This window comes from Bidens hawaiensis, unplaced genomic scaffold (assembly GCF_021521415.1).
Source record: "Bidens hawaiensis isolate Kalapana, Puna unplaced genomic scaffold, B.hawaiensis_p1.1 tig00023714_1, whole genome shotgun sequence".
Lineage (NCBI taxonomy): Eukaryota > Viridiplantae > Streptophyta > Magnoliopsida > Asterales > Asteraceae > Bidens > Bidens hawaiensis.
The window spans coordinates 4,724-134,231 of NW_027493728.1; the positions used below are offsets into that span (position 1 = coordinate 4,724).

Below are 129,508 nucleotides of genomic sequence, written 5' to 3' on the forward strand. Positions count from 1 at the left end.
CATAAGTCCATTGAAATGGTCATATGAGAGCAAAAAGAACCAAAATACACAATCAGAAGGGGGATCGAACTCGGTTTCTTTCAGAGAAAGGAAAGAGTCTTTACCATCTAACCATTGTTAAACTTGTGTGGGTTCACTTAACATTTTATTTGTGGGTTCACTTCAATTTTTTTATATAGGTATTAATAGGTGGCAAATGGGTCGAAACGGGTTAGGGTCGAAACGGGTTAGGGTCGAAACGGGTCACTTAAAAAAGGGTTGTTTTGGTTCGGGTCAATAGGTTCGGGTTAGAACGGGTCAAAACGGGTTTGGGTCAAAACTCGTTTAAGCGATTTTTCATTTCGTTTCAGCACGTAACAGCTAGTTTAAGCGATTTTTCATTTCGTTTCAGCACGTAACAGCTCGTTTAAGCGATTTTCCAGTTCGTTACAGCGCGTAACAGCTCGTTTAAGCGATTTTTCAGTTCGTTTCAGCGCGTAACAGCTCGTTTAAGCAATTTTTCGGTTCGTTTCAGCGCGTAACAGCTCGTTTAAGCGATTTTTCAGTTCGTTTCAGCACGTAACAGCTCATTTAAGCGATTTTTCAGTTCGTTTCATCGCGTAACAGCTCGACTTTTCAGTTCGTTTCAGCACGTAACAGCTCGTTTAAGCGATTTTTCAGTTCGTTTCAGCACGTAACAGCTCGTTTAAGCGATTTTTGACTTCGTTTCAGCACGTAACAGCTCGTTTAAGCGATTTTTCAGTTTGTTTTAGCATCTAATAGCTCGTTTAAGCGATTTTTCAGTTCGTTTCATCGCGTAACAGCTCGTTTAAGCGATTTTTCAGTTCGTTTCAGCACGTAACAGCTCGTTTAAGCGATTTTTTCAGTTCGTTTCAGCACGTAACAGCTCGTTTAAGCGATTTTTCAGTTCGTTTCAGCACGTAACAGCTCGTTTAAGCGATTTTTCAGTTCATTTCAGCACGTAACAGCTCGTTTAAGCGATTTTTCAGTTCGTTTTAGCATCTAATAGCTCGTTTAAGCGATTTTTCAGTTCGTTTCAGCACTTAACAGCTTGCTTTAGCGATTTTTCAGTTCCTTTCATCACTTAACAGCTTGTTTCAGCATGTTTTTGTTCCGTTGTTGTCGAATTTTCAGTTTCGGTTAATTTGTCAATTTTTTTTTGAACGAGGACAACGGACGAAACGTTTTAGTTTTTTACATTTTTTGTTTTTGTTTTATTTTTTGAGTTATGATTTTTTTATTAATTTTTTTGAATATTTTTTGATGGTTTCTATTAAGATCAAAATCCCTCAAAAAAATTTTCAAAAAAAACAAATAAAAAATCATAACTCAAAATATAAACGAATAACGAAAAAAGTAAAAAAACTAAAATATTTTCGCCGTTATCCTCGTTCATCAAAAAAAAAACCCGACAAATTAACCGAAACCGAAATGTCAACGAAAACGAATCAAAAACCTTAATCGACCCGTCTAGTGCGAAAACTCGATAGAAACCGAAACCCAACCCGTCCAGTGCTAAAACTGGTGTCGGCACGAAAGCTGATCCGAGCCGAAACCTAAACAGATATCGTTCCAATCTAAAACCCGTTTCAACCCAAACATGTCACTTTTCCTTAAGACACTAACCCACATCCACCCATGTAGTTAAATTTGTCAACCCATTTTGACCCAAAAATAAGAATGTGGAATTTCAAGTGACCCATTTAATTAAAACCTATGACCCAAATCAACCCATTTGAATTTTAAAACAACTCAAATTGACCCATTTGGAATGGTTTGGGTCAAGGTTGCCACCCCGAGGTATTATATTAAAAATCCGAAACTTTGTGGGTTCCCGTGAACCCGCAACTTACATACTAGATCCGCCCTGCCCGGGTGTGACAATTGCTTTATCATTAAAACTCATTATTTTTCATTTTTTCTTCTTGGTACATATAATACTTTTTATTTTGATAACAATATAAATATAAAAAATAAGATATAAATGTTGGATATAACAATTTGTATGTTGTCATGTTGATACAATACATTCCCAATCATCAACAAGAATGTTCATATGATCAATAGCAAATTAATCAAGAAGAGCATTGATTAACCTGTACGTTAATATTACAGTCGTTTTGGTATGTCAACCACTTAAAAATGTACATTAAAATATGCCAGGAGCTTAAAAAAATCAAAAGAACAATAGCTGGTTCACTTCGTAATTTTATTATTTTTTTTTTCGCATATTCAAACCTTGATTTGAGATTCCAAAGGTCTTTTTAACTAGAAATAAGTCAGGTTTGTATATAACAACGTAAGGAAAATTTATCAACAAATATTACTTTACCTCAAAGGGAAGCTATAGTGGGCGAGAAAATAACCCCTTTTGGGGGCGACAATCAACTTTAACACCCCCCTCTCCCGGGCGATAAGGGGGGGGGGGGGGGGGGGCGAGAAATACTCCTCGCCTGATCTTGTGTAACACCCCCCCCCCTCCCCGGGCGATGAAAGGGGGGGGGGCGAGAAATACTCCTCGCCTGATCTTGTGTGTGTGTTTATTAATATTGTGTGTGTGTGTGTTATGTATGTATGGGGTTACAACACCATTATACCCCGAAAACTAAAACCCACCCTTAGCTGGTTGAGCGTCACATGACGTAAATCGCTCTTTTTTATAGTCCATCCACTACACATAGCCTAAGAGTCTAAGATGTTATATAACTTTATATATTAAAATACACGTTCCACTATTCCATGAGACGTGTTACACTTTTGCGTTTACTTCCATCTTTGAACTCCTCTATATACAATATATCAATATCAATGTAACACTTGAACTTGAACCAATATTCATTCCAAATGGCCACCGGAAAATTCTTCCGAGAAGTCGTGTTACCGGAGCAAAAGCTTCAAAACGACAACGTACTTTTCCCGACAGTATTATCACCCACCTCTTCCGCTTCAGTAACACTCGCGGCTTTTGAACATGCAATCAAATCCCATAAACCATGGCTAGAGTCACTTCTAGTTAACAGTGGGGCTATTTTGTTTAGAGGTTTCCCAGTTATATCACCTTCCGACTTCAACGATGTCATCGAAGCTTTCGGCTTCCCAGAATTCCCATATGTTGGTGGTCGAGCCTATCGAAAACAAGTCGTTGGCCGGGTTTATACGGCGAATGAGAGTCCTTTAGATAAGGAAGTTCCTTTCCATCATGAGATGGCTTACGTAAGTTCGTTTTAAGTGACTTTAACTTACCAGAGCTCGAGCTCGGCTAGCGAGTCATTTTTATTAACAAAATATTTAATTTATATATGCTTTTAGTGATTTTTAGAATTTTAATAAAGTCATTAGACGAGAGTCTAAGCCTGGCTTGAGCTCGACTGTGAGGTGTGAAATGAATACATACAAGTTTACAAGTTCAAAAGAAGTATACTTTAAAAATACACATGACTCATTAAGGTTTGACGAGCCTGAACGAGCATACTGTATAAGGCTCAAGCTCGTGCTTGATAACTAAGTGAGCTTTAATTGAGGCTCAAGCTAGAAAAAAAACTTGGTTTGTTTCGAGCTTTTTATCGATCCGATCTCGAGTAGCTAACTAGTGGCTTGAATCGTTTGCACCCTAGGTGCACAGTTGGTTTTGGGCTAAAACCGACCAAAACCCAAAATTTAGGTGTTTGAATTTTTGAAAACCGTCTGGTTTTTATTTCGATTTCGGTTTTGTCATCTGTGTTTGCAATTTGGGGACAAAAAGAAGTTGGTCCAAAATAATAAATTTTGGCATAAATATTTTTATTTATTTATTATTATACATTTGGGATAATATATTTGGGTTTGAGCATTTAATAACTTATTACAATTACTTAAAACTTAGTATAAAGAAACTAAAAAACTATAAATTTGGTTTGGTTTATTTGCTAAAATATAAAGAAACGAAAAGATAAAACCAAACCATCGGTTATTGTTTTGATTCGGTTTTTTGGGTTTCATACACAGCCTTCTTGGTATAATTTTCACGTCTATTTTGTGGTCTTAAGTTCGATAAGTATTAGGGCATGTTTGGGATTGCTTCTTTAAAATGCTTTTTGTTTTTTGGAGAGACAAAATGTCCAAAATGTCCATCCAAAAGCACCTAAAAGCATCAAATTGGTGTTTCCGTATTACCATTTATATATCTTTTGTGTTTCTGCTCTACGTCATACCTGAACATAGTTGAGCTTATAACAGGTTCCAAAATCCCCCACCAAGTTATTTTTCTTTTGCGAAGAAGAACCCGAAGAAGGTGGAGAAACACCGATCGTTTTGAGTCATATCATATATGAAAAGATGAAAGAAAGACACCCGGAATTCGTTGCACACCTCGAGGATCATGGATTAACATATATAAACCTAGCAGGCGAGGAGGACGATCCAACATCCGTCACAGGTAGTAGTTGGAAGACCGCATACAAAACTAATGATAAGAATATTGCCGAGGAAAGGTGTGTCTTATTATCTTTGCAATAAACCGTCCTTAACATGTTTGTGGTATCGATAGGCCTGTAAATGAACCTGGCAGTTCACAAACATAAATGAACATATATGGACAAATGTAAATGAACACAAACAAATATTAATGAACATATATAAACGCACTTAAATGAACACAAATGAACAAATATAAAACCATTAAGCAGCTAACTCTTCAGGATAATGTTTAATTACTTGCTATTAATATGTAAACGAACATAAACAAATGGGCATAAATAAACGAACATATATGAATGTTCACGGACATAAATGAAAGAACGAAACATGTTTCCATGTTCGTTAGTTTAATTAAACGAACACAAATTTTGTGTTCATGTTCGTCCGTTTATTCAACAAACGAACTTCCCGTCAAACAGTTCACCGAACATTCGGTTCGTTTACAGGCCTACTTATCAAGTAATGATAATGGTGTAATAATAGGGCGGCAAAGGTGGGAACAAAGCTAGAATGGATTGGTAACACTGCAAAAGCAATAACAGGTCCGGTTCCAGCGATCAGGTATGATGAGGCGAGTGGGAGGAAAACATGGTTTAATAGCCTTGTGGTTACTTGTAGTGTTGGGACGAGTGAGAGGAAGAATACATGGGTGGAGTTGGGTAATGGTGGCCCGGTGGATGATGATGTTGTGAAAGATTTGTTGCGAATCTTGAAAGAAGAATGTGTTGCGATACCTTGGAAGAATGGGGATGTTCTTTTGGTTAACAATATGACGGTTCTTCATAGCCGACGACCACTAATAAAGCCTCCTCGTCGGACACTGGCTTCCCTATGCAAGTGATTTAATGATTTTTGTAAGAAAATGTTGTCATAAGACATAAATAAATGTTGTAGTATTGGAATGTTAGTGCAAAACATGTATTAGTTTGTTGTGTGTTACTATTCAAGAATTATATTATTACTTAGGACATATACTTTACCAATACAACTAAAAGACTATGTATTATGCTAAAGATCTTACATTTGTTGCATGCTTACTGAAGTCACCTACAATCTTGAATAAAACTGAACCGAAATCGAATAAAGCTTAATCGAATTACTAATTAAATTTTGAGTTAAGTTTTTTAAATCTATACTATAATGCCCGACACTACTAGACAATAGGGTTTTTGTGACCGCATATTCAGTCACAAAACGGTTGCAATTGTCTTGTTGCCAGCAATTTGCGAAGCCTTTCACGACTTATAAGAAGTTTACGTTGGTGTGCCTATTTTCGTGAGAAAATAAGACGCCAAAACATATATATTAAAAGCGCAAAAACTACATATCATTGCATGTGATTTTGAAAACATTTCCTCACAAATTTTACATGACACAAATTAAACAGGTTGAGTATCATATATAACCAGTCAATTATTAGACAAGTCACGTTTAACTGAATGAGTCGTATTCAGGTCATCTTCACCTTATCTTGTAAATACTTCTCAATCCTACTTTCATTTCTTGAGCTCTAACAAGTTATAAGGGTCACTTTTATTTATCTTACACAACTACCCATTTTGGAAAAAACCTATTAGTGATTAAATCAAATCAAATTTAATATTTGAATAATTAATAATAATTTAATATTATAATAATAATAATAGTATATCTAGTCATAACTATCAAAGATCAGGAAAATTTTAACCTAACACGTTTCTTTGTGGGTCGAAATATATACTAGTTTCAAACTCATGAATCGAGAAGCCCAAAGTAACATCTAGCTAGGAACAAAATACGTAACAAACAAGCTCGGATATTTTATCACGTTAATGGCGGACCTAGGATTTCTTTTCATGGGAACGTTCGTGACGCAAATTTTTTTATTTTGGGGTGTGGGTGGTGGTGGTTGAGGGGGGGGGGAGGATTAGGGGGGTCATTATTTTTACGTACAAATAACACTATTTATCATTCATATAATTAACCCTTTATTTTATTTTATAACACAATAAACTTTTTTAAAAAATAAAACAAACAATATCACATCAAACATCACCATCACATTATCACATATGAAAGGTAAACGCTTTTTGAATTACAAAACCCAGTCTTTTAAAAACTACATTGATATATGCAATTACTACCAACAATATAACAACTAGGACTAGACACTACACCCATTTAGCCTACGAGTGTTGCTAAGTTCGCATGTCTTGTTTGGACCCGTTTTCTTAGTTGGTAAGTCGATTTAGATCGAAGCACATTAAATCCTCATGTTCGTTTATCGCTTTTCATTTGTGTTCAGTTAGTGTGTGTGTAGATTCTAACAAATACATATATTGTAGCGTATTTTATGTTTATTTCTATTTGAGAAAAACACTATGTATTCAGACTATGACAGGGTTTAAAGAAATTTGCCGTTTAGATAAAAAAAATCAAGCACATTCTATTAACGGCCACCTAGCTAGAATCAAATGAACATAACGAGTTGATTCTTTTAGTACATAGTGAGCTTAGGTCGATATAATCAATCTCAACATATGTAATATATAATGATTTCTCCCAACTTCTAGCTAAGATATAGGCATCTAAATGCCCACTAAAGCTTGTCAAAAGTGACCATTATTAATCGTTACACTTGTCTATTAAGTTATTAAAATTATGAGGTGTATTGGTTTTTGTTAATCCCATTTATCATCTTTTGGTTGTCGTCGGTCCCAACTAATGAATTGATTGTTGGCGGTCTCATCTTTCAATGTATTTGTTCCAACGGTCTGTGACTAACAAATTATAACGATGTTAGTTGCAGGTCGATGGAAAAACGTTTTTGGCCTGAATACTCACGTTTTTCCCGAAAAACTCAACATTTTCATCACAGGCATCTTTGTAACCTTGGGTTCGGACCTTTAGGAACCCTTTTCTAGTAAAAGCCCAAAATACTGAGGTCGTTGGTACCCTACAACCATTGTCGGAATCGGTTGGCGGTGCTTGAGTGGTGGTGGTTGGTTGGTGGTGAGTCAGTTGGTTGTGGTGGCGGTGTTCATGTTGAGTTTTCCAGCAAAAAAATGCGACTTTTCTGCCCAGACTTTTTTCCGGCGACCCACAAGTACCGACGTTAGGATTATGTTGTTCGCGGACCGTTGGGAACAGATATGTTAAAAGATGAAACCGTCAGCTGCCAATTTATTAGTTGTGACTGGCATCTTGTTGCTACTCTTGAAAGTGTTTTATGAATTGTGTTTGTCTTGTATGCTTAGTGTTGGCTAGTTTGTTGCTACTCTTGAAAGTGCTTTAACTTTTAAACACGCGTTTATTTTTAAGTTATCCAACTTTTGACGCGTTGTAAAAATGCCTAAAAAGTCATTTAAAAAAAATTGTTTAGAAGAATTGCGATTTTGTAACGAACGTGAACTATTTCAAGACCACGATTAGATATATAGTTGTTAACTAGTCATCTATCAAGTCATGCACATATTAACACATCTCTAAACATTACTATAGATCACTTACTTATGTAACTTCAACTAGAGCAAATGTTTTATATCAGTTTTATGTTGATACTTGATACCTTTTAGCTCACCAGCCTCCAAATGTAACAAATATTAATTCATCAATTCTTGGATTATCTACTTATTAGTTCCAAGTTATCATCGCATTCCTAGAATCTTTAACTTCTTATTAATATATATCTCTATATATACACACAAAACACTCATTCACTAGAGGCAAAAGATCAAAAGAAACTAAACACACAATCGAAATGGCCACCGAAAGATTCTTCCAAGAACTACGATTGCCTGAGCAAAAAACTTACAACGACGGAGGTCTCTTCCCGGTTGTATTATCCCCTAATTCTAGTGAAGAACCGAAACTATGTGCCTTCAAAGAAGCTATAAGATATCACAAGCCATGGTTGGAATCTCTACTCAAGAAAAATGGTGTCATACTTTTCCGAGGCTTTCCTGTTATCTCTCCTTCTGATTTCAACGACGTTGTGGAAGCTTTCGGCTTCCCAGAGTCACTATACGTGGGAGGCTGAGCCTCTAGAACCAAAGTCATTGGTCGGGTTTACACTGCAAATGAATGCCCTCCAGAAATGCGGATTCCTTTCCATCATGAGATGACATATGTAAATTCTTTTTCAATTCTAGTATTTTTCTACTTAAAGAAATTGTAGCTGGTTATGTTAATGTATGTAGAACTAGTTAAGTCGTGGGAGCGGCTTTGAGGAATGCACACAAAAAGTGAAGTGACAAGGAGTGACTTTCAGTTTAACTTTTTTGCGGAAGTGAAAGTCACTCCTACGTGACTTCACTTTTTGCTTCTCAAGCCTCGTGTTTTGACATACCTAGTTCTACATTTAATTAAAAAAATCCGCCTAAAAATCAAGATGTTAAAAAAATATTCTCAAATTCATTGTTGTTAATAGGTTCCGGATTGTCCATCCAAGTTATTCTTCTTTTGCGAAGAAGAACCCGAAAGTGGGGGAGAAACTCCGATAGTTTTGAGTCATATAATATATGAAAAGATGAAAGAAGGGCATCCGGATTTCGTGTCACAACTCGAGGAGCATGGACTGACTTATATAATGATAATGAGTGACGACGAACATCCATCGTCTTTCACTGGCAGTAGTTGGAAGTCTGCATACATGACCGACGACAAGAGAGTTGCTCAAGAAAGAGCGGCAAAGTTGGGAACAAAGTTGGAATGGATGGAGAATGGTGTAAAAACCATAACCGGTCCACTGCCAGCTATCAGACTCGACAAGGAAAGAGAACGCAAAACTTGGTTCAATAATTTGGTTGGTCCTGTTAACGGGGAAGGTAAAATTTATGATGATAATACGTTTATTGAGCTTGGAAATGGTGAAGTTGTGCCTGATGAGGCCATGAGAGACTGCTTGAGAATCTTGGAAAAAGAATGTGTTATAATACCTTGGAAGAAAGGTGATGTTATGCTTGTTAATAATATGATGGTCCTTCATAGCAGGCTTCCGCTATTGAAGCCACCTCGTTGCATCCTTGCATCCTTTTGCAAGTGATGCGAGATCAAAATCTTTGCATCCTTTGTACGAAGAGTGAAAATACGAAAGATAAATATAAAAAGTTATTAAAGAAAATAATATATATTATAGGATCCTTGTAAACATTACATGAGAGTGCTTTGTATAGTGGCTTTGCCAAATTTTCAAAATTGCCAAGTGTAAACTAAAATATTGGAATAAATGCGAAAATTAATACGATAAAAGATTAAAAATCTACAAGATTGTGGAAAATCGTCAATCATGAAGTCATAGTCTTTTGATGGAATTTGGGTACGACAACTATGACAAATTGTCTTTAGCTGGCTCGACAAGACCTTTTAGTCTACTACTTATAAGCCATAAAACTCGCTCATAGCCTCAAGTTATGCTTCTTTTATGAGTTTTTTCTTTCATGTTTTATTCGTTATTGAGAATTATCAATTCGGTTGCATTTGAATTCTAAGTTCGAACACAACATAACCGATTGTTTGATTCAAGCCTGAAACTTACTATGCCAAGCCTTAATAATCAAGTTACAACCATGTTTATGTTAACTGTTTTTTAACTAGTCATGATATAAAATACTTGTATCATTGGTACTTTGTCATCTTGGTTTTATGACTACTACTACTCTCAATCTTGGTTTCCCGTACAACCGAACTCGATCTAACACGATCTCCATAACCCGAAACCCATCAACCCATATTACATTGGGTCGGTTTGCACATTGATTTTCATCAAGCTAAATTCTGAAAAATCACCCGAATGAGACCCCTTAATATCACTATCAGGCATATTCAAAGGAAAATGAGGGTGGGCCCCAATGCCCACCGTCTAGCTATATGTTGTAGTGTCTAGCCATAATTTGTAGCGTAATAGATAGTCCAATTTCTTATTTTAGTCTAACTATTCACCCTTTAAAACTCTATGACCATGACTCAAACCAATTAATTTATAATCCTAATTGGTTTAATTTTGATTTTTAGTGCATCATGTCATCATGAATCAACTCCTACCTTTCACCCAGACACCTCTCCGACTTCCCATATTCTGTCTCGCTTCGTGTCGCCCCAGTATCGCCGCCGATCCGTAACATGCCCCCTGTACATAAAAAATAATAATCTTTTATAGAATTGTAAAAAGAAATTTTGTAACCCAATCCCCGAAATCCCTAATTCGTCGATGCGGTGGGTTTTCAATTCAAACACGCTAAGGTGAGACCGGATAGGGGAGAATAAGCCTCCATACGAACCGAACTTGAGGTGCACAAACCGGTTTAAAACTTAAAACCGGTTTGGGTTGAAACCGGTTCGGTTTGGTCAACAAAAGTCAAAACCGGTTTTGTGATCGGTTTCGGTTCGGGTTGAAACCGTTTCTCGACCAAGTTGCGATCAGTTCGGTTCGGGTTTTAATCGGTTTCGGTTCGGGTTTTGACCGGTTTTTGCTCAGTTTTGGTCAGTTTCGGTTTGGTTAACCGGTTTTAGGGGAGAAAATTACAAACCGGTTTCTACATAATCGGTTTCAAACCGGTTCGGTTTTCGGTTCGATTCAGTTAACCAGTTTATTTGCTCACCTCTAAACCGAACAAACTTCTTACTAACATTTCAGTGAACGTTCAGTTCATTTACCGGTTAGGAGAGAGTTCTAAGACTTTGGTTAATAGATAATGGTCATTGACTAAGTACCCTTGACTAAGTTACATATGCTCTAAATCTAATGAAAATGTTATGTATTCAAATAAATTAAATAAAATATTTATAAATGTCACATTCATAATGTAAGAATAAGATACATGTTTTTCTAGACTTGCTTTTTGACTTCTAGTTTCATTATTGATCAATACATAAAGATCATCATCATCTATACATTTCAGTACTTACACTTTTACAAATTTTGTAAAACCAAACATGTCCGAAGACTCGTTATTCTTCACCGTTGGATCACTCCCAAACCGTAAATCCAACGGTGAAGTTTCATTCCCAGTCCTTCTCACTCCTAACCCCAACAAAATAACCAAACCCGTAACAAACTTAACAGAAGCTGTTAAGTCTAACAGAATATGGTTAGACTCTTTACTCCATCAATCTGGTGCAGTTCTCTTCCGAGGCTTCCACGTGTCATCCGCTTCGGACTTTAATGACGTCGTGGAAGCCTCTGGTTATGAGGACTTCGGCTACGGAGTTGGTGGTGCAGGATCTAGAAGTAAAGTTATTGGTCGAGTGTATACGGCTAATGAAGCTCCGCCGGAAGTGGATATTCCGATGTATCACGAGATGTCTCATGTATGTATGATTACATCATCCGCCGGAACAGAATATTCCGGCTGATTTGGATTGTGATAGATATATATTTAATTATTAAATATATATTGATTTTGATTTGTTCGTCTACTATACATATATTTAGTTTTTCAAGCTCGAGATCGGCTTACTTCAAGCTTTGTTTTTAAAAGCTCAAGTTCAGCTTGTTTCGAGCTCTAGTTTTAAAGCTTGAACCCGGCTCATTTGGAGTTCTGTTTTTAAAGCTCGAGCTCGGCTCGTTTCAAGCTTTGTTCATAAAGCTCGAGCTCGGATCAGTTCGGGCTCTATTTTGAGCTTGGCTTATGAGTAGTTTTTCAAGCTCGAGCTCGGTTCATGAGTAGTTTCTCCAGCTCTAGCTCAGCTAAGCTTGAGTGGTTTTTCAAGATCGAGTCGACTCGTGAGTAGTTTTTCAAACTTGTATCGAGCTCTATTTTTAATGCTTGAGCTTAGCTCGTGAGTGATTTTCCAAGCTTGGGTTGGGCTCGGGTTCGGGCTCGACTAGTTTATTATTTTTTTAATTATTTTTATACCTACTTTTTGTATATATTTTAATGATAATTTTTATATATAACACAAAACATATTATTAACTAATTTTTTATTATAATTTTATATATAATAAGAATTATTATAAAAGTACAAATTTGTTGTATTAAATAAAAACTAGAATAATAGGCTCGCGTGTTAGCTCAAAAGGGGGTGACGGCGCAACTTGTTGCCCGTTTGTCTGCACTTTATTGCAATCGTTTTGTGTTTAATGAGATATGAAGTACGTTTTGGTTGGTTAACTTATTTTTAAGCTCAGGCTCGAGCTCGCTTAAGCTTGGCTCGAATCGAGTATTTAACGAGCCGGTATCAAGCGGCTCGACTCGTTTACACCCCTATAACTCACCCACCTTTCTTATGACAGGCTCCTATGTATCCATCCAAATTGTTCTTCTTCTGTGAAATAGAACCAGGAAAAGGAGGAGAAACATGTATAGCATTAAGTCATGTAATAAACGAAAAGATGCAACAAAAACACCCGAAATTTGTTGAAGAAATGGAAGAAAAAGGATTGATTTACTCGCGAGTTCTTGGAGATGAATCTGATCATTCATCACCAATCGGTCGAAGCTGGAAGAAGACATTCATGACCGACGACAGAACTGTAGCCGAAGAAAGGTTTGATTCATCATTCATCGTTCACCGTTCAGAAGACGAGTAAACATAGGCCTGTAAACGAACCGAACCGACACGAACAAGGACATGTTTGTGTTCGTTCATTTAAATTTAAACAAACATGAACATAAACAGTTGATCGGATAATAAGTTGTGCTCGTGTTCATTTGTTTAAAAAATGAACGTGTTCGTCTTCATTTATGTTCGTTCATTTAAAATTTAAATGAATAGTTCACGAACAAATATGCATATAGGAATAAACGTAAATGGACACAAACAAACATAAATTAAACAAACTTAAATGAACAAAAACGGATAAATAATATTCAATTATTTTAATAGGTATTAGGGAGATATAGTTTGTGTTCATGTTCGTTTGTTTAAAAAATATAACATTTTCGTGCTCGTTTATGTTCGTTCATTTAAAATTTAAACGAACAGTTCACGAACATATTTAAACGGACATAAATGAGCATACATGAACGAACGTAAGCGGGCACAAACAAACATAAATAAACAAACAAACTTAAATGAACAAAAACGAATAAATAATATTTTAATAGGTATTAGGGAGATATATTTTGTAAAAATACAAATAATATTTTATTATATTATATTAATATGTCGTTCACGAACATAAAAGAAGGAACAATTTATGTTCGTTCATTTAAAATTTAAACGAACAGTTCACGAACATATTTAAACGGACATAAATGAGCATACGTGAACGAACGTAAACGGACACAAACAAACATAAATAAACAAACTTAAATGAACAAAAACGAATAAATAATATTTTAATAGGTATTAGGGAGAGATATTTTGTAAAAATACAAATAATATTTTATTATATTATATTAATATGTCGTTCACGAACATAAAAGAAGGAACAGTTTATGTTCATTCATTTAAAATTTAAACGAACAGTTCACGAACATATTTAAACGGACATAAATGAGCATACATGAACGACCGTAAGCGGACACAAACAAACATAAATAAACAAAAAAACTTAAATGAACAAAAACGAATAAATAATATTTTAATAGGTATTAGGGAGATATATTTTGTAAAAATACAAATAATATTTTATTATATTATATTAATATGCCGTTCACGAACATAAAAGAAAGAACAGGATATGTGTTCATGTTCGCTCGTTTAATTATATGAACAAAAATGTGTTCATGTTCATTCATTTATTAAATAAACGAACTTCCTGCAACGAATAGTTCACTGAATCCTCGGTTCATTTACAGGCCTAATTTAATGAACATATTTATTATTATTATTATTATTATTATTATTATTATTGATATTATTATTATTATTATTTAAAACAAACTTGCAGGGCTGCAAAGCTTGGGATGAAACTAGAGTGGATGGAAGGTGCACTTTGGGTTATAATCGGGCCGAAACCTGGTTTTAAATACGATGAGGTTAAGAAACATAAAATCTGGTTTAATAGTGTGGCGGGAAGATTTGAAGATAAACTAAACAATGATCCTTTAAAAGCAGTGGTGTTTAGTGATGGTAAGCTATCGCCTCCTGATGTTTTTGATGACTGTGATAAGATCTTTGATGAAGGGTGTGTTGCGTTGCCATGGCGGAAGGGTGATGTTTTGCTGCTAGATAACTTGGCGGTTTTGCATGCCCGACGACCCTTGATCACGCTGCCTCGTCGTGTTTTGGCATCGTTTTGCAAGTGAGTTTTGTGATTTGGAATATGGTGTTGATATGTACCTTAATAAGTATCGTTTCAAATATATGTACCTTAATAAATATCATTTCAAATATTGGAGTTTAATACTTGTATTGGGTGCTGTTTATTTGTGTTATATAAATAATTACTGATAATGAAGAAACACTAAGTGACCCTGGCAGATTACGGATAATCTTAGGGTTAAGTAGATGTTTCCCACGAGGGTTATGTCCGGCAAAGATGGTTATTCTTCTGATGACCTGCAAAACAGACACCGTGAGCTCGTCACTAAGAAAGGGGGGTACCTCCTTGTGACCACCCTCCGGCGTGAAAATCAGACTAGATTGCTCTGAATATAAGTGTATATTAAGAGAAATAGCTAGAGCAGATAAGATATGATGGTATGAGATTAGATATGATACCGTTCCAAGGTGTTGGAGTATTTATAGCCGAAGGTAGGTTTCCAAGCAGGTACAGCCAGCTGTATAATATTCCTTTTCTACCAACTGTGGGCTACGCACGTGCCATGCTGGTGGTTGGTGGGTAGGCAGCGGCTGATAGTGACATGGCCGGCTGTGTACTATTCCTTTTCCACCAACTGCAGGCTATGTACGTGCCACGACAAGGGTTGGTGAGTAGGCAGCGGCTGATAGTGACATTAAGTACTAGAGCGTGCTCCTCGTCGTACTGTTGTCAGTGAGCTGTCACCCTGTGATTGGTTCATGGGCTGCTTTGGTCAGATCTTGTCTATTTTGTCCATACCTTGGCAGGTATAGTACAAAAGATCCTCCAGAAGCGTACGGACTGGCTCATTTGGGCGGGAGTATTCCCGGCTTGCTCATTCCTTCTTCAGGTGACATTACTGAATTATTGAGAGTTAGTGCCTTGTGCGTGTAGCCTTGCTATTAGTGCGGGTAGCCTTCCCTGATGGCTTGTATCCGCAGCTGCGGGAACAGGCGGGGTACTTCACCATTGGGAGGCTTTTCCTGCGGGAACAGCTGGCGTACTGCGCGTAAGGTCTTCATCTCTCTGAGCATGGTGGGTTTTGCGGAACCAGTTGGTCTTTGCGCAGACGTCCCTCTTCAAGGTGAGTCTTGCGGGTCCAACTGGGCTCTGCTGGGACCTACCTCTTCAAGTCCCCCCAGTCCAATGTTCTTCTCATGAATTGTTAATAAGTGAGGTGAACTTTTGGACTTAAGCAAGGGGTTTTGAAAAGGGTTTTTAGTTTTAAGGTTTTCCGTGGGGATTCTTCCCGCGGTTTTCCTAATGTCACGTGCAGAAATTCCCGACTTTTCTGCTTGATCTTTGGGTATGATGCGGGTAGGTGTGTAACCTCCTCGCAAGTCAGGAGCGTTGAGTTTCACTTGTGTAGATTCTCCACGAGGTTTTGGTAGTTTTAGACATAGTGATCAATTATGTTAAACAACCAATTCCATCTTGGAGCTTCAAACAATCTAGTTCTCAACGTTCCCGCTATGCGGGGATGTTATTTCCCTTTCCACAAGCATGGCCCAGAAGATCCTTCTTGGTTTTAATTCCCTGCAAGTGCTAAGTATGTGAAGGGTTTCGCCTTGACACTGTACCCGCACTCGTCTTATAGTTACTTGACTTCCAAGGTATTCTTGGCTTCAATTCCCTGCAGGTGCTAGGTATGTGAAGGGTTTCGCCTTAACACTGTACCCGCACTTGTCTTACGGGTTCTTGGTTACCAAGGTATTCTTGGCTTCAATTCCCTGCAGGTGCTAAGTATGTGAAGGGTTTCGCCTTGACACTGTACCCGCACTTGTCTTACGGTTTCTTGGTTACCAAAGTAAGGGGGTATATTCCCTCTTATTTTTGAATCTTTGAATCTTTTTGAATCTTTTTGAAATTCGAAGAGTTGGTGAAAGGATAAGAATAGTCCAAACTGTTGAAGGGACGTTAGCGTCGTCCGACGGTTTCTTCTGACAGTTTCAGGACGTGCAGGAAGTTATGGCGACGTGACAGTATATGGTCATTCCAGACGCTTTTTCAGGCGCGTGGGCGCGAGTTTTCGGGCGTGTGGGCGCGAATTTTACGGCACGCGTCCTATCGACAGCTGTTGCCAGCTTGCTTTCCACGTGTCGTTGTATCATTGTGTCTGCGCTTTTCCCTCTCCCCCGCATTAAATTCATCGCATTCATTGCGATGGGTATATAAAGGGGGAAGAGGATGCATCTCAACTCACACTTTCACTTCTTCTTCTAAGCGATTTCCGGCGAATACTCTAACTTTTGTCGAGCATTCTCCTAAAATCGTTCTTCTTTCCAACCTCAACATGTCTTCTACTCATGATCCTGAGGTTACTGCCGAAGAGTCCGACGTATACCCTGAGAACCCGATGTCCGCGTCTGACAAGGACGATAAGAGTACTGCTGGTGAGTGCCAGTGTGCTCTTTCCGTCGACCTTTATCAGTACATCGTCAAGAAGTTCATGCTCGAGCCTTTCGAGCCTGAGTTTCCTGAGCCTCACCAGACGGTGTATGATGCCCCCAAGGGCAAGATAGGGGTGTATGCTGCATTCTTCATCTATGGGAATCTCAGGTTCCCATTGACGAAGTTTGTGTACCGTGTTTTGGAGAAACACGGTATACATTTGACGGAGGTACACCCAATGGCGATCGCTAAGGTTCGCCACTTTAAATGGGTGTGCCACATTCTGGGCGTTGAGCCTCGCGTCGACCGTCTGATGACCTTCTACTCCTGGAGGTGCATCCAGGGCTGGTACACCTTGATCACTCGGATCAAGGGTTTGAAGATCTGTGCTACCGAGCGCAGTCTTCGGTCTTGGAAGCGGGAGTTCTTCTATATCTCTGCCCGTGTCGTCCCTATTGCGATGACATTCAAGAACGGGAGGGCACTCCCGAACCTTCACGCCTCCAACTACCAGGAGGCGGAATGGTTTACCAAGATCTCCCGGATCCATACTCCGGTTTACCGCTTTGCGATGCTTGGGATGAGCCGGGTATGGAAGGATGCCGGTTCTGGGACGCCGCAAGTACCTATCATCCTCGAATACGGTTTGAATTCTATTGCCTACGGTATGCTCCGTCTTTTTTGCTGATTTAGGGTTTTTCTTCTAAGTGTTTCTCTTTTATTTTCAGAAGGAAACAACTTGCAATCTCTTCTGCAACCGCGTGAGAGCGGTGGTCCTGCTCGGCTGGGTACTCGTGCTCTTGATGAGAACGAGTTGCCCATCTTGGAGCAAACGGCGGATAGGTTCGTGGAGGTCTACCCGCCGGGCCACGAGATTTTGAGCGCCACGCGGCCAGGTAAGGGATTCTTTAACCCTCGCCCTCTTCATGCTCAAACCTCTGCTGGAGTTTCCCTAATTTTATCATCTTCTGATGAGGGATCCGCAGATGGGCCTTTCTTCGTGAGGAAGAAGAAAGCTGCCGGCGTTAAAGGCAAGGCGAAGGTCGCCTCCGCCGATCAGGGAAATCGGTCCGACTCGGAGACCGAAAGCGAGGAGGCAGTGGGGAACCCTGGTGATGGTGAGACTACTGTTCCGGAGGTTGAGACAGCTGTCACCTCCGGGCAGCCCAGTACGACGACGGTGACCGGCTTGAAGAGGCCGGCTCCATCGGGTTCGTCCCCGCCTGTCAGAACCTTAAGCTCAAGAAAACTCGTAAGTATAAATTAATCTTACCCGCAATTCTTTCCGCCATTGTTTTTAATATTTTGTTATCTTCATGCAGGCGTGGATGCAACCGCATTTCAAAGTGGAGCGGGAAGGAGCATCTCTGGACCCATGACGGTAGGTTTGGTCAATCTACCCGAGGCGATGACCTAGGCGGCTGCGCCTGTTTGCAGTGTTGGTTCAGTTGCTCATCCCGTTGAGGCAACTGTTCCAATTGTGACGTCATCTCCGCCGGCTGTCAGTGCCATCTTTACTGCATCCTTCACTGAGCCGGCGGTGATTTTTTCTGCGGGCTCCTCCGCAGCGGCGGCCTCGGTTGTGAGTTCACCTCCAGTGAGTTCACCTCCGATGGTCTCTACCGCGGCGGCTTCAACCGTGCCTCCGGCGCCGGCGACTACCTTGTCCCCGGCCGGTTCATCAGGTATGTTCAAGGTTGGGGTTTCTAGCCAATCTCTGCCTCCTTCCCATCTGCCTGACCTCTTGGATGGATATCCCTTAGGTTCGGGTGATGGGCTTGGCGGCTACCGGCCTGTTGTCGACCCTACAGGTGCGTAGGGTTATTTTGCCCTATTATTTATTTTTTTTTTTCTTTTTTTTTATCATTTTTTTCTAACCGCTTTTTGTTTTTGCAGTTTCGGATTCCAATGAGGTGTATGTTCCACGGTGGAACATCCGCCGGGGAACAACCCTTCGAACGGCTGTGGACTGCGTCGAGTGGGCGCGTCACGCAGCCCCAAGTGGTGCGTTGGGGGAAGCCATGTCTAGCTACCAGGAGGGTAGGCTGACGAATGAGCTTCGGATTCTCCTTGCCCGGATGCAGCCGCGCGTCGAGTTGCTTTGTCGTGAAAACGACAAGTTAAAGGCGGCGCGTAGCCAGGAAGTGGCTCAGGCGCGGGCTATCCGGGAGGAGAACAGGAGACTTGCCGCCATTGCTGCGGAGAAGGAAAAGGCCTTCAAGGCCCTCGAGGTTGAAGTTCAGGCCCGGCTCGAGGCCCGTTCCAAGGCTACCCAAGCTGTTAACGAACAGCTTAGGTTGGCTAAGGAAATTGCGCGGAACGCGACCGAGAGGGCCACCAGAGCTGAAGCCATTGCTGAGCCTTTGCGCGCTGAGAATGAGGAGCTTAAAGCCAAACTAGAGAGGCTTCAGCAGGCTCATGATGCTTTGGCTTTAGAAGATGCCAAAAAGCTCCAAGAGATCTTGGACCAGAGGGGTATGCTTGACCACACTGAGCGTAAGCTGAAGGGCGTTGAAGAGGCTGCTGCTAAGGAAGTGTTGCTTGCCAACCTTAACAAAAATGAAGCCGAACGCGCCCGTGACCAAGCTCAAGCTGCCCTTCAGGAAGCTCTGATCACCAAGGAATGGCTTCTACGAGAAGTGTTGTCGCAGGTATGCGTAGCTTCATAATATCTTTACGCTTTTCTTTATACTTAGAAAAGTTTTTGATACATATATATATATTTTTTTTTGTAGGTTGTGCATCGGATCTTCACGAACACATCTTATGACGATGCCATGAACGCAGCTCTCAACGCTTCCCAAGAGGATGGGGAAAAGGCTGGTTTCCTGCTTGGTCTGGGGTTTGTTGAGAAGGGCATCCCGCCTTCCAACTTCCCTCTTTATGACGTGGACACTGAAGCTGCTTATGACCAAGCAGTGAACCAGTATGCTGCCTTCCCGCATCCGGTGGTGGAGAAGGTGAACGAAATTGCTGCTGATGATGGGCTAACTATTCTCAAGGCTTTCCTTGAACCGCCACAGCCAACTGATGGTGCGGGTTCGAGTGGGTTTGGAGGGAGTGGTCCTGAAGTTTGAACCTTGAGATCCCTTCCCACCGTTAGGATAGATTTACATTTCTGTAGGCGGGTAGATACCTGGCCATTCTTGTAATGTTTGAAATGTTTGTGCGGGTAGGACCGTCACTTTCACTTAATGACTTGCTTTATAAACGTTATATGACTTGCTCATGCATATTATAGTTTAATTTGGCACTTGTTTTGCCTCATAAACAATATATGATTCGCTCGTGCATACTTTAGTTTAACTTAGCAATTTTCCAAGTGTTTTGAATAAGTTAACCTTTCGACGCGTGGTTGTCAATAGTTTAGTGTTCAGTTTCCTCTATCATGATTGTGCGGGTAGGACCGTCACTTTCATTTAGTGGGATGACAAATCTTCACCTATAACTGACCTGCGTGAAGGTTTTCCTCATCTTTTCCTTGGAAATTTCTGCCCTTTTTTGTGTTTATGCGGGTTTTGGCGCCTTCCACATGCAACGACTTCCCCACTTATTTATGCGGTGAATACCGGCATATCAGTGTTTTGAATAAGTTAACCTTTCGACGCGCGGTTGTCAATAGGTTAATGTTCAGTTTCCTCTATCATGATTGTGCGGGTAGGGCCGTCACTTTCATTTAGTGGGATGACCAAACTTTACCTCTAACTGACCTGCGTGAAGGTTTTCCTCATCTTTTCCTTAGAAATTTTTGCCGTTTTTTGTGTTTATGCGGGTTTTGCCGCCTTCCACACGCAACGACTTACTTCCCCACTTATTTATGCGGTGAATACCAGCATATCAGTGTTTTGATCATAAGTATAAATGTAAGACCATCAGCGTCAATGTGATAAGGAGAATCATTTCCATTAGAAGTGGCTCTAGGCCTTTTCTTTACAAGTTTGGAATTGATCTACATGCAGCCTGTGTAATTGAGCTCCCTTCCATGTTCTTGGGAAGGGGGTGTCATCGAGCCTTTAGAGCCGATATGCACCTGGTTCGGAATCTCGTTGTTTACGCAGTATGTAGTCTCCAACATTGAAGCTGCAGTTTCATTCGTGTTTTCCCCAACTGGGGTTCTACACGCATTAGCCTGCTTAGCGTCCATTACGCCACGAGGTGTGTGAGTTTCCCATCTCTGACAAATGTCTCGACGACATCTTTCAAGGATATGCATTCCTCAGTGGTGTGACCTTTTGTCCCATGGAAGTCACAGGACTTGCTCTGATCAGCGTTGTGACGCTGTCGGACTATTGGAGCCTTTGGCCATGGGAGCCTCTCGGTGGAAAATATTTCGGTGACGCTTTTGGTGAGTGGCGTCCATCTGGGATTCCGGTTCGACTGCATGTTGTCCTTTCCGCCTAAGAGAGGGCGAGAGCTGGATGAGGTGTCAAAGTTTACCCTTGACTGCCAAATACCAAGCTTCCTCTTTTTGTTTTGTCGGGCGGTATGGACGTTATTTTCTCTCGTCCTCTGGGTGTAGAGGTTTGTGCTCTGGGGAAGATCTCTACCCAGTTGCTTTTCCGTTTCCGCGAAGCGTTTAGCTGCTGTCATGATGGCATCCCACGTGGATGGCATGCCATCTTTACCCGTCAAGGTGCGGATGAGCTCTGGGTCTTCCGCGCCCTGGATGAAAGCAGCGCGAACAAGATCTTCGCTAATAGTGCCCAGACTTAGCTTCTTTGAATTGAAGCGCGTGATGAAGTCTAGTAAAGACTCATCTTCCTCTCGGATGCAGTTGAGGATCGTCCATTGCTCTTCGGTATACTTTCTTTGTTGACTGAAGTGTTGGCTGAACTTCTGCTGGAAGTCTGCCCAATCGTAGATGTGGTGGACCGGTAGACGGTCGAACCACGCTCTGGCTGCCCCAACAAGCGTCATTTGGAACATGTAACACCACGTGGGTTCCGTTCAATTGCTGACGGTTGCCCCCGCTATGAATCTGTTCAAATGATCGTCTGGGTCAGATATACCATCATATGTGCCTATGTTGGACATTTGTTTGGCACTTTTCGGGGCAATTGCTTCCGCAATGTCCCTTGCAAATTTGGACGTTCCCGCATTTGCAACAGTTGGTCTGAGGTTTTAGAGAAGTCACGTGGGTTTCCACCCACGTTTTTTGGCTTAAAGGTTTCTCCAAAATTTCTTCTGTGGAAATCTGCTTGTTTACGCTTCCCTTTCGCCCTATGGCGCGGGTTTGCGTCACTGTCAGATTATTTCCAATCTTCATCATACTCGCACTCATTACTCATGTTGAGCTGTTGAGTGTTTTCGAACTCGTCATTAGCCTGTTGGAGTGAACGTAAACGTTCATCCAACTCAGCTTGGAATTCTTTCTGACGTGCTTCTGCCCACGCTTTAACTTGATCAAGTGTTTGGCGGGGGAGCCTCGTCTGTTCTCTCTCCAACTGGGTATCGGTGAATCCCAGTGAAGGATTGTTTACTGCACTTGCCCCGGCTTGGGTAACCGGGGTAGTGTTCAGAAAAAATTTTGTGTACTCTCAGGTGTTCCCCCCAGTAGTTGGGGTTGTGGTTACCGGGGTTTCTTGGTCACTCGCTGGCCTTGGCACCGGAGTAACCTTAACCATCTTTCCAGAGGTTTTGAAAAAACTGAAAAAGAATTAGTTCTAGGTTTTATGCACGGATGGCGCCAATGAAGAAACACTAAGTGACCCCGGCAGATTGCGGATAATCTTAGGGTTAAGTAGATGTTTCCCACGAGGGTTATGTCTGGCAAAGATGGTTATTCTTCTGATGACCTGCAAAACAGACACCGTGAGCTCGTCACTGAGAAGTGGGGGGTACTTCCTTGTGACCACCCTCCGGCGTGAGAATCAGACTAGATTGCTCTGAATATAAGTGTATATTAAGAGAAATAGCTAGAGCAGATAAGATATGATGGTATGAGATTAGATATGATACCGTTCCAAAGTGTTGGAGTATTTATAGCCGAAGGTAGGTTTCCAAGCAGGTACAGCCAGCTGTATAATATTCCTTTTCTACTAATTGTGGGCTACGCACGTGCCATGCTGGTGGTTGGTGGGTAGGCAGCGGCTGATAGTGACATGGCCGGCTGTGTACTATTCCTTTTCCACCAACTGCAGGCTATGTACGTGCCACGACAAGGGTTGGTGAGTAGGCAGCGGCTGATAGTGACATTAAGTACTAGAGCGTGCTCCTCGTCGTACTGTTGTCAGTGAGCTGTCACCCTGTGATTGGTTCATGGGCTGCTTTGGTCAGATCTTGTCTATTTTGTCCATACCTTGGCAGGTATAGTACAAAAGATCCTCCAGAAGCGTACGGACTGGCTCATTTGGGCGGGAGTATTCCCGGCTTGCTCATTCCTTCTTCAGGTGACATTACTGAATTATTGAGAGTTAGTGCCTTGTGCGTGTAGCCTTGCTATTAGTGCGGGTAGCCTTCCCTGATGGCTTGTATCCGCAGCTGCGGGAACAGGCGGGGTACTTCACCATTGGGAGGCTTTTCCTGCGGGAACAGCTGGCGTACTGCGCGTAAGGTCTTCATCTCTCTGAACATGGTGGGTCCTGCGGAACCAGTTGGTCTTTGCGCAGACGTCCCTCTTCAAGGTGAGTCTTGCGGGTCCAACTGGGCTCTGCTGGGACCTACCTCTTCAGATAAGTTACATGTATTATAGCATAAACTAATTCATGTAATATACGGTTATGGCTTAAGATCTTTATGGTTTTAAGTTTGAAACTAGACTCAAGGGGTTTTCTTATGTGATGTGTTTCCTCTTTGATTGTGTTTCGGACAAGTTAATTCTTGAGCGTTAAAATAAATATGAAAGGTTGGCATCCCGTCTAGGAAATATTCATTCAGGTAATGGGATAGTTACAAAATACCGATAAAAAGAAGTTTGATTTGAAATGACATCTAAAATAAATAATGTTATACCATTTATTTATTCAGATCCTTTTAGTGTTATTGCTATTTATATTTTCATACTAAAATAGTGCAAAAGTAAATTTTTATATTATGATTCCCAATCTTGATTTTTTTCAAGATAGAATAAATAAAATAAAAGGTAACAATTATGATTTAATACCAATAATGTAAAATGTTGACATTTTAGTCCAACCACTCGATTCTTCAAACGTTATCGAGATTTCAAATTAACGGATAATTTTTTCTATTTAATATATATTATCTTTCTTGAATGATTTATCGGTTGGAGCAAACAAACAATGTTTGTTATGTTATCTTTTTCAAGCATATGAATTATAAATATATTATGTACATAAAAAGCCAAACCCATAAGTTTTACGTGTCTTGAGATGGTCACATCTACAAGTTTATAAAACCAAATGGAGTGGATATTAGGTGTTAACTCAATGCCACATCTTTTTTTGAGTGTTAAACCATTACGTGTGAAGATGCGGTCCCAAAGTAGTAAATGCCCTTCCGGAGAGCCCTATAGTAATGGAGTAAGGGCTCCAATGTTCGTACCGACTACAAATTCAATCAATTAAAATACATGTTTATATTTTATTAAAAAATAATTATTTTTTTGTTAAACAATACCTTCCTTTTGTAACTTAATTAGTTAATCCTTCTCCGCATACGTGACACTGATGTGACGGGGAATTGAATGTGGAGAATTTTTGAAAAACGATAGATAAATTTATGCAATGATATTTTTTAGCTAAATTATAGGGAATAATATACGGAATGAGCTGGGAATGCTCTAAGACCGTCCGCTATGGGCGCCCTTGAGAGCGACCTTGGCGTAGCACACTGTTGAGGGGCACGGAACCGGGTGGGTGGGAGAGGGGGGCTTCACAACGATGGACGTCGTTCTCTCCCCATCTCTCACACACACATACGTATATATGTATGTATATATCACATCGGGGCGTTATGAAGAAGGGCTTCGACACTCTATTTTCTACATACGATAACATGACATTGTGAAGGAGCTTTAAATCATTACCTTCCTTTGGAAACCTAATTAGTTAATCCCTCCCCACATACGTGACACCAATGTGACGGTATTTTTTATTAACTAACTCTCTCCACTATACTTCATATAAAAACTTTGTTTTTCGGTTTTGTTACACACAAACCCGAAATCAAACTGAAATTTCGTTTTATAAAGAACATAAAACCGAACCTCAACCTTTTATTTTGTGTTTGATTTTTTCGGTTTCATGAATACCCTTAAATACAAGAACCGGAAACGTATAATGTAACGAGTGTTTCCATCCTAGGAAAATATCCGAATATTTAAAAAATAATTCCTTTTTAATTTCATTAAAGATAAGCACGTTGACAGTTACTTCTTCATCTACGAACCTGGACTCAAAACCAGTCAAAAGCGAAATCAAACTCATCTTCCTCCATTAATATCTTTTAAAACGATAGGATATTAATATTATTGTAAACAAACATAACACAAACTTGATGACCATAACACTGAAACCAAGCATGCCAGAAACCATATTCACACAATCAACCTTACCTCAACAAAAAACATACAACAACAACAACAACACTCTTATCTTTCCAAGCGTATTAACACCCAACAATAATAATGATCTGAAACATATTATTCGTGACCAGAAGCCGTGGCTGGAGTCCGTGCTACATAAAACCGGAGCTATATTGTTCCGTGGGTTTTCATCGGTTGACTCGGCTTCAGAGTTTAACGAAGTGGTTGAAGCTTTTGGTTACGATGAGTTACCGTACGTGGGTGGGGCGGCCCCACGGACGAATGTGGTGGGACGGGTTTTTACGTCGAATGAGTCTCCGCCTGATCAGAAGATCCCGTTTCATCATGAGATGGCTCAGGTGTTTGTTATTATGTAATTGAATTGAATTGATGTTATTAGTTTATAATCTTAGAATCTTGGTGTTTCTAATTGATTACGATCGTAGTCGAAATTAGGGGTGCAAACGAGCCGAGCTCGTGAATAGATTTTCAAACTTGAAATCGGCTCGTTTACTATTTATTAATTATTTGTTATATAATTATAATTATTTTATATATTTTTTTGCATTATAATATTTTATGTATAAAATAACATATATTATTTAGTTATTTTTATTTATTTTTCCATAACATTATATATATTAATTAATAATTCTTAAATATATATTTTAAAATTTTATATAAATGGCAGTCACGTATATGCTCGCGAGCCGGCTCGAGCTCGATAAGTGAAGCTCGGGCTCGGGCTAATTTATTAAACGAGCTTACTTTTAGGCTCGAGCTCTGGCTTGGGCTCGATTGAGCGTTTTAACGAGCCAATCTCGAGTAGCTTGACTCGTTTGCACCCCTAGTCAAAATCGAAATCGAAATCAACATTGAGGTTTAATTAGGGATGTAAACGAGCCGATCTTAGCCTGAACTCGACCAGGCTCGAGCTTGATTAAATCGGCTTGATTCGAGCTTTGTTTGTAAAGCTCGAGCTCGTGAGTAGCTTTTTAGGATACAACTGATTTTAAGTTAGGAGTGTTAACGAGCCGAGGGTCAGCTCGGCTTGATTAGAGCTTTGTATCTAAAGACGAGCTCGGCTCGGCTCGTTTATTGCTTATCTTAGGGTTTCTAATTAGTTACAATTGATTTAAATAACTATAACTTTGTTTTCGTGCACAGTAACTTATCGACGCCAAAAAACTATAACTTTGTTTTCAGTAGGATCGGGTTTGCCATTCAAAAGGGGGTGGCGGCGCAGCTTGTTGCCCGCTTATCCACCTCTCTATTGTAATTGGATCTTTTTATTTAATATATGAAGTATTGAACTCTTAAAAACATTTATAATATTTTCAGGGGTGCAGACGAGCTAAGCCGAGCCCTCGGCAAGTTTAAATCATGAGAGCTCGAGTTTGGCTTGATTCAAGCTTTGTTTCTAAAGCTCGGCTCGTCTAAGTTATGAGAGCTCGGGCTTAGCTCGTTTATTGTTTATTAATTAATTTATATCAATTTTAGTTATTTTTAATAAATTTTTATAAATTAATGACTTTATAATTTCTTTTTTTCACAATTTTATAAATTAATAACTATAGTATATAAAGATATATTTAATTTATTAGTTAAAAATTATATTCGAGTTGCGGTCTCTCTGGAAGCAACCTCTCTATTCTTTGGGATAGAAGTACGGTTTTGCATACATCCCACCCTCTCCAGATCCTGCTAATAGTTGTGCTATTAATGGGATTTTTACTGGGCATGATTGATTGAATTAAAGATTCTATTAGTAATGGGCTCGTTTAGACTCGTGAGTTGGCTCAAGCTCAATTAGTGAAGCTCGGGATCTTGTTCGTTTACTAAACAAGCTTATTTTTAATCTTGGGCTCATTTAATCACGAGTAGCTTGGCTTGTTTCAAGTTTTTTTTCGAGCATATCTCAAATAGCTTAGCTTGTTCACACCCCTAGATTTAAACAATATTACATAAATTCCATAGCCTGAAACTCATCATAAACATGAATTGTTATGAAACAGGTTCCTAAGTTTCCATTTAAGGTTTTTTTCTTCTGCGAAGTAGAACCGAAAGTTGGGGGCGAAACACCTATAGTACTCAGCCATGTAATTTACGACAAGATGAAGCAGAAACACCCTGGGTTCGTTGATCGGTTGGAACAACACGGGTTAATCTACACAAGAGTGCTTGGGGAAGACGATGATCCTTCGTCTCCAATCGGTCGTGGTTGGGTATCCACATTCTTGACGAAAGACAAAGCCGTCGCTGAAGAAAGGTCTGCAAATAATCCTGTGTGTTATAGGGGTGTAAACGAGCCGAGGTTGAGCCTTCTAAGGATCGAGCTCGGCTCGTGAGTAGTTTTTAAGCTCGAGTTTAATTCGGGCTCGACTCGTTTATTAATTATAAATTATAATTACTTACTTATATTTATACTTTTCTACATAAATTTCTTAATATATTTTTTATATGTAACATAATAATATAATATATAGAATTTACTTATTATTTTATCATAGTTTATGCATAATAATAATAATAATAATACATTGCACCTCACGTGGTTTTTATTATTCTATGTTATTAAATTGTAGGGCGGCGAAGCTTGGAATGAAGCTAGAGTGGACGGACGATGGAGTGAAGATGATAATGGGGCCGATTCCCGCGATCAAAGTTGATGAAACACGAGGCCGGAAAACATGGTTCAATAGCATGGTGGCGGCTTATACCGGTTGGGAAGATGCAAGGAATGATCCAGCGAAGGCGGTGACATTCGGGGATGGTACGCCTTTGCCAGCAGATGTGATATATGACTGCTTGAAATTGTTGGAGGAAGAAAGTGTGGCAATTCCGTGGCAGAAAGGAGACGTTTTGCTTCTCGATAACTTGGCGGTTCTTCATGCTCGTCGGCCATTTGAGCCGCCGCGCAGGGTTTTGGCTTCTCTTTGTCAGTGAAAAGGATTATGACGATGATGATTGTGTGGAAGCTGTGTTTAAACCCTTGTTTAAATTTTAAACCTTTAGTTAAATAAAATTTCACTTTTTATAATTTTCATCAAATGGGTGCTGTACTTGTGAATTTTAAGACTTGGTAATCTCAGTCTTATACATAGTTACAAAATCAAGTGCCACCTAGGCAAATATCCGTCGGGTAACTATTCAATTTTTTTGTCATACAGTGAAACTTTTTCATTTTCAATAAAAAGATCAAATTATAACAAAGATGCAGGTAAGCGGGCAACAAGCTGCGCTGTCATCCCCTTTTGAATGACAAAACCGATCATACTGAAAATAAAATTATCGTTATTTGGCGTCGTTGAGTTACCGTGCACGACCCGCTGAACACTTTTTAGAAACGTAGCGGCATCGGGAGCAAGAGACCCAAATGTATTAAAAACAAAATGAATGAAGGCGTGTTGATTCTCCACACACGCCTTCTCGTGCTTAGCAATTTTTCCTGCTTCTGCCTTTAACACGGCCTGCCTAGCAACAAACCCGGTGTCCCTACGCCCTACAAGAGGGGACACCCCAGTAAGGTCCACACAAGCATGCTTCCCCCCAGCCCATCCAAACACAAGAATGTTCGCTGGTCGGAGAGTAGACCTTCCTTCATGCGGATCCGACAAAAAATTCACAGGAGCCTCTTTTCTTGCCAAGATTCCCGCTCGTTTTAACACATCAAAAATGACATTCCTGACCAAATCATGTCTATCCCCGCCCTTTCATCACCATTTCTCAACCGAGATGGAAAATTAATGTCCATACAAATGTTATCCAATTCAGCCGTCTCTCTCCCTCTTCTAACCGAGGCACTGAGTGCCTCCAAGATCAATGAAACAACACACTGGAGTCCGAAACATCAACCACGAAAACTCTATCCAAAAATCCCGCAATCTTTAAACAAATCTAAGACATGATTTGAAGCTCCTAAATCTACAAATGATTGTATATGACATATTTTTGTCAATAAAAGAATCACATTTTATTTTTTCTTAGATGCTCTAATAACTAAATATAGGATTTAAAGCTCTTAAAACTACAAATGATTACACTCACATTGATTGGATCAATAATTTATAAACTAATGACCCATTTCACAAATTTGGGCCAACCCTAATGATAACCATCTCAAAAAGGGCATTCCTTTCTTGCCTCAAAATCCTCTTTTTTCCCTTAAGCCAATCCACTTTTGAGGGTTCATTGCATGTGTACTTCTTATTCATGACCACCCAAAATATTAACTTTTTTTAGTAACTTTAGAACTTAGAACAATTGTTTGCCTGTATTTAATACTCAAAATAAGTAAAATGTTAACATCATGTATGCTTATCTTCCTATCCTGTTAAAGAGGTAGGTCCCCGCAAAGCCCAGTTGGACCCGCAAGACACACCTTGATGGGGTACGTCTGCGCAAAGACCAACTGGTTCCGCAAGACCCACCATGCTCAGAGAGATGAAGACCTTACACGCAGTAAGCCAGCTGTTCCCGCAGGAAAGCCTCCCTTGGTACAATACCCTGCCTGTTCCCGCAGCTATGGGTACAAGCTGAGAAGGAAGGCTACCCGCACTAACAGTAAAGCTACACGCATAAGGCACTAACTCTTAATACTTCAGCAATGTCACCTGAAGAAGGAATGAGCAAGGCGGGAATATTCCCGCCCAAAAGAGCCAGTCCGTATGTTTCTGGAAGATCTTTTGTACTATACCTGCCAAGGTATGGACAAAATAGACAAGATCTGACCAAAGCAGCCCATGAACCAATCACAGGGTGACAGCTCACCAATAATAGTACGAGGAGGAGCATGCTCCAGTACAAAATGTCACTATCAGCCGCTGCCTACCCACCAACCCTCATCGTGGCACGTACATAGCCTGTAGTTGGTGGAAAAGGAATAGTACACAGCCGGCCATGTCACTATCAGCCGCTGCCTACCCACCAACCACCAGCATGGCACGTACGTAGCCCACAGTTAGTGGAAAAGGAATATTATACAGCTGGCTGTACCTGCTTGGAAACCTACCTTCAGCTATAAATACTCCAACACCTTGGAACGGTATCATGACATATCATCTGATATTATCTTATCTTCCCTAGCTATTTCTCTCAATATACACTTATATTCAGAGCAATCTAGTCTGATTCTCACGCCGGAGGGTGGTCACAAGGAGGAACCCCCCCCCCTTCTCAGTGACGAGCTCACGGTGTCTGTTTTGCAGGTCATTAGAATAATAACCATCTTTGCATGACCTAACCCTCGTGGGAAACATCTACTTAACCCTAAGATTATCCATAATCCGTCGAGGTCACTTAGTGTTTCTTCACCTATGATTATAGCTTTAAAGATTACACTAGACATATAGTGATAATAAAGTGAGGTGGTGTTGTTCATGACCAAGGAAGTGATGCTTCATGCTCTTTTTTTCTTTATTCAAAAGGGGTTTTGTAGTTATCCTTATTGTCTCTTTTATGTAATAAATGGATATCCATATAAGTTTCATGTTAATAAGTTAATAATAACTTTGTTTACTTGTTCCATTTCATGATTTATCTATGATTGAACTATATTCTATGGATTAGAACAAGAAAACAATTTGCTATTTTGTAAAACCTGGAATTCGTGATTTGATAAAAGATACAGAAACAACTTATTCAAGAACAAATTGATATAACTAGTCAAAACAAAAAGCCACACACGAAATGAATATTGAATAACTCTTAGTATATTATATAGGAAACTTTTAACTCAAAACCCCTATTAGTAGGTTGCTATGCAATGTCCAACCATAACTCGGTAATCAGATCTATGAAGGGCTTAGAGGTAGCCCGACTACCCCTCAACTTTCTTGAAAAAATGCAAAATTAGCGCACAATTTTTCGCTTTTGTTTTATGTATCTAATTCCCTTTAACAAATATTATGATACTCTTAGATCCAATTTTTTTTAAGATGTCATTAACTCGGTTTAAATATTATGCTACCAACCTAACTTGTTAGCTAAAACACTACCAATTTTAATTATAATGAAATTATAAAACATATTATAATTATAAAACATAACCAACTATGACATATTTGTTAATATTGGTTTTTTAAGTTAACCATTTATAACTTGAAGTCTTGGAGCCCGAAATTACCAACACTTTAATATAATACTCGAAATCTGAAGCATTCTATTGGTTTTAAGAAAAAAAAAACAAAAAAAAACTTAGTAATAGAATATATTCTTTATCCTTTGAGCCGAAATAACTAAAGGTGGGTATGAAGAATGTGACAACACCTTTTGGGTGGATGTGAGATGATGACACATTTGATTTTTGGATGTTGAAAACGTGGATTTTATTTAAATCACACAAATAAAGATGTGGGGAAATAGTATACGCCGTCATGTAAATAATAACACTTTAAATCTTCAACATGAAACCATGCCACTAGTATTTGTAAACAAATTCAATTATCTATGATCTAGTAAGCCGTCCATATATAAATTTGTGGTAAAATCACATGAAAACTTAATAATTTAGTTTGAATAGCCCAGTTTTTAATTTTTAAAATAAAATAAATATAAAAATAATGGTACGTTATTAAAGAATCTCTCAAACAAACAAATTAACTAACTATTTCTATCAAGTGGCATGAATGTATAAACATATGTAACTTTAAAAAGTTAGTGTTGTAAAAAAATACTAAATAAATATGTAATTCATAAAATTATATATATATATATAATTCGATAATTACATACATGTGTGTGGGTGTGTATATATACAAGCAAATATTATTACAATATAAAAGATAAAAAAATATTGTTTAAAAATGGCTTTCTTGATGTTTACTCGTATATCACCCGTGTTGATCAACTTTTTAACATGTTAATAGAAAACAAGAAATATATTGTGTACATGTTAATCCCGCTAACGCAGAGACGGGGGATGACGTGATTCATACTTGTAGTCGGTTCCTGTTTAGGGTGTACGAAATGATGGCGGCTAGAGAGAGAGAGAGAGAGAGGGGGGGGGGGGGGACTTTGTGATGATTTCGTTAACCTAATTCTCTCTAACTATCTCTTGATTTATATACACACAAGGGAAAATCCAATTAGAATAGTATGAGTAATTACGTCCATCGAATTATTATCATCTTAGGATATTTTTAAGTCTTTGATCATTATAACTAATTTAATAATCATGAGAATCATATAATTATATAAGTCATTATTAATATATTATAACATATATACAAATGATTGCTAACACACAAAGTGTATGTATGATTAAATATAAGTTGCGTAATTATTAACATAGGTCGCATCCTTATTGTATTATAAATTATGTATTATTTAGTTGTATTGCATAATTATTGTTGGTGGTCATCTACATATATATTTTTTTGAACTAAGTAATGCCGGGTACTTCGTACGCGGTCACCATTGACTAAAGGTAGTCCGAGCCGACCATTAGTCCGGACGGACGGAGCCTCTAGCGGTCCATCTGTTGAGGGATTCACCGGATCTACATATATTACGTAATTATTTAATTTTATGCGTAATTAATATATATGTTACTAATTAGTTAACTTTATACGTAACTATGACTCAGATGGCCGGAAGAAATTATATATCTTATGCCGCATTTGTACATTTAGTATGTCAATAGCCCTATATACGAGAGTGTGAGCTCATATCTAGCAAATAATATTTTACTAATAAACTTGTAATTCATTTATTATTTATGAAGGATGTAGGTGGAATAATACGTAGTGTTTCATCACCACTCTTGTTACCCTGCGCGTGTAAACCACGAGGTTACTAGAAGAGAGTGGTTGAAGACGTGAGACAATAACAAAGATTCTACTCAAAATAATACTGCCGACCTCATAGTCATAGCAGCACGTTAATGTTTGATGGTCGATCATTAGTCTTTTAACAGAATACCATCCTAAAGAGAAAATGTTACATAGGTGAGAAACGTAATAACACTTCCTTTTATTATTATTTACTTTGACCTTTAATTTTTGTTACTTTATAGTCATGGAAGTCAGGCCCGGCTCCGAGAATTGAAAAAAAAAACTTGGGTCGAAGGCGAAAAATATTTTGGGCCTTAAGTAAAAAAAAAGGATTTTGTTGGGTTTAAACAATTTAATTTTTAATTTGACTTTCTTGGTTATGATTTATGATTTTGGTTGTATAAAAAACTATTGTATAAAAAATAGGCTTAAAAATGACTTAAATGAGACTTGAACCCACAACCCTTGGGTTGAAAGTTATACCTCTTTACCACTAGACCAAGTTAGTTTTTATCTAATTAAGTTTAAACATTAAGTATACACATTGTTTTTCATAAAAATACATTAAAAAAATTAAAAAAAATTTCGAGCCTAGCGGGTAGTCGGGCCTATGGCCGTCGACCACCCTGCCATAGGCCATGGCCGGCCCTGATGGGAGTCGGGAGTTGAACTAGCAGTCGATTAGTTGGCACGAATTAAACACATGGAGAATATTTAATACGACTCACCAATTTTATTAATATTAAAATAACTTAAAACTTGCTCAATTATCCATTACTCTAACTATAATTTTTTGGGGTTTTATAAAGTTTCGATTACAATTAGAAACGAATACAAGCTCATGTTTATCTCTGAAATAAAAATTCATTCTCTATGTTCATGGCATCAAAGCGGGAGTATTCCATTTTTTTCATGCAAAAATTTCACTTCACTTCCACTTCTCACTGAAACTCGAAGAGGCGGAGGGGTCTTAAAAATTTTCATTCATCAACACATACAGTTTGATCTCTTATTTCACAAAGGATAAAATCAAACATGTATGGGATTATGAATTAACAAAGCATCCTTAATTTCATATTCATTCAAACTTTTGGAGTCTACTTGAAGATGACTTCAAAGACATTAAGGAATAGTGATCACTTCCAACCTTTTTTGTAACTCAATAATAACAAACTAAGAGAGTTCAATACTTATTTTGTTTAGTTCACAATAAGCATTCAGATATTAAATCAGACAAGTATTGTATTTGAGAACCAACTAAGAAAGCTCGAACACCGACATTGGGTTATCAATCGATGCCTGAATTTTTTCTATATTTAAATTTCCTGTGTTTTAGTACTCGATCAGGGCATCCGAAATATTAGAGATGAGCCTAATAGTTCACGTCGGCGTCCATGCCCCCAAGGACCTCCACACTGCACGTGTGAAGTTAAAATTTCATTTATTCAAAGTCAATAGATGATATTGATATGACAAAATAATATGTCAAAAAATTGCTAGATACACTATCTAACATTGTATTTATTTGTTTATCTTTGGCCATGTGGACTAGGAAACCAGTTTCAACAAGTAAATTGCACTATTTTGAACAAGACAACTTATTTGATGGCTTTTTCAGCAACAAAAAAGTCAGTATATGGACAAATATGGCAAACTATGTAGAGCTTTACAAGAGAACAAACCTGCCTAATCTCAATAATTTAACACATAAAAACCCCTTGCTAAATTAGAATTGTGGTCAAGTGACAGGAAGACTCGAATTTTTCAGTAGAGATCCAACTTCGATCCTTACTTGTGTCATTTTGGGTAGATATTTGCAATGAACGATTTGAGCTAGGCCTTGCAAGGTTGTTAGCACAAGTCTCGAGACCACCCGGATTTTCGTCTCATCGTGTGTTACATCAGATAGTCAAGTGGCAGCCGGCGGAATGGTTTCCCGAGGGAACGCCCAAGCCAAAATTTGAAGCCAGCGTGAGTCCGGTTAATACAACATAGTTTGTCCAGAGTGGGACAACAGACTCTCCAAATTGGAGAGTACGGTGATCTAAACCAAAAAAAAGAAAGTCTGTGTCGTCTTAAAACAGTAAAACCCTTGCAATTTACACATAGCATCCTTCAACTTTAACTTCATTTACTCTTCCTTATCTAAAGTCAACTCTTTTCAATCTGTAAGGCAAGTTACAAAGTTTGAAGTTTTTAAGTTTGGCCATCAAAGTTTAAAAGACAGGTTAAAAAGTTTTAAAGTTCATTTTGACCATTAAAGTTATTAGTTTTCGAACTTTTACCATCAAAGTTTTATGTCTTTACATTTTTGACACAAGATTTTTAGCATTTCAACACTGGCTATAAAACTTTCACGTTTTTTAAAATTACACAAAACTTTTAGCTTTTCAACTTTGATCACAAAGTCTAAGACTTTTACAAATTAGTCACAAAAAAACTTTTTTCATTTATACCCCCAACATGTTTCCACTTTTAACCTTGCTCAGAAAATACTTTTCTGACAGTACTATAACGAACTAAACCGATACCTATCAAGTTATCATCGCGTCCCCGTGGCAACACGCTGGTTTAAATCAACTATAAAGAGATAGTTTTGTTCCTAACCGACTTAGGCTTTAGAGTTCACTCGCTAATTACTTGTTTTGGATTAATTAGGTACTGGTTAAGTGGTTATCTTATCAAGTTATCAACTTTAAACATGAATTGAATGAACATTTATAAAAATGTTTGACTTGAAGGGAACATAGTTACATAGACCTACTTACTATACCATCCTTTGATCTTGAACATGTTCCATTAATTGTCGTGTGAATTTGGATTTCAATGTGACAAGATGAGGTTAAGGGGACAAGATGGGATTGACAAAAAAGTCAAGAAACCCAAAGGGTATTAAATTTAGACACGTAATTGAATATCTTATTAAACTCAACTTAATGCACACGAGTTTGTACCCAACTTTCATCTTGTTTTTCAAGGATAATTTTGAAAGTCATCTCATTGAGTACCCCTAGGGTAACTAACATCTTAATCCCATTGTCAACAAAGTCATGGTTTACTTTTATAAGTTATTAGTTTTTCTTAATCATAAATTAACAATTGACTATTGGTCATCAAAAGTAAGGGTGTGCATAAACACGAAAAAACCAAATCGAAACCGAAAAAAACAAAAAAACCGAACCGAAATATTGGTTTTGGTTCGGTTATGTATTTTGTTAAGAATCGAAAAAACCGAACCGATATAACAAAAAATTGAAGCACTAAAAAATTTCTTTACCATTAGTTCGTAACCATTAAAGCAAAATCTACTGATGACTATTTGTTTAGTGTTAACATATGGTTAATAACAAATATATTTGATTCTAGATATGGTTAATAACTAATACTACTAGGTTTTGATTTAGAATTTTAATTGTATCTTTTATTAACTTGTAATATTTGATTCCAAATATTCAATATTTTATTAATTATTAGTTTAAAAAAATAGCATGCCTAATTTCAATATCTTGGGTTTTTTTGTCCAAAAAGTTTTGGCTTGATTAGCAAAACCGAAAAAACCGCATTCAAAACCAAACCGAACCCAAAAATCAAAAGCCGAGACCGAATGGTTTTAAAAGATCATAAAACCGAAAGTTTGATTTTTGATTCAGTTTTAGTCAAAAACCGCACTGAACATACTACACACCCCTAATAAAAAGATATAGAGCATAAAATATAAGAAATATTACCTAAGTATATACAAGATTACTAATCAATATGTTACTACACCATTATAGAATGTTGAAGATAGATCTACAAATAGGACACATTGTATCAAACGATAATTATATACACATAAGTAAGAAAAATGATTATGTTAGACGAGTTTTTAACTCCAGTCTTAAATCTATTATTCATAATCTTCGCTTGATTTTTTCACAATATCACATAAAAGCGTGTTGTGATTAACCGGTACTTGACACGCGGGATGAAACTTAAATAGTTGTTGTCAAATTTGTTTGACAATGAAGTTACTACTAAGTACTAACAATTAATACATGAAATGACCTTTTTATTGTAATTTATATGTCTTTAAAGTTATAATTTTGTCTTAAATAGTGATAGACAAACATACTATGAAAATTAATGTTAATGACTTAATGCACTTGATACCTTCACTCTTAATCTTTCTTTACTTAAAAGTTAATCACCTTACAATATGGTAACTTCAAATTTCATAACTTTTAAAAAATATTAAAACTTTATTAAAATAAATATGTGGTGATGTGTATGTGACAGTCTATTCCAATTAATTAAAAAATATTAAAAATAACTAGACCCCTATATATTATTATATATGTTTATAGGCTACAAGTGTAAGTGTGTGAAAAGAGAATATTTTTATGCTTTTTAATGTCTGGTTTAGGGAGAAACAAGGCACACTTTGCTTGTTGAAACAAACAACATATACATTGGGACGATGGTTGCGTATATATATATATGTATATATATACATATACACACATTCACTGTGTGAAGAGGTAGGTCCCAGCAGAGCTCAGTTAGACCCGCAAGACTCACCTTAAAGAGGGACGTCTGCGCAACGACCAACTGCTTCCGCAGGACCCACCATGCTCAGAGATGAAGACCTTACGCGCAATACGCCAGCTGTTCCCGTAGGGAAAGCCTCCCAATGGTAAAGTACCCCGCTTGTTCCCGCAGCTGCGGATACAAGCCATCAAGGAAGGCTACCCGCACTAATAGCAAGGCTACACGCACAAGGCACTAACTCTTGATACTTCAGTAACGTCACCTGAAGGAATGAGCAAGGCGGGAATACTCCCGCCCAAATGAGCCAGTCCATATGCTTCTGGAAGATCTTTTGTACTATACCTGCCAAGGTATGGGCAAAACAGACGATCTGACCAAAACAGCCCATGAACCAATCACAGGGTGACAGCTCACCGACAACAGTACGAGGAGGAGCACCCTCTAGTACTGTTTGTCACTATTAGCCGCTGCCTACTCACCAACCCTTACTATGGGACGTGCGTAGCCTACAGTTGGTGGAACAGTGAATAACCGGCAGTAAAGGAACAGTATACAGCCGGCCTTGTCACTATCGGCCGCAGCCTATCCACCAACCAGCATGGCTTGTGCGTAGCCCACTGTTGGTAGAACAGGAATACTATTCAGCCGCCTGTACCTTCTTGGAAACCTACCTTCGACTATAAATACTCCAACACCTTGGAATGGTAAGGACATCATCTGATATCTCATTATCTTATCTTCTCTAGCAATCTCTTAATATACACTTATATTCAGAGCAATCTAGTCTGATTCTCACGCCGGAGGGTGGTCACAAGGAGGAACCCCCCCCCCCCCATTCTCAGTGACGAGCTTACGGTGTCTGTTTTGCAGGTCACCTGAAGAACAACTTTCTCTGCTGGACCTCATCCTCGGGAAACATTACTTAACCCCCAGATTATCCGTAATCTGCCCGGGGTCACTTAGTGTTTCTTCATTGGCGCCATCCGTGCATAAAAGCTAGAACTAATTCTTAGTTTTTTCAAAATTTCTGAAGAAATGGTTAACGTTACTCCGGTCCCAAAGCCAGTAAGTGACCAAGAAACCCCGGTAACCACAACCCCAGCAACTGGGGGGAACACCGGCGGTTATACAAATTTTACGAACACTACCCCGGTTACCCAAGCCGGGACAAGTGCAGTAAACAATATTTCACTGGGGTTCACTGATACCCAGTTGGAGAAACGGACGAGGGTCCCTCGCCAAACACTCGATCAAGTTAAGGCGTGGGCCGAAGCACGTCAGAAAGAGTTCCAAGCTGAGTTGGATGAACGCTTGCGTTCACTTCAACAGGCTGACGAATTCGGCAGTACTCGCCAACATCTCAACATGAACAGTGAGTGCGAGTACTCGGGCGATGAGCGGGAAGAATCCGATACCGACGCAAACCCTCGCCATAAGGCAAAAGGGAAGCATAAGGAAACGGACTTCCAACCGACAAGGAATTTTGGAGAAACCTTTAAACCAACGAATGCGGGGAGAAACCCACGTGACTTCTCCAAAACCTTTAGACCAACTGCTGCAAATGCAGGAAAGTCCAAGTTTGCAAGGGACATTGCGGAAGCAATCGCCCCGAGAAGTGCCAAACAAATGTCCAACATCGGCACTTATGATGGTCTATCCGACCCAGACGACCACTTGAACAGATTCATTGCGGGGGCAACCGTCAGTAACTGGACGGAACCCACGTGGTGTTATATGTTCCAGATGACTCTGGTTGGAGCGGCCAGGGCATGGTTCGATCGTTTACCCGGTCCACCACATCTATGATTGGGCGGACTTTCAGAACAAGTTCAGCCAACACTTCAGCCAACAGAGGAAATATACTGAAGAACAGTGGACGATCCTCAACTGCGTTAGAGAGGAGGATGAATCTTTACTAGACTTCATCACTCGCTTCAACTCCAAAAAGCTGAGTCTGGGCAACATAAGTGAAGATCTTGTTCGCGCCGCTTTCATCCAGGGCGCCGAATACCCAGAGCTTATCCGCACATTGACGGGTAAGGACGGCATGCCATCCACATGGGATGCCATCATGACGGCGGCCAAGCGCTTTGCCGAGACGGAGAAGCAACTGGGAAGGGATCTTCCCTAGAGTACACACCTCTACACGCAAAGGACTAGAGAAAACAATGTTCGGATCGCCCGGCAGAACAAAAAGAGGAAGCTAGGTATTTGGCAGTCAAGGGTAAACTTTGACACCTCATCCAGCTCTCACCCTCTTGTTGACGGAAGAGATAACACACACCCTTCAAGCCGAAAACACCGGTGGACGCCACTCACCAAAAGCGTCACGGAGATATTTGCCACCGAAAAACTACCATGGCCAAAAGCTCCAATGATCCGGCAGCGACCTAATGCGGATCAAAGCAAATCCTGTGACTTCCACGGGACAAAAGGTCATAGTACGGAGGAGTGTACATCCTTGAAAGATATTGTTGAAACATTCGTCAAGGATGGAAGACTTGCACACCTTGTGGCATCAATCAAGAAGGGAGGAAGGAATGATAACCGGTACAGAGGCAACGGACGAAAGCCCGTTGACATCAGCATCAACATGGTTCATGGCAACATCAGAGGAAGAAAAAGGCGAGCGACAGAACCATGCGCGTGGAAGGAAGCTGAGGTGCGCTTCCCGCGAGTGCCAGGAGGACCCAGCAAAGAAGGCCCTATCGTCATCAAAAGCCAGCTGGGGCACTACATCACTTCTCGCACTCTTGCTGACAACGGCGCCTCGTCAACGGTGATGTACAGGCAGTTCTTCGACAAGCTAGATGACGAAGACAAGGAACGCCTGGAAACGATCTACGCCTCGATGGAAGGGTTCGACGGCAGCACAAACACCCCCCTGGGTATCCTATCTTTCCCTGTCACTCTTACGGACGGGAATCACTCACGCACAGAAGACGTGGATTTTGTCGTGATGAGGAAGCCACACCACACATACGACATTTTCTTCGGAAGAGACGGGATGGCAAGATTCAACGCCGTGGTATCTTCAGTCCACGGCATGATGGGATGGCCAACAGCTGAGGGTGTAGCGATGATCACCGGCATTCCCCAGGTATGCATCGCATCTGTCTCATCTAAACCCAAACCAAAGATGGCTAAACCAACCATCACCGAACCGGAAAGATGGGCCTTCAACGGCAAATACCCTGACCAGGCCGTTACCATTGGCCCAACAGTTGTTGATCCCACACGCACCTTACTCAAACGCTTAGTACAGAAAAACGCTGACATCTTCGCGTGGACACCAGCTGACATGACTGGTGTACCCCGAAGTAAGGCAGAGCATAAGCTCAAGTGCGATCCGGCTGTTACGCCAGTCGTACAAAAGCGCAGAGTAATGGGGCCAAAACAAACTAACGCGTGTAGAACCCAAGTCAAGGAACTCCTTGACGCAGGCATCGTACGCGTTAGCAGATATCAAACATGGGTTGCAAATCCCGTTATGGTACCGAAGAATAACAAACAATGGCGCATGTGCATAGATTTCAAGGACTTAAACAAAGCATGCCCCAAAGATTGTTATCCGTTACCCGAAATTGATCTTAAGGTGGATTCGTTAGCATCGTTTCGCCTTAAATGCTTCCTGGATGCGTATAAGGGGTACCATCAAATCCACATGGCCGTTGATGATCAGGACAAAACCGCTTTTCGGACGCCCGATGGCACATTTTGTTACCAAATGATGCCATTTGGACTTAAGAATGCCGGGTCCACATACCAACGCCTGATGGACAACCAGTTTCATGCCCAAATTGGGAGGAACTTGGAAGTCTACATGGATGACTTGGTCATCAAAAGCCCTGACGCAGAAGCGATGTTGAAAGACATCGAAGAAACTTTCAACACGCTTAGGAAGATAAACATGAAACTCAACCCGAGCAAGTGTGCCTTTGGAATGGAAGAAGGGAAGTTCTTGGGGGTCATCGTCACTAAAGATGGCTTCAGAGCGAATCCTGAAAAGGTCGAAGCCATTATCAAAATGGAATCACCTACTACCATCAAACAGGCTCAGACACTGAATGGACGACTAGTCGCACTTAATCGCTTTTTGGCAAACCACGCGGATAAGTCGTTTCCTTTCGTGTCAACGTTGAGAAATTGTTTAAAGAAAACGCACTTCCGCTGGACACCAGAAGCGGAAACAGCTTTTCAGGAGATTCGGTCACGCTTGATCGAACTCCCAACGCTCACAGCACCAAAAGCGGGAGAGGAGTTAATCCTATACCTTTCCGCAACAGATAGAGCAACCGGGGCGGTCTTGCTAGTTGAACGGAAAAGCATCCAGATGCCAATCTATTATGTCAGCCGTATCCTAACAGACGTAGAAACCCGGTACTCTACCCTCGAAAAATTAGTCTTAGCACTTATACACGCTTCACGCAGGTTAAGACGATATTTCCAGGGTCACCCAATCACCATTCTCTCCAACTTCAAACTTGCAAACGTTCTACGCAAACCCGAGTTATCGGGACGCCTAGCCAAATGGGCAATTGAGTTGGGGGAATACGCGATAAAGTATAAGCCAAGACCAGCCATAAAAGGCCAGGTTTTGGCCGACTTTATTGCGGAAGTGCCTGCATCGCGGGAAAAAGAGTGCCAGGAAGAGGCTCAACCCTCTCCAGCACAGGACATCAATGATGTCTGGCGACACTACACTGATGGAGCAGCCAGTAACGAGGGTTCAGGCGCAGGGCTGAAACTAACCAACCCAGCAGGCCAAGAATACACTTACGCTATTCGACTGGATTTTCCAAGTACGAATAACGAAGCCGAGTATGAAGCATTCTTGGCCGGGCTGAGAATTGCGCGTAAGATGGGAGTGAAACACTTGGAAGCCCACGTGGATTCCATGTTAGTAGCCAATCAAATCAACGGGACGTACACGGCCGTGAACGACACAATGGCCCTGTACCTCGCACAAGCAAAAACCCTTATGCGCGATTTTAACGATTGCAAAGTCATACACGTCAAGCGTAGTGAAAACAAATCTGCGGATGCGTTAAGCAAGCTTGCATCATTAGCCTTCACCCACTTGGGAAAGGACATCCGCATTGAACTCCTCGAGGCACCTTCGGTCCCGCACAAGGAAATTTGTGTCATCCAAACCGGCACAGAAACGTGGATGACACCAATAATAAAATACCTTGCGGCAGGTACACTACCAGAGTCAAAAGCACAGGCAAGAAAACTACGCTGTAAAGCACTGAATTATCAACTCATCGATGACATCCTTTACAAACGTAACTTTCTTGGCCCACTCTTAAGATGTGTGGACAACCAAGATGCTGACTACCTCCTAAGGGAAGTACACGAAGGCATCTGTGGAGTACACGCAGGTCCACGCGCTGTTGTAGCTAAGCTAAACAACGCGGGATACTTTTGGCCGGGGATGCATACGGATGCGCTGGCATACATCAGAAAATGCAGGTCTTGTCAGCTCTACGCACCCAACACGCACCGCCCGAAGAATGAACTTGTTCCAGTCACCTCTTCATGGCCATTTCAGAAGTGGGCCATCGATGTGACAGGCCCATTTCCTACAGCAGCAGGAAATGTTCAGTTCCTAGTGGTAGCCATCGACTACTTCACCAAGTGGATAGAAGCAAAACCCTTAGCCCAAACAACCGCGAAACATATCAAAAAATTTATTTGGGAATTTATTATTTGTCGTTTTGGACTTCCACAGAATTTGGTGAGCGATAACGGCACCAACTTTGCTGACAAGAAGCTACAAAAGTGGCTGGAAGAACTTCAAATCACCCACACTTTTACCTCAGTGGCGCACCCGCAGGGTAATGGTGAGGTAGAAAGAGCAAATAAGAGCATCGTCGAAGGCATAAAGAAAAGACTCTTGGAACACAGATCCGGCTGGGTGGACGAGCTTCCGCACGTCCTTTGGGCAAACAGAACGCTGAAAAAGGCCAGTACGGGAGAAACCCCGTTCAGTCTCACTTATGGCACTGAAGCCATGGTCCCGGTCGAAATTGGTTTACCCTCACCAAGGGTCTTGATTCAGCCAGAAGACAATGATGCGGAAAGACGGTTAGACCTTATGCTAACCGAGGAACGCAGAGACTTAGCCGCAGTGCGTGAAGAGAACTACAAGCGACAAATGCAAAAGTACTACAACGCGCGGGTAAAACTCTGCAACTTCAATGTAGGAGACTACATACTGCGTAACAACGAGGCTTCGAACCAACAACGCCCAGGAAAACTGGCCCCGGTCTGGGAAGGGCCATACATTATCAAAGAAGTTCTGGGAAAGGGCGCATACCGGCTCGAAAGGCTCGATGGCACTCCCATCCCAAGAACATGGAATGGAGCTCAATTACGCAAATGTTACATGTAGATCAATTCCAAACTTGTAAAGAAAAGGCCTAGAGCCAATTCTAATGGAAATGATTCTCCTTTCACAATGTGTTGATAGCCTTACCTTTATACTTATGAACTTCCCACACTGATGTGCCGGTATTCACCGCATAAATATGGGAAGAAGTCGTTACGTGTGGAAGGCGGCAAAACCCGCATAAACACAAAACGGTAAAAATTTCAAAAGTTTAAGGAAAACCTCCACGCAGGTCAGATGTAGGCAAAGTTTAGCCATCCTACTAAGTGCAAGTGACGGTCTTACCCGCACAATCACGAACAAGGAGGCAAAACTTCAACCTATTATCTACCACGTTCAAAGGTTAACTTATTCTAAACACTTAGAAAATTTCAAAGGAAAAGATGAGGAAAACTTCCACGCAGGTCAGATATAAGTAAAGTTAAGCCATCCTACTAAGTGTAAGTGACGGTTATACCCGCACAATCATGAAAGAGGAAGCGAAACAAACTTATAATTTGCCACGTTAAAAAAGTTAACTTATCTAAGTACTAAAGAAATTGCTAAGTTAAATCAAAACATGCGTAAAATAAACAAGGCAAGGAATTAACACAATCTTTATTCCATCAAAATTCAAATATTACAAAGATTGCTGGGTGCTTACCCGCATACAAAAGAAGCTATACAAAAATAAAAATCTACTCTAATGGTGGAAAGGGATCTTCAGGATCAGGCTTCAGGACCACTTCCACTTGGACCCGCACCATCAGTAGAGCGTGGCGGTTCAAGGAAAACTTTAAGGATAGCTAGCCCATCATCAGCAGCAGCGACTTCGTTCACCTTCTCCACCACCGGATGCGGGAAGGCGGCATACTGGTTCACTGCTTGGTCATAAACAGCTTCAGTATCCACATCATACAAAGGGAAGTTGGAAGGCGGGATGCCTTTCTCAACAAACCCTAGACCAAGCAGGAAGCCGGCCTTTTCCCCATCCTCATGAGAAGCGTTGAGGGCTGCGCTCATGGCATCGTCGTATGATGTGTCCGTAAAGACTCGATGCACAACCTACAAGAAAAAATACAAGTATCAAAACCTTTTCTATTTACAAAGAAAAGCGTAAAGACATTATGAAGTTAAGCTTACCTGAGACAACGCTTCTCGAAGAAGCCATTCCTTGACAACCAGAGCCTCTTGGAGGGCGGCTTGAGCTTGGTTACGGGCGCGTTCGGCTTCACTTTTATAGAGGTTGGCAAGCAACACTTCCTTTGCAGCAGCCTCTTCAACGCCCTTTAGCTTCCACTCAGTGTGGTCAAGCACGCCCCTCTGGTCCAAGATCTCTTGGAGCTTCTTGGCGTCTTCCATCGCCAAGGCATCATGAGCCTGTTGGAGCGCCTCTAGTTTGGCTTTAAGTTCCTCATTCTCGAGGCGTAGAGGCTCAGCAACAGCTTCAGCCTTGGTGGCCCTCTCGGTTGCGTTCCGTGCAGTTTCCTTAGCCAGCCGAAGCTGTTCGTTAACAGCTTGGGCAGCCTTGGAACGGGCCTCGAGCCGGGCCTGAACTTCAACCTCGAGGGCCTTGAAGGCCTTCTCCTTTTCCGCAGCCACTGCGGTAAGCCTCCTATTCTCCTCCCAGACAGCCCGCGCCTGAGCTACTTCTTGGATGCGAGCTGCTTTTAACTTGTCGTTTTCACGACAAAGCAGCTCGACGCGCGGCTGCATCCGGGCCAGGAGAACTCGAAGCTCATTGGTTAGCCTACCCTCCTGGTAGCTAGCCATGGCTTCCCCCAACGCACCACTGGGAGCTGCGTGACGAGCCCACTCCACGCACTCCACAGGCGTGCGAAGGGTTGTTCCTCGGCGGATGTTCCATCGTGGAACATACACTTCATTGGAATCCGACACTGCAAAAAACAAAAAGCAGTTAGGAAAAGATGATACAAAAAAAAAAAAAGGCCAAAAGAACCCTACGCACCTGTAGGGTCGACAACAGGCCGATAGCCGCCAAACCCATCACCTGAACCCAAGGGAAATCCGTCCAAGAGGTCAGGCAGATGGGAAGGAGGCAGAGGTTGGCGAGAAGCCCCAAGCATACCTGAAGGATCGGCCGTCGTTGCCGATGATGGAGGAGGCATGGTGAAGGCCGCCGCGGTAGTAGAAACCAACGATGGTGAACTCACCGTAGGTGAACTCACAACCGTGGTCGCCGCTGCGGAGGAGTCCGCAGAAAAAGTCACCGCCGGCTCAGTGAAAGATTCAGTAAATATGGCACTGACAGCCGGCGGTGATGTCATCACAGTTGGAACAGTTGGCTCAACTGGGTGAGCAAATGAACCAACTGAAGCAGGCGTAGCCGCCTGGGTCGTCGCCTCAGGTAGGCTGACCAAGCCTACCGTCATGGGTCCGGAGGTACTCCTCCCCGCTCCACCCTGGAATGCGGTAGCATCCACGCCTGCACAAAGAAGATAAGTATTAATGATGGAAAGCTATGAAGTTAAAAATGAAGGAAGTTTGTACTTACGGGTTTTCTTGAGCCTAAAAGTGCGGACAGGCGGGGACGAACCCGATGGAGCCGGCCTCGTTACGCCGCTCACCGTCGTCATCCTGGGCTCTCCGGAGGTGACAGTCGTCGCAGCCTCCGGAGCAGTGGTCTTATCACCACCAGGGTTCCCCGCCACCTCCTCGCTCTCGGTCTCTGAATCAGACCGAGGCACCGGATCGGCAGTGGAGGCCACCTTCGCCTTCCCCTTCCCGCCGGCAGCCTTCTTCTTCCGCACCAACGGAGGACCATCTGCGGATTCCTCATCAGAACACAAGATTAGAGGAATTCCAGCAGAGGTTTCAGCATTGAGGGGTCGAGGGTTGAATAACGCCTTACCTGGCCGCCTGGCGCTCAGGATCTCGTGGCCTGGCGGGTAGACCTCCACGAACCGATCCGCCGTCTGTTCAAGGATGGGCAACTCGTTCTCATCTAGAGCACGAGTACCCATCCGAGCGGGACTATCAGCCTCCCGCGGATATAGGAGCGACTGCAAGTCGTTCCCCTCTGAAATAAAAGAAAAACAGTTAGAAGACAAACCTATATAAACAAAGAAGACAGAGCATACCGTAAGGGACAGAGTTCAAACCGTATTCAAGGACGATCGGGATCTTTTGCGCCTCCGCATCCTTCCACACCCGGCTCATCCCGAGCATCACCATCCCGGACTCCGCAAAGCGGTAAACCGGAGATTGGACTCGGGAAATCTTTGAGAACCATTCCGCCTCCGGGTAGTTGGAGGCGTGAAGGCTGGGGAGTGCTTGCCCATTCTTGAACTTCATGGCAAGGGGGATGGCGCGAGCGGAGATATAAAAGAATTCCCGCTTCCATGAACGAAGACTGCGCTCGGTTGCGCAAATCTTCAAACCCTTGATCCGGGTTATCAGAGTATACCACCCCTGGATGCACCTCCAAGAGTAGAAGGTCATCAGGCGGTCGACGAAGGGCTCAACGCCCAGAATCCGGCACACCCACTAGAAGTGGCGAATCTTCGCGATCGCCATCGGGTGTACCTCGGTCAGGTGTACACCGTGCCTCTCCAGAACACGGTACACAAACTTCGTCAAGGGGAACCTAAGATTCCCATAGACAAAGAATGCGGCATATACCCCGATCTTGCCTCTGGGGGCATCATACACCGTCTGGTGAGGTTCAGGAAACTCAGGCTCGAAAGACTCGAGCATGAACTTCCTGACGATGTACTGATATAGATCGACAGGCAGAGCACACTGGCACTCGCCAGCAGTACTCTTGTTATCCTTGTCGGACGTGGATGACGGGTTCTCGGCGTACACCCCAGCCTCCTGGGCCGTAGCCTCAAGATCGTGAGCAGAAGACATCTTGCAGGTATGAAAGAAGAGAACGATTTCAAGAGAATGCTCGACTGAAAAGGTGAGTATTCGCCGGAAATCGTTTTGAAGATGAAGAGAAAAGTGAAAGTGTGGATTGCAAAGGACCCTCTCCCCCTTTATATACTAATCGCAATTAATGCGATGAATTTAATGCGGAAGAGAGAGAAATCGCAGGTGCAATGAAACTATGACACGTGGCAATAAGCAAGCTGGCAACAGCTGTTGAAAGGACGCGTGCCATTAATTTCGCGGCCACGCGCCCGAAAATTCGCGCCCACGCGCCTGAAAAAGCGCCTGGAATGACCATATACTGTCACGTCGCCATAACTTCCTGCACGTCCTGACACTGTCAGAAGAAACCGTCGGACGACGTTTCAATAGTTTGGACTGTTCTTATCCTTTTACCAACTCTTCGAATTTCAAAATTTCAAAAAGATTCAAAAGTAAGCGGGAAAATACCCATTACCTTGGCAACCAAGTAACTATAAGACAGGTGCGGGTACAGTGTTAAGGCAAAACCCTTCACATACTTAGCACCCGCAGGGAATTGTCGCCAGGAATACCTTGGAAGTAAAGTAACCGTAAGACGAGTGCGGGTACAGTGTCAAGGCGAAACCCTTCACATACTTAGCGCTCCGCAGGGAATTCAAACCAAGAAGGATCTTCTGGGCCATGCTTGCGGAAACGGGAATAACATCCCCGCATAGCGGGAACGTCGAGAACTATATTGTTTGAAACTCCAAGATGGAATTGGTGGTTTTAACATAATTGATCACTATGTTCAAAACTACCAAAACCCCATGGAGAATCCACACAAGTGGGACTCAACGCTCCTGACTTGCGAGGTTACAGACCTACCCGCTTCATACCCAAAGATCAAGCAGAAAAGTCGGGAATTTCTGCGTGACATTAGGAAAACCGCGGGAAGAATCCCCACGGAAAACCTTAAAACTAAAAACCCTTTTCAAAACCCCTTGCTAAAGTCCAAAAGTTCACCTCACTTATTAATAATTCATGAGAAGAACATTGGACTGGGGGGACTTGAAAAGGTAGGTCCCAGCAGAGCTCAGTTGGACCCGCAAGACTCACCTTGAAGAGGGACGTCTGCGCAACGACCAACTGCTTCCGCAGGACCCACCATGCTCAGAGATGAAGACCTTACGCGCAATACGCCAGCTGTTCCCGCAGGGAAAGCCTCCCAATGGTAAAGTACCCCGCTTGTTCCCGCAGTTGCGGATACAAGCCATCAAGGAAGGCTACCCGCACTAATAGCAAGGCTACACGCACAAGGCACTAACTCTTGATACTTCAGTAACGTCACCTGAAGGAATGAGCAAGGCGGGAATACTCCCGCCCAAATGAGCCAGTCCATATGCTTCTGGAAGATCTTTTGTACTATACCTGCCAAGGTATGGGCAAAACAGACGATCTGACCAAAACAGCCCATGAACCAATCACAAGGTGACAGCTCACCGACAACAGTACGAGGAGGAGCACCCTCTAGTACTGTTTGTCACTATTAGCCGCTGCCTACTCACCAACCCTTACTATGGGACGTGCGTAGCCTACAGTTGGTGGAACAGTGCATAGCCGGCAGTAAAGGAACAGTATACAGCCGGCCTTGTCACTATCGGCCGCAGCCTATCCACCAACCAGCATGGCTTGTGCGTAGCCCACTGTTGGTAGAACAGGAATACTATTCAGCCGGCTGTACCTTCTTGGAAACCTACCTTCGGCTATAAATACTCCAACACCTTGGAATGGTAAGGACATCATCTGATATCTCATTATCTTATCTTCTCTAGCAATCTCTTAATATACACTTATATTCAGAGTAATCTAGTCTGATTCTCACGCCGGAGGGTGGTCACAAGGAGGAACCCCCCCTTCTCAGTGACGAGCTTACGGTGTCTGTTTTGCAGGTCACCTGAAGAACAACTTTCTCTGCTGGACCTCATCCTCGGGAAACATTACTTAACCCCCAGATTATCCGTAATCTGCTCGGGGTCACTTAGTGTTTCTTCACTGTGTGTTTTGAGTGAAAAAGAATCTCTCTCTTTCATTTTCTTTACACTCTTTTCCTTATTTTTGATTTATTATTATTATTATTATTATTATTATTATTATTTTGTCACACTTGTACATGTTGTTACCTATTGGTCTATTCTCTGCATATCTTCAAGATTTGAGACAGGCCTCTAGTCAACAGTAGACACCCTTAGCTATATAGCCATAAAGCGCACACACACACACAGAGTTATGTTTGCAGTGACAGAAAATAATAATCAAGAAAAGATATTAACTTTTACACCCTACACACCCATTACCCATCTCAAGTTCTGTTATATTAATTAGTTTCTTGAAGCATAAAAGACAAAGAAAGCAGCTAGCTTTGTTCAACCAGGTAATCAAGATTGTATTTTTATTTAATGTTCTGTAGTTAAGTTTGTTATATTAATTGATTTTATAGGTTTTTATTACATCTTGCAGGTTTTTTTGAAGCTAAAAAGACAGAAAGCAGCTGGCTTTTGTTCAAACCAGGTAAATCAAGATTGTATTTTTATTTAAATTTTATATTTTGTTTAATGTTCTGCAGATGGGTTTGTTATATTAATTGATTTTATAGGGTTTTATTACATCTTGCAGGTTTCTTGAAGCAAAAAAGACAAAGAAAGCAGCTGGCTTTTGTTCATTTTTGTTCAAACTAGGTAAATCAAGATTGTATTTTCTATAAAATAAATAAAAATTTAAAATTTTTATATTTTGTTTAATATTCTGGGGTTGGGTTTTTAATATTAATTGATTTCATAGGGTTTTATTACATCTTTCAGGTTTCTTGAAGCAAAAAGGACAGAAAGCATCTGGCTTTTGTTCACTTTTGTTAAACTAGGTAAATCAAGATTGTATTTTTATATAAATTTTATATTTTTTTATATTTTTATTGATGTTTTGGAGATGGGTTTTGTTTATTTTCTAAAATCTTGAATTTTTTTATAAAGTCAAAATGGATGGAAGGTATTCCAGAAAAGAAGAGATGCATCCTCAACTGTTGGATTTGAATCATATGATCACTGATGAGAGAAACTGGTTTGCAAAGAAAGATGATCATAATCTTGGTGATGAAAAGAAGCTAGAATTAAGGCTTGGTCCACCTGGTGTTGAAGATTGGTCTGTTACAGATGCACATAAGAACTACAAATCATCACAAAAAGCATCTCATAAAAGGTACAATTTTTTTTAAAAAAATGTGAGATTTGTAATTTCATTGTCCATGCATGTAAACAAAAAGAAATTTCATGTATTCTCTCTCTGCACACACACATCTGCACTAATTTGGATTTCATATCTTTTTTGTTTATATTTTTCTTTGTATGTATCTGTTTCATATTTTTGGGAAACTCACCAACTCATGTATTCTTGTTTTGTTTTGTTTGGACACTAATGGTGGTGGTACTCTGCTGCCTGATTTTCTAAATCTTATCTGTCATTAAAATTTTGCAGTATCATGGGTGTACCACCAGTCTTTTAAGGCTGAGGGGTGTGGGGGCTCTAACGGGGGCGCGAGTGGGGGCTCCAGCCAATAATATTGTGACGTGTGGCAGAGAGAGAAACTGGATAAGATGGGTGTTGGAGCCCCCGCTGGAGCCCCTGGCCCTCGTGTGGAGGGGCGCGAGCAGGGGCTCCAGCGGGTTTTTTTTTTTTTATTTTTTTATAAATATATTCAAAAAACGTATTATTAAAAAACTCATAAATTATAAAAAAAAACACACATTTTTTTTAAAATTCAAATTACAAAAAAAACATACTAAAAATTAAACAAACAATAATACTTAATAATTCTACTAATCTAATACAAGATCATCGGGTCGCCTCTCCCACAAATGTTCAACCAACTCATGTCGAAGCTCCCCGTGTATCTCACGGCTCTTGATATTTGCTATGTTGTGAAGTTTTTGTTGATCACTGATTGTGGACGGTTGTGGCGGAATGTCACCTTGGTAGTTTTGGCAGATAGCTTTGCCCTCGTCTTCTAACGTCATGTTGTGTAGGATCAGACACGTGTAGACGACGTCCGTTATCCTCTCCCGAGTCCAATAACGTATCGGGTTCGCCAGAACATAATATTGTTTTTTTATAGCTCCAAAAGCTCTTTCAATATCTTTTCTAGCAGACTCTTGCTTCTTCGTAAAATACTTCCGTTTGTCGGCGATTGGATCTGTAAAAGCTTGAACTAACAAAGCCCATTCGTTGTAAATACCATCGACCAGATAGTACCCGTACTTGAAGAGTTCTCCATTTGCAACAAAAGATTGAGGTGGTTCAACCCCGTCGATAAGGTCGTTGATCAAATTTGACTGATCGATAACATTAAGATCGTTATTTGACCCAGCAACACCAAAAAAAGCATGCCAAAACCAAAGATCCTGTGACACCGCCGCCTCAAGTATAAGGGTCGGCCCTTCATGATCACCACGGTGGAACTGACCTCGCCAGGCCGTTGGACACATAGCCCATCCAACATGCGTACAATCGATGCTACCTAGCATCCCAGGAAAACCATGTTTTTCTGCGTGCACCTCATATATGCGTTGGATGTCATACATTGTAGGTTTACGCAGATATCTCCGAGCGTAAGTCGATATGACTCCTACGTACAATATACATTACAAAATGTAATAAATATTTAATAAAAAGTAAAATTAATGTTTTTTACCTTGGCAGAAAAAATGAAGGGATTCACGTGCAACCCTTTTCGACATCTGTAAATACTCATCCAAAGCGTCCGACGAGATGCCGTACGCTAATTGACGGATAGCAGCCGTGCATTTTTGAAGAGGGGTAAAACCGGGGAGACCCCTAGCATCCTCCCTTTGTTGAAAAAAGGGATACCGTGCCTCTAAATCACTTGCTATACGCATGAACAATTGTCTGCTCATTCGGAAACGAGTTCGAAAATCCGACTCCGCATATACCGGTTGAGGGCTAAAATAATGCCTAATCAAAATATCGTTAGCACCCGATCGATCACGATCACGAGGTGGTGCTCTAACCCTCGGGAGTCGAGGTTGATGGGCTTGATTTTGCAAGAGATTGACCACGGTTGCGGTCAAAACTCCCCCTACATGAAGAAGCAAATCATCCTCTTCGGAGGAGTCGGAATCAGACGAGTACGACGACATTATTTTTTAAAAAAAAATTATGAAGATGGTTGATTTTGGGTTTTTTTTTGAAGTTGTGGTAATTGATTTATATGAAATTGGTTATATATAGGAAGAAAAAACTTTTTTTTTTATTAAATTATGAGCCCAACGGCTATGTTAAATGGTCCAACAGCTCTTTCACGCATTCCCAAGCCACCTTTACGCCATATGCCTCCCGCGACCCAACTTGCGCCCGCCTTGTTTTCCGCGCTCGCGCCCCTCTGGCGCCTCGGTGGTGTGGTGATCGCGCCTGGGGGCGCGAGCGGAGGGGCTCTCGCGCCCCCGCTGAAGCCCCACACCCCTCAGCTTAACAACCACAGATTCATTTATTTTAGCTGTAAAATTTCATCGGCTTTTTTAAAAATTTGATCTTTTTAGCAAATTTCAGTTATTCTTGATTTTTTAACTTTTGGGATTTTCTGAAAAGTTAATATTTTTAGCTTATTTGAGTGATTCTTGAATTTAACCATTGGTATATAGACAATCTTGAAAAAACTTAACCACAGACTCATTTAACTCTAGTTGTAGTTTTCAAATAATTTGTTTTTTAGCAAATTTGAGTGATTCTTGATTTTAACTTTTGATATTTGGACAATCTTGAAGAAAACAACCACATATTCATTAATTTTAGTTGTAATTTTCATGGGATTTAATAAAAAAATAATATTTTTAGCAAATTTGAGTGAATCTTGATTCTAACTTTTGGTATTTTGAAAATCTTGAAATCTTGAAGAAGTGCACCTGCACCAGTTGTGGGATGGCCTCCAATTCGGTCATTTAGGAAGAATATTGCAAGCAGCAGCTCAAAACAGGCTCCTGTTTCGGATTCTCAAAACGCCATTGTTTCGAACAACGAAAAAATGGTCAAAAATTGCCAAAAAGGGTTCTTTGTGAAGATCAATATGAACGGTGTCCCGATCGGTAGAAAAGTCGATCTTAACGCTTATGACACTTATGAAAAGCTTTCGGTTGCGGTCGATCAACTCTTTAGAGGACTTCTTGCAGGTTATTATTATTAAAGCGTATGATAAGAAAATAAAAATTACACCTTTTTATTAAGTTAATTTTTTAAAGTTACTGACTTGTTAAAATGTGTTTACGCAGCTCAAAACGATACATCCGGAGTTCGGATTAATGGTAATCATGAACACGAAAAACCGATTACCGGTTTGTTAGATGGGAATGGAGAATATACTTTAGTATATGAGGATAATGAAGGGGACAGGATGCTTGTTGGGGATGTGCCATGGCAGTAAGCATCTATCTCATAACTAAATAATAATAATAAATATTTATACAATATGTGTCACAAGTCACAACTAAGTTGTTCACTTTTATATGTTTATTGTCTTATTGTCCACTTTTATGAAATGCAAGAAGTTGTTCCATCTCTCTCTTGTGCCCACACAAGTCTAAAAGAACATTTAACTCTTTTTTGGTTTTGTCTGCAACTCTGCACTTAGATTCCTCCATCACACATACATATCATTCCTTTGTATTAATAATAATAATAAATAATAATAGTATATAGACACATAAGATGCTTGTTGTATGCAACTTTGCTTCCTTTAAACATAGAAATCTAGATCAGGATGATGCTTTATAATGACAACTCATTTAACTAACCTGTCTTCTTATAAACTAATGCAAGTGTGTCCATTATTGAATATAGTTATACATCTAAATATTTATTCTTGGCATGTGTTTTGCAGCATGTTTGTTTCTTCGGTTAAGAGGCTGCGCGTGATAAAGAGTTCCGAAATTTCAAACATATCGCGTTGTAAGTAAACTTTAACTCATCTTCCATGTTAACATCTTTAAAAGTTGTTCATTTGTTTCACTTCAATGATTTTATATATGGTTTTTTGCAGTGGGAAATAAGCAAGAGAAGAGTAAAGTTTGATGATGGTATATGTTTTGTAGCAGTCTTCTGTTTATATGATGTGGGAATGAGAAGAGGCTATTGTTATGTTTTTGATTGGAAGAATCAATATGTAAAATTGGTTTTTCTGACCAAATTTTCTGATTTGTGTTTAAAACTTGTGATAATAACAAGTTTAGATCTTTAGTATTATTATTATTATTCCACTGCTTCTAGTTCTAGCTTTCAATATCTATCATAAATGACACAAACACAAGACACATTCATTTAAAAGCACACTAATATTAAGACTGTTGTATCAAAGCTACAAAACTACCAAATTAGCACTCATCCTAACCCAAACATTTACATCAAACATCAAAACAACTAACTACTACTTTAAACTTCCATTTAACCATCAGCTTGCTGTGCAGAAAACAATCATGGCCAGACAAACAACCAAACAGCATTACTACTTACCATAACTTCTGGCTTCTGTTCTCTACCAACACACAATCTTCGGTTTCAAGCTGTCGATGTCACGCCTAACCTGAAATACAGAAATGAAACCATACGAAACCGAGGTAAATTTCAACTAAAACAATAATAAAACTACACAACACTTGCCTCATAACTGTTTTCTGCTCCAAGTCGGCTGCTTTCGGTATCGAATTCAGTACTGTCTCCGCTTCCACCTTTGACTTCACAATATCGAAAAGAAAACAAAAAACCACAAATCAAATGTTAGAAAAACCATGTTTGATTTGTGGCTAACTACTTACCATGGCTAACTAACACAATAAATAAGAATTTAAATAACCATAACCACAACCTCAACAGCTTCAAACACTTGACTGTTACCACACGCGTTCTCCATCTTGGTTTCTTGAATCTCGCACGAATGGTTTACGATAACCGGAGAAACCGAATCCCGATTCTGTGGGCTTAACGCCTTCCTTTTATGGTGCTGTTCGGTTTCATCCACACAGGTCTCGTTATCTTTTCTCTTTCTAGAATCGTCATTGGATGGAAGTTGACTTGACGGATCGGATGGCGGGGTACGTCTATGACCGTTTGGAAACACGTATAACGGGATCTGTCTTTTACGCACATGCGACACGTAAATATCCATCCCAGGCACCCAAAACGAATACGCACCAACCGATTGCCTAAACTCATCAACGGTACCACGAATGTCAAACTGTTGACCTTCGTGAATCACTTCACCTTGTTTCCTCTGTAATCCCATGAAGAAAGCACTGTGTGAGCATGGCCTTAACAGATCAGAATAATCATGTGGGTACGGATGGCACTGCAGTTTCCCCATCGTGTCCCGCTCAATCTATAAAAGTTCGAAAGAAAATTTTATAATAAAAAGTCAAAACAGTCAGAAAAAGACAGCCAATGGAATTAAGACACATTACCATTAAAGTCAACTGTCTCAAACGAGATTCAACCCAACCTTTCCACGAACGTAAATCATCAGTATTCGCAGCAACAATATCGACCTGGAGATAGTTTCTGTAGCCTTCGAAAAACATATACGGTTGAAACAACGCAGACCACTTGGCTCGGTTAAGTTCTATTGCCTGAATATATCGACGGTCAAAGTCAATGATCAAAGTAAACAACGGACCGTAAACAGATAATAATTACCATACCTCGCATATTCTATTTCCAAACTGAAATTGTTCGGTCATGACACGGAGCGTGCTAGTGGAGACATTATAACTAGAATTCATGCAGGGGTATGCAGGCGTGATGATCGGCATAAGATGAGTGCAGTCCCTGTAGTACCTACGCGGATCCCACACAGCAAATCCTAGCTCCTTTTCTTCTTTTTCACATAGCATAACAGGATTTGGCCACCGCCACTGAGTGTAAACCCTAAAAAACCTCGATACGAGCATACTCGGTATAGCATTTGGATAAAACTGACAAATCCGCGCAACCAGAAGAGCCCAATTCACACCACCAAGAAATCCAGTCACATTTGAATAAACGCCACGCTTTTTGGCCCAATACTTTAAGCAGCGAGGTTTTGTACGGAAATGCTAAAAAAACAATGAAAAAATCAAAAATTAATGATAAAAGCCGGTCAAAGTCAAAACTGAAGAAATAAAATCAAACCTCGACATTGGGAACATGTTTAAGAATCTGATCAGCAACCCTGCAACCATTGAGGCTCCTAACTGTCGGCTCATCAACATCATACAATACAGAAACATCCGAGATGTCTAGATTCTGTTAAAAGATATATTTGCGTCCGTAACGTTTAATCAATATAATAATTTTAATCATGAAAATCATGAACAAAAACTTACATCCGGGACAACCAAAAGTGAAATACTAGCATAAAGAAGATCAATAGATATCCCATTAAACTTGAACTTCATAACCGGAACGTGAGCGTCCGGAATCGGTTGAAGTTCAGTAACTTCCTCCATTCCCGATAATATCCCGTGCAACACAAAGAAGAAATCCTCCTAATAAATATTAAATAACTAGCATGAGTAAAAAGTATACACATTATCTAATACAATCACGTAACGAAACTATTTAAACTATAAGAACTCACATTCCGATTCACATAAGAAGGCCCGACACACAAGGTGTCAATGTCTGCTCCAGGACCATGAACCTACGACCAAAGTTTGAGATTACACAACCGATATTAAAGATTTATTATTATTATTATTATTATTATTATTATTATTATTATTATTATTATTATTATTATTATTCTTTACTAAAACTTACCCCGAGCCGATATGATCCAAAAGTAAATATAACAGCATTAGCATCTTCAACCATCTGATCAGTGTACCCTCGAATACGAGTAAGTTGCTTCACCCAATCCACCACAATCTACACAAAACACATTTTTAAGCCTATAAACAAACCGAGCGAACACGAACAAAGACATGTTCATATTCTTTGACTTAACTTTACCCAAACACGGACATAATCGAACACATTTTGTTTTTGTTTATGTTCATTCATTAAATAAATAGGCATGTTCATGTATTCGTTTAAAACCTAACCGAAAAGTTCACGTATGTAAACAAACATTAACAGGCAAACTTAAACGAACAGAACAAACAAAAATAAACATATTGACCAAACAAAAACGAACATAGGTTAGCATTAAGAAACACAAACTCTAGTGAATGATCAAGATCATAGTTGTCAACAGCAAATAGATGTGAATACCGACTACCTACCTATACGCTAAGTAGCAATAGCAATGAAATAGCAGGCACTATTTGATGTTTAGCAATAAGGTATTAAATTTTTTTTTATAAATGTTTTACATTGAAGTACTCCACCAAAATAGCAACTATAATCAATAAATACCATCACAAAAACTAATAGCATTAAAAAAAAATGAAGACGGTCGCTATCTCACCCTATTATGTTGCTACAGAACACTTAACGCTAACCTGCGGTATTCGCTATAGCGAGCACTATTGACAACTATGATCAAGATGTTTATATTTATACAAATATAACTGCTTATGTATTTAATAAAACTTAAACAAACATACACGCTATGCATTTGATATCACCGATATATAAGTCAGAATATCGTTACCGATAATATCAACGATAATGACCGATATTGGACTAAGATTTGACCGATATATCACCGGTATTCCTGATATCAATGTTTTAAGTCTAAATTATCAACTTTTAGTGTTCAATATAGTGTTTTAAGTCTTAATCAATTCTTACTTGCTACGATTGTTAGTTTTTTGCAATTTGCAAAAGGTTAAATTGTTAATGGTAGGAGTCTATACTTAATTATTAGTGTTAAATTGCTATATATATATATATATATGAATTTTACATGATATTAAAATTACCTATATCCCACCGAGGCATTAACTGCTTAGCATACGCGAACATAAGCATACTACGGTTACAAACAAAACGTGTGATCATGTTCTGTTCATAAACATAATAATAACAACAACAAATAATAATAATAATAAGTTAATTATAAAAGACAGACCTGTTTAATTCTTGCTAAAACCTCTTCTCTCTTATCAGCTTCTTCTTCACTTTCATACAATCCAGCATCATTCAAAAACTTAAAAACAAATACTCAATTAATCACACAAACAAACAAATAATAATACCTTATTTAGTTTCTGGGTTCTGAGTAAATCCGCTTCAGATGGTCCGGCTAACGATAACGGATTGGTAACCCCATGCGATCGTAAACCCACCATTGTTAATTAATTAATTGAAAACCTAACACTTGAATTAAGATTCAGTGTTGTGTTAAAAACCCTAGAGATAGAGAGATAATTGGGGGTAATGGGAACGTGGATCTCAAGAAACTAATAATAATAATAACCGAAATTGGAATTCAAGTATGAAAGTGTAATAATATTAATATTATTATTAATATATTATTTGATATTTTCCCACCGTCTTATCTTTATTTGTTTATCAAACTAGTCCCTCGAGTATTGTCAATCAATGTTGTTGTAAAACTTGATACTAGGCGCAGATAAATCCGTGATTAATAGTGTCTTTATTCTCGCTGATTAATTTGGGTTAATGGATCAATGTTCAAATTTGTCTAAGATTAGTCAGACTTATTCGGTATTTTCTGACGAGATTATGGCAAAAATCGACGATTCCAGCTAAAGTCAGATGTTTCTAGCCAATTTCTGGTAAAACTGTGTTTGTAACTTTAATATATAAAAATGAAAATTAAATAATAAAATGAGTGTGTGTATAAAATTGAAAAATTGGACATTATTTTCTATATGATTTATCTTGATTAATCAATGGTCTCACCCCCACCACTCGACTAGCGACTAGTGATTTCTACATGTTTACAACACTGCTATTAATTGAAATGGCAACCGCGAAACCGTTCATCAGTTTGTTGCGTGGTTTAAGAGCGGTAATTGTTGACATGACTGAACCCAAAAAAAGGTTTGAGTTGAATAACATGACCCATGTAGAAAAACAGGTCCGGTTGAGGCTAACTAACATGACCTGCTTAAAAAAACAGGTTAGATTCGGACTAACCCGCTAACCCATTTAACTATTCAAAGAGGAACCTTTGTAATTATATTTTTATTTATGTTTTGTTTTTGTTTCTTATATTTCAAGATTTTATTATAATTTTCAAAAAGAAAAAAACCAACCCATAATCAAACATTGGGGGTAATGGGAACGTGGATCTAAAGAAATAAGTAACCGAATTGAAATTAAATTTTAAATTGAATTGTTTATTATTATTTGATGATTTGATGATTCTTTTTCCACCGTTTCAATCTTTATTATTTATTTATAAAACCAGTACCTCAACTACCTTTTAATGTATAATATTGACCAGATTTTTCAAATATTTAATGCGTTTGGTTTGGTGGAAAGATAAGGAAGATCTGTTTGCGATCCTAATCACAATGGGCCGAGATATACGACCTAAGGAAGATCTACCAACTGTCCATTAATAGCAATGTCCATTTTCTTGAAAGATTACTTGGTCAAGACGAAACGAATACAACATATATTATTACTGGAAGGCAGATTGGAAAATGAAGTTGAGATATACAAGGACGAGATAGAAGGTGGAATGAGAGTATGAGACCCCCAATGATCGCGATGAAGCTTTATATAATGAGTACATATACAATAACAATGATACGGGTGGCGAAGATTAAACACGTCATGAGACTGAAGAAAAATAATAAAATGTCAAAAATAAAAAAGTAAAATTGTTACCATTTTTTTCTCACTAATTTGCATTTCAATTAATGTACTTTTTGTTGCTGGATGTGGTCCAATTGGCCCAAGTGAGTATTAGAATATGGGCTTGTATATGTTGAGCCTTCAAATAAATTAAACCCATAAGTGAACAATTTTTTCTCATCTATTGTAAATATTAAACTTATCAACTTGTAACTTGGATTCTGAAATTATCAACAATACTAACTGTTTTTTTAAAAGGATGTTGACATTATTTAAATTGTAGCATATTAATTTGAATTGCATGAAAGTCAAATGACTATGAAAATTGAAAATAAAGACCACGTATATAATTTGGATCATTGGATGTACGCATTGTTAATTTTGATTATATAGATATATACAATTTATTCCAACCAAATATATAGAAGGAATATTTATAATACAATTATAAGCATTATTATCCAAATTAAAATACTACAAGTTGAAGAAATGTCAACATTCATCTGTTGACCATTACATCCATGCCTTCCTAAGAATAAACGTAGGTATTTAATTTTTAGTCTTTGGCCATATTGCAATTTACAATATTTTTTTCTTATTTTCCTTGTAATCAAACTATATATAAAATAAATCACCTTATTTCTTGTCTACTTTCTTCTTTCAGTTTTAGAATCCAACACTTTTTATTGTGTGTCACATTAATTCAATCAGTTCTTTTTTTCTTCAAACTATATAATGGCAGAACCCGAGTCCATACCTTCGCCACGACAACTTGGAGTTACCAAAATCATATCTCCCGCGGGACCATCCGAGGCAGATTTACTAAGAACCGAGGAACTGAATAAGGTGAGTTTTGTCGTCTCTTCTTTCACAACGATATAATTAGTTAAGTTTTTGTGTTCTTGTATTAGTTCTTGGTGGATGTTGGACTATATGAAAGTAAAGAAGAATCCGTAAAGAGAATGAAGGTTCTTTCTATAATTAAACAGGTGTCTAAACTTTCTATTATTGATTTTGATAAGTATTATATGAAATATTATGTAACAATCTTATATGTGTCACGTTCGGTGTGCATGACCATCTTTTGTGAATCGGTTATTATAGATTGTAAATGTTTGGGTGAAGCAACTTACTCGTGTACGAGGGTATACAGATAAAATGGTGGAAGATGCAAATGTCGCCTTATATACTTTCGGTTCATATCGGCTTGGGGTAAGATGATCTTGTTCTCTTTATATTGTACATCTTGGTATATGCTACTTCTATTTCAAATACGTAACATGTTAGTTCTATGTAGAAATTAAACATGACTTGTTGATCATAGTCTAAATATTAAACTATGGTAGGTTCATGGTCCGGGGACAAGCATCGACACCTTGTGTGGGGGGCCCTCTTATGTGAATCGAGATGTAAGTTTTTATACTTAAGGAAAATTGGATTTTAATAATCCAGACTATTAATTATTGTTGATAATAAAATTAACTACTAAGTTTAACTTTAGTTTACAAAAATTTAGCATTCATAACTCATGCTAGTTATTTAATATTCATTAGGAGGATTTCTTCTTCGGTTTGCACAACATGTTAACTGAAATGGTAGAAGTTACCGAGCTTCAACCAGTTCCAGGCACTCATGTTCCGGTCATGAAATTCAAATTTGATGGAATATCTATAAACCTTTTTTACGCAAGCATTTGTCTTTTGGTTGTTCCACGCGTAAGTGTTTTGTGATTTTGCGACATTTGTATTCATATAATGACTAAACTTTTCCGTAACAACATTTTTCAGAAGGGGCTAGACATGTTAGATAATTCGGTATTGTATAATGTTGACGAGCCGACAACTAGGAGTCTTAACGGTTGCAGATATACTGATCAGATTCTTAAACTTGTTCCAAGTGTTGAGGTACAAATTATAAATAGAGATAATAATTCTTGAGACAAAGTGATATATTATTGATTAAAGAAACATTGTATTATGTTCCTTTAGGGAATGTATTCAACATTGACATATAACAATTATGTAATGAAATTAAATGCGAAAATAAACAATTAAAGTGATTTACGTGTTTGACACTAAAAAATAAACGATTAGAAAAGTATTTAAAGTTATGGGAATGTTTTTTTTTGTCTACTCTGGACAATTAGGAGTCTGCTAGCTCTTGGATCAGCTTTGTATCAATTTTATCTACATTTTCATACTGTTTTCAGCATTTTCGTACGACGCTTCGTTGCATAAGGTTTTGGGCCAAACAACGTGGCATTTATTCAAACGTAAGTAAACACGAAAATCATATTTTTTTAGTTCGTTTTATTCGTTAAATGATTGACATTTTGACATGTTTAGGTGACAGGATTTCTTGGTGGTGTGAGTTGGGCTATTATGGTTGCGCGTGTTTGTCAACTGAATCCTAATGCTATTCCAAGTATGCTCGTGTCAAGATTTTTTAAGGTTTACACACAATGGCAGTGGCCAAATCCGGTTATGCTTTGTACACTGCAAGAGAATGAGCTTGGATTTGTTGTGTGGGACCCGCGTAAGAACCCTGAGGATCGCACTCATTGTATGCCTATCATAACACCTGCGTACCCATCCATGAATTCTAGCTATAATGTTTCAACTACCACTCTTGGTGTCATTACCGAACAAATCCTATTTGGAAATAGAATATGCGAGGTACGAGCATATTATATTAACGGTCTAGTTTTGTGTATTTGAACTGCTTTCATTTGAACCGGTGCATGTCTGACTACTTTTGTATTTCAGGATATTGAACTTAAGAAAGCCGAGTGGCATGCATTGTTTGAACCGTATATGTTTTTCGAGAGGTACACAAACTACTTGCAAATCGATATAGTTGCTTCGAATACCGATGATTTGCGTGAATGGAAAGATTGGGTTGAGTCTCAAATAAGACAGTTGACTTTAATGGTAAGTTTTTACATAAGCTGACTTTGAGAGTTGACTTTGACTTTTGACTGTATGCAATTTTTTTATAGATTGAACGGGACACGACGGGGAAGCTGCAGTGTCATCCATATCCTCGTGCATATTCGGATCCGTCAAAGCACTGTTCACACATTGCTTTCTTCATGGGATTAATGAGGAAACAAAGTGAAGTGGTTATTGGAGAAGGTCAATCGCAGTTTGACATCCGTGGGACCGTTGATGAGTTTAAGCATTTGGTGAATATGTATATGTATTGGAGACCAGGGATGGATGTTTATGTTTCTCATGTGCGTGCGAAGCAGATCCCGGTGTACGTGTTTTCAGAACGTCTACGCGCAAGTCGAAAGCGGGATCATGATAAGGGTGCCAAAGCATCTACAAGTAGTGATGTTTGAGACTTTTGAGTCATGTAAACTTGACTTGTTTTATTTATTACCATGAATGTTAAGAATCATCATTATGATGTCATCACCATATTTGTTTGTGAGAGACTAAAAATCTAAAATGGAATGTGAAAAATAATATGAATCATGGGCTGCTGATGGTTTGGCAAACCCAAACTGATTTTGGGCTTTACTTGTTCAGGCCCATTTTCTAATGTTAACACTTAACATAGATTATTTTTACTTTCATTATTTTAGGCAGCTTTTGCATTAAAGAGTTCAAAATTGTTTTTGTTAAATTCCACACAATTGTTTTGTTGTTATCTTTTTTGTTGTTTTTTTAATAACGTGTGCTCGTTAACTGGCGGACATCCGTTTCCCCTTCTTTTTGTATGCCATCGTAGCCAAAAACTTTTGCGGTATGTTCTATGTGTCTTACCTTTGATATAGCAGTCTCTTATATGAGTTATGCGGTATGCAAACTACATTGTCTTTATAGATAATCATCGAGATCTTCTTAATACGTTTCTAAATTCTGCACGTTTTTTCTCCGTGTAGCGATTGATCTAGACTCCTATCGCACACTTTTAGCGTGGTTCGTTATCTAAGCGTCAGTGGTATAATAATATACCTTTCATTATATGTTATGCAAATGGAAAAATGGACAAAGGTTTATTCACAGCCTAAAAAACAATTTTAGTAATAACTAGAATAATATGTTGTTATGTACACATGCCAACTAGATATATAATTTTGTAAAAAGAAATAACGAAAGTGACTACAAATCAGATGGTGTTTTTTTTTTGTTTTTGGTGAATCATATTACATATAATTATCTATTTTCACCCCCAAACAAAACTTGACTAGTCATTTTCATTATCTTCATTTCTCCAACATTGATTCCTCTAAAAGAAAATCTAACGTGATTAAATAGTTATGCTATTGGATTTAATTTAAATTTTATATAAAAACATAAATTTAAACTTATAACATGTATTACCTTTTAAAAAAAATCATAGACCTATGGTTTAAATTACATCTGATTACAAAAGGTATGCAAAGTTTAATGTATAGTTCCTTATTTCATCAAATATATATTTTATAAATATAAGTTCTTTTAGGTTATTCTTGATATATTAAAATTATTAACTTGTATAAAATACAAGAACCGTAAAATCACGATAACGGCATGTTAATAACACAATCATTCCATATGTAATGACTATGCAAACGTAGTTTAGATATCGGTATCAATGAAAGTATGAAACATTCTTTTATATATTAATATCATTTTTGTTAGGCTTTAGGAAAAGTTTGTTTAGTATAATTTCATAAAAAGTATCAACGCCATCATTTCTACAAACTTGGAATACCGTTTCATTGAATTTTGACAATGCAAATGTATTTTTTTAAATTGTCTATGACCATTTGTAATATTTATTATAAAGGCGGATAAAGCCTCTAGCAATACCTCCCTGGGACAATATAGAGACATGAAGGGATATATATTGTCGTTTCTATAATAACATCATATGTAGTTTAAAGTCAGGTCATCTCTGAAAATTTAAATACCTCGATTAAGCTGAAATAAAAAGACACGTATACCCTAACGAATAATGAAATATATAAATTAATTTATTTAAACGATGATTAACATTATAATTAATATTTTTTTACCTTTTAAATTTATTTTGAGTCCAATACTTAAATGTGCTATGGATTTGGGCCCAATCTATTTAAGAATATAAAGATTTATGCCTGTTTTTTTTTTGTTTTTTTAACATATATATACAAAAAATATACATTGAACAAATTTTGGTCCCCAAAAATTAAATGTCTTACCCTAATCTCAGGCCGGCCCTACTTAAAATGGTAGTGAGGGGCATTAACCATTTCATATACTTTTTGGAATAAATAAAAAGAAATGATGATTTGACATAAAATGCCCTTTAAGAAGAGCTTGAACTACTACATATGAACTAAGACTATATATTACGAGCTAACTGCAAAACCATACATAAAGCGTCGCGTCACCACTATGCAGGCATGAAGCCATTAAGTAACCAACTCTAAACTAATGTATTGCGAAGTGACTAAAATTTAAATAAAAGAAAAAAAAGTTTGATTGTGAATTGGGGGTGGTCCCCATCCAATTTAGCTCTCTTTGGCGTTAACACAATCACGAAGATGGAGAAAAAAGAGCCCCCCCCCCCCCCCCCAAAAGAAAAATGAACATGGTCCGAACTTCCCCCGCATTCTCACCATAATGTGCAGGTTTAATAGCATCTAAGTTATTATTTATTTTACAAAGTTTAAACTTTAAAGTAAAAGTAATTTTTCTCCTCAAATCCCATTCTCTTTAATTCCATCTACCTTCTCTGATATTCTGCACGAATTTTCCAAAAGATTTATGTGAAGATCAGTTAACCTATTCATTAAAATTGTTTGTCTAATTGTCTGTACTAATGAAATACATCTCAACAATGAACCAGTAAAATTATGTTTTTCCGGACCAATAATAAATGGCACACCAACAAATTAGATTATTTAGGTCCACATTAATTATTAAATTTAAAAAAAGTATGAAAAACAATAACACAATTGAGGGTTAATTTGAAATTTAGAAGGTGGTTGTTGACAACTTGACATAATAATTTCTTCTTTCTCAACTACTTTTTTTGCGTTCCAACATTAATCTATTAATGTTTTGTCTCTAAATCTTTGTATTATTTGACTAGGATTTTGTGGGCGTGTGTATGTGTGACAAGAAGGAAGAAGCTAAATGAGTGTTTTTTTGAAATTTAGAAAGTTTGTATGGTGGTTGTGTGGCCATTTGAGTATTAAACTTGTTGACATTATTATTGCTACTTTCCACAAACTAATCTTTTTAAAAGATCAAACTTCATGTGTTTTTGTCTCTAGATTCTTGGCTTCTTTGACTGGTTTTTGTGTTTGTGCCAATGTTACATAATCATTATTACTATTCTTTTAAATTTTGTTATAAACTTCATAGTTTTCAATTTAACCACTTATGTTTTTGTGCATGTTAGTAATATTTTTTTTATAACCAAAGGACTTTGACCCAATGATATCTTGCGGTGTAATAAGTGCTCCCTTAATTCGAAGGTCAAAGGTTCAAATCCCGTAGTAGATGAATTCGGTGAATTCACGAGTAGATTATTAGTTGTTAAGAAAATAAATTAATATCATTTAATATTATTAATTTCTCCATTATGAAAATAGTAGAATAACTTTTTGTTTTCCTTTCTATCTCCTTATCTTAATTTATTTCTTATTTTCTTTTATTTCATTTTTCAAAAACTTTTTTTAATTACTTATTCTTTTATCTTTCGTTCGGTACATGTATCAGTGCACGGGTATGGTAGCCCAAGTTTTAACGTTATGCTAATAAGCAATGAAAAAACATATATCTATACACTTTTAGTTATATCACGACTATATTTTAAGTTTTCTCTTACATTTAAAAACGACATGGTTTAAAATTGCTAATTTAATCTCTAAAATGTCATAAATGTCGTAATAACCGGATAATGAACTATAAAGACCTAATATAAAACACGCTACCCGTCCCAAACCACGGATTAACCGCCCTCTATTTATCTATTTAAATTGAAACTTCCCTCCCCATTTACCTTCAACTTCATCTCAAAATTCATTTGAAAGATTTATGTCTCATTTTCCAACTTTTTCCTTTGTTTCTTTCTGCATCATCTTTTTGTCACCTAATGCAGTTTATCACGAGGTAATGTCAGAAAACCAAGAATAAAAATTCAAAAATAGGCCATACATTATCTCTCAACACACCATTATTTATATATTTTTTAAGGTTTTGATACCATTTTATTACCACTTTCTTTCTCTCTCTTTCATCACCTCTCTGCATCTCCAACTTGTAAAAGATTCTAAATGTCCTTCCAAATGTTCCTTCACTTGTTAATATTAATATACATATACACTTGGCTCTCACTTTAACCTTATTATTATTATTGTACCACCACATATATACATTGTGTTGTTTTCTTTTCCTCTCTTATTTTCCATATTTGAGTTCACAAAAAAATAAAACAACATAATATGGGAAAAGCTACTAGGTGGTTTAAAGGCTTGTTGGGTATGAAGGATAAAGAAAATGTTAATAGTTTGAATTCGGGTGACCGAAAGGAGAAGAAGCGGTGGAGCTTTGGAAAGCCGTTGAAGGAATCTCAGACACAGACGGCGTCTAGTGTTGACGTCGTCTGGCTGAGATCTTACATGTCTGAGTCAGAAAAAGAACAAAACAAGCATGCAATTGCTGTTGCGGCCGCAACTGCCGCAGCTGCTGATGCGGCAGTTGCGGCCGCACAGGCTGCTGTCGCCGTTGTTCGTCTCACGAACCAACGGCGAACAGTGACGTATAATGATGGGAAAGAGATAATGGCTGCTGTGAAGATTCAGAAAGTGTTTAGATCCCATTTGGTTATTAACTAATCCTTAATCCTTGATACTATTCAATTACATTTTTTTTTTAATTTTAATTAAGTTTTTGGTGATTATTATTTCAGGCTAGAAAGGCTTTAAGAGCTTTAAAAGGGCTAGTAAAACTACAAGCTCTTGTAAGAGGATTTTTGGTGCGAAAACGAGCCGCTGCGACTCTTCATAGTATGCAAGCCCTCATTCGAGCACAGGCCGCAATCAGATCGGAAAGGGCCCGTCGCTCGTTCACCAAGGAGCAACGCTCTGAGCCGCTTGAGTTCCGCCATAGAAAATCAATTGTAAGATGTTTCACTTGTTATTTTAATAACAAACAATTAAATATCACATGTAACAGAGTTATTGGTAGGGTCTGGTACCGGTACTATGAATATTTGATTATTATCATAAATGCAACTAACTTGTCATGTTGTGTAACATTATTAGGGAAAAATTGACAATGAGAGAAATGAATTTCATAGCAAGAGGCTCTCAACATATGAATCCAACACTAATTGCTATGACGAAAGCCCGAAAATAGTCGAAATCGACACCTATAGGCCGCAATCTAGATCCCGACGCATCAACACATGCGCGTCTGATTCCGGAGAGGATTCACATTCCCATTACATAAACATGCCATCCCCCCTCCATTGCCAAAACCCCGCGTGCCTGTCGATCCCCGAATACAACCATCATCAAGATTTCGAGTGGGGATATGTAGGAGACGATTACAAGTACTCAAACACCGCTCAAAGCACTCCTAGTTTCATTAACACAAACCGGTCGAATGGGCCAGTTACACCGGCTAAAAGTGTGTGTGGGGATAGCTTCTTTAGGCCGTATTCGAACCATCCTAGTTACATGGCGGGTACGCAATCGTCTAAGGCTAAGTTGAGGTCACATAGTGCACCTAAACAAAGACCCGACCCAGGGCCGAAGAAGAGGTTGTCACTTAATGAAATAGTGGCATCAAGATATAGTTTAAGTGGCTTGAAGATGCAAAAGACTTGTTCTCAAGTTCAAGAAGCTTTAGATTTGTAATGGTGGGTAGTTTAGCTACTTAGATTATGAATGAATGTGTTGGTTTTGATATAGAGTTTGGGATCATTGCATAGATGTGAACAAGAAATCCTTTTTCTTGGTTTTGTTTGTGTAAATTATATTAAAAGTGTTTTAAGATGATTTGCATGTATGAAATGTTGTTTTGTTGTTTATATATTTTTAATAAATGTTGGTATGAAAGTTGAACACATTTTAAGATGATAATTTGCATGTATGAAATGCTGTTATGTTGTTTATATATTTTTAAAAAAGGTTTTAAAAAAATATTTGTATAAAAGTTGAACACATTTTAAGATGATTTGCATGTATGAAATCTTGCTTTGTTGTTTATATCTTTTTAAAAAAAAGGTTTTTTAAAATGTTGGTATGAAAGCTGAACACATTTTAAGATGGTTTGTATGTATGAAATATTGTTTATATACTTTTTTTAAAAAATTTGGTATGAAAGTTGAACACATTTTAAGATAATTTGCATGTATGAAATGTTGTTTATATAGTTTTAAAAAGATTTAAAGAAATTTTGTATGAAAGACACATTTTAAGATGATTTGCATGTATGCAATATTGTTTATGTATTTTTAGATAAAGGTTTTTGAAAAATGTTGGTATGAAAGTTGAACACATTTTAAGATAATTTGCATGTATGAAATATTTTTTTTGTATATTTTTAAAAAAGTTTTTGACAAATGTTGGTATGAAAGTTGAACACATTTTAAGATGATATATTTGAAGCTCCCAATTACCCTCTTTCCCAATTGAGGCATTTTAAGATTTGGGTTAAACATTTGGTCAGTTTCTGCAGAAGTGCCTAAATAACACCATCATTGTACTTATATCAAGTGGGCTTTGCTTCAATTTGGTCAGTTTTTTATAAATAATTTACAAAAAAGTAAAAATAAAGATTTGTTTATGAACACTTGGTACGAGGAAATATTATTTTTTCATTGTATGTAAGTATGTAAACATGCTTTCGGTTAATACAATGATGATGTGACACTAGCGTCATTTTACTATCATAAAATATTACTTACATAAGTGAAAGAAAAGTTTTGTTTTTATTGATGATAATTACATGAAAGTAAGTTATACTTTGATGTTATAAACTATGTACTTTAATACAAGATTTTAAGTTATAATAAAACATTCTTACTTCTTGGGTTTTTGACCGTAGTACAAGGAAATAATAGTTTTCATAGCATGTAACATACGTCCGGTTAACACAAAGTTGACGTGACACTAGTAACATTTTATTGCTATAAACAATCACACGTATAAAGTTTTTGCTTTTAATGACGATAAAATAATACACTTTTATGTGACAAACCGTGCATTTTAATACAAGATAAAAAATTAATACAACATTTTTACTTCATAAGTTTTATCGGTATAGTCTTCGAAGTTGTAACATATTAACATTGTCAGCACTCAACATATAAATTTTACTTGTATTTATTGACGAGTTTCTTTTTTCCGTTATACTTATATTCATAAGAAAAAGTATGAACACTTAATACGAGGAAAACACATCTATTAAAATAAATAATTTGCGTCATCAAGATAGATGTTGAAAAACCATGCTACTCATACTACTCTACATGAGCTAATACATCGATTTGAAAAGTACGAATAGTTAACGCGATTCAAGGGTTTAAAATACAGAAAATTAGGGTATTAATCAATGGAAATCGAGGAGATGGGTATTATTTTAAGTTGGTGAGTAGTATTTAAAATGTATAGTAACTTTGAATTTTGAAATGTTTGTGGGAGACATAAACAAGAGAATTTGAAGGTAACGGCTACATTATTTTTTTTTATTTATTGGATTCAAAATATAATATAAAAGGAAAAATATTTTTGTATGTATTAGTCAATTGGAAGCATTAATTAAGATTTATTTTTCTATGATGGGTAGGTCATCCTATTCTGATTTTGTCAATATATTAGTATTTAACACATCATAATCACATACTTGTTTGTTCGATTAAATATTGCAATTTTGTTAAACTTGTTATAAATATATATTATGGTGGTTATTAATATTTAATATAGATTAGGCTTATTGTCTAAGTTATCTTCTCTTTATATACAACTTATTATACCTCATTGTGAGATACACTCTATTTAATGAAATCTCTCCCTTTCTCCCTACATCTCCTTCTCATATGTGTAAGCTACTAGGCTTTTTTCGCAACACGTTATCAGCACGAAGTGCTTGTGGAGTTGGATCGCATTATCATAAGCCAACGTGCTTCTTATATTTTTCAAAAGCACCATCGTTGTTGTGCCTTTTTTCTTTTAATTTACGGTTTTGTGAAAGACGGCTACCACGTGGAACGAAATCGCAAGTCATGGTCGTTGTTTTCCTTTTATGTGGACGCCTGCAACCATCAATTTCAGGTAAGTTGGTAACTATTCGAAGCTATGTTTTTTTTATATATCGAATATTGATTATTAAAAATCACATATAAAGAATCTGCCAAACCTTAACTGTCTATCAGTCTATTGAGCTGGACGACACAAAAACGCATAAGAATCCGTAGATTTAAATGAAATTTTGATTTAAACTTCTCTATTATCTTTTAAACAAAGAAATCGATATAATATTTTTCATTAGCTATATGTGTATTTTAATTCAAAGATTTGGTTAGCTTCATAATATATTTTCAATAATTTGTGTCAAAACAATAGCTACTTGTCTCTAGTTTGATATATAATCGTATTCAGTTGTAATCATCCTTAACATAAAGATGATAACATTATTTCTTTTGTTTATTAGTTTGAAATTTATAAACCTACAACAACATTCTTCATAAAACTGATTTATACTAATTGATTGAGGTTTCCACTTTTACTATCTATTTTTTCAACGGTTGATCATGTGATTGTAATTTCAGTATTTTGATTTAAAGCGGAACAAAATCTTTGATTGCTTTTAAATCAATATTGAAGAAATAAAATATAATGTGTTATTGTTATGTTTTTATTCATCGGCCTATCATAGATGTAGGTATATTTACTGATTACATATTAATCTCCTTTTTAATACATATAAATTCATCATGTTTGGAAATTATATAAAATGTTAATTTAGATTAATAACTTGATCTCTTTACAAGGGAGTTTCTAGTCATTATTAAAATCTATAATAATGAAAGATATACATGGAAGGTTTTTTTTAGATGGACTTCCTAGTGGTTAAAAACTTTAAAGGAAATTATCATCAATATTTTTTGTATTAAATTATTTAATGGTTTAATTCATTTAATGGTCCAATAAAGATTGCTTTACAATTTTATAGTAACAATCGCACAAGGTTGCCAAATTAATTACAACTTTCCATAAAATATATTTATGTTGAGGTTCACGACAGCTTTGTCTAGTTTTAAATGAATCCTTGTGTTAATTAATTAAGTTCTTGTTTTTTTTAATAAAAAAATAACTAGCAGGAATTATTAATTTATGTATGTCGTGGATATACAAATTAGTATATGGATGTAATCATATATACGTTTTATAACTTTTGCTTAATCAAATATAATTGAAACGTATGTATGACAAAAGATATATTTGTAACATTGAGATCTTCAACACATATGGAAAAGAATGATATGTTACGAAAATAAAGGTTTTTAACTCTTAGTAAAGAATTTATTATAGCATTAAAGAAATTCATTGAGAAATTTGTTTATGTTTCAAAGTGTAGTAGTATATATATGTATGCAACATATATATGTGTGAATGCTTATGGTATGATACGTTGATACATGACTTATATATTTGTTTGTAACGGATGAAAAACAAACATCTTCGTTAACAAAGTTTTAATAAAACTTGTTTTACATTGAGACATTGTATGATGTCGAGTATTGTAGAATCTAAATTTAGTTGTGTTCTATGTCTTAACATATATTACATAGATCGATGATAGTATTGAAGAAAACTATATGATCAAAGATGTGGTTTCATATTACCATTAAAAAAGATTATAAACGCATTTGAATAATGGTTAAGATTCATTTATAACACGACACTTGATGTGTCAAACTATGTAAATCTCGTTGTTAAAGGTTATAAAATATTAGCATGATAAATCTTAAATGACTCATTCATGTAATTACTTCTCGATGATTAATTATAAGAAAAAACTTGATAAGACACTTTTTCATTTGTGAAACCTCAAATATGCTCGTGAAGTAGCATATTATTAAATACGTATGAAAAAATTGAAGTGATTTTGTATTCATAGAATAAACCATGAAAATGGTTTGGTTTTATATCATTCCCTAAAGTGAATGTGACTATATGTAACATCCTAAAATTTTAATGTTGAATAAAGAAAGTTATGTTTAGTGATTTCGCGTTATTGATTAATTAATATCGAGTAAGGAGCGGATCATGGACTTAGATTAATCGAGATGGGTTAAATGAGAATGGGCCTTAGGTCCATGGGCTTTAAGGGATATAAATATCCCCTAAACCCTAAAACATCACTCATTTCATCTTATTCTCTAACACTCCAAAACACACCCACACCACACACACTGCCGGCGGCCGAGGGAGAGGAGCGAGCGTGATCCGAGAGAGAGTGAGCGATTAGTTGTGATTAAACAAGTTAAACGAGATCCAAACAAGCACAAAAAGGTATGATTCTTGATCTTTGAAGTTTAAAGATCCAAGCTTTATAGTGTTTATACGACCGAAAACGGTTGGGGAGCGTAGTGGGTGATGTCGAACCATAACAAGGGTGTTAAAATCGCCAAAAATGCTTGATAGAAACCAAACAGCGGCTGAACTGGGCAACTTCGCCGCGAACTGGGCAACTTCGCCTTCAAAGCGATAACTTCGCCTTCAAAGCGATAACTTCGCCTGAGGCCAAGTTCGCCTAATTGATAACTTCGCTTACGGCCAAGTTCGCCCAACTGGTAACTTCGCCTGAGGCCAAGTTCGCCTAATTGATAACTTCGCTTACGGCCAAGTTCGCCTAACTGATAACTTCGCCTAAAGTCAAGTTCGATTAGGAAATAAATTAAAAACCTAATGAAAAATGTGTTAAGACAGTTAATGGAAGTAAAATTTTTCCAAGCTGACCTGTAACGATTCCGGCAAATCCAGGTATACCCTAGCCGGTATATACTATTTACGTGTCATTTAAATATTGATTATATGAGTTATAGTACGTATATACGAGTATATATGATTCATAGTACGAATCATACTCGATTATATAGTGAATCGTATTGGAATTACAATTAACCAATGAACGATTATTGAAACCCGAACGAATCGGGAATTACATTATAGACGAAGTATATAATGTTTAGTGATATTTACGAAGTATTAATGCTTCGGGATAAGTAAATTATAGCACAGAAAAAGGATTTCGATTTATTAGTACGTCGGTACGATAAACGAAACCTTTAACATCAAACCAAGCAAGAGACGATCGATCAAACCGAAAAAGATGCACAAATACCGACAATATGATGTTTTAATGTTATGGTTGAGTTTTTTAAAGTTTTTAAATCAATTTTATGTAAATTTTATTTTAACCCGAAAAACGACCATTTTAGGCTCGTTTTAAGCCGAATTACGAGTTTAAACGAGAAACGAACTGAACCAGACTATCCACAACATTATCCGGATTGTGTAATCCAAATATGTGGCCATGGTTTGAGATGTGGGCCCCCCCAACACCACCATTAGGCCGGCCCTCTACACACACATTATACATTTCATTTCTTTTTTTTTTCACACCAATTCTCTCAAACTCTCTCAACCTTCAAACATCCATCCAATTTCTTGATCTCCAACCAAAGATTTGAAGGTATAAAACATGTTTTTAATGCTTGATTCTTGTTTCTAACTCTATAATCTTGAGAAAAGGAAGTTTCATGTGAAAAATGGGTGAAAACCCGAGATGGAACCGATTCTCGTGTGATCAAGGGATGTATACAAGTTATACAAAGGATCTTGATCCAAGTGATGAGTTAAAAGTGTTTAGAACGAAATTTTAAGGTTGAAATCGTGTAAAATGAGTTTTCCATGTGAAAGACGGGTAAAAGTCCGAGATGAAACCGACTCTTGCATGATCAAGAGGTGTAAACATGTTATACAAGGGATCTTGGTCCAAGAAATGAGTAAAAAGAGTCGAGAACGGATTTTTACGGTTAAAACCTTTGTTTTTACATAAAAACCGACACTATGAAAGAAATGGTTTGATTGTTGGTATAGTTTGCTTGGTATAGTGTTATTGTGCTTGTAAGTGTTGTATCTAGTGGCTAGCAAAGGCTAGAAACCCGGATCTTTGCGATCTAACGCTAGAAAACACAAGATAGTTCGGTTTTCGTGTGTTATATGAAATTTGGACAGATTGTAGCACGCTTAGATTCGGGTCACGAAATTTCACAGAGATGATCTACACATGAAAATATGAGATCTGTGAATTTTTGGTAATTTTTGGATAAAAGATGAATATTTGGTGAATTTAATGCTCGGTTTTGGCCAAAAAATGGTGAAAAATAGCTAAACTTGATGAAAAATTCTGAAAAATTTAGGATAAGCTTTTTATAATATATAAAAGTCACCCACAAAATTTGAGCTCAGTTGGAAAAGTCTAAGTAGGCTTTTCGGTGAAACGAGTTCTAGGGCTTTCTAGCTCGGTTTTGGGTGAAAATGGCTTGAAAAATGAGTTTTAAGTTCTGGAAAAATTCCAGGGAGTTATGAGGATGGCAAGGATCATCCCAGAAAAATTTGGGATTTTTCTAAAGTCTTTTGGTATTTTTGGACATATTTAGTGTTTTAAAAAGGTTTAAAAATAGATAAATAAATGTAAATATAAGAAAATAAATCTGGAAAATTTTTATAAAATGTCTTACTGTCAAAATAAGTTTTGTGCAAAATTTCAAGACCCGAGACTAAATGGGTAATTATTTGTGCTAAAAGGAACATAAAAACAAATTTTTAAAGCTTAAAACGTGTAAATCGGCAAAACTCGCATAAGCGAGCTGACTGGCATATAAAAACCTAAAAATGGACTATTTTCATAAATCTAAGTAAATTAAGTAAAAATAAATCATCCGAAAATAATTCGGATGATTTGGGTAATTTTAACCGATTTTACTGTTTCCGGCACCTAAATGACGGAAACGGGCCCCGCGGCCAAACGGGGTGTCCAAACCGAGCTCTAATTTCATCACTTTGACTAAATTAACAGTCAAACACCATTTTTGGGTCGGGTGTGACCAAACTCATTTTTGAAACTACAGACGGATAACCGTGCTAGGCACGCAAATCAAGGAAATCATAAAAATGATAATCTTGACCGTCAGACTCTAAGCAATGTCACAATCTGAGTCCTTAGAAGTGTCACGGGGTTAACATTGTCCCCGGATCGAGTACAGTACTGGGTTAACAATGTCCCCAGACGTGCCGATTGACATAGATTTAATTTACGGGAATTATATAGTAACGACTAGATATTATATTACAGATCCAGGCACGTAGCTGTTCATTGTATTACCCACCGACTCACAAAAAGGTGAGTTTTCACGAGCCCCTTTTAATGAACTGTTTTTAAATATATTTTCCCGGGGCGGAAAACATGTCTTATTTAAAGTATTTAAGTACATACCGATCGTATGGAAATACTTGTATATTTATATATATATGGTTTGATGCACAGAATATATAAATTGTTTATCAGGTGTTATTGTTCTGAGGTAACATAGTTCCCAGGGGTTGTTATTGTTCTGGGGTAACATAGTTCCCAGGGGTTATTATTGTTCTGGGGTAACATAGTTCCCAGGTGTTATTATTGTTCTGGGGTAACATAGTTCCCAGGGGTATTTATTGTTCTGGGGTAACATAGTTCCCAGGGGTTATTATTGTTCTGGAGTAACGTAGTTCCCAGAGGTTATTATTGTTCTGGGGTAACATAGTTCCCAGAAGATTAATGGAAATGTTCTGGGGTAACATAGTTCCCAGCATGATTATATTGCTAATAAATGATTATTAAAATGATTTGTCAGTGTTTATTTAAATTAGTGAAACTCACCAACTATTTGTAGTTGACCCGTTTTCTTTACATGTTTTCTAGGTATGCCCAAGTTGGAATGATTGATATGTGCTTAACTATCTGTGCTACCTGTTGGAAGCTTGCTGCTCTATGTTTTGTAATGAATTTATTAATGTCTTATCGGTAAAATATGTGTGTAACACCTAGACAGTAACGAAACTCGCAACAATGTAATATGTTATAAATTAATGTAGTGGTATTTTCTTTATAAGCAATGCTGTTGATATCAGATGTGTCTGTTGCATCCCGTGTACGTTTCCGCTGCGGTTACGGGGTGTTACATGACCTGGCAGCTCGACCCCAGCCAGGGGCTCTGCCCCTTGGACCCTGCTAGGGGCTGCCGCCCCTAGACCCCGCTGCCAGGGGCGCTGCCCCCGGACCCCCGTTCGTTGTGGGTCATAAAAAGATAGAAATGCAATATGAGAAGTGATAGTTAATTGATACGTATATTTGTTACACAGTCAGCCGTGCACAACTGAAGAAAGAGATTACGATTAACGGTGAACGTAACCGTGTTCAGGTGAGTTTCTAGCCCCATTCCTTGTTATGTTTTCGGGGCTGTGTGCATACTCGATGTGTTGTTAATACATTTATCCTAAGTGATAAGTGTATGCCATATGTGATATGTATGAATGATTGCTTGATGGTACGTGAACGATCTTCGGATATTGCACGTACCGTCAGGTTGTAACGCTATGTATAAGGTAAGTATGATATGTACGCTTATGTGTATGAATGTAATAAAGTTAATAAAAGAAGGAAAAGACGGTTGTATGGTTACGAAAAGGGTACCGAGCCCTAATAATACTCGAGGTATGATGTATGGTTGTATGGTAACGAAGAGGGAATCGAACCCTACTAATATTCGAGAACTAGGGACCAGACCCTTATAATATCTGTGATGTTAGGGACCAGACCCTTATAATATCTGTGATGTTAGGGACCAGACCCTTATAATATCTGTGATGTTAGGGACCAGACCCTTATAATATCTGTGAGGTTATAGGGCGAAAGGCTCTTTAAAACGTATGATTATGTATGTAAAGAAAGTACGAAGGTAAGAATGAAAGTATATGCACTTAGGTGTGTATGAAAGAAAGTTAAGAGGTTAAGTATGAAATGTAAGAATGTATTGTATGATTATGTGATTAACTAGAACTCACTCAGCGTAGCTGACTTTTAGTATGCACGCAGGTGAGTAGGATGAGGCAGCTCGCTTGAGGAGACACGTGGCACTGAATAAGAGGCTGGCATCGAAAGACTCAAGACGTTTAAGTTTAATGTTTCGTTTATTTTGAAAGACAAAATGATGTTTTAAGACAAGACGTGTTTTGTTATGAAATGTTTTATGAAAGTTTTTAAATTCCGCGAATGTTTTAATTAACTCTGATATTTAGAACTGCGTTTATGAGTAAATCCAACACGAAAGTAGGGTTACCGGTGACGGGGCCTTACACTATATAATTATCATTGTATATATTACGATCATGAACACGATTGAGAAAATCTCTCTAATGATGGTCATATTAAAAATGAGATCGACCATAGGAATTTGTTAGCATGGTCATGTTAATAATGAGATCGACCACCACAAGTGGCAAATAGATTGATCATATATGAGAACAAAATATGGAGATACAAAATTGAAACCGCATGATCGCTTGAAACGATAATAAAAGGTTCTCTTACATTTTATGTATTGTATTAAAGAAGCATATAATACATATACGATCATAAACATGAAGTTTATGGATCATGATTATATAATGGCATGGCCGGTTAGACCACACCGAGTCAATAATGTGAAATTTATTGAGGAACTAAAAGATTCTTCCTAACAATTATACATGTAATATTGCTCTCGAAGGGAATTATATAACCAAATGAAGGAGGGTGTGAATCCCTAAATGTCATGGAATTGAGAAAATGATACACATATCCTAAACATGATACCATTTAGTGTTTTCAAAATCGATGCATCGTCTAAATGGTTATCAATTTCACAACTTAAAGTTTGTGTGATTTGTGGCTTAGCTAATGAGATAGCAAGCACAATATTATGGATTTTTATATTTATTTTTGGTTATATAATGAATTCGATTCCCAAGTTATTAATAATTATTGGGATAATTGTTGAACTCCATATAGATTATGTTCACAAATAAATTGCTTTTCTTGTGAGACAATTATTGAACATCTACAATTGATTTCAAAGCAAGTGATTATAAGAGCAACAATTCATGTTTGCATTTGGGTACATGTATGTTACATACAATATCATAATTCACATCAAGCCAATAAGTTATAATAATTACTCCCCATTAAAGATTGGTTTTGGTCAGGAACCAATTATTTATCATCTAATATTTGGTTTGTGTTATATATTGAAATTAATCCACCACAACACACACAGATGAGACCACACAGGAAGTTGGGAATTTATGTCGGGTATTAAATTTTATCTATGATTAAATACTTAGAGCCATTAGTGAGATATTTGTTTATGACTCATCGGTGTTCACTTTAGTGAATCAACATTCCCAACATTAGGGGGAGATATAAAGCAGTTGGAAAACGAATTTAGTTGGAATGAATTATCACTGATCCTCAAACTAAATTATATGAACTAAAAGTTCAAAGGATAATTCATGTATAAAGATTAACGAATCATCTACCAGACGATTCACTAACCAAAAGGGAGTGTCTAACTAAGACACCTATACAAACTGCTAATGCTCCAATTAATAAATGTCCCAAAAGGACAAACACGTATTGATAATAAGTCTAATGCACGCTTGTAGCGTGGTAGATTGATCGGTTCCAAAGGTAAAATTTCCTCAAAAATTGGAGCAACTAATAAAGATGGTCAAGTCGAGGTGCAGTAAAAGGTCTCTTGAATGAGATTAGACATGATGGTTCTTAAAGAACTTTAGGTACCTGAAAACGAAGAGCTCTAAAAAATTATTGTATCATGTCTATAAATATATGGAATCGAAATAAAGTCAACGTCGTTATACTTTCATTTATATATATAATTAGGGCTTGAAATGATGATGAGGATCAAGATTCTAAATCTGCCTATGAAAAATGATTGGCCAAAGCGAAAGACGCAAACATGGCAGAGTTGAATTCTCTAAATAACGGAAAGTTTTGGACCAACAGTCCGTACAACTAAAGTTGTAAAATATGCTAGATACAAACGGATATTGTATATGAAAACGAAGAGCTCTAAAAAATTATTGTATCATGTCTATAAATATATGGAATCGAAATAAAGTCAACGTCGTTATACTTTCATTTATATATATAATTAGTGCTTGAAATGATGATGAGGATCAAGATTCTAAATCTGCCTATGAAAAATGATTGGCCAAAGCGAAAGACGCAAACAAGGCAGAGTTGAATTCTCTAAATAACGGAAAGTTTTGGACCAGCAGTCCGTACAACTAAAGTTGTAAAATATGCTAGATACAAATGGATATTGTATATGAGTTATGAAAATTTATCAAGTGATATAAGGAAAAACTGATGCAAGACCCACGATTAGTTATGAGGAGACACATTCTCCAATGGTAGAAGCAATGATTTTCCGATAACTAAACAGTCTGGTAATATAATGAGAGAATTTATATGCGTCTAATAAATATTGTTATTCAGTTGATACTGAAAGTTCACAAGAAAATATATGAAGGATTTAAATTATCAAATCATGTAAAGTAAGTTCTCGAGAACATAATAATTGTTGTGTATAGAGTCGTATTTGAATACTTTACGATTATTGAATATGTTGAACATAAATGGAACCCCTGAAGAGTTTCCTAAGGAAGTTGTATACTTGAAAGGTTGATTGATACATCTTAATGATGGAATTCTTGTGCATCAATAAGCATACACATATAAGAGAATCCATATGATGAGTACAATATCACAATAAACAAAGAAATGGTACAATATTTTTGATATGTGATACAAAATTAATGTGTTAAATGAGTAAGTTTATGCAGCAAAAATCCTAGAAAAGTGAATACGCATGCATGCATGATTTGTCAAGTTGTAAAGAAGTTCATGATAGATTGGGAAATGCATAGAGTTATGCTTATTGCGTATGGACTAATATAGTAGGATTGAGCATGGTACAATCAATAATTATTTTGATAAGGAGGGAGATAAGTTGGATGTCATTAGTCATACTTTTATCAAAATTTTACTCTTAAAGGTTCATATAATCACAGTTTACAGTGATGATGTACACATCATCGAGAGAAACAACATAACTTTTAGAAGGAGAATTTTTGAAATACCTTGACACGATGTGATTATTGCTCAACCTACCGTTTGAGTATATGTGTAATTATATGCTTATAAATCCATCAAAGTGCATCTAGAAAATGTTGAGACATTTTACCATGGACAAATTTAATCCTTTTAGGAAATGATATAGAGTCATTGTTAGGCATCCTTTAACGTGCTAAAAGAATTAAATTTATCCATTGTAAAATGTCTCAACATTTTCTAGATGTACTTTGATGGATTTATATACATATAATTACACATATACTCCAACTATAAGTAGAGCAATAATCACACCATGTCAAGGTTCAAAAAGAATTTTATCTTTAAACGCTCATAAGTTTCTCTTGGTGATATGTACATCATCACTTTAAATTGTGATTATAATGAACTTTTAAGAGTGAAATTTTGATAAAAGTATGGCTAATTATATCAAACTTATCTCCCTCTTTATCAAATATCTCTTGATTTGTGCCAAGCTCAATCCGAATAATTTAGTCCATACGTAATAAGCATAAATCCATGCATTCACCAATCCATCATGGACTTCTTGTCAACTTGACAAATTATACATACACATTCACTTTCCAGGATTTTTGCTGCATAAACTTGCTCATTAACACATCATTTTGTATCACATATCAAAAATCCATATTCTATAATTTCTTTGTTTATTAAGATATTGTACTCATCATGGACATTCTCTTCTATGTGTTTGCTTATTGATGCACAAGAATTCCATCATAAAGATGTATCAATTAACCTTTCAAGTATTCAATTACCTTAGAAAACTCTTCATGAGTTCCATTTATGTTCAACGTATTCAATAATTGTAACGTATAAAATATGACTATATACACAGCAATCATTATGTTCTCGAGAACTTACTTTACATGATTTGATAATTCACATCCTTCAAAGACTTTCTTGTAAACTTTCAATCAACTGAATCACAATATATATTAGATGCGTATCAATTCTATCTTTGTATTATCAGACAGTTTAGGTATTGGAAAATCATTGATTCCACAATTGGAGAATGCGTCTCCTCATAATCAATCATGGGTCTTTGCAAAATCATTGTGTCACCAATTTTGTCTTATATCACTTGATTGAATTTTCATAACTCACATACAAGACCCGTTTATATATAACATATTTACAACTTTAGTTGTACGGACTGTTGGTCCAAAAACTTTTCATTATTTAGAGAATTCAACTCTGCCGTGTTTGCATTTTTCCACTTTGGCCAATAATTTTTCATAGGCAGATTTATAATCTTGATCCTCATCATCATCATTTCAAGCGCTAATTATACATATATATAAAAGTATAGCGACGCCGACTTTATTTCGATTCCATATATCTTTGTATAGACATGATACAATATAATTATTGAGAGCTCTCTGTTTTCAGGTACCTAAGGTTCTTCAAGAACCATCATGTCTAATCTCTTTCAAGAGAACTTTTATTGCACCTCGACTTGACCATCTTCATTACTTGCTCCAATTTTCGAGGAAATTTTACTCTTGGAACCGATCGGTCTACCACGCTACACGCGTGCATAGACTTGTTATCAATATGCGTTTGTCCTTCTAGGACATTTATTGGAGCATTAGCAGTTCGTACAGGTGTCTTAGTTAGACACTCTCTTTTGGTCAGCGAATCGTCTGGTAAATGATTCGTTAATCTTTATACATGAATTATCTTTTGAACTTTTAGTTCATATAATTTAGTTTGAGGATAAATGATAATTCATTTCAACTAAAATTCGTTTTCCAACTGCTTTATATCTCCCCCTGATGTTGGGAACATCGATTCACTAAAGTGAAAACCAATGAGCCATAAGCAAATATCTTATTAATGGCTCTAAGGATTTAATCATATATAATATTTTTACCGACATAAATTCCCAACTTCCTTTGTGGTCTCATATTTGTGTCTTGTGGTGGATTAATTTCAGTATATAACACACACGAAATATTAGATGAGAAATATTTGGTTACTGACCAAAAACCAATTATAATGGGGAGGAAGTATCATAACTTGTTGGCTTGATGTGAATTAGTTTTTAAGACATGCAAAATCATATGTATTCAAATACAAACATGAACTTTTGCTCTTGTGATAATTGCATTTGCAACCAATTATAGACGTTGAGTAATCATTTTTAACAAAAATATTTATGTAACCGAATGTAAATATACCAATTTGGAATAATATGCTTGCTATTTAGCTAAGCCATAGATCATGCAAACATGAAGTTGCAATCTTGATAACCATTTAGACGATGCATCGATTTTGAAAACACTAAATGTGTCATGTTAGGTATGTGTATCCTTTTTCTCAATTCCATAACATTTAGGGATTCACACCCTCCTTCGATTGGTAAATAAATGGTTTCCCTTGACATCAAACTTTGTGTGTTCAATTATCATGAAGAATCATTTGGTTCTTCAATATATTTCACATCATTGACTCGGTGTGGTCTAACCGGTCATAGCCATTAGATAATCATGATCTATATATCTCTTGTTTATGATCGTATATGTATTATGCTTCTATAGTGCAAGACTATAAATATGAGATAACATTGTATTATCGTTTAAAGAGATCATGTTATTTCACTTTGGTACTTCCGCATTTTGATCCCATATAACTTTGCCACTTGTGGTGGTCGTTCTCATTGTTAGCATGATTATAATTTATAATTCCGATGACCGATAATCATCGTTACAATTTTTTTCATGTATATGATCACAACAATCAATACACGATCACATTCACTTAATGAATGATATAAAACCAAATCATTTTCATGGTTTATTCATAATTTTGTCAGGCACGAATACAAAAGCACTTCAAACCTTTCATACTTTTTAATGATATGGTACTTAATGAGCAAACATGAGGTTTGGCAAATGAAAATTTTCCTTATCCGGTTTTTCCTCATAATTAATCTTCTCTTCACATAATTAATAATGAGATTACGGAGTATGCCACTACGAGTGTCATATCAATGTATACTAATACTTTTTTATAAGAGTAGTGATTAATCAATCACAACTTTTGCTTAGTTGTTCTTTTCAATACAATCTATATAAAATAACAACATATATAATAAAAGGTATACTTTAGCATTACACTTCACAACGTTATTACATGCCATCATATAAAAACAAGTTATAATATAAACTATTTTTTTTTCTCATACAAGCAAATAAATATATTCTATCCATAAATACTTGGTAGCATCTAAAAGAGATACAATTGCAATAGTTACAACAAGGATAGATTTTACGTCATTCTCTTTTTTTATTAATATCAAAACATGCTTTTTAGCACACTAATAACAAAACTGATATATGATAGCAGAAAACATGAAATCATAAACCTTGAATCATAATTAAATTATAGTTATATTACTACATAATCTTTTACTGGAATCTTAACACTTTTTTTTTATTTTTTTTACAGAATACAATATTATCAAATAAAAGGACATCTAATTTTTATTTAGTTAAACAAAACAAAGAATCTTTCCTAAATCCATCTTCAAAGTGAAACTTTATGACGTGGTCAACAAAATATGGCCAAATATATAGAGCAACACATCAAAAAAAATTTCTTCATAAAACTAGATAACACCAGACAATACCACCAAACCAAAAATAACTGCATCATTTGATATGAATAAAACTTTTAAAAGAGCATAAAATCATTAAATTAATTCTTGCATGAAAAGGGTTAAACTCATTTTAAAAGCTTAAATTAAATAACAAATATTATATTCAGATAAACTCCAAGAATGTAAATCATTTAATTAACCAGCTTTAATAAAATTCATATGGATTCCATTTCTCCTTATTTGTTATATACCACCAAAAATTTAGTTATTATCACCACAAACATCGATCATACTAACTTTACATTAGAATATATATACAAACTACAATTTTATCCAAAATTAGAGAACTATAAGAAGGGAAATAAATCAATCAATTGTTTAGATATATGATTGAGATCATATGAAATCAATAACTTTCAATATAATATAAACTTATTCTCTGTTCAAGCTAAAGAAAATAAGGTTAAACAAATTAACTTATTAATTGGTAATTATAAGCTAGTATTTATCTTAAGAAAACTAAATATGAAAGCCAAAGTTTGATCAACAAAGTACTACTTAGTAATATGTGATTTCCAGACTATTGTGTTTCAAGCCATAGAGGTGCATATGACAAATTCGGAATACAAGATGTGAATCGAATATTTTAACTTTATATCATTTTGATTAATTAAAAGTTGATTTATCAAAAATTATAATATTGTCATATGTGATTTTCATAAACCATATAATATCAGCATGTGTCATAGCAAGGTTTTTAATGAGGCAGCATCAACATGTGTATTAAGTTGATAACCAAGGGGGAGTGTTATAAATATATATTATGGTGGTTATCAATACCTAATATAGATTAAGCTTATTGTCCAAGTTATCTTCTCTTTATATACAACTTATTATACCTCATTGTGAGATACACTCTATTTAATGAAATCTCTCACTTTCTCCCTATATCTCCTTCTCCTATGTGTAAGCTATTAGGCTTGTTTCGCAACAAAACTATATTTTTTTAGTTGTAATGGGGAGGTATCAATCCCTTTATCTTTATATTTCCATTTGTTTATTCAAACAATACTTTTAATACAAGAGAGGTTATGGTGGCAATTGTGGTGTTAGGGTTGACGCATGGGTTAGGGAAGGAGGATGTAGTGACTAGTGGCTAGGTGTTGCCGGATTTGGTAATGGTGGGCGATGGACATGAACACAATAATAGTGATGGTGTCTGGCACACAACATAAGATTGTCGGTTTGGTGATTGACTGATGTGGGACGATGCCGGATTTGATGACTGGCTACTGTGGGACGATGAACGAGATTGAGGAAAAGGGGGCATGACTAGGAAATTACTGGTATGATGGACTTCACATTTATTTTATAAATGGTTTTATTTAATTGAAAAAAACTAATGAACATCTATTTTAATGGTCATCCGCGTTATGCTTTCAAAATAGTTGGGACCGTAGATATAATTTATCAAACTTTAGGAACAAACCTTCGATATGAACATCGATCAAAGACTATTCGAGTAATTAACTCTAACGATGTAATTTCTCTAACTTGAATTTCTTACAGCATATGTAGTCTATGTGACATCCACACGTGGGAAGTGGGAAGGACAACGTTGAGGAGGAGCTGCGCTTGGGGCTCTACAAGTAGCTAAAAATGACATTCTTGGGTGTTATTTATTATTATTTTTTTCACATCACAAATAATCAAAAAGAAAGTTGGCTAAATGTGGGAAAATTAAGTATGATAGCGTTCGAGGGTAAAAATGTGTGGTAAAAACTAATACAACATTCTGAGTAGGTCTGCATGAACGAAAATGAATTGTAACGTTATGGGCATACTTAAAAAAGTCAAAGGAAACTTGGGAAATAACAAGTTTTTTATCTTATTATTATAATCAATTGTCTAAACTACTAGTAATTATTAAATTCATCAAAGTACATTTAGCTTAATGATATCTTCTTGTTAAATGATGCTTCATCCATTAGAATTGATGATTTGAGTCCCGTTGTGAACTATAAATTATAAATAAATTAGATTGGCATGTGAATTATTGTTTTTAAATAAGCTTAATGTGGATTTTTTTAACGTCCATCTAATTCGTATCAAACAAGAAAACCATTATAAAAATGAATACCTTAACTTGAAGCCTACTTTCATAACATGGCTAACCACTTAGCTAGTAATCTAAAAAATATTAACGGACCATGCCTTTTTTCAGTCTGATTTTCTATCAACTTTCGGGTTTATTTGATTATTATACCAATTATTATAATTTAAATATAGATCCCATATCTATCTTCCAGTATATATTGCATATAATACGCTAATGGACCACTAATCGAATGGGAGGCATGTTATTGAAAGATGCAACCAAGAAATTGTGAGCTAGATAAGGTTATGACGTCATCAAAACCCCACTTTGGGAGACTAACTTTCATGTGCTATGTTCATTTCCAAACCACATGGAACCAACCTTCGATTTCTTTAATAAAAAGTCACTTACATTCACCGAACCAAATTGTATGTCATATAACCTTGGATTATCATTAGTTCTTTTGGTTTTGTTGGAATTATAAATGAGTTTTTATTTTGTTTAAACTTTAAAGAAATTGATACTTGATACTTTTCTTTTTTCTCTTTTGAACTATTTTGTTGACTTGTATGCTACACAAACAGTCTAAAAAAAGTTAAAAGAGTTACCTACTCGGGAATTTATTGTGATTTGCGCGAATTGCATGTATGTTTCCTACCTTTCTAAAGTTACATGTGTGCTCTCTAATACTTTGAAGCAGAGGTAAAATTGTTGCTTCCTAACATGGATGACGTTAGTTTTCCTAGTTAACTAGCTTATAAGTGCACACGAAATCACCAAGTTACCTTAGTAGTGAAGACAAAAGTATAAAAAAAATATACAATATTGATTAGACCCACCTTATTTTAACAACTTTAGTGCAAGTGGTTGCTTGGGGAGTTAAAAAAAAAGCATACTTGCATACAATTCACCTTTCTCAAGTTTGAAACTTAGAGTAGTGATGTTTTCCGTTGTTGGAATTGAACCGGATCTCTAGGAGGTTCGTGTGTAATTCTGCCACATGCATGGTTCAAACATGATACATCATCTTCTCATACACTTAACTCAACTAGCCTCAACTGGCATTTGGACCCGTCTATGATAATATTAAATGATTGCATTTCTATTAAATATATATCTAATAGAGATATATTTTGTCTATTTCAAAAATTGTGCTGTTTTTTTTTGTCTTAAGGCTTATAATTGCAAAATCCATAGGCAGGTTATTGGATTTAAATACTTCAAACTTTGATATTGGACGATAACATTCTCAACTTACGAAATGTTACCCGACACTACCAACTTCCAACTTACTTTTTTTCTTGCACGCCCGTAGTAACGAGACACCAACTTCGTTAGTGTTTGGAGCAAAATATGTCATATTTCAAAGTTGAGTGAATAAAATCGAAATTTTGTTTAATATATATCCCACCACCACTCTCCACCCAACCACCACTCCTCTTCCCCAGCTCCGACTACCACCAACCGCCACTCCTCATCCCTGCTGATAGCCACCAACCACCTCCTATCGTCGTCACCCACAACCTCCCTAAAGATAACATTTCATACAGTTGGGCCCATATATGTGCTAAATGACCCCGTTAAAAATACTTGCTTCACTGGTGGTGTAGATGCAACCCAACCCGTTAATGTATCTAGTATTCTAGTCAACAAAAGCCGAACCGAGCGAGATTGCTCTTTGCCTGGCTCGTTTACAATCAAACCGAACAGAACAGAGAGAAAATCGAAATGAGCCAAAATCGAATCGAGCATTTTTCTATCGAATATCGAGCGGCATCGAGCATTATTTATTTCTTTTTCACTCAAAATTTCAACAAGAAACAAGTTTGAATGTTGTAAATAATATATTCTGTAAAAAAATTAATAGTTTTTAGACAAACGTGTAATAAGTTGTAAATTTTTAGGAGAAAGAAGTTTTAAACCGAGATATAATGAACATGTAAACAAACTTCTAATATTCTGAAAACTTGAATGGAACTAATGAAACTATAAAGTTGTCTGAAAAAGAAAAATTGTAAGGGTTTAAAAAATTGTACACTTATATTTTATTTGTGTAGTTTATATATTTGTTAATGTATAATTATATATAAAACATATTAAAAATATTCGAGCTGAACCAAACCGAGCAGACCTTTGCTCGATGCTTGACTCGTTTACAAACCGAACTGAGCAGAGAGGCTCGTTTACAATCGAGCAAAAAACGAGCGAGTTTGAGTGTCGAGTGGTTTGGACTAGAGGTGCACAAAAAACCCAGAACCGAAACTGATTTTCTTAATACCCGAACCCGTACCCTACCCTACCCGTAGGGTACGGATAGGGTATGCATTTCGGTAGTAAAACCCGAACCCGAACCGGACCTGATTTTGTACCCGGTAATACCTGAAACCCGAACCGGTTCCATACCCGGAACCGGGTTTTTCAAATACCCGAAACCGGGTATTTCAAATACCCGAAGTATACCTGAAAAATACCTTAAAAATGCCCGAAGAATACCCCTAAAAAGTGCAACCTTTTAAAAAATCCAATCTATACCCGAAAAATACCCCGAAAAAAGCACGAAAAAACCTGAAAATAGGGTTTTTTTCAATACCCGAAAATAGGGTATCCAAATACCCGGTTTTAGAATACCCGGTTCTATACCCGACCCGAACCCGATGCATAGGGTATGGTTTTTAGAGACAATACCCGGACCTAAACCCAAACCGAACCAGATATTACCAATACCCGGTTCCATACCTGAACCCGGGTATTTGAAAAACCCGATTTGTACACCTCTAGTTTGGACGGCCCTAGTTTGGCCCATATACGTGCTACCGTTAAAAATGATTGGTTCACTAGTGTAAATAAGCCCATTTAAACCGTAGATGCAACCCACTACATCACAACCCAACCCATTAATGTATCTAGTCAACAAAAGCCTTCCATATAACGGTCGAATTCCAAAATTCAAATATAAGTTAACGGTCACATTTTAATTCACAATTTCAATTTCAATCTCATTACTCAAATTCTTGAATCAAAATCAAAGCTTTCAGTTCAATAATAACAAGAATCTTACTGCTTCCATTAAACCCCCAATTAAAGGTACAATCTTTTATCTTTATTCCTCTGTTTTCAATTATCTTTCACAAAACCCTAATAATAATAATAATAATAACATTAATATTACAATTGCAGGATTAATAAACAATGAAAACAAGTTAAACCCAGAAACGGGTTCAAAGCTAAAAAGCCCTAAAACCAAACAATTACCCGCTTTCATGAACCCGAAAATATCGGCATCGATTAAGGCTTCGGGCCCGAAAAGGAAAAACCTGGGTGAACGAAATCAAACCCTAGAAACCCTAGAACAATCCAGTCTTGAACAGTCTAGTTTTGGGTCAAGTGTTGTTGACTCGAACAACGGTGAACCGAGTTTGCAGCCGTATGATCCGTTAAGAATTACCTTTCCCCGAGGCCCAAATACTTGCGGTATAACCCCGATAGGCGTAGGAAGGTGTTGAATTTACGGGAAAATGATGTGGGTCGGGTCGATATTAGTGCGGTTGATGATTCTTGTTCGGTACAAGAATCGGTTGATGATTCGTGTACGGAACGAGAATCGGTTGAAGAAGCCGATGATGTGAATGATGAAGAATGTGAAAGTGAGTATGAAGATGAAGATGAAGATGAAGATGGATGGTTTAGATTAAAGGGTGTTTTTAAGTTTGTGTTGGCGGTGATTGCGGTTATTGTAACTGCGCACGCCATATGTTGGTTGAAATGCCCGACTGATTCGGAAATTCTGGATTGGAGTGGTCGTGTTTATCGTTTGAACGTTTCGGAAGTCGGGTATGGTACGGTTATGGAACCGGGGTTCTTGAAAGAAGATGTGTTTAAAACCGATGAGGTTTTTGTTCGTCCGGTTGAAGCGGAAAATGATGACTCGAATGTTATCGAAGATGAAAGTATTGAAGAGTTTGTTGAGGTGCAAAATGTTGAAACTGATGAGGTTGTTGTTGTTCATCCGGATGACGAAGAATATGATGACTCGAATGTCATCGAAGACGAAAGTATTGAAGAGTTTGTTGAGGTGCAAAATGCAAAGGATGAAGCCGAAAATGATGACTTGAATGTCATCGAAGAAGCTGTTGATGAAGCGGAAAATGATGACATAAATGTTATCCAAGATGAATCATTTGATGATATTATTAATCAAGATGGTGTTATTGAAGAAGAAGCTGCTGATGCAAATGACATTGAGATTGCAAATGAAATGGAGAACGAGTTAGACGACATCAGAACTAACGACTCGTTGATCAAGTTCACAACTTTTGATCTAACAGTTGCAGTATTAATTGGGCATGTGCTACTTTTAACATCTTTGGGTGCGGTTTTTGTTTCAAGACGTAAGAAAGTCGAAAAAGAAGAGTTCAAGAATATCGAACCGTCTACAAAGGCACCATCTTTGGAAAAGGAAGAACAGTTTGTAACAAAGGAAGCATCTTTACTGCAAAATGATATTATTAGCCGTGTTCATAATATTCCATCGGTCGAGCTGCTAGGCGAATTCGTGTTTGGTGAAGAAGTCACTAGCAATATCTCATCAACAATATCTTCTCGAATGGAAATGTCAACCAAAGATTCACATACAGTCAAGAAACAGGTAAAAGTAATAATATCAATATTAATGTTCATAATGTTAAGACAAATATTAATGATATGTTTTAATTTGGAACAGAGGCGCAAAACTGCAGAAGTGGCTGCTACTCCATCTCCGGTGTCAGTGAGGCGATCAAGCAGGCTAAAGACGCGCTCATCTGTCATGTCTCCATGAATCAGCTTCGTGACGTTTGTCTAGGAATAATAACTATGATAATATAATATCGAACATCGACTGATGATCTTTTAACTGTTTTTTGAATTGTGTAATGACTTTGTGTTTGTAATGGATTTTAACTTCTATAATTGGATCTCCCATTGTTTTGTTACTGCTTGTTTGAAATAATATATATAGTTTGTGCATCAAATTATATGTCTACTGTTGTGTTACACAAACAACCTAAAAAACTTGTATTTAAGGATACATACAAAGTTGAGTTATTATACAAAAATCTTCACACACATAAATGTCTAATTTTTATTCTACAAATCACACTACTTTTTATAAGTTCATTAACTTCAAGTGAATTAAAATTTAAAATTTAAAATATGTTCTATTATACACCTGACTATAACCCTTAGTCAACCTGATATATTTTCGTGATATTGGTTTTGGCCACAATGAAATTTCATAATACCAATTTACCTTTTATCAATTGTTGCAAAATGCTAGAAACTCACATTCCATTGCCAAGTGATGCAAATTCATTATTTAATTACTTCAGAAATGAAATCTCCCATAAAATAGAATACACGTCCACTTAATTATACAACGTGCGTCAATGTATTCTTCTAAATTCTAAACAAAAGAATACCAGCGACATTTCAAACTTACAAGTATGACTTTATTCTAAAGCATATCAGAAACTAATATTAAACTTCTTTTTTAGACACCTCTTTCATACTTATATAATTAGCATGTATTAACCTATCATGCCACAAATTAAAAACTACATCTACTTTACTACTATATGAAGATGCAACACACACATATTTATTAACAAGTTATATATAATTAACTTAAACACACCATTAGACAAATATTATACATCAAAGGTTCCAAGTCTAGATAATATCAACTTATCAGACTCGATGATAAGTTTAAACCATAATTCACAATAATAGATAGTGCATTCTTCTGAATACCCAGAACATACAATACATAATATTAATAATACATGTCTAATTCCCCAACTTCCTTGATAGGCTCGGTTGCCACTTTTTCTATTCTTAACACCGATCCATCATTAATTAGTTTGAATTTCTTAAACCACCTTAGATCCTTTGAGTTTTTAAGAACTCGGAAGAACTCAACGTAACAAAATATTTTTTTTTTAATTTTTTTTACACACATGTAATACGTAAGTGTAAGTAACATAAAAAAAATTACAGTATTTTTTTACACACTGAATCGACTTATTAGTTATTACGCATGTGTAACTAACATTTAAACTTGTGTAATTATCAAAAATCTTTCTTCTCTTTCCTGATTAATTTTTTAATCAGATTTATTTTCAACCACGTATTCAATACCCATTTAATTGATTGTGTGGTCCATATTGAGTTCTTAAAGTTCTTACAACTTATGAAGTTCTCAAAAGATCTATCCCCATATATATATATATATATATATATATATATTAGCTTGAAAATGACCCAAGCTAGTTATTGATGTTTGTTAATTTTATTATAGCTTTTTATGCAAATTCATGAGTACAATAGGTATCGTTCATCAACCCTAGTTATTGCCATAGTCGATGAATATGAGCAATTAGTTGAAGCAAAACCGCATATTGAGTTCAGTGGAGAGGTTAGTTAATCTCTTGCACATTGTTTTTCATAATATATATTGAAGTATTTGTATTTATTATCATTGGAAATGCTTTATAAACAAGAGTGTTTATGTGTTGGTTGTTTTTAATGATAGATAGTTAATTTTTTAGCACTTTTTTGCTAGACCACCCTTTAAAACAGTAGTTGTAATTAACTACTTTGAATATAACATCAGGCCAGCTAGCATTTAAACAATATTAACTGTTTTTCAATAGTTCGTTTTGTAAATTTCTGATCAAAGTATGAAATAACTGCCACCACAATATCTTGCAAACATATTCAAATCTTTCAAAGTATTGGCAATCTTAGGGGCTATCCAAACAATTAACTACTTGACGTGACGCTTTACAAAAAGAACAACAGCGAAGGGTCAAGTGGGTACATCTCGTCCGACTTCGGTCCGTGACCCCTTTTGTTGACTTATGGCGGGTAATCCTTCAGTCTGAACTTGTGCTCTTTTATAGCCACAAGCTCGTTTTCATTTGCAAGCTCTCGGATTTTCAGCATATCATATTTGACCTGCACTTTGTTTGATAGCTTGACTACCCCGTCTGATATTATCATTTTGGTGGCATTGGAGAAATACAGGTTTATCAGTTTTCTGTTTTCCCTGTAAATATTTTAAAAAAATAAGTAATATTAATATACATGAATAATTATGGGCAGTTAATTTTATTTTAAAAGCGGTGATCTCTGTTAGACAAATCAAAACCGGTAAGTAACCAAACCGAAACGTGTTTTGGGTCGAAACCGGCTTGAAGCGTTTTTGATCGGATCGGGTCAGTTTCAAACCGGTGGTTTGAATTGGGTTCAAATTTGTTTCACTCAAACCAGTTTCAACTTTTGTTCGGTTTAGGGAGGGTATAAAATTGGTTTGGATTGCGCTTTTTGTGCACCGTTACTGCATAAAGCAGGGATTACATTTGTTAAAAGTTTATGTTGTTTTTCTAATCTTTGGCAAAACTAATATATGTTTAGGCATTTAACAAACCACCAAACCTGTTTTGGGTCGAAACCGGCTTGAGGGGGTTCAGATCGGTTCGAGTCAGTTTCAAACCAGTGGTTTGAATTTGGTTCAAATATGTTTACTCAAACCAATTTAAACGAGCCTAAGATCAAGCCAACGAGCTGACCCAAGCTTGGGATGAGATTGACTCGCTTACAAAAATAAGCCAACTTAGCTTATGTTGTTTCAAATCAAGTTTTTTTTTTGTGGCTAATTTTATTCGTTCTTTTATCGAGCAAGCAACGAGCTTTTTAAACGGCCCTATGTATTGATGTAACTCTTGAAGAAATTGCATAAGTAAGATGAAGTTCGGAAGCAAATGAATATCAACTAGATTATAAAATTTATAAGCAATCTTTTGGCAAAAAAATAAAAAAAAATCAAACAAACATTTTAAAATACAAATAGTTTAATATAATTTGTATAAATATATAGTTACACAAGTCTAAAACCGGCCTTATTGATATTTCAAATACTAATTAATTCACAAAATATATTAACCAATACATAATACCTACATTACATATAATAATATTAATACAAGTATTTATCAACGTTTATACACAAATATCTTATCTTATCAAACATTAATAAAATAAAAATAAATCTGTATATGGTCAAAAGTTTAGTTGTCTAGAGGTGTAATGCGTTTTTCTTAAGATAACATAAAATAATGTTGTTGGTTTGGATGCAAATATATAATTTTAAATTTTAAACTTTAAACATCATATAAGTTTATAACCAAATATATATATATGTAATAGAATAAGACAAATACACAACTGATTGTCATGGATGAAAAAAAAATTAAGAAAAATATAGACGATTTTAAAACGGGTTAAATCATTTGTATAGATGTTTGGGTTACACAAGTTCTTTTACATAAATGTATATTATATATGAAACTAACACAAGAACTTATTGGTCCTTTTTGGTTTGTTTTGGTTTTGGTCCGTAGACAGTCTTAATGAAAACCGACCGAATGTCGATTTTGTTTTTTGTTTTGTTTTGTTTCTGGTACCGTAACGAACTTGACGAAACCGACTGAATTCAAGTAGACTCACTGTGTTTTGTTTTAGTTACAGTACCGCAACAAACACGAAAAACGACTGAATACCGATTTTGTTTTGTTTTGTTTTTAGTTCCGGTACCGTAACGAACATGACGGAAACCAACTGAATTTGCGTAGGCTAATTGCCTCAAAGCCCGGGATCGACAACGGTCGGGTTTTACCAACGACTGAGTTTTAACGGCTGACACCGCCTCATTGGTTCACCTCAAATTTTATTATTATTATTTTTTTATTTTGGAACACACGTAACCGAAACCGACCAAAGTTGCGTCGACTTACCGTCTTAACACATGTGACCGACAACGCTTGTGTGTTTACCATTGTCCGGTTTTACCGACCTGCCCTGACGCAACGCCCATTTCCGTATGTAAAGACAACTCTAATCTATGCAAAGACCCATTTTCGTAGGAATAAGAACTTTTGATTATATTTTAACTTAACGGATAAAATTAGAGACGGGATCGGATAGAATTAGCAAATGAGCTGGTGGTGGAGTGACAAAGGAGAGACTTCGTGTTCCACTTGACCCAAGCATGATTCGTGCCCCTAACATTTAGTGTTGGCGGCAACGAGTGATGATGGGAGACTAGGCGAGTAAGTTGCATTAACTAGTTAGATCCTTGAAACTGACGAGTTTTATCTCACCGTACTATATAAAAAACATTAAAGTAACAGGAGCAGGAGCAGACTTATCTCTTACAAATTGGGAATGCTTTTTTAAACATTCCACGCCTCGAGGTTTAAAAACCCCCTTATGAGTGAAAGGTTCAGTAGTCACGACGCACTTGTGTATACGTAGCTTGTCCGGGCATCTCGGCCAAAAGTCTTATGTGGTAGATGCCAAAAACGTTGAGGCGGTGACGAGAGGGTAGAGTTGAGAAAGAATACAATATTTGATAATAATTATACATACATACATAGAATTTTTAGGGTTGTGACATTTGAGAAAGAATACAATATTTGAATGAAATTAAAAACTTTGAACGTAAAAGTGATGATAAAAATATAATTGATTTGCTTTTGTTTTAAAAAATATATATCATCGAGGGGAACGGAACGGTGCTTTCACGACTAATTATACATACATAGGTAGGTAATAATATAATGTAGAAATTGGATGATAAAATAAATAAATAAAAGTACGAATGAAGATAATAACTATGAACTTTTACTTTGATAAAGTGTTTTATTAGGTCAGGGACTCAATCTATTGAGTTTGAGTTCAGTTCCTTCCTTCCTTCCACCAGCCGTTAAATTTATCAAACCCTTGCTCTTCTTTCTTTCTTTCTTTCTGGTTGTTTCTCAAATCTCAATTCACGATGCGATGATGATACATTCTAGTAAGGCTATTCACTGGTTAATTAAATTAAAAAGAAGATTTGGGTTTTATTTAGTTAAAGAAACGTGATGATTGATGTTGTATGAAACAGATCTGATCTGAAAAGGGTGTGTGTGTGTTTATATATTGGTGTTTGCTTTTTAAATCTCTGGTCTGATTTGATTTCTTATCTTTGTTAAAGTGATTGATTGATTTCAAAGCTACAGTCTTTGTTCGTGGTGTTGTTTGAATCCTACACAGTTAACTACTTAACCGGACGCTTTACAAAGAAGAACAAAGACGAAGGGTCAAGCGGGTACGTCTCGTCCACCTTCGGTCCGTGACCCCTTTTGTTCACGTAAGGCGGGTAATCTTTTAGTCTGAACTTGTGCTCTTTTGTAGCCACAAGCCCGTTTTCATTTGCAAGCTCTCGGATTTTTAGCATATCATATTTTCCCTGCACCTTGTTTGATAGTTTGACTACCCCGTCTGACTTGATCATATTGCACCTTGTGTGTGTTTATATATTGATGTTTGCTTTTTAAATCTCTGGTCTGATTTGATTTCTTATCTTTGTTCAAGTGATTGATTGATTTCAAAGCTAAAGTCTTTGTTCGTGGTGTCGTTTGAATCCTATACAGTTAACTACTTAACCGGACGCTTTACAAAGAAGAACAAAGACGAAGGGTCAAGCGGGTACGTGTCGTCCGCCTTCGGTCCGTGACCCCTTTTGTTCACGTAAGGCGGGTAATCTTTCAGTCTGAACTTGTGCTCTTTTGTAGCCACAAGCCCGTTTTCATTTGCAAGCTCTCGGATTTTCAGCATATCATATTTGCCCTGCACCTTGTTTGATAGCTTGACTACCCCGTCTGACTTGATCATATTGCACCTTGTGTGTGTGTTTATATATTGGTGTTTGCTTTTTGAATCTCTGGTCTAATTTGATTTCTTATCTTTGATAAAGTGATTGATTGATTTCAAAGCTACAGCCTTTGTTCGTGGTGTCGTTTGAATCCTATACAGTTAACTACTTAACCAGACGCTTTACAAAGAAGAACAAAGACGATGGGTCAAGCGGGTACGTCTCGTTCGCCTTCGGTCCGTGACCCCTTTTGTTCACGTAAGGCGGGTAATCTTTCAGTCTGAACTTGTGCTCTTTTGTAGCCACAAGCCCGTTTTCATTTGCAAGCTCTTGGATTTTCAGCATATCATATTTGCCCTATGTGACAATCGTCAATTTCAGGTTAACTCCGTTAACTCAACTCCGTCAATTCAAACTTAAAGATCATTGAATCTATAACGCACACTTCATTACATTTAAACTAGGGTTTAAATGACGCTTGACACTTACTACATGTGTAGGCTTTCGGGAATTGCACCGAAACGCAAACGAGTTGACGCAAACAATTGGGGAATAAACGAAAAACGTCAAAATAATAATTATGTGATAATTATGTGTTAGACTTATTTGTTATGTGATAACATTGTTATAAACGTTAACTCAATGTGCTAGAACTAGTTAATTAAGCTAGAAAAGTACAAACTAGAAGTTGAGGGACTAAAGTGTAACATATTATTATTATTAATAAATATAAACCCTAACCTCTTCTCCCTCTCCCTCTCCCCAAAACCGACGGCAGCCTACCCCTCCCCCTCTCCTCACAATCGGCTCACACACACACACATATCTCTTGATTTTGATCTTGTATTTCACAATTGAAGCATCCTACATCCGTTTCTAGCCATCTTCTACCTTCCTCTTGCTTGTATTGGTGTTTTTGAAGGTATAATTACAAACCCTAGGTCCGATTTTCATATGTAATGTGTTCATATGTTTTATCTTGATTTGATGATGGATTGATTGTGATATGATAACTAGAATTGGTATTATTACATGTTAATCGTTGTGTTCTTGATTTTGAATTCAAATAAAACCCTAACCATGGATGTAATGTATAATTGATGTGCATGGATAGTGATTATGGTGTCTAGGATGTTATATGAAGGAATTATGGTTTATAAATGGCTAATATGTTGAGTTTTGTTGCAAATAGTTTCTGGACAGATTGTGTTGTTGATGTTCAATTGACTGTATTGGGGTGTAAATGTGAAAATTGGTTAAGATTATTGATACTACAGTAAACTAGGTTGAGTCTAGTTTCTAAAGAATATAAATTTGCAATTTTTGGACGTGTAAAAGTTAACCTTTATGATTTTACAAAAACGTTGTGCAAAGCTGAGTTGTTAGACCTGCTGTTAGGTTGTGTTGTAAATGTTATATCTCATGAACTACGAGACCAATTGGGTTGGTTCCACTTCTGGAAGTTGACTTGTTGAGTTAGGAACCTAACCCAAGTGGTCTTGCATTTATTGGATTTTTCATTTAACGGGAATTTCAAATAACATTCTGTTGCGCATGAATTTGACTGTTATGAGTTTGCTGTAATGATTTGATTATTGTGAGAAACCTAGGTGGAATAAAAATATAATAAAATATATTCTGGAAACCTAAGACATACATGCTTTTGTGATGATTTTTGGTAAATTAATTGTGATGCTATGATCGGTGGAATAGTACAATATTTCAAGTAGAATTTCTGTCTCGGTGAAACTAGCTGCTGAATTTTGTGAAAATGCATGAAACATGATAATTGCTAGTTAATCGTTATGTTTTGACAAAATTGCCCCTGCGGGAATACTTGCTAAATAATTGTGGTGTTTTGACCAAATTGCCCCTGCGGGGAATAGTTGCTAGTGATGTACATTATTAATACATGACACGTAAACGATTGTTCACACACGTAGCGTATCACAAATGTGCTTGTTAAGTCACACACGATTCACAAACAAACACGAAACGTGATATTTGCATAGGTACTACGTGCCGGGTTTAGAGACTCGTTAATAGTTCCGACACTTAGAAAATCTCTTTGTTGTTTTAGAACGCTAGAGAGAGTTTTCTGTGACGCGCATCACTTGGTGATTTATTTTTGGGAATTCTTCGCAAACAGTGAGTTTCACTTACCCCTTTAAACTGTTTTAAACGCTTTTCACTTGGGGGAGATAACATACTCCGATAAACGCATTTAAGATTTTGTTAGTAAATTATATATCACTTGTAAAGGCTAAGTGGCAAACGAAACATTTGAAGTCCTACACATCGAACCGGTTAATATTTGGAATAGCGAGTCACTGTTGAGTAGTACTACTGGGTTTGACAAACCCCACCCAATGCTAAACTCGACTGGAGGTCGAGCGGGTGTAATTTTGGCTAACACGTACCATGGTCTGGATGACCTGGTGACAAGGCACTTGATAAACAGTCAGCTTCGGTGTCGAACACTTAGTAATACTTGTTGTATAGGCTAGCTAACTATCGATATATAATTGATTTAACACTATCTGGTAACGCAAAACGCTGAACGCAAAACGCTAAACGCAAAACGCTGAACGCAAACGCTAAACGCTTTACTTTATATAAACTTGTGAACTCACCAACCTTGTGTTGACATTTTTAGTATGTTATTCTCAGGTAGCCGAGGCGGGCGCGCGGTATATGATCATGCATGGTTTTTGAACAGTCTGATATGCAAACATGTTTTAACTATTATTACTTGGGTTTTTAAGTCGTCCTGCGTGACGCAACTTTTGTCTTTTGGTTTACGCTTCCGCACTTAATTTCATTTAAACGTTTTTATGGTTTGATTATAACTAATGATTCCGATCATGTTAGTTCACACCCTCTGACGGTAAAACTCCGTTAGTGGAATTTAAGGGTGTGACACCCTACACCTTGTTTGATAGCTTGACTACCCCGTCTGACTTGCTCATATTGACAACATTAGAGAAATACAGGTTCATCAATTTTGTCTTCCCTGCAATTATTTAAAAAAATAATAACAAAATTAATATACATTATATATATTAATTAATAATTATTAAATACATATTTTAAAAAAATTATATAAATGGTAGGCTCGTTTAGGCTCACGAGCCGGTTCGAGCTCGATAAGTGAAGCTCAGGCTCGGGCTCGTTTAATAAACGAGCTTACTTTTTGGCTCAAGCTCGATTAAGCTCGGCTCGTTCGAGTTTTTTAACGAGCCGAGCCCGAGTAGCTCACGAGCAGCTTGGCTCGTTTGCACCCCTAATAAAATTCATTGCAATATTAAAAAAAATTCCTAAGAACGGCCTAAAGGCTAAAACTGGACCCATGAGTATTAGTTGTATATTATTTTGTATAATTATTGTGTATATTATTGGTCAAAGTTGCACTTACTACGTATTTATTTCCTTTCTTTTGTAATAGCTAAATTAGCTCCTAAAACTCCTCCTTTGTATCTATATATGTATGATATACCAAGATAATAAAAACACGTTTGAATTCATTTTATTTTTTTTTTTGTAATCAAACTTAAGATCCTTAGCCTATCTTCCATTTTTTTCCCTTTAGCAAAATACGGTTTGCAGAATAAATCCATTTGATACGAGAATGTAGCTACCCAGTCAAACCTGAATTTTCAGGGTTCGAGCCAGAACCGACATAAGGGAAATTACCGTCAAGGCGGTTATCAGTAGGGTTTATATAATTAGAACAGTGGTCGGGGCTTTAACAAAGATGGTAATCAGGATAACAGGTCATTGAGTGGCCAGAATTGGACCAGTAAAGAGGGTATTCGGGAAATTCAGACGAGTCGGTGCATAAAGAGAAATTCAGACATGTTTGGAGAGTATTTAAACTTGTTTGGATTGTGCTCTTTGTGCACCGTTACTACAAATTAATTTCACCGTGAATTTCTAGATACCATAAAGCTGTAATTACATTTGTTAAAAATGGTATCGGTTGCAAGAGATTAACTAACCTGTTTAAACCAATGAAGGAAGAGAAGTGCATCAAAGATGCTTTTGAAGCTTAGTAATACATCATTATAATGTTTAGTAAATATGAATACATCAAAGGCCATTGCTCAGTTGGTGCAACAGATCTATAAGTTATATGGTGTTAGAGATTGGAACAAAAATTGTTTGTTTAAAATTGAGGTCTTTTAGTTTGATCCACTAACTTTATAAGGGAAAATTTTATAAGAAGATTGTGAAGAAAAAGTACTAAAGGTTATATTGAAGGACATTTCTTTTCCACACTTGCCTATTTTAACCCTACACTATATTAAATTTACATTCTTTTTTCGTTTTATTAGCCATAGTGTACCTCATAATAATCCAAATAAAGTACAAAAGCATGCCGATAAAACGTGAAAGGAAATGTGAATGATAACTTTTATTAAAAAACAAACTAGTAAGATGTTAGAGGCCAAAGACTGAAAACAACAAAACAAGCTTAAAACAAAATGTTACACCAACGTCTTCAAGACAAATTTAAAGGAAAACCTATTTTTTAATTCAAAGAGAAACTAAATACTTGATCATGTCTATCACTTCGGTGGAATGCACCAATATGTCGTTAATAATTCCGTGCAAAAGGTTTCACTTTTTATTATCAAGTGAAACCATGGAATGCATCTGAGTAAATCTTAAATAGAAAACAATGATGAGACAATGCAAACAATTTGTGATCACTTAGGATTTGCGTAGGTAATCATTTGATTGTAACTAAACACAGGGTTGAATTGAATATTGTAAACATCTTAACCATTAATTTTTATTGTATTTTTAAAACATGAAATTGGTAATTAATTAGGTTCTTACTTAGTTGTTCAAAATCAAGGTCTTTTACTTTGATTCTTAATTTTATATTAAATAAAATGAATAAGAAAATGATAGGAGAAAAAAGTACTAAAGGTAGCATTGAAAGACATATCTTTTGAACACTTGTCTATTTAAACCCCACACAATGTAAAATTTACAATTTTATTTTCTTTTCATGATTTGTACGTTATAGTAATCCAAATAAAGTACAAAAACATTCAGACAATTGTCTGTTTCTTTGGCTCATTTCCAACAATAAATCGTGAAGAAAATGTGAATTTCTTGGTTCAAGTCTTTCAATGTTGTAACATATATTTGATTAGTGAAGAGGTATGTACCCGCCTCAACACCGAGCAAGGCGGGTCAACCCACAAGATAAAGACATTATGAAGGCACAAAGCCAAAACCTATGCGCATGGCGCATACAAAACATGCTCAGGCATCATATGCCCAGGCACACATATGCTCGCGCATCACATATGCGCGCGGCGCATCAGCGCGCGGCGCATATCACATGCCCGTGTATATCGCATCTGCCCAGGCACACATATGCTCGCGCATCACATATGCGCGCAGCGCATCAGCGCGCGGCGCATATCACATGCTCGTGCATATCACATCTGCGCATGAAATATCTGCGCGTGAGAATAAAGAGAAGACCCCGCGCATCCTCAGGGTGAGCGCATATCATACGTGCACATAATCAACCTCGTCCTTATCCAAATCAGGATTATGGCAACCTTGATTGTGCACATCAGACAACCTTCCAGAAGGCATCTTTTTAAGGAGAAAGAATATGCTGATGTTGATAGCTGCCAAATGAAAGGTCGACAACTCAGCATGACACATGTGTTACCACGTGATTACAACCAACGAGAAAGCGCCAGGTGTCCCAGAGGACACGTGGCGCAGTGCGATTGGAGGAAGCCAACGAGGTTGAGCCCAACCGGTGGTAACCCTAGCACTATAAATACAGCATCAACTCCACTTTGATGACACATTCAGACTCAATCATTGACAGTTACAAGCAGTGATAACACATTCAATCATATTGAATCACATTCACTCACAGTCAGTTACATACAAACAGACAGTCTCACAATCAAAGGGTATTCAGCTATTCAGCAATACTCTTGAGATTCTCCTACACACATTATTATCTTCTCCACAAATATACTGATTCTCACGCCGGAGGGTTACCCCAAAGAGGACCCCTCTGTCCCTTTCTGAGGGGTAAGTAACGTCGCTGTTCATTTTGTAGGTGGAAGAACACTGATCCAGAAGAACCATCGGTGAAATAGTATAATCACACCCGAGGAAAGTAGATCTGCTACCAGTGAGTAGATCCACGTTTCTTCATTGGCAGATATTTCATGCGCAGATATTTCATGCGCAGATGTGATATGCACGAGCATGTGATATGCGCCGCGCGCTGATGCGCTGCGCGCATATGTGATGCGCGAGCATATGTGTGCCTGGGCAGATGCGATATACACGGGCATGTGATATGCGCCGCGCGCTGATGCGCCGCGCGCATATGTGATGCGCGAGCATATGTGTGCCTGAGCATGTTTTGTATGCGCCATGCGCATAGGTTTTGGCTTTGTGCCTTCATAATGTCTTTATCTTGTGGGTTGACCCGCCTTGCTCGGTGTTGAGGCGGGTACATACCTCTTCAAGCCCCCCCTCCCAAACATCGACGCAAAGGTGGACTCCGTGGCGCCATTCAAGCTCAAATGTTTCCTGGATGCCTACAAAGGCTATCACCAGATTCAAATGGCACCACAGGATGAAGACAAGACTGCCTTCAGAACCGACAAGGGTGTTTTTTGTTACACAAAAATGCCCTTTGGTTTAAAGAATGCGGGCGCAACCTATCAGAGACTTATGGATTCGGTTTTCAGTGAACAAATCGGAGGAAATCTAGAAGTCTACGTTGATGATTTGGTGATCAAGAGCAGGGAGGAGAGACAAATGCTCAAAGACATCGAGGAAACTCTTCAGCGCCTAACGGAAGTTAACATGAAGCTCAACCCGAGCAAATGTACTTTCGGCGCAGAAGAAGGGAAATTTCTTGGTGTAATGGTCACTAAGGATGGTTTCAAGGTGAACCCTGAAAAGGTGGAAGCCATCCTTGACATGCCTTCACCATCCACCATGAAAGAGGTTCAGAAGCTGAATGGTAGATTGGTGTCAATCAACAGGTTCCTAGCGAACCACGCCAGCAAATCTACTCCATTCGTTAACACCTTGAGGAACTGTTTGAAGAAGAGCCAATTCAAGTGGACGCCTGAGGCTGAGCAAGCTTTCACTGAGATAAAAGAATGTCTCATAAAGTTGCCAGCGCTCACAGCTCCACTTCCTGGCGAAACCCTTACATTGTACCTGTCAGCTGGAGACCGCGCGATCGGCGCAGTATTATTGGTGGATCGCAAGGGGATCCAAACGCCAATATACTATGTGAGTCGGGTGCTCACAGACCCTGAGACGCGCTATTCCATCATGGAAAAGTTAGTTTTGTCACTAACACACGCGTCGCGCAAGCTCCATAGATACTTCAATGGTCATCCTATTGAAGTTCTGACTGGTTACAACATCCAGCAAGTCTTGCGACGCCCCGCGCTCTCCGGAAGGCTGACAAAGTGGGCGCTGGAATTAGGTGAACACACGATCACTTATAAGCCCCGTCCAGCGATAAAGGGTCAAGTTTTGGCGGATTTCATCACGGAAATCCCAGAGGGAAAGATTGAAGAAGCTCAGCGCGAGGTAGACCCTCCGCGAGCAAATGATGAAGAAGATGTTTGGAGGCTATTCACTGATGGAGCCTCCAACAGCGAAGGGTCCGGCGCAGGCCTCAAACTGGTGGACCCTGATAATCATGAATATACTTATGCTATTAGGTTGGACTTCAAGAGTACCAACAATGAGGCTGAGTATGAAGCCCTGCTGGCTGGTCTGCGCATTGCGCGCAAGTTTGGAGTTAAAAGGCTAGAGGCCCATGTTGATTCTTACTTGGTAGCTGCTCAGGTCAACGGCCTATATGACGCCAAGGAGAACACAATGCCTCTATATCTAGAGCAGGCAAAAAAGTTCGTTGAGCAGTTTGACTTCTTCAGAATCATACACATCTCGCGCAGCGAAAACAAGTCCGCTGACGCGTTGAGTAAGATGGCATCAACTAATTTTGATCACTTTGGCAAAGATGTCAGGGTGGAAGTGATGAGCAACCCGTCAGTGCAAACGCAATCGGTCCTTGTAATTCATACAACCCCTTCATCCTGGATAACTCCAATAATGGAATTCCTGAAGGAGGGGACGTTACCGGATGATCGCGCACAGGCGAGAAAGATAAGACACAAGGCGCAGAACTATGAACTACTTGATGGTACATTATATCGGCGCTCTTATCTTGGACCGCTCATGAAATGCCTGGATGCTGAAGAAGCAAGCTATGTGATTAGGGAGATTCATGAAGGAATCTGTGGAATACACGCTGGTCCGCGCATGGTGGTTGCCAAGGCAATGAGCTCAGGCTACTATTGGCCAGGCATGTACTTGGATGCGCTAAAAGAAATCCAAAAATGCAAGGCATGTCAGAGCTACGCGCCAAACACCATGCGTCCAAAGAACAACTTGATTCCAGTGACCTCCGCATGGCCTTTCCACAAATGGGCCATTGATATTGTGGGGCCCCTGCCGCAAGCGCAAGGGCGAGTGAAATTTTTGGTAGTGGCGATAGACTATTTCACAAAATGGGTTGAGGCCAAGCCACTAGCAAAAATCACAGCTGAGGCGATGAAGCAATTTATCTGGAGCCACATCATTTGCCGTTTTGGCCTTCCTATGGAAATTGTGAGCGACAATGGCAAACAATTCACTGACAGGAAGATATCAAGCTGGCTCAAAGAATTGCACATCAACCAAATCTTCACGTCGGTCTACCACCCTCAGGGGAATGGCCAAGTGGAGCGCGCGAATCAAAGTTTGCTAAATGGGCTGAAGAAAAGGTTGGAGGGAGAATCCCATTCTTGGGTCGAAGAGTTACCTAATGTCCTGTGGGCGCACAGGACATTAAGCAAAACTAGCAATGGCGAATCCCCGTTCAGCCTAACCTATGGGACAGAGGCTATGATCCCAGCAGAAATTGGATGCCCATCCCATAGGGTACTCATGATGAGCAAAACTGATAACGAGCGCGAAAGAAGATTGGACCTTAACTTGCTTTAAGGGCGCAGAGAAGCGGCTATCATCAATGAAGCCAGATACAAGAAAAAGATGGAAAAATATTATAATCAGCGCGTTAAAGAGTGCCACTTCAAGAAAAATGATTTTGTCCTTCGAAACAATGAAGCTAGTCGCGCAATACCCCCAGGAAAAATGTCCCCCAATTGGGAGGGACCTTATCAAATTTCAGAAGATTTGGGGAAAGGCGCGTACACTTTAAAAGATTTGAATGGAAAAAAGATACCGCGCGCGTGGAACGCGGCACAACTTAGAAAATGCTTCATGTAAAAACTTCAAATATGTAATCAAGGCTTTTAAGCCATCATGAATGATGATTCGCGCTATCTTTCAATATTTGTCGCGCTATCTTTCAATATTTGTTCTATTACCTTTGCATACATGTTTCACACTTCCTTTATTAATTTGGAACAATATGACAACACTATATTGACTTCAAAGCAAAATAAAGCGAAGTAAAACATACATGCGCGAGCCTTAGCTCAAACGCGTTAACGAGTCTTAACTCTAAAACGCCAGGGCCTTAGCCCAAACTTACGAGCCTTAGCTCAAACACGTTAATGAGTCTTAACTCTAAAAACGTCAGGGCCTTAGCCCAAAACAAAGAGCCTTAGCTCAAAACACTCACAAACATCCATCTTACATCCCGCGCAGCCTGATCATAAAAATCCTTAAACACAACTAAGGCAAAGTACATGCCATATCATGTTAAGGTCTCAGGTCGAGGTCGCGCGCGGAATCATAGTGGATATCTGAGTAACACACGCTGACATGTAATGGCTAAACTCATACTTCCATATAAATACCGCGCGACAACGACGCGCAAAAAAGAAATAATGAAAAGTTAGCGCGCATGTCAGCATAAACAAGATACTGCGAAACCACAAACAAAATAGAACAGAGGTTAAGTGAATAATTTCCTTACAACCTTGTTCTTATTTTAACGTGCAAGCATATCTTATATCTATACAAGCAAACATGAAGAGATGAATGGAAATGCGCAAGATGTGAAAAAGAGAAAACAAGTTTCATTCCATTGGATTGAAATTTACAAGTATGATGAGCTACAAATTACAAGTATAAAAAATTAAATATGTAAAATTTGATGAAGGGCTTCTCAAGTCTCCACGTCGACGTCAGCCACTTCATCACCTTCATCATCTCCCGCAGCATCTGACGCGGCCTGCTCCTCATCTCCGAACTGACCATAGTCAAGTTCTTCCTCCTCATTGGAGTCTTCTATCACGACGGTGGCAGGAGCAGATTTATTCGCAGCGCCAGAGCCGCTGGCAGGGGCAACATCCCCCGCGCCACCATCATCGCCACCAGCCCTCTCGCATTCATCGAGCAACTTCTCTAGCGCGCCGAGGTCGGGCTGGTCAGCAAGCGCAGCTATCTGCAAAATCATTAGAAAAGTATTGAGTACAAAACACTTGGAAAAATTAGTCAAGTAAAACTCATTAAGGTCAAGGTACCTGCATAAGGATGGGGATGGGAGTATTCATGTACTTTTCCCCCACCGCGGCCATGTCCGCGCAGGCCGCGTCGCTCTTGTAAGGGTACTCGGATGGGTTCTTCTTCAACATGCCATACTCATACCCATCCGTAAACCCTTCAGCTCGGCCCACCAAGCGCGCGGCGGCGTTGCAGTCCATCACAAGGGCCTGAAACTCGGCGGAATATTTCATCGCCAAAGCGCAGCGAGTTATGCCCTGTGACACCAGCCATTGGCGATCCTGCGCGAGGCCAGCAACAGACGTCTCGAGGACAGGAACCTGGGAGTTTAATAACTCAACAGTTTCCTTAGTCTTTTGTAGCTCCTCCTTATCAGACGCTGCTGCCGCCAAGATTTTTTCTTTCTCCGCCTGCGCAGCACCAAGTGCTTCCTGGCTGGACGCCGCCGTCGCCAAGGCCTCATCTCTATCGGCCTGCGCGGCCGCCAACTCCCTCTTCAGGCGCGCAACCTCGCTCTCCAGTGATGATTTTTCAGTGATACTCTGGACGATAGCTTGGTCACGCGCCTCAGCCTGCTGTTCCAAGACACGCACTCTACGCGCGTACTTGGCAACTTCGGCCTCCGCCAACTGCTGCTTCTCCCGCGCAGCTTGGAGCTCATGCCCGCGCTTAATATAGGCGGTGTTGGCACTTGCTCTATTTTCGCTGAGCTCCGCCTGGAGTTTCTCAGCTCGTGCGCGAGCATCAGAAAGGTTCCAGGCAGCCACCTTAGCCTCTTGCTGGGCTGCCACAAGAGCATCGCGTACTTTAATATAATCGCGATGAAGCTCTTGGGAGGCAGCAAAGAAAGCTGACCCAGCGAAAATGTGATCGTTGAGCAAGTCAGCGCGAGTGCGCTCCTCCTGATACCTCCTTTCAGTAGGAGGCACGGCATGAGCCCAGAAGTCCTCGCATACGCCCATGGATTGGAAGGAACTTTCTTCATTAATATTCCATCTCGGGCGATAAACGTGGTCACCTTCCTACAAAACACAAGAAATGTTCTAAGTCATAAAACATACTTATATGGAGGTACGCGCAGCGGAGCAACAAATTAAAACATACCTGCGGGGATGAAGCAGAAAAGTCAGCGCCAGCCCCACCAGAAGTATGCGCTGCGAAGGCTTGTGGCATCGCAGGGCTGGCGCGGTCTCCCAAGGAGTCCTCAGCTTGAGCCCCCTCATCCTCCTCATCTTCTTGAATAGGCCTCTTCTCCTGCGACCTGGGGGGCTCCAAACCAGCCTCCCGGAGAGGGCTGCGCGTAGGAGGAGGCGAGGGAGGTCTCGACGCCGCCATTTCGGCGCGCAATACGGCTTCCTGCTCCTTTGTAACCCCAATAAGGGGAGAATCAGCACTAGCAGGAGCAGGACCAGAACCAGCGGCGCCGCCAACGGCGCCAGGAGTGTCGCCAGCAACTTGTACGCCAGCTACAACTCCTATGAACAAATCAACAAGGAAAAATGGTTTATGACTGAATCCAAAAGAAAAATAAAGAAGACAAGTGTGCAAAACATACCTTGGCGCAATTCTGTTCGCGCGGCGAACATCGCCATAAAATTCATTCTACCCTTTTCAGAGGGTAGAACAGGGGACTCCGAAGCAGCCCCCGGCGCAGCCTCAGCACCTTGTGGCGCCTGTGGCTCATCTGCTACCGTCGCCGGTTCTGCAAACATTCAAAGAAGGAAAGGTTTAATAACAATTCAGCCAGATGAAGATAAATAAAGTATACCTGTTGCAGGCGCGGCACTGCTTCTCTCTTCAGCCGCGCGAAAGGAGGAGGCGACGCCACCATACCTCAAGTGGACAGGAGGTCTGCCCACTCTCACAGGCAGGGAAGCTAAAGAAACCTTTGTGGTAAACACCTGGGTTTCCTTAGGTCCCTTCGTTTGAGCATGGGGATGAGCGACAGGGGTGTCATCTTTCTTCTGTTTCTTACTGGCCCCTGCGCCAGATTTCCCCTTAGCTTTGCGCTTTAGTAGGGGCGCCTCCTCTTCCTCCTCCTCCTCCTCTTCCGCGAGCTCTAGCTCGTAGTTTTCAAGCGCATCTACAAAAACAACCAACAGAACTGTTAATAAACTTGGGTATTCTAAAGGAATGAGCATAAGTGCGAAGGCTTACCAGGCGCGTCACTGTCAAAGTCAAATTCCAGATCCACTGGGATGAACATGTCATCGAAGCGATCTGGGAAACCAACTTCCCCAGCGCCAAGCGCGACGGAGCCACCCTCCACTTGTTCATCATAAGCGGCAAGGACATAATCCTTGGTGACTGCGCAAAAACAAGTCAAGTGATATCAGCAAAAGAATTACGTTCTCGCAGAAAAATAAATAAAGCAATGAAATAAACTTACACAACCCGTCGACTTGGATAACGGGCTCAAGCGCGCTGTCGGCCCATAGCTTACTCATGCCGACCCCCACCAGCGCCTCCTCACAAATTTTCTTCGCGGGGGATGGTTCGGCGGTCAGTTTCTTAACCCAGGCGCCAGTTGGGTTCTTGAGGACACCCTCATCCGCAGGCGCAGAAGAGATAGAGCGCATGGTCATACGGATGGGTATCACACCAGCCCTAATGTAAAAGAACCTCTCAGACCAGTCATGAAGGCTCTTGAATGAAACAGTGGAGCACTTCACCTTCTGACTGCGAGGAATGAAAGAGATCCAATTGTCCTGGATCTTGGGCTTGTAAAAATATTGAAAGCGCCGAGGAGTGGGTTCCTCGCGCTGGGATTTGCACATGAACTCAAAGTGAGTCACGCGCACGAGTCCAAACGGATGGACTTGGGATATATGAATCCCATAGAACTTCAGCAGTGCACCCACAAACCTTGTCATCGGGAGACGAAGGTTGCAGTGGGTGAAAAAGTGGCTATATAGGGATATATAGCCGGCAGGCGGGTCCGCCGCCGTTTGCCCGGACCTAGGCAACATGCAGCCAAACAGGGTGGGAAAGCCCTGAGAGGCGATGAGGTTGTCGAGATCGGCCTGCTTCAATTTGCAGAGGATTTCATTCCACCTTTTGGTGGCCTTGGTCCTCCCTACTTCCTCCGATGCGGTCTCAACAACCCTCTTCCCTTTCCCCTTTTGCTTCAATGTCGACATCACCACAGATTTCACACGGCGTCTTCGAGAGGCAACAGAGGTGATTGAGGGGCTAGACGAGTCTGAACTATCAGACATACAACTGCAGCAGCAGATAATCGAGAAATCGAAAAGATGAAAACACTCAATTCAGAATATGAAAGGCAGAAACTCGAAAATTATCAACAATGAAGATGAAGATAAAAAATTTCTTAAGGGCCTCCTTTTATAGGCCCAGGAGAGAGAAATGTGGCAGCTGATCGGATTTCACGCGCCCCCACTCGCGGGTGCAAGCCAACGAGGGCGCGACACGTGTCCCTAACACTGTTGAGGGGACATAAAATTGTAACCGACCTGCCACGGAACAGAGACGCGCCCCCACTCGCAGGTGCTAACCAATGCGAGCGCGACACGTGTTCAGGACAGCTGTGTGAGGGGACATGAAAGGCAACTGTAGCACCTCGAGCACACGAAACGTCTGACACGTTTACGGCGCACGTCACCACCAACTAACCACGTGTTTGGACCCTTCGTTTTCAACCAAATGGATAGAACTTCGCGCAACGATGGAAGCAACCAGGAAAACGACAAAACCCCATTAAAAGACAAAAATCAGTAAGTCTAATATCCATCTTACCGCGCTCGCGCGAGATAAGACACACATTAGACTGGGGGGGCTTGAAGAGGTATGTACCCGCCTCAACACCGAGCAAGGCGGGTCAACCCACAAGATAAAGACATTATGAAGGCACAAAGCCAAAACCTATGCGCATGGCGCATACAAAACATGCTCAGGCATCATATGCCCAGGCACACATATGCTCGCGCATCACATATGCGCGCGGCGCATCAGCGCGCGGCGCATATCACATGCCCGTGTATATCGCATCTGCCCAGGCACACATATACTCGCGCATCACATATGCGCGCAGCGCATCAGCGCGCGGCGCATATCACATGCTCGTGCATATCACATCTGCGCATGAAATATCTGCGCGTGAGAATAAAGAGAAGACCCCGCGCATCCTCAGGGTGAGCGCATATCATACGTGCACATAATCAACCTCGTCCTTATCCAAATCAGGATTAGGGCAACCTTGATTGTGCACATCAGACAACCTTCCAGAAGGCATCTTTTTAAGGAGAAAGAATATGCTGATGTTGATAGCTGCCAAATGAAAGGTCGACAACTCAGCATGACACATGTGTTACCACGTGATTACAACCAACGAGAAAGCGCCAGGTGTCCCAGAGGACACGTGGCGCAGTGCGATTGGAGGAAGCCAACGAGGTTGAGCCCAACCGGTGGTAACCCTAGCACTATAAATACAGCATCAACTCCACTTTGATGACACATTCAGACTCAATCATTGACAGTTACAAGCAGTGATAACACATTCAATCATATTGAATCACATTCACTCACAGTCAGTTACATACAAACAGACAGTCTCACAATCAAAGGGTATTCAGCTATTCAGCAATACTCTTGAGATTCTCCTACACACATTATTATCTTCTCCACAAATATACTGATTCTCACGCCGGAGGGTTACCCCAAAGAGGACCCCTCTGTCCCTTTCTGAGGGGTAAGTAACGGCGCTGTTCATTTTGTAGGTGGAAGAACACTGATCCAGAAGAACCATCGGTGAAATAGTATAATCACACCCGAGGAAAGTAGATCTGCTACCAGTGAGCAGATCCACGTTTCTTCAATTAGTTTGTTTGTTTTATATTTTGAACGGTAACTTTCATTGAAAAAACACAACTAGCAATATGCTAGAGGCCAAAACAACACAACAAGCTTAAAACGAAAAGTTTCAATAGCTTTTCAAGATAAATTTGAAAGAGAACCTATTTTTCAATTCAAAGAAAAACTAAATACTTGATCATCTCTTATCACTTCGAGAAGATCGGTGGAATGCACCAAGTTGTTAAAATAATTTCATACAAAACTTTTTTCTTTTTATTATCAAGTGGAGCCAAGAAGTGCATATGAGTAAATTATAAACAAAATAGAAAATTAGATGCACTGTTATATAAGTGTGCATTAAAACATATAATATCAATGAATGAAAACTTGAAAATAGGGCATCTATTAAATTATAATAATATGCTTCAAATAACTCAATACAATATAGCGATTGTAATATAAATCTACACTAGTCGTGTGTTCGCGTGATGCAGCGAGACGTGCACGCAACTCTACATTGAACGCATAATCCGTGTCGATACATACGTTACCTGATGACAGTGCGCACATAGCCTAAAATTGGACGCGTAACTCGTGCAAAGCCAATTGCGTGTTATCTAAGATTGAACACGCGTAACCGGACGTGAATGTACGTTATTAACATCAAAACATGCTTAACTAACAGCACACGTGTAATTCATTCCGATTAACGGTGTAGGGCGTTGGGTTGAGCCCTTACCAAGATTGGGTTATGTGAGTTACGTGGTGTTGGACACGTGCTTATAGACCCCGGTACATGTAAACAACGGTATCTGCGTAACATGTAACGAAAATCAAAAGGCAAACCTCAAATATACAGTAATTTGAAATAAATCATTTTTTAAACCAACCAACCCGTTCCGACTCGACAGCATTCTATCCTAGCCCCTTTCTACTCGAACCCGAACCAAATTAACCATTTTTTTATCGACTCATTCCGACCCTAATGCACTTTTACAAATGACTCAAACACGCCCGACTTGACATGTTACCCGGTTCTAAATGGTAAACGCGTAACATGCTAACTTTTTAAAACTAAAAAAACTATAGCAATATCATACTCAAATTAAAAAGGATAAAATCCTCGTTTTTATGATTTAATTTTTTTGAAAAAATATTAACGTGTAAAAAAGTTATGGCCGTTAAAAAATCGCGGGGTAGTTAGTTTTGAATTATGTGTAACTATGATTAAATTTTACATAAAAGGTAGTGAAGTTAAGGGACCAAAATTGTAAGTATATTTAAAAAAAATGAAAGTTACTTAACATTTGTATTTGTGAGGAAAGACATAATTACCCTTAATATTCATATTTTGTATGCATCATGTGTTGTTTATAAAGCAATGAGTTTGGTACCTCTTAAAATTTAAGAGGTCCTTAACTCATGCTTTATATATAGTATAGATATAGATATAGATAATTGAAAAATACTATCATAATTAGAAATTTGATTATCGCGGTGCCCTATTTGTCTCTTTTTCACATTATGAGATGGTCGGATTTAGTAGAGCACATAATGGTCGTGTGGAAATCGTGCGCCCTCTCACCCAAGTGGGGTGCATAAATGGGTTAATTATATACCGCTTAAAAAATGTCGATACACCGGTTTAGCCCAAATTTTGAAAGGCGATCTAGGTGCATTCACCGTGATATGTACAAACTATAGGAAAAATGAGAGATCATATCAACCTTTTAGTGATATACAAATAAAGAATACGAAACATATTTTGTACTGAAGGTCAATAAAAGCATCATTGTAGTGTCCATCCAATAAAAATGAAAAAAAAAATGAAAAAGTATTAAGCATATGCATAGAATATTAGGATTAAAATTTTCATTGGGCTAACATTTGGGCTTAATATAAGAATGAAAGCGTATCATAGATATTAGGATAAATAGTTGATTTGAATTCACTTTTAAAGTGTTAATGTTGATATTAATGCCATTAAGTCTTTTAACATACTAAAAATTCAATTTTACAATTATGACAATTAAATGATCATTTAATGTTATCACAAATTACTCTACAAATAGCATGGAGGGTTGGAATGTCATGTATCATTTAACAAAGTGAATCTCAGTTTTATAAAGTACTATTTATCTTAAAACGATGGCATCTATTATCTCTTGGAGGTTTGATGGTACGATCAACCGTTATATCATCAAATTTGATGACCAAAGAAGGATTATGGTCAAGACTTCAAAGCGAATACTTCGTTTGTCACATTCATAGATAAATCTTGGCACTTGGTGTGCCGATGGACAACTGCTGTAATCAGACATTAGAAGTTGTACATCGTCTGAAGAAAAAACTGCATCCACCAGCACTAAAAGTGGCAGTTGCAACTGCTTGTTACTAAAAGTGGCAGTTGCAAAAAAAACGATTACAATAGTCTAATCCAGGAACCATTCTTTAACATCAGGAATGATATCAGAGAAATAATCATAGCTACCAGAATTATCCTCCTCAGAATTAACTAACTACATCTTCAACCGTGTAGCCATCCTCCAAAAGATTGTTTAAACGACCTTGTAACATAGTCCCTAAACCAATAATCTCACAAGTTCGGTACCGTTACTACATCTAACCTGGAAAAGTTCTTGGAGAAAATGAGCATCTTCAGAATTTATGACTTCACTCAGATCGAACGGTTCGACTTCATTGTCCCATAGAATGTAAATCTTTCTAGACTTTTCATCAAAAGTCCATTCAGTTGCTTTCCTTTCGGTGGTGCTGGTGGATGCAGTTTTTTCTTCAAACGATGTACAACTTCTAATGTCTGATTACAGCAGTTGTCCATCGGCACACCAAGGGCCAAGATTTATCTCTGAATGTGTTTAGACAAACGAAGTATGCCCTTTGAAGTGTTGACCATAATCCTTCTTCGGTCATCAAATTTGATGATTTAACGGTTGATCGTACCGTCAAACATCCAAGAGACAGCATATGCCATCGTTTTAAAATAAGTAGGGCTTTATAAAACTGAGATTCATTTTGTTAAATGGTACATGACATTCCAATCCTCCTTTGCTAATTGTAGATTAATTTGTGATAACATTAAATGATCATTTAATTGTCATAATTGTAAAATTTAATTTTTAGTATGTTAAAAGACTTAATGGCATTAATATCAACATTAACTCTTTAAAAGTGATGTTTTTATTGACCTTCAGTACGAAATATGTTTCGTATTTGAATGTCACTAAAAGGTTGATATGATCTCTCATTTTTTCTATAGTTTGTACGTATAACAGTGAATGCACCTAGATCGCCTTTCAAAATTTGGGCTAAACCGGTGTGTCTACATTTTTTAAGCGGTATACAATTAACCCTATTTGTGCACCCCACTTGAGTGAGAGGGCACACGATTTCCACACGACCATTATGTGCTCTACTAAATCCGACCATCTCATAATGTGAAAAGGAGACAAATAGGGGCACCGCGATAATCAAATTTTCTAATTATGATAGTATTTTTCAACTATGTAGATTTATATCGCAATCACTATATTGTATGAGTTATTTGAAGCATATTATTATAATTTAATAGATGCCATATTTTCAAGTTTTCATTCATTGATATTATATGTTTTAATGCACACTTATATAAAAGTGCATCTAATTTTTCATTTTGTTCATGATTTACTCAGATGCACTCCTTGGCTCCACTTTATAATAAAAAGAAAAAAGTTTTGCATGAAATTATTTTAACTACTTGTTGGTGCATTCCACCGATCTTCTCGAAGTGATAGAGATGATCAAGTATTTAGTTTTTCTTTGAATTGAAAACTAGGTTCTTCAAATTTATCTTGAAAAAGTTGGTGAAACTTTTCGTTTTAAGCTTGTTGTGTTGTTTTGGCCTCTAGCATATTGCTAGTTGTGTTTTTTCAATGAAAGTTACCGTTCAAAAGAAAAAACAAACAAACAAATCAAATATTATCTTACAACATTGAAAGACTTGAACCAAGAAATTCACATTTTCTTTCACGATTTATTGTTGGAAATGAGCCAAAGAAACAGACAATTATCTAAATGTTTTTGTACTTTATTTGGATCACTATAAGGAACAAATAATGAAAAGAAAATAAAATTGTAAATTTAACATTATGTGGGGTTTAAATAGACAAGTGTGCAAAAGATATGTCTTTCTATGCTACCTTTAGTACTTTTTTATCTTATCATCTTCTTATTTATTTTATTTATTATAAAATTAAGAAGCAAAGTAAAGGATCTTGATTTTAAATAACTAAAGTAAGATCTTAATTAATTACCAATTTCATGTTTTAAATATACAATAAAAATTAGTGGTTAAGATGATTACAATATACAATCCAATCCAGTGTTTAATTAAAATCAAATGATTACATACGCAAATCCTACACCTAGGAGTGATCACAAATTATTTGCATTGACTCATTATTGTTTTCTATTTAAGATTTACTCAGATGCACTTCATGGTTCCACTTTATAATAAAAGGTGAAAACTTTTGTACAGAATTATTAACGACATATTGGTGCACTCCACCGAAGTGATAGAGATGATCAAGTATTTAGTTTCTCTTTGAATTGTGAAATAGGTTGTCCTTCAAATTTGTCTTGAAAACGTTGGTGTCACCTTTTGTTTTAAGCTTGTTGTGTTGTTTCTAATCTTTGGCCTCTAGCATGTTACTAGTTTGTTTTTTAGTGAAAGTTATCGTTTACATTTCCTTTCACGTTTTATCTGAATGCCTTCGTACTTTATTTGGATTATTATGAGGTACACTGGCTAATGAAACGAAGAAAAGAATGTTAATTTAATATAGTGTAGGGTTAAAATAGACAAGTGTGAAAAGGATATGTCCTTCAATATAACCTTTAGTATTTTTTTCTCCACAATCTTCTTATCAATTTTCCCCTTATAAAAGACCTCAATTTTAAAAGACCTCAATTTTAAACAAACAATTTTTTTCCAATCTCCATGATCTCCAACCCTACTTCTTGTTCCATTAACACCATATAACTTATAGAGGTGTTGCACAACTTAAGAGCAATGGCCTTTGATGTATTCATATTTACTAAATATTATAATGATGTATTACTAAGCTTCAAAAGCATCTTTGATGCACTTCTTTTCCTTCATTGGTTTAAACAGGTTAGTTAATCTCTTGCAACCAACATAACTTTTAACAAATGTAATTACAACTTTATGGTATCTAGAAATTCACAGTCAAATTAATTTGTAGTAACTTTGCAAAAAAAGCACAATCCAAACAAGTTTAAACACTCTCCAAATCGAACCGAATTTTAAATTGGTTTGAGTAAACATGTTTGAAGTTTGAACCCAATTCAAACCACTGGTTTGAAACTGACTCGAACCGATCTGAACCGCCTCAAGCCGTTTTCGACCCAAAACAGGTTTGGTGAGTTGTTAAATGCCTAAACATATATTAGTTTTGTCAATGATTAAAAAAACAACATAAACTTTTAATAAATGTAATCTTAGTTTTATGCAGTAACGGTGCACAAAAAGCGCAATCCAAACCAATTTTATACCCTCCCTAAATCGAACAAAATTTGAAACTGGTTTGAGTGAAACAGATTTGAACCCAATTCAAACCACCGGTTTGAAACTGACCCGAACCGGTCAAAATGCTTCAAGTTGGTTTCGACCCAAAACAGGTTTCGGTTTTGTTTCTTACCGGTTTTGATTTGTCTAACAGAGATCAGTGCTTTTAAAATAAAATTAACCGCACATAATTATTCATGTATATACAGTATATTAATATTATTTATTTTTAAATATTTGCAGGGAAAACAGAAAACTGATAAACCTGTATTTCTCCAATGCCGCCAAAATGATAAAGTCGGTTGGGATTGTTAAGCTATCGAACATGGTGCAAGGTAAATACGATTTGCTGAAAATCAGAGAACTTGCAAATCAAAACGGGCCGGTGGCTACAAAAGAACACAAGTTCAGACTGAAGGATTACCCGGTATACGTCAACAAAAGGGGTCACGGGCCGAAGGCGGACGAGACGTACCCACTTGACCCTTCGAGGTGAGGATGTTACATCGGTTTTATAAATCGATGATCAGTCCCGCTCTGCCGGACAAAGTTTGCTGCCATGCCACGTGGGACCGACATTATGGGTGCTCTTAGTGAGATGAAGTCAAACTATAGAAATAGAAAGAAATAAAGTTTGAAACAAACTGAACTCGCTCGGGTTTAGTTGGAGTCAAGAAATTTACATCACAAACTTAATTTATACTACTAATTAAGCCTTAATATGTCCACTACCTTATTGGACCCATTAAGATATTGGGCCTACTAATTTCCAGGAAAACAACAGTAGGTTTGTCTGTGTGTTATCAATATCAGTAGTCATCAAATTCAAAGGTTTGTTTGTTTATTTGGTGACGAGAGAGAGAGAGAGAGAATGACGTGGAATCGAATCTTCCGTTCGGTTGTTCAGCGATCTAACAACAACATTACGTCGCCGGTGACTTTCCGGCGATACGCTGCTCTGTTGTCTCACGCGCCGACTTATCCTTTCCGTACGGAGGCGGTGAGTACAGTTACATACAGCTTGTTTAGACTGCTGTTGCTACTGCTAGTCCGACTACCACTACCACTACCACTACCACTATTAGTTTAGGTTAGTAAAGTCAAGAAATTTACATCACAAACTTAATTACTACTACTCATTAAACCTGAATATGCCCACTACCATATTGGGCCCATTAAGATACTGGGCCACTGATTTTTAGTAAAATAGTAGGTTTGTCTATGTGTCATCGCTATCAGCAGTCATCAAATTCAAGGGTTTGTTTGTTTGTTTGGCGACGAGAGAGAGAGAGAGAGAGAAAGAGAGAGAGAGTGACGTGGAATCAAATCTTCATCAAATTCAAGGGTTTGTTTGTTTGATACGCCGCTCCGTTGTCTCACGCGCCGACTTACCCTTTCCGTACGGAGGCGGTAAGTACAGTTACATACATCTTGTTTAGATTACTACTACTACTACTTGTTTAGATTACTACATACAGTTACATACAACTTGTTTAGATTAGTACAGTCAAGAAATTTACATCACAAACTTAATTACTACTACTAATTAAGCCTGAATATTTCCATTACCATATTAGGCCCATTAAGATACTGGGCCCACTGATTTCCAGTAAAACAGTAGGTTTGTCTGTGTGTCATCAGTATCAGTAGTTATCAAATTCAAGGGTTTGTTTGTTTGGCGACGAGAGAGAAAGAATGACGTGGAATCCAATCTTCCGTTCGGTTGTTCAGCGATCTAACAGCAGCATTACGTCGCCGGTGACTTTCCGGCGATACACCGCTCCGTTGTCTCACGCGCTGACTTACCCTATCCGTACAGAGGCGGTGAGTACAGTTACATACAGCTTGTTTAGATTACTACTACTACTTGTTTAGATTACTACATATAGTTACATACAGCTTGTTTAGATTAGTACAGTCAAGAAATTTACATCACAAACTTAATTACTACTACTAATTAAGCCTGAATATGTCCATTAGCATATTGGCCCATTAAGATATTGGGCCCACTGATTTCCAGTAAAACAGTAGGTTTGTCTGTGTGTCATCACAATTAGTAGTCATCAAATTCAAGGGTTTGTTTGTTTGGTGACGAGAGAGGGAGAGAGATTGACGTGGAATCGAATCTTCCGTTCGGTTGTTCAGCGATCTAACAGCAGCATTACGTCGCCGGTGACTTTCCGGCGATACGCTGCTCTATTGTCTCACGCGCCGACTTACCCTTTCCGTACAGAGGCAGTGAGTACAGTTACATATAGCTTGATTAGATTTGAAGTGTACGGTTACATACAAATTGTTTAGATTTGAAAATGTTATATGAAATACAAAACCCTAACTGTTTCAACAACACATTTATTAGCTGCACTCTAGATTTGAAGTGTATAGTTACATACTACAGTAGAACTAATGCTTATTATTACTATTTACCTTTGTACTAGGACGATATTATTTTACCGCCTCCAATAATACATTACCTCGGGACATAATTAACACTTTGTCACGAGACTTTGCTATGTCCGACCTTGGTAGCTTGCATCATTTTCTCGGGATCAGAGTCACTCAAAATTCAGGAGGTCTATTTTTAGAGCAAACATCATATGCTAATGACATTCTATCCCGAGCTCACATGTCAAATTGTAAACCATGCTCAACACCGGTTGCTGCATCTTCAAAACTTAGTGCTTCAAGCGGTGAATTATTACTTGATGGTACCTTATATCGCCAACTTGGCGCGCTCTTCAGTACCTTACAATTACAAGGTCGGGCCTTGCGTTTGCGGTACAACAAATATGTTTATTTATGTATGCACCACGTGATCCCCACTTGCATTTTATGAAAACGGTGTTACGATACCTTAAAGGGACACTCGATTATGGCCTTTGCATCTCACCCTCCAAATCAATCTAATTGACCACTTACTCAGATGCCGATTGGGGAGGGTGTCCCGATTCGCGTCGATCTGCATCTGGTTATTGTGTTTTCTTAGGGGAAAATTTGATTTCTTGGTCGTCAAAACGCCAACCAACCATATCCCGATCAAGTGCCGAGGCCGAGTAGCGTGGGGTTGCAAATGTGGTAGCAGAGACTAGTTGGATAAGAAATTTACTTCTTGAATTATTTGTTCCAACTCAAAAAGCAACACTTGTATATTGTGACAATATTTCAGCCGCCTACCTCTCCGAAAATCCAGCGCAACATCAAAGGACCAAACACGTAGAACTTGACTTACATTTTGTTCGGGAAAAGGTCCGTGTTGGTGCAGTTAGAGTTCTACATGTCCTAGCCAAGTTTCAGTATGCCGACATTTTTACAAAGGGTCTATCGAGGCAATTGTACACACGATTTCATTCTAGCCTATGCCTTCGATCATCTTCGGCAAAGACTGAGTGTGTGTATTAGTTGTATATTATTTTGTATAATTATTGGTCAAAGTTGCAGTTACTATGTATTCATTTACTTTCCTATGTATCTATATATATATATTAGACGGGTACCCGCGCGATGCAGCGGGAAACACAGACCTTAGTAATCATGTAATAGATTTATGGGCGCTTATTGTTTTATTTAAACGTGAAACCGTACGTTTGTTGGTATATTTGGATTAATCATTCTTATTTTAAACTCAAACTGCTATCAATGTACAAACCAAATCGGAACCGAATCGTTGATAACGATTCGGTTTGGTTGGTTTCAATTTTCAACGTTCCGGTTTCAGTTTTCGACAACAAAATACCATTACTAATGATTTGGCTCACTGTTTAACTCAAAACCATCAAAATTGGACCATAAAAATTGTCATTTTTATAACTTAAACAAACTATGACAATATCATACTCAAATTAAAGAGAATTAAACGCTCATTTTTACAGTGCAATTTTTTTTAAAAAAATATTATCATACGAAAAAGTTATGATCGTTTGAAAATCGTGGGGGAAATTGGGTTAAAAGTGAAATTAAAAAAAGTAAATATGCAAAAGATAAAGGTTAAATTTATAATTATTCTCTAAATTTACAAAAGCATCAATAAAGTTGAAGGACTAAGATTGTAACTATCATTGATAAAGATGTAAAACAAGTAATATTTAAGTGTGGAATTACCACATTGTCCCTCTTTGTAGTTGTACCATGTGCTTAAATGATTAAATGATTGTAAATCCCTTAAAAACCACCGTCTTAATTTGCTCATCTTTCACTCATTATATATAGTATAGATGATATACCAAGATAATGAAAGCATGTTTGAATTCATTTTATTTCAATGAGAAACAAAAACAAATAAAAATGGGCATAACACGAGATGAGATTCGAACATGCACACAAAAGTAAATAAGGATTCAAAATTACAACATAAGTCATCAGCGACTTAGATTTTTGGTTTGGACTTTGGACATCAACTGAATCATTTAAATAATCAAACTAATTATGACTTTAAAGTTTTAAGATTATGTGGCACCGACAAGCAATTTTTATCTATATATAAAACTAGTGTTTTGTCCGGGACGTGCGTCGGGGCAACTTTGGTAAAACCCATACAATGATAAAACGCAAGCGTTGTTGGTCACATGTGTTGAGACGGTAAGTCGACGCAACTTTGGTCGGTTTCGATTACGTGTGTTCCAAAATAAAATAATAATAATAATAATAATAATAATAAAATTATATATTATATGGCCAGAGAAGAGTGGGATTAAATCTCAGCCATAGATCAACCAGAAATTAAATCTCGGCCGTGTAAAAAAACTCATGCTACAGTTATCAATGGCGGTTACCTAGCTCCATACCACGTTTTTTCTCCCCCTTCTTTCCGCATACCACAATATCACAATTATAAATTATAATCGATTAATCTTCTCTGTTAATCTTTTGTCGATCGATTGATTTCAATAGGCTACAAAATTCATCTCCCGGTTCTCTATTATCAGTGTTTGTTCTATAAAATTGCATATGGGGATAGAAATCATTCATCCTAATTAGGGGTGCAAATGAGCCGAGCTGCTCGCGAGCTACTCGAGATCGGCTCGTTAAAAAGCTCGTTTGAGCCGAGCTTTATCGAGCCCGAGCCCGAGCTCAAGCCTAAAAATAAGCTCGTTTAATAAACGAGCCCGAGCCCGAGCTTTACTTATCGAGCTCGAGCCGGCTCGCGAGCCTAAACGAGCCTGCCATTTATATATATTTTTAAAATATATATTTAATAATTATTAATTAATAAATTAATATATATAATGTAATGAAAAAATAAATAAAAATAACTAAATAATATATATTCTCTTATACATGAAATTATAATAGAAAAAGATATATAAAATAATTATAATTAAATAAAAAAATAGTTGATAAATAGTAAACGAGCCGAGCCCGAGCCGAGCTTGAGCTTCTAAATCCATTCACGAGCCGAGCTCGAGGTTTGAAAATAGAGCTCGAAACGAGCCGAGCTCGAGCTCGAGCCTAGTCGAGCTCGGGCTCGGCTCGGCTCGTTTGCACCCCTAATCCTAATACTTCAATCAGAGGCATGTCGATTCTAATTGCTCTAGGTATGCATCATTTTATTTTGGATTGAAATTACAACAAATGAGCAGTCCCCAATTTCACATTTTCAGGAGATAACAGTGTTGTTTACGATGCAAGTTTGGATTTTGTAAACGGGAAGTTGAGTTATGCATAGAATTTAATATATATTTGGTTTTAAAAAGTCTGCCCATCAAGTGTTTGTGAAAATGTGTAGGTGAGATTTTCTATATTAATTTGATTGTAAGTTATTCATAGATTCAAGAATGATGAGTAGTTGGTAGTTTTCTTTGATTTTATTTTAAATTAGTTGATTAGTTTCTAAAATTTACTGATTATCTGGTTGTATTGTTAGGATCTCATATAATCATATTCAGTTCTTCTCTTCATAAGCATTGCGAATTTGATGCTATATCTGTGTTATTCATAATTTTTGATAAGTCAAGTTACTAATATGGTGGAAGAATATGCGGTAGTGAAGCAAGGGACTCAAGCATATGCTAGATATGTGTTATTAAGTTGGGATTTGCATTTAGGCACCTCGATTTCTTATCAACCACCAAGTAAAATTGCAATAACGATACTAGTAGAGGCTTTAATTTTGACCCGGAGCTAAGTTTTGATTTGGTCTATTTGCACATGATTTATGAGAATCATCTTTATTTTTTTTTTTTTTTTGCAAGGTGTTTGATAAATTGTCTTGAGTTAAAATTTTGTTTTGCAGAAATCAGATGGGTTGGTGGTTATTTAGAGGTTATAAAAAAGTGTCTTGCACCTTTGCCAAAAGGTAATCTATTCGTCATCTAAAATTTTGTTTTGCAGGGTGTTTATTCCATACTACATATTATATGGCTAGAGAAGAGTGAAGTTTATTCTCAGTCTTTCATACACAGTTACTTCCCTTGTTTCTCTCCCCACGCCGCCTCCCTATTTATTTATCTCCTTTCATAGAGTACGTAACTAACAGAGGAGGTAAATGCCATGAGATTTTGTTCAATTTCATACATCTGAATCCCAGGTTCAATTTGGTTCGTAGTTTTTTTATTTTTTGTTTACAGAATATTATTTACTTTTATTTTATTTTATTATCATTATTATTATTATTATTATTTGTCAATTGATCTAAGGATGCATTTCTAAGTCTTGCCAAGTTAACGGGAATTGGTTATGATTAGGGCTTTAATCTTCAAATCTTTATGTTCGTTTCTGATATTTATTCGTCTTTTCTCCTTATGTGGCTGATTGTTGGTCTATTTGAACGCGCAGATATGAAGTGATGTTTATTAGATCTGTTGATGAGATTAACACATTCTCCACTTATCAATTGTCGGCACACATGGCATATTAGGTAACATATGTCGCAAGTTATTTCTTTGTTAGTTTACATTTTAGTCTATTGTTTTACTTCGAATTCCTTAGTTGCAGTTGACTAAATATTTATTAGAACTTCGGGTGATTTAAAACAATTAATTTTAAGGCAATTAATTCTTTCATTACTTTGGGTGATTTAAAACAAATTATTATAATTCTTTATATATTGGATTTACTTTTATAGTATCCATCAGTTATCATCATCAAATATAAGACACATTCAGGCAACAACTCCTGGCCTGACTCCATGAGATCGCCCTGACATTGTGGCACGCGTGTTTAAGATCAAGCTTACTGAACTTATAGATGACATAAGGAAAAAGAAACTATTTGGTCCAACTAAAGCAGGTATGTTACTACCAAGTGTGTTATACAAACATTACCTTACCTTGCTTGCCTTAACAAAACATATGATCATGTCTTTCGATTATTAATTACTTATTTTCTTTTTCTGTTTTGTTTTTTTTTTTGTAGTTATTTACACTGTTGAATTTAAAAAACGAGGCCTACCGCATTGTCACATTTTGGTCTTTTTACATCATGAAGCAAAGCTTAGAACAATCGAAGATATTGATAAGTACGTATCTGCTGAGCTTCCTTTTTCTTTATGTTTACTTATATTAGTCTCTTATTTTTCTCCTTTTATACATTTTAGATCTTAGGTCTTCCTTATCAACGATTGAGCATGTTTACAACAGCTATTAAGGTACTTTCTATATTATTGAAATTTGACGATAATATATGTACCCCCTCCCTAAAAGACGACTTAGTGTTACAAGGGCATTATTGTCACATGTAAATAATAGTTTACAAGGGTACTTAGCACTATAAGGCTATTATAGTCAACTATAAGGGCATTACTCACAATCTGTTTGAGATTCTGTATCCAAATCTTGAAAAATTTGACTGTATTTATTTGTGAACTTAAATATGGTTATAAATTTTGTGATGCATGCTCTAAAAAGTTTCCTTCTTAGATGTTTCATAGATATAATAAAGAAGCGTGAGCTGTGTCGATTAACCACTTGAGCAATTAACACTTCATTATCAGGTATGTTGGTGCGATGATGCTTCAAAATATATTTTATGACGTTCACATGCTTCCTATATTTTTTAATAACTTGAGTTCATATATTTACACTTGAGTAAAGTGTGATCATACACATGTTATTACAGATTCAAAGGATGCATACATGTTTATTTTAAGTAAATATGGAAGGGCATATTAGGGATTTAAAATCTGAAAATCATGGCTGCTGCAAATTGTAATGGAATGTTGCAAAATCTGTTTTGTTTGGGATCTAAGTGATGTGCAGATGTGGTGAATGCACAAACCGTAGGTTTTAAGTCATTTACAACAAGTGTAATTTAAATTGATGAGTAAATAAAGTCAACAATTAGTGATGAAGGCCAGCAGATAATCTTTTTAGAAGTAAGATAAGTGGTAAATTTAATTTGTGAAAATATGTAGAAAATTAAAAAAATTGTGGAAATGGCATACAAAGTGGTATAGTAGACTTAATTGATTAGTGGTTTTGTGTGATTTTTAAAGCTAGTGTTGTTGGGCTTAGATCTGCCACTGTGTTTATCGTCATGTGTGGTTTTCCATTTCAATTTTCTAATAATTCAAATAGTGTAAGTTGTAAGTTTTAACTTATGTATTTAATGATGATTAGCAATAAACTACTCTATCCACAAGAGTTTGGAGTAAAGAAAGAGAGTTTGGACATTATTACATTAAACTACCCGGTCACCACTTATATAACTAAGCTTCCTCGGTTGTGGAACATGGTGAAGAAATATTCATTGATAGATAGAAGCTTTCTTACTGTTCCATATGACCTTATTACCTCATCCAGACATGTTTTATGTTCATCATGTTACTAAATTAATGTAATTGGCATATTTCCGCGTTGATGTTCCCGTCCACCGGACGGGTAAAATACTAGTTTGAGATGGACCAATGAAGTGGTGTCAGCTGTTAAAACTCAGGCATTGGTAAAACCCGCCCGTTGTCGATCCCGGCTTTGAGGCGGTGAGCCTACGCAAATTCGGTTGGTTTCTGTCATGTTCGTTACGGTACCGGAACTAAAAAACAAAAACAAAAAAAATCGGTATTCAGTGGTTTTAGTTTCGTTTGTTAAGGTACTGTAACTAAAACAAAACACAGCGAGTCTACTTGAATTCAGTCGGTTTTGTCACGCTCATTACGGTACCAGAACAAAAACAAAACAAAAAACAAAATCGACATTTGGTCGGTTTTCATTACGACTGTTACAGACCGAATCAAAACAAACAAAAAGGGACCAATAAGGTGTCGCAAAGTGGTCCAATAAAAAATTTGCTAACACCAAACTTCTTTGTATTATATAATAATAATAATCAAGCAAATTGAAAAATCTCAAACAAGTAATTTATTACAATTTACAAGTATGAAAGAGGTAAATGACATCTTATATACATGGGACACACAAAAGGAAGGGTTAACACCACGGCACACCAACAATGACTTAAAAGAAAAAGTAAAAAAGGGAAGACTACTAAAGAAACTCAAACCTACAACACCACCAAAATAACCGACTGACCAGAATCAACAATTTGTTTTAGGAGCACAAATATATATTATATAGCAAAAGTACGGAGCCTAATTCTGTGTTGTCAAACTTCTGTTATATACTGTATAGATAATAGCATGTTTGCTTGAATGCACTCATAGCTCATTCTCTATGCTCCGGCTAATTAAATACGTTATGCATTGGCATGCTTTTAATTACACACAAGTATGTTGTTAGAAAATTGCTACAAAGGTTACACTTATCCTGGATAGGATGTTACGTAAGAATCATTAACCCTTAGCTTAATCTTCCTTTATTGATGTTTCTTTGCAGTTTTTTTTCTGGTACAAACTATATAGAAATGGAACTAAATTGAATGCTTTAGTCATAATTTTAAAGTCTTATAGCAAGCCGAATAATAAAAGGTTTAAACTAATGAAATTTGGATAAGGGCCTCAAATCTTTATTTCGCTTTAGATCTTTAAAATGGTTAAGCCAACTCTCACTAAACGGTTCGGTTATTTGCTCACACCAAATTTATAATTAGATCAAGAGAATCTTCTTATGCAAATAAAAAGAATCCCCAGTTGATGTTATTCATATGTTTTAATTTGGA

General features: G+C 37.7%; 7 protein-coding genes and 1 pseudogene across 9 annotated transcripts; 7 read left to right on the plus strand and 1 right to left on the minus strand.

Moving 5' to 3' along the window:
- The first annotated feature begins 2,824 nt into the window (after positions 1-2,824).
- LOC143567931 (clavaminate synthase-like protein At3g21360) lies at positions 2,825-5,513 on the plus strand. The gene is made up of 3 exons (XM_077054206.1): positions 2,825-3,213; positions 4,216-4,469; positions 4,939-5,513. The coding sequence occupies exons 1-3, from the start codon at positions 2,845-2,847 to the stop codon at positions 5,294-5,296; spliced, it is 981 nt and encodes a 326-aa protein (XP_076910321.1). The 5' UTR covers positions 2,825-2,844; the 3' UTR covers positions 5,297-5,513.
- A 2,674-nt stretch (positions 5,514-8,187) lies between these two features.
- Positions 8,188-9,478, plus strand: LOC143567932 (clavaminate synthase-like protein At3g21360; annotated as a pseudogene). The gene is made up of 2 exons (XR_013141493.1): positions 8,188-8,563; positions 8,864-9,478. The product of XR_013141493.1 is annotated as a clavaminate synthase-like protein At3g21360 (transcript).
- Positions 9,479-11,297: 1,819 nt separating this feature from the next.
- Positions 11,298-14,721, plus strand: LOC143567933 (clavaminate synthase-like protein At3g21360). Its single transcript, XM_077054207.1, has 3 exons — positions 11,298-11,742; positions 12,670-12,923; positions 14,272-14,721. The coding sequence occupies exons 1-3, from the start codon at positions 11,368-11,370 to the stop codon at positions 14,627-14,629; spliced, it is 987 nt and encodes a 328-aa protein (XP_076910322.1). The 5' UTR covers positions 11,298-11,367; the 3' UTR covers positions 14,630-14,721.
- Positions 14,722-25,433: 10,712 nt separating this feature from the next.
- On the plus strand, positions 25,434-28,519 carry LOC143567934 (clavaminate synthase-like protein At3g21360). The gene is made up of 3 exons (XM_077054209.1): positions 25,434-25,860; positions 27,517-27,770; positions 28,087-28,519. The coding sequence occupies exons 1-3, from the start codon at positions 25,474-25,476 to the stop codon at positions 28,445-28,447; spliced, it is 1,002 nt and encodes a 333-aa protein (XP_076910324.1). The 5' UTR covers positions 25,434-25,473; the 3' UTR covers positions 28,448-28,519.
- Positions 28,520-50,117: 21,598 nt separating this feature from the next.
- On the plus strand, positions 50,118-55,313 carry LOC143567942 (auxin-responsive protein IAA18-like). The gene is made up of 7 exons (XM_077054216.1): positions 50,118-50,769; positions 50,893-50,951; positions 51,061-51,286; positions 53,996-54,267; positions 54,367-54,514; positions 54,975-55,042; positions 55,134-55,313. Exons 3-7 carry the CDS (start codon positions 51,066-51,068, stop codon positions 55,163-55,165), a joined length of 741 nt encoding a protein of 246 aa, XP_076910331.1. The 5' UTR covers positions 50,118-50,769; positions 50,893-50,951; positions 51,061-51,065; the 3' UTR covers positions 55,166-55,313.
- Positions 55,314-55,442: 129 nt separating this feature from the next.
- On the minus strand, positions 55,443-59,500 carry LOC143567939 (nuclear poly(A) polymerase 4-like). 2 transcript variants are annotated; one of them, XM_077054214.1, is made up of 10 exons: positions 59,266-59,500; positions 59,139-59,216; positions 57,884-57,991; positions 57,702-57,764; positions 57,448-57,609; positions 57,254-57,367; positions 56,785-57,177; positions 56,548-56,712; positions 55,956-56,465; positions 55,443-55,824 (listed from the first exon to the last, which is right to left on the minus strand). In XM_077054214.1, exons 1-10 carry the CDS (start codon positions 59,356-59,358, stop codon positions 55,669-55,671), a joined length of 1,842 nt encoding a protein of 613 aa, XP_076910329.1. In that variant the 5' UTR covers positions 59,359-59,500; the 3' UTR covers positions 55,443-55,668. The 2 variants fall into 2 exon arrangements, with proteins under 2 accessions (XP_076910329.1, XP_076910328.1); XM_077054213.1 differs by having other exon boundaries at positions 55,950-56,465.
- A 2,073-nt stretch (positions 59,501-61,573) lies between these two features.
- LOC143567941 (nuclear poly(A) polymerase 4-like) lies at positions 61,574-64,277 on the plus strand. The gene is made up of 10 exons (XM_077054215.1): positions 61,574-61,684; positions 61,750-61,827; positions 61,943-62,050; positions 62,185-62,247; positions 62,392-62,553; positions 62,629-62,742; positions 63,048-63,110; positions 63,184-63,513; positions 63,604-63,768; positions 63,837-64,277. The coding sequence occupies exons 1-10, from the start codon at positions 61,574-61,576 to the stop codon at positions 64,179-64,181; spliced, it is 1,539 nt and encodes a 512-aa protein (XP_076910330.1). The 3' UTR covers positions 64,182-64,277.
- A 3,757-nt stretch (positions 64,278-68,034) lies between these two features.
- Positions 68,035-69,858, plus strand: LOC143567935 (protein IQ-domain 26-like). The gene is made up of 3 exons (XM_077054210.1): positions 68,035-68,645; positions 68,732-68,941; positions 69,087-69,858. The coding sequence occupies exons 1-3, from the start codon at positions 68,265-68,267 to the stop codon at positions 69,681-69,683; spliced, it is 1,188 nt and encodes a 395-aa protein (XP_076910325.1). The 5' UTR covers positions 68,035-68,264; the 3' UTR covers positions 69,684-69,858.
- Positions 69,859-129,508: the final 59,650 nt, after the last annotated feature.

Excerpts from the sequence above, each read along its gene's own strand:
- LOC143567931 (XM_077054206.1), top strand. The coding sequence starts at position 2,845 with ATGGCCACCGGAAAATTCTTCCGAGAAGTCGTGTTACCGGAGCAAAAG. Across the intron at positions 3,214-4,215 it reads TCCATCATGAGATGGCTTAC|GTTCCAAAATCCCCCACCAA; the intron begins GTAAGTTCGTTT and ends AGCTTATAACAG. Across the intron at positions 4,470-4,938 it reads AAGAATATTGCCGAGGAAAG|GGCGGCAAAGGTGGGAACAA; the intron begins GTGTGTCTTATT and ends GTGTAATAATAG.
- LOC143567933 (XM_077054207.1), top strand. The coding sequence starts at position 11,368 with ATGTCCGAAGACTCGTTATTCTTCACCGTTGGATCACTCCCAAACCGT. Across the intron at positions 11,743-12,669 it reads TGTATCACGAGATGTCTCAT|GCTCCTATGTATCCATCCAA; the intron begins GTATGTATGATT and ends TTCTTATGACAG. Across the intron at positions 12,924-14,271 it reads AGAACTGTAGCCGAAGAAAG|GGCTGCAAAGCTTGGGATGA; the intron begins GTTTGATTCATC and ends ACAAACTTGCAG.
- LOC143567934 (XM_077054209.1), top strand. The coding sequence starts at position 25,474 with ATGACCATAACACTGAAACCAAGCATGCCAGAAACCATATTCACACAA. Across the intron at positions 25,861-27,516 it reads TTCATCATGAGATGGCTCAG|GTTCCTAAGTTTCCATTTAA; the intron begins GTGTTTGTTATT and ends GTTATGAAACAG. Across the intron at positions 27,771-28,086 it reads AAAGCCGTCGCTGAAGAAAG|GGCGGCGAAGCTTGGAATGA; the intron begins GTCTGCAAATAA and ends ATTAAATTGTAG.
- LOC143567942 (XM_077054216.1), top strand. The coding sequence starts at position 51,066 with ATGGATGGAAGGTATTCCAGAAAAGAAGAGATGCATCCTCAACTGTTG. Across the intron at positions 51,287-53,995 it reads CAAAAAGCATCTCATAAAAG|AAGTGCACCTGCACCAGTTG; the intron begins GTACAATTTTTT and ends GAAATCTTGAAG. Across the intron at positions 54,268-54,366 it reads CTTTAGAGGACTTCTTGCAG|CTCAAAACGATACATCCGGA; the intron begins GTTATTATTATT and ends GTGTTTACGCAG.
- LOC143567939 (XM_077054213.1), bottom strand. The coding sequence starts at position 59,358 with ATGGTGGGTTTACGATCGCATGGGGTTACCAATCCGTTATCGTTAGCC. Across the intron at positions 59,217-59,265 it reads GAACCCAGAAACTAAATAAG|TTTTTGAATGATGCTGGATT; the intron begins GTATTATTATTT and ends TTTGTTTTTAAG. Across the intron at positions 57,368-57,447 it reads CACTTTTGGTTGTCCCGGAT|AATCTAGACATCTCGGATGT; the intron begins GTAAGTTTTTGT and ends ATCTTTTAACAG.
- LOC143567941 (XM_077054215.1), top strand. The coding sequence starts at position 61,574 with ATGGCAGAACCCGAGTCCATACCTTCGCCACGACAACTTGGAGTTACC. Across the intron at positions 62,554-62,628 it reads GTCTTTTGGTTGTTCCACGC|GGGCTAGACATGTTAGATAA; the intron begins GTAAGTGTTTTG and ends ATTTTTCAGAAG. Across the intron at positions 63,769-63,836 it reads TAAGACAGTTGACTTTAATG|ATTGAACGGGACACGACGGG; the intron begins GTAAGTTTTTAC and ends ATTTTTTTATAG.
- LOC143567935 (XM_077054210.1), top strand. The coding sequence starts at position 68,265 with ATGGGAAAAGCTACTAGGTGGTTTAAAGGCTTGTTGGGTATGAAGGAT. Across the intron at positions 68,646-68,731 it reads AAGTGTTTAGATCCCATTTG|GCTAGAAAGGCTTTAAGAGC; the intron begins GTTATTAACTAA and ends TTATTATTTCAG. Across the intron at positions 68,942-69,086 it reads TCCGCCATAGAAAATCAATT|GGAAAAATTGACAATGAGAG; the intron begins GTAAGATGTTTC and ends TAACATTATTAG.